Source organism: Eumetopias jubatus, unplaced genomic scaffold (genome assembly GCF_037043125.1).
Source record: "Eumetopias jubatus isolate StellerSeaLion01/CBP00866 unplaced genomic scaffold, mEumJub1_p1.0 scaffold_8, whole genome shotgun sequence".
NCBI lineage: Eukaryota > Metazoa > Chordata > Mammalia > Carnivora > Otariidae > Eumetopias > Eumetopias jubatus.
Window position 1 is genome coordinate 24,076,121 of NW_028274814.1, and position 118,169 is coordinate 24,194,289.

The 118,169-nt window shown below is 37.5% G+C and overlaps 1 protein-coding gene across 2 annotated transcripts; it reads left to right on the forward strand.

Moving 5' to 3' along the window:
- The first annotated feature begins 263 nt into the window (after positions 1 to 263).
- On the forward strand, positions 264 to 107,291 carry UPF2 (UPF2 regulator of nonsense mediated mRNA decay). 2 transcript variants are annotated; one of them, XM_028114686.2, is made up of 22 exons: positions 264 to 328; positions 5,663 to 6,042; positions 9,414 to 10,193; positions 19,763 to 19,923; positions 26,264 to 26,461; positions 34,147 to 34,296; positions 36,032 to 36,135; positions 40,607 to 40,692; positions 56,474 to 56,582; positions 63,281 to 63,394; positions 65,808 to 65,924; positions 67,351 to 67,536; positions 69,951 to 70,154; positions 70,880 to 71,155; positions 73,323 to 73,506; positions 79,766 to 79,905; positions 84,135 to 84,239; positions 84,542 to 84,640; positions 90,490 to 90,657; positions 98,692 to 98,833; positions 99,999 to 100,119; positions 106,005 to 107,291. In XM_028114686.2, exons 2-22 carry the CDS (start codon positions 5,681 to 5,683, stop codon positions 106,012 to 106,014), a joined length of 3,816 nt encoding a protein of 1,271 aa, XP_027970487.1. In that variant the 5' UTR covers positions 264 to 328; positions 5,663 to 5,680; the 3' UTR covers positions 106,015 to 107,291. The 2 variants fall into 2 exon arrangements, with proteins under 2 accessions (XP_027970487.1, XP_027970489.1); XM_028114688.2 differs by lacking the exons at positions 84,542 to 84,640; positions 90,490 to 90,657; positions 98,692 to 98,833; positions 99,999 to 100,119; positions 106,005 to 107,291 and having other exon boundaries at positions 79,766 to 79,932; positions 84,135 to 84,214.
- Positions 107,292 to 118,169: the final 10,878 nt, after the last annotated feature.

The window sequence follows — 118,169 nt, forward strand, 5'->3', positions numbered from 1 at the left end:
GCACCTGTCTGAGCCTTTGCTCGCGATCCGTCACTCCATGGTTTAGCTAAGGGCATCGATATGCCGGGGGAACGGAGACCCGGACAGTTTTCGATCAGGCATGCGTGCGAACAGCTTTTTCCTTTCCTCCTCCCTCCGCCCCGCCCCCACTCGCAGCCTGGCCGCGCTGGTGAGTGGCGGGCGGGAGGGCCGGCGGGCGGAGGGAGGAGGGGGAGCTGAGGGAAGGCGGGCCCTCGGCTGCGAGATAGGTGGGGGGAGGGGAGGGGAGAGCCCGAGCGCTGGAGTTGGTGCTGGGAAACCCGGGGCTAATGTTGACAACAGGCTCGAGGTGAGTCCCGGGGAACCTCCTTCCCCTCCGCTCCAACGATCGGGAGGAAGCGGGGCTGGGGGGCACCGGCCTGGACTCCTACTCCCTGAGGGACCCAAGAGCCGACTCCGCACCTCAGCGCTCCGGGGGCGGCGAGCACTAGACGGACCGCAGCTCCGGCGTCGTCCTCCTCAGACCCCTCTCCCCGAGGCGCCCATGAACGCGGGCGCCCCCGGCCCGGGGCACACATGAGGGGCGGTCGAGGGGGTGTCTGCCCCACATGCCCGGGCTGGGCCTCGGGGCTGAAGGCGGGCAGCCTGCTGTGGCGGGGTGAAGGTGTTTGGGGGTGTGGAGTAGAGCGAGGGGAGGTTGGGGAAAGCTCTTCGGGAGCCGGGAGGGAAGCGAGGGCGAGGAAGTGGGGAGGGTGCGTGTGTGGGAGGATGTAGAGTAGGGAGACCAGCCGGAGAGTCCCGGTCTCGGGTGGTGAGGGAGTGTGGGGTGAGAAGTTGGGGTTGGGGCAAGGATGGTCTGCGAAGGTGACCGTGGGTACCCGTAGGAAGGGGAGTTGTGGCGGGGAAGCGTGTGGGGTATGGGAATGTGCAGCAGGAGCAGGGGTTTGTGGGAGATGTGTGTGGAGGGGAAGGGGTTTCGGTGTTGGGGAATGGTGGGCAGGGGTTATTTGGTTTACTTCTTTTTAGTCACATAGGCTGAGGGTTCTTCGCTCTGCCTTCATCCCAGGGCTCCCTAGTATTTACTCTCGTTGGTACTTTTGAACTGAGATCGTCATCACACGGTATTTGGTCGTCAGGTTGGCCAGGCAGAGACAGCTTACGATTTGGGGGGTACACACCGAACCGCACCATCAGCTCTCCTGCTTTTTTAGAAGCTGTATATAATGATGCATCAGACCAAAGTAAAACTGTCACTCACCCTTATCATTTATCGTAGTTTTTAGGTGTTTATTAAAAACTGTGCGACTCATCAAGAAAACCAGTTTTGAACTCTGGTGAAATTTGTAAAAACTTTGAACGAGTCTTTGGTATTAAGGACTTTTTATAAAGCCACAGACTGGGAGATCTCTAAAGCCCCCGTGCGGTTCTGCCCTTAGGTCATTTTGAATAACACAGAATTAAAAGGTAAAACAGCATTGTGTTCCTCTTGAGTATTTTCAGAGCAGTCTGATTGTGATTTCATACATAGTCCATATGGTACTTTGCTAGAGGACTATCTTTAAAAGGGAAACACCCTTACTCTGCACTCTGTTCTCCGGTACACTCCATTGGTACCTGTCTTTGCTCATGAAGTAGTTTAACTTTCTTTTGGACATTCAGAATATATTTAGAAAACCAAATAAAATATACAGCCCAAGGGCCAGGGCACTACTTGGGAAGCTAGGAAGGTAAGGTTTTAAAACATGGCTTCCTTTTAAGGACTGGCTGTAATTGTATCAGTAATTTGTAAGAACTAATGATATTCCAATAAAAAGATCACTAATATTTATCTTGATTATTTTGAGATGAAATCTATTTAAAATTCTAGTTTTTACTTGAAAAAGTTTTTGAAATAGTTCGGTAAAATATTTGGCTGTTTATTAAAAGCATGGACTATCAAAATATTTCAAAGAAATTTTAGCATTTCACTAAATACAGTTTAATTGACAGTACAAATGCATGTGGATCCAAATTAGGTTGTTTGTATATTTTGTTTGGCTTTTAAAATCTTCAGTCAGGGTATATAGTGGAGAAGAGAACTGGACAGTGAGCCTTGACCCAGCCATTAAACTAGTGTAATCGGGCAGGTCACTCCTCTGCTGCCCTGTCATTGTAAAAATTGAGAATTGGAGTAAAGTCTAGTAGTCCTGATTCTAAAAAAAATCTCATCTTCCAATGAACTTTTCAGTGTTTCGTGTGAAAGAATAAACGTTTATTGAATGCCTTCTTGATACTACCTTCTATGTTAGTAGATTAAGAATTCTGTAGGAGAGGTAGCAGTACCTCCATTTTGTCAATGATTAGACTCAGAGTTAAGTTGCCCGGTTCCCATAGCTAGCAGGTTGCAGAGTTGGGATGCAAACTTAAAGTCTGACTTCAAAGCCTATATTGTTTTCACATGTTGCATTGCTGGTCTTTACATATCTCATATTTTTTGTTCCCTGAAATTTAGTTTGAAGTGTACTTTGGGTATGTTTTTAATACAAGGATGAAGTGATTCAAAGAATGTATCAGTACCATGATTTAAGAGTCTTATTGAGAATCTGTTTTTTTATGTTTTAGAGCAGGATCAATTCATGAGTGCCTACTACAGTTTGATACAGTAAGCACTTAAACATTTATTGAATAAATGAATGCTGTAGAGAGTCACAAAAGTTTAGGAGACTCTGTTAAGCTAATACATGATCCTTTATGAATTTGTAAGATTCCAAGTGAATTTAATGTTTTTATAGAACTTAAAATTACCTTCATAAATGAGACATTACTTGTAAATTTTTAGGCTATTCTTACTGTCTGTAGTTCCTTGTATCATTGAAGTGTTGCTTGTTGATAAACTTCACTTCAGAAAATACCAGCTCTCTATATAAAGAGTATTATTTTTTTGTGCATAATGACAAATATCCCTAAGTAAGATCGTATTGTTACGTTAGGAATTATCTTATCCCTGTATGTTTTAGCTAGTGTCTGCCAAAAGTTAAAAAAGTGATATAAAAACTGCTTAGCCATTATCAGGGACTCTTTCTATTCAGATACATAATTCTATGATTTGTCAGTATCTATAATCAAGTCTTCCACCTCACAGTTTGGTACTCTCAAGGTTCTTAATGATTTTAGTTGAGAGTATGGGTTCAAATTCCAGCTCTGTCACCAGCTGTGGAGGCCTTGGTCAAGTTACTTGGTCAAGTCTCAGTTTACTCATTTATAAAATAGGGAAAATAATACCCACCTCATAAAGATTTTAGTATTAGATGAGATAATGTATGTAAGATGTTTACTGTGGGGCCAGTGAGTGGTAGCTATGAGTATTTTCTTTTTAAAAGTTTGCTTGCTTTAGGGCATGGTTTTTTCACATTAAAGGTGGGTATTTGAAGCTGCTACGCTTCCCAGATAACATAAATGTTAACACTGCCTTGCCACGCAAATAAGTAGTTCTGCCCTTTCGTGTTTTAATGATTGCTTAAACAGGATTAGCAGCTTTTTTTCTTGAGTTCCACTATTGAGGTTAACTGAAGCCTTTGGGTGTCACTGTTAAAATAAATGCATAGATTGTAGGGGTGCCTGGGTGGCTCAGTCGGTTAAGCGGGTAAGTGTCTGCCTTTGGCTCAGGTCTTGATCCCAGGGTCCTGGGATAAAGCCCTGCAACGGGCTCCCTCCTCAGCGGGGAGCCTGCTTCTCCCTCTCCTCCCTGCTTATTCTCTCTCTCTCTCTCTCTCTCTCTCTCTCGCTCGCTCTCTTGCTATCTTTGTCTTTCTCTCTTAAATAAATAAATAAAATCTTAAAAAAATTAAATGCATAGAATGTGAACCTGGAGGAGAATCAGAGTAAAAGAGAAAAAGAGAAAGGAAAAGGTGGTTGAGAGAAGATAGAGTGTTGCTTGTGCCTCCAAAAATTACTTAAAGTGCTTCTATTGGCCTAGGTTTTCTTTCTGTGATAACATTTTATTGGAGTGCTGACATAAATGCATTGTGTTTATAAAATATTTATTATTGCAAATGTTTTGTGTGCTAATGTAGTTTTTATTGCTGTAACTTAAAATCTGTATTTGAAAATTATTAAGAATACGGTGTATATTTTTAGCTTTTAATAAAAAATTAGGAAGTTTAAATAATTTAATTCTGTATTTCTTAAATAGAAAGTATTTTGATTTTCTCATATACAATTTTCAGATTTAGGACTTAAAACATGAAGCACTACCCATAAAAGAAATTATATTAGAACACTAGTTCTAAGAGAGTTTTATTTTTAGGAAAGAAAAAATGCTGAATTTTGCTGGGAAATACAGTTTTTTGTTCCAGTTTATTTCCAGTTAACTGTATAGAGCCTGTACTATAGACGAGTGTTATCCAGTAGAACTTTCTGTGACAATTAAAATATTCTGTGCACTGTCTGTTGTGGTAGCCACTAGTCTTTTGGAATTGAGCACTTGAAATATGGGTAGTGACTGAAGAACAAAATTTCAAACTCTTTAATTAATTTTCATGTATTTAATTAATTTTCATGTAAGTAGCCTCATGTGGCTAGTGCAGTGTTTTTCAGCTGGTGGTGATTTTGTCCTCAAGCAACATTTGGCAATGTCTGGAGTAGTTTTTCGTTGTCAAAACTGGGGAGATACTGCTGGCACCTCCTTAATAGAGAAGGCAGGGATGCTGTTAAATGTATAATGCACAAAATAGTGTTACTACCTCCCCACCCAAAACCCCCAAAGAGTTATTTTGCCCGAAATGGTAATAGTGCTAAGGCTGAGAAGTCCTGATCTTGTGGCTACTGTATTGGCAGATAGAGACAATATACAGATGTTGTAATCATCATTATGTTTATTTATAGATTAATTTTGACTGATACTAATGGAAAGATTAAAAATCTAGTATAATTTGAGATAGTTGATGGTTTCTGATTTGAAAGTTTGATAAGGTTAGAATGATAATGTGAAGGGCGCCTGGGTGGCTCAGATGGTTAAGCGTCTGCCTTCGGCTCAGGTCATGATCCCAGGGTCCTGGGTTTGAGTCCCGCATCGAGCTCCCTGCTCCTTGGGAGCCTGCTTCTCCCTCTGCTTCTCTCTCTCTCTCTCTCTCTCTCTCTGTCTCTCATGAATAAATAAATAAAATCTTTAAAAAAAATGATAATGTGAAATCCATCTTCTGTTGTCTATTTTGTTAGTTCATTTATAGGAGGCAAGAGCTCGTTTATGTTCCAACTTAAAAACTTCTGTTCCATGTTGTGTGAAATATGTCACCAGCATCTCCTAACGGATGTGAAATGTTGGGATTAAAACCGATTGAAAATATTCTCAGATACATACTGAAGTATTTATGATTGAATGTTACGTTTTGTAGTTGATAATGGTTGAATTTGGGCAGTGAGTATGGAGGTTGGTTATATTGTGCTCTCTACTTTTGTTTATGTTTCAGTTTTTCCTTAGTAAAAAGTAAAAAAGTACTTAGGTGAGGCATAACCCAATAATGATAGAATGTGGAATGTGACCAAGAAATTATTTTATCACAGAAATAGTGTTTATTTTGCATGCATTTATTTAATCTTCCACAACAATTGCATTAATGTGTTCTGTTTAAAAAACAGTTTCACATCTAAAAGTCACTGCATTTACAATACTACAAAGAATACTGACGTTCTTTTATTCTTACAGATTGTTCTGGGTAACATAATGCCAGCTGAGCGTAAAAAGCCAGCAAGTATGGAAGAAAAAGAAACTTTACTAAACAACAAGGAAAAAGACTGTGGTGAAAGGCGGCCAGTGAGCAGCAGGGAGAAACCAAAAGATGAGATCAAGCTTACTGCCAAGAAGGAGGTTATTAAGGTCCCTGAAGATAAAAAGAAGAAACTGGAAGAAGATAAGAGAAAAAAAGAAGACAAGGAACGAAAGAAAAAAGAAGAAGAAAAGGTGAAGGCAGAGGAAGAATTAAAGAAAAAAGAGGAAGAAGAAAAAAAGAAACATGAAGAGGAAGAGAAAAAGAAGCAAGAAGAGCAGGCAAAACGTCAGCAAGAAGAAGAAGCTGCCCAGTTGAAGTAAGAACATTTATTATTGATATGAAGGAATGGGAAGATTGTAATATTAGGAAAGCAGTGATTGTTTGGATTCAGACTTCTGGGGTGCACTTCAACGAGAGTGTCTTCAGTTACTCGTTCTGTTATTTTCAGTGACTAGAGGCATGCTTATGATGCTTTAATTGCTCATTTTAAACGTAATTAAATTAATTCATAATTAAATAATAAAGGTATCTTTAATACGTTTTTTTTGGGTGTAGGGTAATCTGGATGGTTTTTGATTTTTTGATTTTTATTTATTTATTTATTTTAAAGATTTTATTTATTTGAGAGAATGAGGGAGAGAGGGCATGGGGGGGAGGGTCAGAGGGAGAAGCAGACTCCCCGCTGAGCAGGGAGCCCGATGCGGGACTCGATCCCGGGACTCCAGGATCATGACCTGAGCCGAAGGCAGTCGCTCAACCAACTGAGCCACCCAGGCGCCCTGTTTTTGATTTTTTTAAAAAGCTTTTTTTTTCATGGCCTCGGTTTTAAGTTGAAAGTCTTTAGTTCTTAATGGCTATTATTTGCTGAATTCTTAATATGTGCTAGGCACTACAAAACGTATCAGCACATATCCTAAAGGCAGTCCTAATAATCCTCATTTGACAGATTAATAAAATGAAATTTGAAGAGGTTACAATAAACAGTGGAGTGGCTGGGTTTTTTGAACCTAGCCAACTTTAAAAATTTGTCCTTAAAAAGAATTCTATAATGCCTCCCATTCTTATTTTCATCTAAATCTATTTTTAGGGGTCCCTGGGTGGCTCAGTTGGTTAGGCGTCTGCATTTGGCTCAGGTCATGGTCCCAGGGTCCTTGGATCAAGCCCCATGTCTGGCTTCCTGCTCAGCAGGGTGTCTGCTTCTCCCTCTGTTCCTCCCCCTGTTCATGCTTGTGCTCATGCACAGGCGTGTGCCCTCTCTCTTTCTGAAATAAAATCTTTAAAAAAGAAAGAAAAGAAATCTATTTTTAACCTTGTAAATCTATATAAGTAGTATAATGACCTGGCGAAAAACAAGGTAGTCCTCAGGAAATCTACTAGGATGTAGCACGAGTGACAACTGTTGAGTAGCATGGGCTCTTCTCTCCATATATATGTGATTTAAAAAACTTTGCGAACATGAATTTTCATGGATCTCTAGAACAGCTCAACCACCTACTCGCCTACCAAAGTTCTTTAGCCCTTCTGTTTTTAGAGAGGTACTGGAGCCTTAGGTTTGGAAGGCAATAGTAGAGGCCAGTTTGGGAATATTCAGAGCCATGATTCTTGAGAGTTTCTTGCTTATATTTTACTTTAAAAAAAAAATTCACAAGAAGCTGTGGACCACACAGAAGGAGGCAGGTACAAAATGAGATTGCTGTTAAATGTGAATGTAAAAAGAACACTGCATTTTAAGACTTATGAAAAAAAGAACATAATGTATTTCACTGATTATTTTATATTAATTACATGTTGAAATTAAACTTTTAAGTTTATTGTGCTAAAAATGTATTCAAATTAATTTTAAAATATTCACAAGGATATTCAATTTCACTGTTACTTTTGTTCCTCCCTCTACCCTAGTACAGAAAGAACAAGAAAAACCCAAACAAACCACAGACAAACAAACAAAAACCCAAACCATCAGACTCCCAACTTAATGGGAAAAATTCAAACATATGCAAAAAACAAAAGAATAACAAACCAGTCCTCCCAAGCCCCACACCGCCCTATCTACCCCACTTTTTTCCCCTGGAGTACTTTAAAGCTTCATTATTTCAATGGTAAATATTTCATTTATGTATCTTAAACTGTTTTTATTGCAGATGAAAATGGACTTATTTAAAGAATATACATAATGAGTTATTCTTTCTTAAAGTGTGCTCTCACTGCTAATCCTTTATTTGTGTGCGGCTGGGAGACTTCCAAGGGATATTCACATGTCTGTGTTCCGTGTTAACTTATTGTGGCTTTTAGTTGAAAAATCATAGAAGGGTAGCTCAGGGATGGTTATCTCTGAAAGATGAAAATTTGTTTTTTAGAAATTTATATTTTTAAAGTTACATATTTTGGTATCTCAGAAGCCTCAAAGTCAAGATTGTCCCTACCTTCCTGCTCCTGCTCAAGTTATTTTACTACTTTTGCAATTTAAACATGTTCCATCTTTTTTTTTTTAAAGATTTTATTTATTTATTTGAGAGAGAGAGAATGAGAGATAGAGAGCATGAGAGAGAAGAAGGTCAGAGGGAGAAGCAGACTCCCTGCCGAGCAGGGAGCCCGATGCGGGACTCGATCCTGGGACTCCAGGATCATGACCTGAGCTGAAGGCAATCGCTTAACCAACTGAGCCACCCAGGCGCCCCCATCTTTTTTTTTTTTTAAAGTTCAGCCCCCCAGAATACTTTTATTTATTTATTTATTTTGTTAACCCTTATTTTTGTACGTATATAAGTTTTTCTTTCTTTAAAATTTTGGGAGGCACTTCCTTCATATTCCATCTTTTAATTTTTTTTTCAGGATAAACTGTTAACCTTTTATTAAAGGAGTTTTATCTTACAGTTATCTTCTAGTTCCTTTCCAGATTTTCTTAATTACACTTGAATTTTAAGACCCAAACTGAGAAAGGTGCTTTATTAGAGGTTTGGTTAAACCTGAAGTATGGAAAAGTACTTAAATATCAAAACATTTTTATTGCATTCTTTTTATAAACACTGTTCTTTAAAGTATTCTTTGTGGACATTTTTTTTTTCTATATTCCCAATGCTTTTATCTGTTTTAGGTCTTATATCCTATTTTATATTATTTTATATTTTTCATATTACACATTGTGTTTAATCCATTTACTTTTGCAGCTTTATTGAGGTAGAATTGACAAAAGTGTTTTATCCATTTAGTTTGCTAGTTGACAGAATGATTTTTGCTCTAGTTATTCAGAATCATCCACTCTGCCACATTTCGTATTTTCAGTATACCGGGTTTTCATTGTCTTAAGTCATTAATAAAATGTCTTTAGAAGTTGGAAAAGGGGTGCCTGGCTGGCTCGGTCGGTATCGCGTGCAACTTTTCATCTCAGGGTTGTGAGTTTGAGTCCCATGTGGGTGCAGAGATTGCTTAAAAACAAAATCTTAAAGTAAGGGTACCTGGATGGCTCAGTCGGTTAAGTGTCCAACTCCTGGTCAGGTCTTGATCACAGGCCGTGAGTTGAAAAAAATATTTTAAAAAAAGTAGGAAAAGGTTTTTTGCTTGTTTCATTTCTTTGGGATGCTGATGCTTATATGATTATGTTTTCATTGTCTTTCACTTTTATGAAATTTGTCAGTGATTCTTCAAAATATACAAGGTATTTTATTTACTTGTTTGTTTTTTATATAGAGAGAAAGAGGAATCCCTTCAGCTTCATCAGGAAGCCTGGGAACGACATCAGTTAAGGAAGGAACTTCGTAGCAAAAACCAAAATGCTCCAGACAGCCGGCCAGAGGAAAATTTCTTTAGCCGCCTAGACTCAAGTTTGAAGAAAAATACTGCTTTTGTCAAGAAACTAAAAACTATTACAGAACAACAGAGAGACTCCTTGTCCCATGATTTTAATGGCCTAAATTTAAGCAAATACATTGCAGAAGCTGTAGCTTCTATTGTGGAAGCAAAGCTAAAAATATCTGATGTGAACTGTGCTGTGCACTTGTGCTCTCTCTTTCACCAGCGTTATGCCGACTTTGCTCCATCACTTCTTCAGGTTTGGAAAAAACATTTTGAAGCGAGGAAAGAAGAGAAAACCCCTAACATTACCAAGTTAAGAACTGATTTGCGTTTCATTGCAGAATTGACAATAGTTGGGATTTTCACTGACAAGGAAGGTCTTTCCTTAATCTATGAACAGCTAAAAAATATTATTAATGCTGATCGGGAATCCCATACTCATGTTTCCGTGGTGATTAGTTTCTGTCGACATTGCGGAGATGATATTGCTGGACTTGTGCCGCGGAAAGTGAAGAGTGCTGCAGAGAAGTTTAATTTGAGTTTTCCTCCTAGTGAGATAATTAGTCCAGAGAAACAACAACCTTTCCAGAATCTTTTAAAAGAATACTTTACATCTTTGACCAAACACCTGAAAAGGGACCACAGGGAGCTTCAGAATACTGAGAGACAAAACAGGTGATTTTCAAATATTTCTCAGAATTGAGAATTTATTTTGGAGCTCATACTTAAAAATTTTTAAAGTCTTCATGCCACTGAAAGAACTTATGGAAAAGGGCTCATTGCAGGTGATTTCTTAACATTTCCAGGAGAATTTCAAAGTACCAGTCTAAGTACTCATGTTTAAATGGGAGTCTATGATAGATTTTGTTTCTGAATTTAAAAGACAACTGGCAAGTATATGGTGATTTTTACTATGTGGATGTGTTTTCTTCCTGTGATTTAAAAAACTCCTTAATGTTGAGGGCTAAATTTTCTTTTTCTGTCACTTTAACTTACCTGCTATTATTTTTGTGTGTTTTGTTGTGCCCTCTCTATAACAGCTTTGCTTTCATTGTTTTGTATCTTAATTTATTGATGTCACTGTTGATACTTGTTCTTCTTAGAAAATGAGTCATTATCAGTGGTGTTTTAGATCAGAAATGAGGAAAATAGTGCAACAAATTAGATGTGAAAAAAAATTTCTCGAATGCTACTGTGTAAAGTGCGTTAACAGGAGTCTTTCTCCTGGGACCATCCATTTAAAGTTTCAAGGAATAATGTGGAATAATGTATGTGCCTGTGGTAATTAGTGAAGATATCTGATTAAGGGGCCACCTTTGATTGTTACAAGATACTACTGTGTAGCCTCTGTACCTAGGAGGCATCAATAAGAAGTTGATGTAGTTGGTGGGCAGTAGGTCAACTTTTATGGAGGGTGGATTTGGAGGAGGGCTGAGGGAGTACAGAAAGGAGGCAACAGCAGTAGCGTTTGGCTGAGTACTTTGCACCTATTTAAAATGCATGGTTATGAGTCTGAAATTGCTATTTTTCAAGAATTAGTATGGGAGGGTATGGATTTCCATAAACCTGCTGGTTTAATCAGAAGGTGATTGACTTAACTAGGAGCGAAGACTGTAGTAGTGTGGTTAGCTTTACGTCAGGATAGGTCCACAGACTGACTAAACCATGATGGTTGAGGGTCACTCAAGACGTGAGAGTTTAAGATGGCAGTGGTGTTCCTCAGGGTTTCTTTTTTTATTTTTTAAAAACAAAGATCTTTGTTGTGTGCTTTTGAATAGTGAGGACTGTTTTAAACTTTGAATAGGCAACTTCAGGGTGTATTTATGTAGTCAATAATGAGTTTAAGCAGAAAATAGTGGCCTCTATTAATAATTCTCACATATTTAAGGTTTCTTAATTATGACTTAAGAGTGTTTTGTCATTTTCCTAGTCTTTTTCTTTTTTCCGGTCTGTTCTACCTAATACCTCACGGCTGATTTTTGTAGTATGCCTTGATTACTTTTTATCATCTACTTTAGGGGTTTTGTGTGTGTGTTTACTTCTGATTGGCCTCACAGAAGCTTAGAGGGTAGAGTCTACAATGACTTAATCCAATCACCTTTCCAGTGCAGGAGTCCATTTTACAGATTATCTGACAGATAAAGTATTCTTTCTTTGAAAGTGCCCTTCCAATGTTGGCACACCTACTTACTAGGAATTCAAGCTGAAATTTAACTCCCCATAAAATGGTTCCCTTCAATTTACTTCTTTTTTCTGGTACCAATGGAATAAAGCTGCTTAAGGTGGGGGTCCATGACTGTTTACCTATTCATAATGAATTAAGTATAGGAACAGACTAAACATTTAGACATCTTTTATAGCAATTTTTTATAGTCCTGATATTGTTACTGTGTTTTATAAAAGTGTCTGCAGTGATTAGAAAAAAAAAATTCCTTTACCACAGATAGTTTGAGAAACACTGACGTGGGACATGTCTCTTCTTTCATACCCATGATAATATCTCAAATATTTGCAGACAGCCAGGATGTTTCCTTTTCATCTTCTCAAGGCTTAACACCTCCTGTTCCTTCAGTTTGTTCCATGATTTCCACATGACTATCCTTAGGACATTTGTTTTGGATGCATTTTTTCCTGCCTGTAACCTCAAATTCCATTACTTTTTATAGCTGCCTTGTCATTCTTTTGCCTGTTTGTGAGCTTATATATACCTAAAGATTAATTTCTCAAATGAACTGCTGCCAAACCAGTTCTTCACCTTGAACTAGTGGAAATTATCTCTTAAACCTGAATGCAGACTTACCTCTTTTAACTTTATTTAGTTTTTGGCATATTACTTTATCCTAATGATAATTTTGAACATTGATTATGTTATTATCTGCTGTATGTATTATTATGTACTTATCTGCTGGTTACATTCAGCTTTGATAAGCAGACCTGTTCTTTAATATTATTCAAGTCACCATGAAAATTTTGAATGGGATGTAATGTTAAGAGCATGGTTTTGTGGCCTTTACCTAGAAACTTTTACTCATTTAAATACAGAGCTGTTGGGGCGCCTGGGTGGCTTCAGTCGTTAAGCGTCTGCCTTTGTCTCAGGTCATGGTCCCAGGGTCCTGGGATGAGGCCTACGTTAGGCTCCCTGTTCAGCGGGAAGCCTGCTTCTCCCTCTCCCACTCCCCCTGCTTGTGCTCCCTCTCTTGCTGTGTCTCTCTCTCTAATAAATGAATAAAATCTTTAAAAAACAAATAAATCCAGAACTGTTAACCTGTGGTTATAATTAGAGGAGGTTATTTACCTAGTATAAATTGATCTTAGCATTGTAGCAGTCATTTTATCATGGGATTGTCTACTTAGATGTAATAATTTGGGAGATGGGAAAATATATATATATATTTTTTAAGATTTTATTCATTTATTTGACAGAGAGAGAGAAAGAGCACAAGCCAGGAGACGGAGAGGGAGAAGCAGGCTCTCCGCTGGAGCAGGGACCCTAATGCAGGGCTCGATCTCAGGACCCTGGGATCATGACCTGAGCTGAAGGCAGCCACTTAACCGACTGAGCCACTCAGGCGCCCCGGGAGATGGGAAAATCTTAATCACAATATAGAAAATAATTGCATATGGGTTAATAAATAACGCATACCTTAGGATAGCTTCAAATTGAGCAGCCTCTATAGTATAGATTTGAATACCTGACTGACCAAGAAGACATGAGGATTAGTGCAGAGTCCCTTGGCCTAGTATTAGTACATTACATTGTACTGTTAAAATGATCAGTTCCCCAAAGTTTCCCCCTCCCAGTCATTATCCAGTAGGGGTTTTGAGATTATTCTGCATCATGGGAATAATTGGGAACAGTAGCTTTTCCCTGTAAGGTTTCTCTTAGGCATGGAAATGCTGGAAATTTAAGTGCCAAGCTAGCAGATATTCAAGACTCATGTAGTTAAATTACTTTAAGCCTTTATTCAATATCTTAGTAATGACAGTTTAAAAAAAACACCCAAATACATTCTATTTTCAGTCTTTGAGTCCTAAATGCTTTAGGTCATTGTAATTAGCTTCGGAGATGGCACTATTCATAGAGGTTGGGAAGGCTTCCTCTGTACTCATTAACGTCTATACTTAAGATTTCTTTCAACCAATTTATAAAAATAGAATAATAAAATCTCTGGTATTTTCTAAAAGACACTAATGAATGAATGAAGACAGTGACTGCGTAACACCTGTTGAGTCTTAGTTAGCTGTTCTTTTCTCATGTTACCTGGGCTGGTACTACAGGTATTAGGTAGCTAGTTCTGTTTCGAAGGCCCTGAGAGAGTTGTAATTATAAGCAAGTAATACAGCTGACCCTAGGTTTGGTGAATTCTTATAAATTGACCTTATCAGCTTTTTGTACTTCAAAGAATTTTTAAAATATATTTTGGTTAAATGATTGATCCTGGGGAGTTATAATTAATATTTAAACATTTGAAAATAGTAACTTCGTCCAGTTTAGAGTTAATAGCTTTACTTGGTAGGTTTTGCTTTTTATAATGTTCAGTGCTCTTACTTTATACTTAAAATGCTTTGTGCTGTGAGATATTATTCTCAGTGAGGTAATATGACCTATTTTTTGGCATTTAATAAAAATTGAAGAAATAATTTAATTTTTATTAGATAAAATTTAATTATGTAACAGTTTGTTTCTTGCAGTAGTGAAATCATGAATTCGTATATTAAGTCAATTCTTACTTGAATAATTTTGAAGTGTCTTGATTCCTTTCTTTCTCCCTAACTGGTGGGAATGGTGGCAAAAATTTCTTTTTTCAGAATTAGGACCTTACGATTGCATGTTCTGAGAGCACCAAGTGGTTTGATTGAAAGTATAGAAAAAAAATACAAGTAGAATGTAGGCTTTCCCTGTTGTTAATAAAATCGGAGATATCTTTCATTACTGCAAATTCATGAGGTATTACTTTGCCATTGTTGAAACTTAAAAGCGCATTAATGTAAAATTAAGTAGTGTTGCTTTTACCTTCCACTTCCCTTCCAGGTAAGTTGTACCTTGCCTTTACAGGTGGAATGTTTGATAAATTGTGTAGTATTTAAGCACTATTAAGATGTTCTGTCACTGTACGTTAGACTCAACGAGGCTTTAACAATTTTGTAAGTACTCTAAAATTGCTACATCTTTCCTGAAATTATCTCAATGACTTTGACAGTTATTTAATAAATATTTGAGTACAGTTATGGTTACTATCCTGTAGTGTGTTTTCATACAAGATTATAAGACATCCATAACCAAATTCTAAAATGAAACCAAAAGAAAATTTAATTCGCTTGAAAATTTACAAATTGCTAAAGGAGATAAAAAGTAAAACCTAGTAGTTTTTCACGGGTCTGCTTCATGATTATTTTTTCAAGATTTTGGCCATGTGTTCTGTTATTTTGCATGACTGTATAAGGTCAGAGCTAAAATGGATTTTCTGTGTTCTTGCCAAGATTTTTTTTTCTTTTTAATTTGGCTAATATAAGATCAAATAATATTTGGCATTGAAGTTCTTGCCCTTTTTACAGTGGGCTGTGGCATTTTTTTTCCCTCGTTAAAATAACTGTTGTACATTGATCAAGTGCATCAAATGTATCATCTTAATTGATCCTCATAGTACCCTTGAAAGAAATACCTCTATTTTGAAGGTGATCAGATCTAGGGATTAAAGAGCTTGCCCATTGTGTCTTATATAGCAAGTGACAGATCCAGTTCTTTCATACCTCTTCATACTGTATTTTTCACAATTTCCATATTACTCATCTTCCATCTGCATTTAGTATTTGTACTTGATTTTAAGGTATCTAGTAAATACAGTAGCCACTCAGTGCTTACCAAGTCAGATGCAAACAGAAGGACCCAAAAGAATATAAAATAAACACCCCAGTGTGAGAAGGCTTGCCTTTGTTATATGTATTTGAGAGACATTCTAATTTCAGTATAAGGTACCAAGTGGATAATTTTAATTTGGGAGGCAGTATAGTCCAATAGTTGTGAGCATAGACTCTGGAGCCAGGCTACTTTGGTTCAGATCTTAGATCTGTTATTTACTCAGGTCTGTAATTCTTGGCAAGTTATCTCATATCTCTGTGCTTCAGTTTTCTCTTCTGTAAAATGGAATAACAGCATTCTACGTCTGAGATAAATGTGAACGATGCAGTGAATTCACGTGTAAAAGCATTTTTAATAACAGTATCTGACTCATTGTAAGTAGTAAATGTGAGTTTATTATTTGTACTATATTGCCTGCTTAATCTTCAGAAAGACTTGATGAGAATTTCTCCTGTGCCTTTTCATGATTTTGAAAATGTGTATTTTTAAAATAATGCGAAATAACAGTAAATGATATACAAAATAAAAGAGCAAGAGTGTCAAGCAAGAAGAAAAATTGAAAAAAGGAAAAGAAAACAAAAATGTCTTTTAATACTAGAATTTTTTGAGGCATTTATGACTTTTCTTGTGAGATAGAATGCTCGATTCAAGAATGGACTCTTTGATATTTTCTGTCAGTTTTACAATATTGAATTAGTAATATAAAAAACACTAGAAATCAAAGATTGATGTATCTTAGGATTGCTTCCAGTGATAGCTCATCATCTGGTGAAGGAGGTCTACTATCTTGTATTTTTATTATAATGAATAAGATTTGGAATTAATTTTGTTTTCATTGCTTACTTTTTACGTCTCTAAGATGCTGCCAGTAACTTCCTATTTTACGGTGATGTCATGAGAGGGATTATACTCATTTATAATACATTTAACAATGATACTGATTCAGTGAACTCTGATTATGACAGGGATTGGCAAACTATGGCCCACAGGCCAGATAGACCCACCACTATTTTTTATACAGCTGGTGAGCTAAGAATAAGAATGGTTTTAAATTTTTTGGATGGTTGGAAAAAAATCAGAAGAGTAATATTTTGTGAAATACTAAAATCATATATATGAGTTCAAATTTCAGTATACATAAATAAAGTTTTATTGGAATGTAGTCACGCTCATTTTTTTTATGTATTATCTGTGGCTGCTTTTGTGCCATATCAGCAGAGTTGAGTAGTTGCAACAAAGAACGTTTGGTCTGCAAAGCCTAAAGTACTTATATATGGCCCCTTTGCAGAAATAATTTGTTAACCTCTAATTTATGACCGTCTCAAAAAGAATGGCTTCTATTCAACTTTCTGAATATATCGGCTTCTGAAGAGATTGTAATTAAAATGATATGTGATGAATCATATATTCAACTTGATTTTGCGTAGTGATATATTCCCATGGAATTCTCATAAGAAATTTTGGTGAGATTTACACCAGATAGAATAGGTACTTTGGTCAAATGTGCTGCATAAAGTTTAGTTCCCTCATACAGGTCTTCTAAAAAAGTTAAACTGAAAATCCTTTACGGTGGGCTTCATAAACCTAAAAAACTGCCATATATAGTACAGTCATTAAAAAAATGTTTCATTTTAATTTGATGAGCACCTCTAAATGACTCTAGGGATTTTGAATGTTTGGGTGCCTATGATGCATTTATTTCTCTGCTTGAAATCTGTGTTCTTACTAGGTCCTGTGTGTTTAGTCTGATGTTTAGTCAATACATTAAATAAATGGTCAAGGAAACTATGTAGGACTATATAAGTTTTGTGTATGACAGAACTCTTCCAGTGCCATTTCATTGGTATCTTGTGCTGCTTGCTAAGTTTTTAGTGTAAGATATGATTAGAAAATAAATCTACCAAAATCTAAGCTTTTGTCCTGAGGACTATTCTCACTAGGTAGTAACCTAAGCACATGTAAGTTAAGCAGTTAAGTAAATTAGTGCTGTTAAAAAATTTGATCATGGGATTGAGATTTGGGGGGAGTGTGAGGAGTTACTTCTGGAGCTTCAGAGTTTTAAATTTGTTCTAGGATGACTGGAAAGGAACTGGAATGTGTACAAAGGGAACTGTCATAGAATTAAATCACTTTTAACTGATCGAATGCAAAATCACAGGCAAATGTTTGAAAATGAGATTGATATTGGAAAAAAGACTGTTCCTTTTTTGTTGTGATAAAATAGTCATCACTTTGTTACTGCTTATATATCATAAATTATTAATGAATGTTGTATAACCTAAAAACTGCATGCATGTTCTTCAGATTACTAGAATGTCAGAACTTGTTAGAGAAAGTTCCAGGTTCTCTTATTTTGAGATATTTTCCTGTTTCTTTTCAAGTACTGAAATAATTTTGCATCTTAATTGTCAGTAGAGGTTTTGAAATCTCTTAGGACTGTTATCACTGAACATAATCTGCTATAGAATAAGCTAAGTCTTTATTGACTTAGCATTTTTTCTAATAATAACTGCCGAACATTTTAGAATAGTCTACTTTTGAGTATTTATTTAAACTATTTAATTTTAGTGTCTTTTATCTTCAAAAATGATAAAACTTTTTTTTTTAAGATTTGATTTATTTATTAGAGAGCACAAGCAGGGGGAGCGGCAGGCAGAGGGGGAAGCAGGTTCCCCGCTGAGCAGGGAGCCCTATGCGGGGCTGGATCACAGGACCCTGGGATCATGACCTGAGCCGAAGGCAGAAGCTTAACCGACTGAGCCATTCAGGCGTCCCAAAAATGATATAACTTCTAATTAAAAGTTCTAACAAGCTCACTCATTTGAAGTAATAGTCATTGCTTTCATGAGTTGAGTATTTTTGAATGTTTTGGGTTTAGAATTCATTCACAAAACTTACTGAAAGATTTTTTCCTGTAAAATTAGTTTGAAATAAATGGTTAAAAGAGAAACTATTCTTGTTCATAGAATGATACTAATGTACTTTTAAATTGTAAGAAAATGAGTGAAAATTTTTCATTTTAGATCCCTAATAGGCTGGATTTGAAAAAAGAAGATTGGATTTAATGAATAGTATCCTATGCTTTGATCTACCTTGAGCTTATAATGGGAGCTGATATTCCTGACTTAGAAAATGTTGGCTGGAATGTTACAGCATTTAAACAAAAGTTTATGTGGGTAGCTGTCGGGTAAGATAGGAGAGTTTGGAAATTGTTCCAGCTAAGCCGGGATGAGTAAGTTTAGGCATGGTTTTTCACTTTATTTTCTGTAACTCTTAATAAGATAACATCACCAAAAAACACCTCATTTTCTTCCTTGTTCATAAGAAAACTCAAATGACAAGTAATAAAAAACTTTTAGGGGCGCCTGGCTGGCTCAGTCGTTCAGCGTCTGCCTTCAGCTCAGGTCATGGTCCCAGGGTCCTGGGATCGAGCCCTGCATTGGGCTCCCTGCTCAGCGGGGAGCCTGCTTCTCCCTCTCCCACTCCCCCTGCTTGTGTCCCCCCTCTTGCTGTGTCTTTCTCTGTCAAATAAATAAAATCTTTAAAAAAAAAAAACAACTTTTAAATATTTTGAAAATGACTTAATTTATAATTTACAGTTGGCTTTTTGAAACCTATATTGTATTTGCATTAAGGTTTATAGATTTCACATGTTGCACTACATACGTACTTAGTTATAAATAGATGCAGTTATAGACATCTCAACTATCTGTAGATACAGTAAGGTTTTTACTTCACTGTTCATTTTGAAATTTTTCAGTAGTTCTGCATTTCTAATTATGGGTGGCTTACTAGTGACCTGTTTGTAGAATAGAAGACTAGTTGTATTCTCTGCTCCTGAGATGGCCTGGACTTGCTTTAAGTGTGTTGCTCAATTAATATTTGTTAAATGGATAAATAACCAGTACTTGCACAGTCAACTGAGAATTGGCTGTTTGGAAAATGTGAGCTTTTTCAAAAAATCTTGATTCAAATCATTGTAAAAGTTTAAGGATACTGATTTTTATAACCTGTTGTTTTTGAATGGTTTTTTAGGTATGTTAAGTATTTTTGATTAACTGTATCTGAAGGGAGTATTTTTAACAAAATACTTTTAAAATAACTTTTATTCAGTGGCATTGTTAAATTTTATATTTCTTCAGGCATAGTTAATCACAATATTCTTTGAAGAATTAATGTTGAAATTTAATTGCTTAGGTGAATTTGATTATACTAGTTTTAATTTTCAGATACATCTTGAAAATGTTAATAAAAATAAATTGAAGAAAATCATGCAAAAAGCTTATGTGATAAAATAAAATTTTATGGAACATTCCCAGTGTAACAGTACATGAGCACATGTATTTTGATGAGATTATCAGATTATTTCATCATTTGTTTATAGGCGTATTCTCCATTCTAAAGGGGAGCTAAGTGAAGATAGACATAAACAGTATGAGGAATTTGCTATGTCATATCAGAAGCTGCTGGCAAATTCTCAGTCCTTAGCAGACCTCTTGGATGAAAATATGCCAGATCTTCCTCAAGACAAACCAACACCAGAAGGTAAGATAGCCCTAAAAACATTGAGATTTTTCAATAAGCACTATCACTTATCTTTACTTTGTCAGATGTATATTATTGAAAATTTAAGTTTTAAACATGCCCTTAAAGTGTTTTCAATGAAGAAGTAGTATTAAGACCTAATAAGAACTTCGAAAAGCTAGTATTTGAAATACTCCTATGAATGGAAAAGGCTTTGCACTTAACAGTAATTAACTCATGTGATCTTATGATGCAGTCCTTCAGGTTCTTTTATATTAGGTATCTTTGAATTATATCCAACAGGGGCCTTTTTTTTTTTTTTTAAGATTTTATTTATTAGAACTAGCACGATGTGGGGGGCAGGGAGGAACAGAGCAGGAGGGAGAGGGAGGAAAGAATCTAAGAATCTCAAGCAGACTCTGTGCTGAGCATGGAGCCGGTCACTGAGCTAGATCCTATAACCCTGAGATCATGACCTGAGCCAAAACCAAGAGTCGGACACTTAACTAACCGAGCCACCCAAGTGCTTCCAAACAGGGACCTGTCTTAAACCATACTTGAGGTTATAAGAAGATTCACTTTATTTCTCGTAAGGTGGATTGGATCTTTGGGATTCTAATATTTTTGTATCCTTATTTTTAATCTATTTGTTTTGAATGATACGATATCCTAAATTGTTATTTAGAACTAAAACTTATCTTGGGGTTTTGTGAGATAAATTGTTTATCATTCTGTGAGATGAGTTGTTTTCCATACTATTTCAAAGATGTTTTAAAGTTCCGTTTTGATTGTCCTTAAGTTGATAGGGCTTCTAATACATTAATCTGTCACACCAACTACTTTATATAATAATTTATGTTAGTAGATGTGTTAATGTCTTATTAATCTTCAAGCTATCTGGCAATCCTGTTTACTTAAAAATTTTAGGAGTAAAGTATTTGTAAGGTATCCTTTTATAATACAAGAAGATATTTTGTATTTTACATCTCAATAAGAAACACCTATTGTATAGTGTGAGTGAGTTTATTTTATTATATTTGTATATAATCATGTATATAATTCCTCCTAATTTTTATATCCCTTCATCAGTGAACCTCAAACTTTTTGGTTTTTTAAAAGAAGCTCCACTGGGCGCCTGGGTGGCTCAGTTGGTTAAGCGACTGCCTTCGGCTCAGGTCATGATCCTGGAGTCCCGGGATTGAGTCCCGCATCGGGCTCCCTGCCCAGCAGGGAGTCTGCTTCTCCCTCTGACCCTCTTCCCTCTTGTGCTCTCTCTCTATCTCATTCTCTCTCTCAAATAAATAAATAAATCTTTAAAAAAAAAAAAAAAGAAGAAGCTCCACTGTAGAATTTGTGTTTGTTTTAATCTGGCAGGTTTCTTGAACATTTTCAGTATATTTATTATATTTTAGAACTAAAATCTTTGATACTGTTTAACATTGATTTGGTATTATTTCTACTGAAATTTAAGGTAGTCTTTCTTTTAATGGTAAATGACTTGAAAAGTATTTTTAGGCATTTTCCAGAGATAATAGGTCAACATAAAATTCTGTCATCATTTTTAAAAGATATTTTCACCAGGTATAGAATTTTAGGGTGACATTTTTTTCTTTATACTTTTTTTTACATATGGTATATTTTTCCTCTGCTTGCTTTAAAATTCCTTAATTTTGATGTGGCTTGGTGTGGTTTTTCTCTGTGTTTCTGGTGCTTGGGTTCATTGGACTTCCTGAATCTTTGAGTTTATAATTTTTGTCAAACTTGGAAAATCTTGAGTCTTGTTTCTTCAAATATATTTTCTATTACTCTTCTATCTTCTATTACTCTTCTGCTATGGAGATTTAATTATAACTATGTTAGGTGGTTTGAAGTTGTCCTTTTTATTCTTTAATACTTTTTTCTTTGTTTTGTATTGGATAGTTTCTACTGCTGTATTTTCAAATTCACTAGTCTTTTCTTTTACTGTGTCTAATATACTATTAATCTTTTTTAAAAGATTTATTTATTTTAGAGAGAAAGCACAAACAGGAGGGACAGAGAGGGAGAGAGAATCTCAAGCCGACTCTGTGCTGATCACAGAGCCTGTCGTGGTGCTTGATCTCAGAACCCTGAAATCATGACCCGAGCTGAAACCAAGAGTCCAATGGTCAACTGACTGCGCCACCCAGGCGCCCCTATATTATTAATATTATATAGAAATGTAATTTTTATCTCTCGAAGCTGGCTTTATTTTCCATGGTCTCAAACATGCTTCGTCTATCTCCTAGTTTGTTGAGTACGTGAAATATAGTTAGAATATCTGTTTTAATATCTTTGTCTACTAATTTTATGATGTATGTCATTTCTGCATTTTTTTTTTAAGATTTTATTTATTTATTTGACAGACGGAGCACAAGCAGGGGGAGTGGGAGAGGGAGAAGCAGGCCTCCTGCAGAGCAGGGAGCCCGATGCGGGGCTCGATCCCAGGACTCTGGGATCATGACCTGAGCCAGGCATCCCTTCTGCAGTGGTTTTACTTGATTAAGTAATTGATCTCCTCTACAGCTCTTGTATTTTTTTCTACTTTTTGCATTTTTCATCATGTTTAAATTGGATAACTGCTGGATAGTTTTGTATTCTTAGAAACATTGACCTTAATTCTGGGACACAATTAAGCTACTTGGAAACAGTTTTATCCTTTTCAGGTTGGCTTTGTTAGGTGGGATCAGACCAGCCTTTAGTCTAAGGGCTAATTTTCCCTATTATGGAAGGAATATCCTTCTGTACTCCCCTGATTTCCCATGAATTGGAAGATTCAGTGTAGTTATTTTCCCAGTCTCAACTAGTTCCCTTACACATAGGGGCTGATCAGTGTTCTGCTGAACATTCAGGGGGAGCTCTCTGCTGATCTCTAAGGTCTGTTCCTGTGCTTTTTCCTCTCTGGTACTCTGTCCTGCACTATCTAGCCACATGGGCTAGAGTCTTTCCCACACTCTCAGCTTCTGTCGTTCTCGTCTCACACAGACTGCTGGGGTCTGCTTCACTTCTCCCTTACTTGGCTGTAGCCTGGAAAATCTATCAGGCAATAAGCTAGAGCAGTTAATTGTAGGGCTCAGGTTTTTTGTTTCTTGTCTCTAGGGATCAGTTTCCTGTGCTATCTGATGTTGTGTTCAGAAACTCATATATATTGTTTGCCTGTTTTTTTTAGTTGTTTTGGGTCACTGGTACCTCATCTTGGCCTGAAGAGGCCGAAACTTTTACGTGATCAGAATATTTGTTCCTGCCATGCTGCAATGAGATCATATTATATATACTATTCTGCAGCTACTCTTTTTTTTACATTTTATTTTTATTTTTTATTTTTTAAGTTTTTATTTAAATTCCAGTCAGTTAACATACAGTGTAATATTAGTTTCAGGTGTACAGTATAGTGATTCAACACTTCCATAGGGTATATGCATTTTAAGTTTAAATATATAAAGTTAAATATTCTTCCAAAGAAATTTACATGCCACTAGCTATGTGAGAACGAGTGTTTTCTTAACGTTCTTACTGTATTGTAGTTCTTGATTTTTATCTTCTGAGGTTGAGCATCTTTTCTTTAAGTTTATTGGCTATTTTATTTATATATGTGTGTGTGTATATATATGTATATATACACACACACATATATATGTTTCTCTCTGACATACTGGTTTGAATCCTTTACCCCTGCCTCTTCTTTTTTTTTTTTTTTTAAAGATTTTTATTTATTTGACACAGAGAGAGAGAGCGAGCGCATAAGCAGGGGGAACAGGCAGAGGGAGAAGCAGGCTTCCCTCTGAGCAGAGAGCCTGATGTGGGGCTCGATCCCAGGACCCTGGGATCATGACCTGAGACGAAGGCAGACGTTAACCGACTGAGCCACCCAGGTGCCCCTGCCTCTTTTTAATCAAATATTTATCTGTTTTTAATTGAATTATGAAAGCATTTTGCGTATTAAAGAAATTATTCTTTGTTATATGCATTGAAAATAGTTTCCCATGATTATCTGCTGCTTTTTGACTTTGTAGCATTTTTTTTGCTTCTCAGAAGTTGATTTTTTTCACAATTTATAATTACTGTGCAAATACATTTTTCATATATGTAAAATGTTCATGCACATTACAGAGTAGAAAGTGAAAGTCTCCTATCTTACGCATTCCATTTTCCAAGCTATCCATGGTTAACAGTTTGATACGAATCTGTCCAGACTTTTTAGTACAAAATATATATGTAAAATATATAATCAGATATTGATACATAGCTTTATTGTTAATTTAATGTTATTTTGTATTAACTTTTCTCTTTCAATAACATTTTTGAGAAATTACTGAGTTCAGGTAGATATGCTTCATTCTTTTAGTATGTGAGTAATATTACGGAGTGTATAAATGTAGTTTGTCAGCCCTTATTGGTAGATATTTAGATTCTGTTCAGTTTTGCTCTGTTACAAACGGTGCTATGGCAAATATCCTTGTAAATCTTACTTCACATTTTCTTTTATTTCTTTGGTATAGATTCCTAGAAGGAATCTTGCAGGATCAAAGATTATACTTATTTTAAATATTGATAGATACTGGGACGCCTGGGTGGCTCAGACGGTTAAGCGCCTGCCTTCAGCTTAGGTCATGATCCCAGGGTCTGGGATCGAGCCCCATGTCGGGCTCTCTGCTCAGAGGGGAGCCTGCTTCTCCATCTCCTTCTGCCCGCCGCTCTCCCTGCTTGTGCTCTTTCTCTGTCAAATGAGTAAATAAAATGTTAAAAATAAAATAAAATAAATATTGATACTGACAGATGACATCTCCTTAATGCTGTATTAATTTATACTCTAGATAAGATATGAGATTGCTTACTTCCCTGTGGTCTTATCAACATTTGCTGATACCCATCTTTTAAACATAATCTAGCATGTCGAAGTGATAAATGTTGTTTTATTTAACATTATCCTTATTAGTATTGAGGTTAAGATTCTTTTTATATGATCTTTTACTTACCTGTTCAGAGGCTTTATCCATTTTTCTATTGGGATTTTGGTCTTTGGTTGTAGGGCTCTTTATATTATGAATATTAATTTCTTTGTATGAATATTGCCAGTTATCGTCTTCTAGTTTGTCCTTTGGTTTTGTTTATATTTTTCATTACACAAGTGTTATAATTTTTCAGTCTTTTCTCTTACAGTATATGGGTTTAGTGTCCTGTGTTTAAATATATTTGCTGTAAGGCATATAAGGAGTGTCCTAGGGAGCCCCAGTGTTCTGTTGTTTTTGCTTTTGTTTTTGCTCTTGGTTTTGTTTTTCCTATGAAATGAATCATTTTCTTATGGTTATTTTTAATCTACGTGATCATTCTCCTACTTACAATTCTAGTTAGGAGAGAAGCACAGTGAGAATAGATAAATTCATGAGTGACCTCATGATCATGAAGTTGGATATTAATTTTACTCTTCTAAGAATTTATAGTTGTATGTAAAGGGTAGACTGTGTGTATGTGCATGCACATGTGCAAATATATGCATGGTTTTCTGCCTTCTACTGAAATATCTTTATATTTCTTTGTGTTTCCTTCCGTTCTTTTCCATTTATTTATCACTTGACCATTTATAGCAACCCGCCTTATACCACGGATTATACCAAAAGGAGGGATGCTTCTTAATTAAAAGTTTATGATTTACTTCTGGGGCACCTGACTGGCGCAGTTGACAGACCATGTGACTTTTTTTTTTTTTTTTTTTGAGAGAGGGAAAGAAAATGCGTGCATGTGTGCACACATGAGGCGGGGGTGGGGATATGGGGGGAGGGGCAGAAGCAGAGGGAGAAGCAGACTCCCCACTGAGCAGGGAGCCCAACTTAGGCCTTGATCCCAGGACCTTGGGATCATGACCTGAGCCGAAGGCAGATCCTTAAGTGACTGAGCCACCCAGGCACCCCAGAGAGCATGTGACTCTCGATCTCAGGATTGTGCGTTCGAACCCCATGTTGGGTGCAGAGATTGCTTAAAAAAAAATCTTAAATTTTTTTTGGTTTACTTGTGAAAATAATTGTGATATAAGTGGTACAGAGGGTTGGGAGTGAAAAAAATGCTTTATGGGAGATGTGGATGTTTTAGGAATGGCCAGGCTTATGTATTTCTTACATAAGAGAAAAAACATCTTTCTCATAAGCTGTCCTCTAGTCTGTCCTTATTTGATGTTCAAAATGATTACATAAACAATCCAGAGTGTTTGTTGATTAAAGAAGCTTCTATTAATTGAAACACTCAAGATTCATCAGTTGTCAAATTGAAAATATAAAATATCTTTTTATGTGGTTTTGCATACTACACCTGAAATGGTTTTAATTCCCTCTGGCTTGTTTTATTGTAGAGCATGGGCCTGGAATTGATATCTTTACACCTGGTAAACCTGGAGAATATGACTTGGAAGGTGGTATATGGGAAGATGAAGATGCTCGGAATTTTTATGAGAACCTCATTGATTTGAAAGCTTTTGTTCCAGCCATCTTGTTTAAAGATAACGAGAAAAGTTGTCAGAATAAAGATTCCAACAAAGATGATTCCAAAGGTAAATTCTAGAGGATAAATTTTTACATTAAGTGCTATAAAAATTAGTTTCAAAATAGTATTTGTAAAAGTATTTTTTTAGTTACTAGTTTTGCAGTATGAACTTTGAGTCATTAGGTTAAATGGAATGGAGCATGAAAGAGTGATAAATGACATACTTTCAACAGTGCCATAATTTGAAAATGTTTGTTTATCATGTAATGAATTCATGTGAGGTCTTGGTAAGATCTGAAATGCTCCCAGTTGGATTGTTAGGAAAAGTGTTGGTTCTGTAGTGCAGTGTAGATATCCCTAGCTCTTTGTGAGAGAGAGTTGATTTAGAGAAATCACAGGCTCTGAGATCATTAACGTAGTGGGAAGTCCTGAATGCCAGTCACACCATGTTCTCTAAAGGGAATTCTGCCAAATGGTAGAGATGAGGGGAGATGGAAGGGAACGGTGGCAGGGATTTGAAGAGATAGATAATTTTTTTTTAATGTTCTTTTGTATTCTGATATATATATTAGGGAACTCATGTAAAAAAATAATAGTAGTTTGTATTTAATAATCACTTCATGCCAATCATCATTTTAGTACTTTATAAGTAAAATATTTTTAATTGTCATAACCCTGTGAGGCACAGCTACTGTTGTCCCTGTTTTCAGATGAGGAAACTGGCACAAAGGGGTTGAGTAACTATCCAGAATTAAGTAACGTACACAGCTAGTAAGTGGTGGATCTGAAATTTCAGCCTCGTTAATGAATGACTTGGGCCCTAAATTTCTGTATTACACTGCTTTTTGAGTTATGTTAGGATTAGTAATTTATGTATCTTACACTAAAATTAGAAAGTCATATTCTTTGCTTTTGATATACAAATATCAATATCAACACATACTTCTAAAACATTCCATCACTCCTGTACCCATTAAGCAGTTTCTCTCCATTCTTCCCTTCCTCTAGCCCCTGGCAAATACCAATTTGCATTTTGTGTCTATGGATTTATCTGTTTTTAGTGTTTCATATAATTGGGGTCACACAACATATGATCTTTTGTGTTTTACTTCTTTTACTTAGCATCATGTTTTGGAGGTACATCACATTGTGCATTTGTCAGTACTCCATTCCTATTTATGGTTGAATTATATTTCATTTTGTGTGTGTATCACAAATTGTTTTTCTATTTATCCATCAGTGGACTTTTGAGCTGTTTCCACATTTTGGCTACTGTCAATACTATAAATAGTGCTGCTATGAATATGTACTTACCCGAGTCTCTGTTTTCAATTTGTTGAGTATACACCTAGGAATTGCAGGGTTATGTGGTAATTGTTTTGTTTTTTTAATTTTTATTTTTTTAATTGAAGTATTGTTGACATTAGTTTCAGGTGTACAACATTGTGATTAGACAGTTCTATATGTTGTATAGTGCTCACCACTATAAGTGTAGTTACCATCCGTCACCATACAAAGTTATTATAATAACTACTGAATGGGAGAAGATACTTGCAAATGATATATCTGATAAGGGGTTAATATCCAAAATATATAAAGAACTCCTACAACTCAACACCAAAAAAACAAATAATTTGATTAAAAAATGGGCAGAGGATCTGAATATATGTTTTTCTGAAGAAGACATAGAGATAGCCAGTAGACCATGAAAAGATGCTCAACACCACTACTCATCAAGGAAATGCAAATCAAAACCACAGTGAGATATCACCTCCCACCAGTCTGAATCACTAGTATCAAAAAGACAAATCACAGTTGTTGGTGAGGATATGGCGAAAAGGGAATCTTCATTATTATTGGTGGGAATGTAAATTGGTACTACACATAGAAAACAGTATGGAATTTTCTCAAAAAATTACAATCCACTAATTCCACTACTGGGTATTTACCCAAGGAAAACAAAAACAGTAATTTGAAAGGATATATGCACCCCTCTGTTATTGCAGCACTATTTACAGTAGCCGGAATGTGGAAGCAAATTAAGCGCCTGTTGATATATGTGAATGGATAAAGAAGATATGGCATATATATAAAATGATATGTTACTCAGTCATAAGAAAGAATAAAATCTTGGGCGCCTGGTGGCTCAGTCGGTTAAGCATCTGCCTTCTGCTCAGGTCATGATCTCAGGGTCCTTAAATTAAGTTTTAGGTTCACAGCAAAATTAAGCTGAAAGAACACAGTTCTCATATGCTCAGTCCCTCCACACATGCACAGCATCCTTCACTGTCAACATCCCCACCACAGTGGTGCATGTGTAACAGGTAACATACGTAGTAACATATTATCACCCAAACACCAAAAGTTTTTAACTGAAAGTTTTTTTTTTTTAATATATAATGTATTATTTGTTTCAGAGGTACAGGTCTGTGATTCATTAGTCTTACACAATTCACAGCGCTCACCATAGCACATACCCTCCCCAGTGTCCATCCACCCCATCCCTCCCACCCAGCAACCCTCAGTTTGTTTCCCGAGATTAAGAGTCTCTTATGGTTTGTCTCCCTCTCTGGTTTCGTCTTGTTTCATTTTTCCCTCCCTTCCCCTATGATCCTCTGTCTTGTTTCTCAAATTCCTCATATCAGCGAGATCATATGATACTTGTCTTAAAGTTTTTCTCTAAAGGATCAGTTTTTTTCTCTTTTTTCATATATAACATATATATTAAATGGGATAAGGTGGTGCTGAATACTAATTGAAAGAAGAATAATAAAACAATTTCTTTATAACATTCTTCGGAATCTAAGTTAAAGTATATTGAACATGAAAATTAGGCTATTTTTTAAAATTTTATTTTTATTTAAGTTCAGTTAACATATAATGTATTATTGGTTTCAGAGGTAGAGGTCAGTGATCATCAGTCTTATGTAATACCCAGTGCTCATTACATTACGTGCCCTCCTTAATGCCTATCACCCAGTTACCCCATTCCCCCACCAGCAACCCTCTGTTTGTTTCCTATGCTTAAGAGTCTCTTATGGTTTGTCTCCCTCTCTGATTTCATCTTGTTTTATTTTTTCCTCTCTTCCCCTGTGATCCTCTGTTTTGTTTCTTAAATTCCACATATCAGTGAGATCATATGATACATGTCTTTCTCTGATTGACTTATTTCGCTTAGCATAACACCCTCTAGTTCCATCCATGTCGTTGCAAATGGCAAGATTTCTTTTTTTTTTTGATGGCTGAGTAGTATTCCAATAATTAGGCTATTTTTGTGAACATGATAGTTGAGGTCATCCTATGGTGAGAACACCTTACAAGGACCCTTGTGGCACCATAAAGATAGAAAAACCTCTTGGTTAATCTCAAAGATGTCCTTACCTTAAGGTAAATTTTACTTTATATTTTATGGAGAGTAGTGTTGAAATACTTGAAATATTTCAGGAAGTATAAGGAAAATACATATAAAATGCTCATTTTAGATACCTACTGCTCAGTTTTGTCAGTTAAAAGTTTTTCAGAAGGCATCTCCTCATATATATACAATTGAAGCCCTGAGGAGTAGTTTCTAAAACATTAGTTACTTCAATATTTCTTTCTGCCACGGTCTAGGTTTTTCATAGCATCACTCAAGTTGACTTACTTGAAGGGTTCTAATACTTGTTTTTCTTTGAGGTAGTGGGTTTAGGGTCTCAACCTCTCTTGTGAGATTATGTACTGAGGGACATGGGCGAGATAAATATGAGCAAGTCTGTGGACTTCTAGTCACATTAGTGGGGAGCAGCCAGGGCCTCAAAGAATTAGAATATGAAGGAGAGTAGGAGTGGGGCCATAGGAAAAGTACAAAGAACTGTGGCAGTTAAGACAGTGGGGCCAGGGGCACCTAGGTGGCTCAGTTGGTTAAGCTTCTGACTCTTGAGTCAGGTCATGATCTCGGGGTTGTAAGATAGAGCCCTGCACATGGGGCTCCGTGCTTGGAGGGGAGTCAGCTTGGGATTCTCTCTGTTCCTCTCCCTTGCCCTCCTACCCTCCAAATGTGCACATGTGTGCGCGCACTGTCTCAAATCTTAAAAAAAAAAAAAAAAAATAGACCATGGGGTCAGTAACCATGGTTGGAGATAGATAAAACTCTGGAAGAAATGGACCTTTGTGACAGACTTTTTGAAGCTTGACTTGGATTCTGACAAGAGATACTGGGGTGAACCTTCCAAGTAGAGCAAATGGCATGAAAAAAAAGACATAGAAGCTGGAAATTATCTAGTATATTTGGAGAGGAAGTAAGGATCAAATAATTCATTTTACCTTTTTAGATGTAATAAATTAGGAGGGTAGTGATAAATTGGTTTGGACTATCTTGCTACAGACCATGAATACCATTTATTTGAAGTTTAAATAGCATAGATGTGATGATACACAGCTTTTTGTTACTCTGTTTTGTTACTTTCTGTTAAAGGTTACTCTGTCAGTGGTATATAGGATAAATTAGAAATATGGTGTGGACCAGCAGGTCTCTGTTTTAGTAATGTAAGAGAGCAATCACAGGAACAGTAATAAGAAAGAAGAGAAGGGGAGATATGGTCTTACATATAGAAATGTATCCAAGAATGAATAGATCAAATTTGGTGACTGACTAAGCAGTTGAACATATTAAAAGAAAGAAAATGCCATTTTATTTGGTAGAGGTATTCTGTGGATAAAAAATTATAGGACGGTTTCTACTAGTAACTGGCTTGAACTTGAGGCATCTCTCTTTGCCTTTCATTCTTACCAGTATGATGGAAATTAATCTTCCCAAACTGCACCACCCCTGAAATCACCTCAAACCATTAACTTAAATATCTCTGTCCTTCACTGTACTTTCTTAGGTTCCCTCACTGCCCCTCTTCTGCCTCTTTTGAGACCTCTAGTCTCTTGCTTGGCTCCCTCAATTTATTTTTTTATTTTTTCTATTTTTTAAAATTTTTATTTATTTTTATTTTTTTGGCCTTCCAGTAGTCTCCACCTGCCTTCACTTACCTTCTTTTCTAGATTGCGTGCTGGTATACATCTTTAATATTTCTCTTACACATTCTTTCTCCTTTTGTCTTTCATTCATACATGCCTGTCAAGTTCAGCCCTGGATGAACTCAGTCATCCGCCATATTGGTTTCTGTATCCAAACTCTTGAGCTCTCCTAGAGATGATCAGTTAGATAGTTTGATAACTTGATAAATTCATGGTCACCAACCTCAACCAGGTTCTCAACACTGCATGGAAACTTGACAGCAGTTGACTCCATAACACATTTTCATTCTTTGTCTGGTTTTTGTTCTGCTTCCCTCTTTAGCAGAAGATGATGTGCAATATAATACTTAATAGAGAAGATGGAAGCCATTAGATAGAACTCCCTTAACAGTGTGCCCCTTCTGATTTATAAGTCTTCCTCTCTTAGGGCTTATAGAATTTTTCTTCCCTGGGTGATAAGGTGAAATTTTACACCTTCTCTATAAGGCCAGTCCATCATCTTGCTCTGAATCTTGTTTCCCTCTTTCTACAGAACCCTATTGCAATTCATTATCCCTTTTTGATCTCTTTGGTATTGAACTCTCTCTCTCCCTCCCTCTGTCTACTGGATCCTTAATCTCAGTATTCAAACATATTCTCATTAAAAAAAAAAAAACAGATCAAAACAAATTGTGAATACTCTGAAACCTCCTGGGCCTCCCATCCCTTGTCAGCTACTGTCCTAATCTCTTTTTTATGTAGTCCTCTTGAAACATGCCAGTTGTTCACTTTCTTACTTCCTTATTAGTCTACTCCAATCTGGCTCCAGCCTCATCTCTACCCTGAAACTGTTTTTGCCAAAATTACCAATCACCTTCATGTTGCTGTATCTCATGGGCAGTTTCCAGTCTCTGTCTCATTTGATCTCTTAAACCATTCGACACAGTTTACTATTTCCCTTGTGGAGCATTTCTATTCCATGGCTTCTAAACCTTCCTATCTTCTCTGCTTATCTTCAGCTTCCACTTTGATTTGGCCTTTTAAATGTCAGAGTTTTTCAGGGTCAGATAGAAGAGGAAAGAACAGTCACTGTAGTAATTAAGTCTAGTTAATTCAACCTTTTACTTGTATCTCAGATTGATTTTGTCCTTACTGCTACTATTCTAATCTAAGGTACTGTCATCTCTTAACCTGGGCCACTGTGTGATACTTCCTCCCTGGCTGCCCTGGATTTGCTCTTGCTGCCTTCTATACATTCTAAAAAATTAATTTTACTCTCCTATCTTTTAATGGCTTTGCATTTATTTGGAATATAATGTAAACTTGTTAACATTGTCTCTTGGACCCTGCATAGTTTGGCTTAGGTCTTCCTCTCCAATATCTGATACCACATTACCCTTACTTTTTTCTCCTTTTCAGCGTGTGCAACAGGCCAGTGCTCTTGCTTCATGGCCTTCCCTCATTGTGTTTTCTGCTTGGAATCCTCTCCTCACCATACCCCTCTGACTCCCTTGTGTATATTAATTTAATTTTCTTGGATAGATTGTACATTTCTTGAGAGCAACAGCCACATTTTAAGCTTTTTGTGAATGTTCAACAGCTTAGCATAGTTTTGAATACACAGTAGTCGGTCAGTAAATATTGGTTTTTTGATAGACATCAGAGAATACTGGGGAGTGAGTGTATGCTCCATATGGGCAGGGGTTTTTGTCTGGTACAAAGTTGTATCCTTGTTGTTTAGAACAGTAGTTAGCATGTGGTAAGAATTTAAGTCTTAGTTGAATGGAAGGGTGAATGAATGAGAAAATTGTCTTCAATAGAGGCAGCAAAACCAGTCCATATGAGAGCTTTGATTCTTCCAAATATGGGATGGCGTAATGTATCAGTAAAACATTTCTGCTTTGAATGCAGAAATTATGAGATTAGAGATTGTAAGAGATGAGGCTGAAAAATACGATTTCAGTTGACACCCTAAGTCTACCACTCTTTTAAGCATAAAGTCTTGAACTCAGGTTTTTTTGTTTTTTTATTTATGAAAATTTTCAAACACAAAGGTAAGGGTAATACAGTGAACTGGCAATTACCTGTCAGCAACAATGATCAACATTATGGCAATATTGTTGAAATTGGGTTTAGTTCCTCTTTTTTTTATCCTTTCTGTTGAGACTTATTACCAACTCCTGGCCATTTTCTTTGTTTTGTTGCATTTTTTTATTTATTTCCTGTAACCCCTGACATCTAAGTTATAAGGATGTTTCCCTAATTGGTCTTTTTACATCTAGTCTTTTTGATTTATCTTGTGTATTGTTGGTAAGTCAATTTTCACATCACCTCACATTTAAATGTTAATCTCCTGCTCGTGACCCAGCAAAGCTCATACAGTATAAAAGAGAAGGTCTGAACTTGTCGTCATGGAGTTTGAGACCCACCTTATTCTGAGTCCACTTTATCTGATCAACTTTATTTTCCTCTCTTTACCACAGATCCTCATGCCATGTATGTCTCCATCCATCCATCCATCCATCCATCCCTCCATTCCTTCGGTTAATAGATGGCATATAGAATCGAAGAAGTTATGGTCTTTGTTCTCAATGAGTGTACTATTTTTATAAAATCTGAGTATATTAAATATGTACTCAAGTTTATTGCCAGGTATATATGTAGATTCTAAGACAAATGATGCAGATTTTATGAATCCTTATCTATTTTTGTGGCAGGATTTCAATATGACTTTTAATTCAGAGATACTGATTCTTTGTTTTCAAATAGAGATGAAAGAACCTAAGGATAATAAAGAGGTATCAAATCCTGATGATTTAGAACTTGAGTTGGAGAACCTAGAAATTAATGATGATACCTTGGAGTTAGAGGGTGGAGATGAAGCTGAGGATCTCACAAAGAAACTTCTGGATGAGCAAGGTAAGTTATTTTGCTGATGATTTAATTTTTGATTAATTTTTATTCACAGAGCTCTTGCTTTACTTTTTAATTCTCTATTTTCCTGTTGTTTCCAGGCTATCACTTTTTTGGAATTTGATTTAGAATAGAAACAGGATATGTCCCATATAATGTGAATACATGCTTTAATGATCATCTAAATTCTCAATATCTTAATAGATATTTCTTCTGCTTCTTTATTTGCTAGTTTGTCATGAATTTAATTTATGGTATAATCTTTACAGTCTTAAAAGTATTTGAAAGTTATTCTAAAATGGTTGAGAGTTAAAAAGACAACTAGTAGATCAGTTTATGTGTTACAATTTTGTTTGTCTTTATAATTGAGTAATGTTTTGTATTTAGTAATAAAAATGTTACATTGTTAATTATTCCCTAAATACTTCCTATTAGATTTCTTTATTAGTTAGGACTTTTTATTGAAGTACAATTCACATACAGTCTGTTTATTAGCGTCAGCTGTACAGTAGGATGATTCAGTGATTCTGTACCTTACTCGGTGCTCATCATGATAAGTTTGCTCTTAATCCCCTTTATCTGTTTCAGCTGACTGCCCACCTGCTTCCCCCTGGCAACCACCAATTTGTTCTCTGTATTTCAGAGTCTTTTATGTTTGTCTCTTTCTTTGTTCATTTGTTTGTTTCTTAAATTCCACGTATGAGTGAAGTCCTTTGGTATTTGTTTTTCTCTGACTTACTTCACTTAACCTTATACTCTTTGTTGTTGCAAATGGCAAGATCTCATTCTTTTTTTTTTTTTTTAAAGATTTTATTTGTTTATTTAATTGACAGAGAGAGAGACAGCGAGAGAGGGAACACAAGCAGGGGGAGGGTCAGAGGGAGAAGCAGGCTTCCCGCAGAGCAGGGAGCCCGATGTGGGGCTCGATCCCAGGACCCTGGGACCATGACCTGAGCCGAAGGCAGACACTTAACCAAGTGAGCCACCCAGGCGCCCCAAGATCTCATTCTTTTTATGCCTGAGTAATATTTCCATTTTATGTATATCTATATATACACCACATCTTGTTTATCCATTTATTAGCTGGGATTTTTTTATTAGAAGGATACCTTTTGTCAGTATTGCATATTTCTCTGTTGTCTTCATTGTTTCCTACTGTAGATTTTCTTTTCTCCATGTCATGAAGGGAAGGTGGGCATGGTTAGAGGCTGCCCTAGGCCCAGATCCTATCAGCTATTAACATCATAGGAAAAGAGAGTCTGTCTCAGTGTTTGTACATAAGTATCATGGAAGGATTTGGCTAATCCTGTGTCATGGTTGCCTGTGGCTAAGAGGAAGGTGGTGTGCTGTGCTTTGGCTGTGCCCTTCCCTATCAGAATCCCATGGGTTGCCTTCAAAGGCAAGCAGGTGATGGGAGGGCTGTTATTACTTGAAGACATGGGGGAGGGATGCTCAGCAGATAAAAATAACAAGTTTACTATAAAACTACATGCAATTTATGTTTAAGTTTTTGTGTCTAATGCAAAAGTTTGCCTTTTCATATTTGATATCTGAAAGACTGTAGTGTCGAGATATACCCAAACTTTAGGGTAATAGCTCAAAAAAGGCTTCCATTTTTCCATAAGAAAAGCTGTAGATAATCTGTTTGCCAAATAACTTAAAATTGAATGTTTCTATTCTTGTCTCTGTGTATTGTCTCTCTGTATTTTTTTAACCTATTTAAAAATTAACTTTATATTAGAACAAGAGGACGAAGAAGCCAGCACTGGATCTCATCTCAAGCTCATAGTGGATGCTTTCCTCCAGCAGTTGCCCAACTGTGTCAACCGAGATCTGATAGACAAGGTATAATGGTCATGGTTTAACTTTATGCAAGCACATAGACCTTGTGGGATAGCTCTAATTAGGAATATTTGTGGGTTTTGGACTGTTTTAGCCATAGAATGAACTATTTCTTCAAGTGGAATCTTGTATGGGAATCCAAAATAAACATAGAAAATTGGAGCCAATTTGTAGGTACTATCTTTGAGTGTGAAGCTGCATCTAGAATTGGCTTGACACTTCTCCCCTCCATATAGGGACCCCATTGTTTGGAAAATACGGTTTTAGACCAGAAATTCTTAAAGTATGCTTTGTCAATTCCTGGAGTCTTCTGAGGTGTTTTCATGAGGTCTATAAGGTTAAAACTTTTCATACCAATATTAGGGTTCCCCCCCAAGCCCTGCCTTTTCGTTGTTCTTGACATTTGCAAAAGCAAGTGGCAATTTAGCATGAGTGGGTGCAAACTGTACTAGTAGCCTTTGTATTCTTCACTGCCATGCATTTGTAACTAAAAAGAGAGCACTACTTTCACTTAAGAATCTCCTTGATGACTCTATAAAAATTTGTGATTTTATTTCCTTTTAATCTTTGAGTACACATCCTTTTAATCTGAAAAAATGGGGATTGCATATAAGGCACTTCTGTTTTCTCAAGGTTGTCTTGCGAAAAACCACTTGTGTGATTGAGTTGTAAGCTGAACTAGTTGGTTTTTTCATAGAATAGCATTTTTGCTTGAAAGAAGTGATGGGCAAACTGTTAACTCACACTTGGGTATTTAGCAGATAGTTTACCAAAATGAACAAGGTGAGCCTGTCGCTTCAAGGACAGCAACAAAGTATTTATTACCAATGAACGAATGGGAGTTTTCAACAAAAGTTAGAATTTTGGAAAACTTACATCTACCACCATAAGCTTGATACCTTCCCAGTTCTTTTCTGAAGAGATTTTATTGATGGGACTTTTCTGATGAAACTTGTAATGATATTAAATAATGTAATTTTAAATACATAAAATTATGTGTGTGGAAGATCTGCACTGCTCAGTGAACCATTGTTCTAAGTGACTACGAGACAGTGTTCACAGAATCTTGCTTGAGTGTTAAAGATTCACTCAAAAATGCAAGTTAGACCAGTGGATTTTAATATACCATGAAAAATTGATTTTGGTTCCACATTGCAGCTAACCATTAGGAAACTACCACTTGTCAAGTTTTGGGGTAATATCAGAGAATATCTACAATTAGTGGAAAGTATATTAAAGTGCATCTCCCTTTTCTAGCTATGTATATATGTGAAGTTGGATTTTCTTCATTTACTTCATCCAAAAAACAAAACACTTGAATGCTTAAGTAGATATGAAAATCTAGCTATTTTCTAAAAAAGTACCACTGTTGGCACTAAATTTTTTTTTCATCTTGAAAAGTATGTAGTTATTTCCAAAAACAAGTATCAACTAATAGATTTGTTGATATTTTTAAGTGAAATAATATTTTAAAAGACTCTCAGTTTTTAATTTCTAGTACAGTAAATGATGATAAATGTAACCCATGTAAACAAAGTTCTTTCAGGTCCTCAATTTTTGAGAGTATGAAGTAAAGGGCACTTGAGACCCAAAGTTTGAAAACTGTTGCTTTAAGCCATTTTTTTGTCAAAGTGTAATATCATATTTTTCCCCATAATGCTTTGACAGTCTCCTGTAGAGAACTACACAGGTTAGGTTATTTTTCAACTTTGAGCTCATTTAGTTCTCCTTCAAATAATTTAGATGTATTTCAGTAACTCTTCATGTAATCAAGTAGGCTCGAAACTGTTTCCAAATTGGCTTACTTCTTGGAGTGATTAGGTCAATGTACAGTTTTCAGAAACTTAGCAAGTTTGAAATATGATTGAATCTTTCCCCTGCCAAATTTTCATATATTCATTCATGAGACATAAACAGAGAATGACAGAGAAATACCTTGACACTTACGCTCCATCCCTTTACCCCATTTTGAGTATTATCATGAAAATTGAAGGTGAGAAGGAACTTAGCAATTTTGTATATAGTAGCATTATTGTTCTGAGCCTGCATTGGAAGGTATCCTGTAGCGCCCCACTCAGTATTAAGAGCTCTTGCCAGTAATGACTGTATAGTAAATTCTGAGTTAGCCCTCTGAGGGTCACATGGGCCACTCTTCCCTGTTGGACCCTAGTGGGTTCCTCTGGGGAGTCAGCGTCCTCATGAAAGGTATTTCTTCCATATACATTCACAAAAGTCCAAATGGCTTAAGAGGGAAAAGTAATTGGGAAACAGAAAAATCTAAGAATTCTTTGAATTCAGTAATTATGTAACAATATAGAAACCAGAGTGAAGATTTCGTTTAGGTAACTTCTGTGAGTAATGTCATTCATGGTAGTGTTTATTTATTATTTTTTTAATGTTTATTTCTGCATACATTTGATGATCATAAGAATTTATTTTTACTTAATAAAATAAGCAATGATTGTCAAACTGTCTTTCATTGACCTAAATTGTTTTGAAACAAGTTTTCATAATACTGCTTATTGAGTTGTCAATCAGCAATTGTTCCTCAGGCAGATAGATACCACCAGGGAGACTCCTTTTGCTTCCATTTCTCCCAAAAGGACAGGACTGGTTAAATCTAAGAATTAATATACATATGAAGCTTTTTTCTTTTTGAATTTTCTGAAATTTAGTAATTCTGACAGTTTTTCTACTCATCTTGTCTTTTATTTTTCTATATACTTATTGAACCCCTACTGTGTGTTAGGCATTGACATGCTTTACGGACTCCTGATCTGTGGAGAGTTTTGAACATTGTAGGTTTTTTTTTTCCACCTAACTGGCCTTTGATGATTGTGAAGTGATTATTGCCTTCTCTGTCTTCATAAAATTTATTTAGGTAGAATATGCAAAGTACTTACGTATTTCAAAGGGCAGTGTTCTAGTTACTGAAATACATTTTATTTTTCGTGTTTTCTGCTTTATGGTGAAACATAAGCCATTGTTGGCCATTTAAAGTGTTCCTTAATATTTTCAAAAATGTTGATTTGAGAGTTTGTGTATGTGAACTTTTCTAGTATTAACCTATTTTATTTTCTGAGTACATGACTTTGGGATTTCTATTTATTAGGTCCAGAATTTTTCAATGTTGCCTATGGGTGAATTGATTATAGGAAATTTATTGTATTTTCTCCTTTCTCTTTGTTATTTTAATTAGCTATGATAAACTTTACTGTTATAAAATGTAAGCTTTAATAACATTTATTATACTCTCTTTATAAGCAGAAGAAAATTTTAAATTGATTTTACTCTCTTGACTAATGTTGATGTAAAATTTTGATCTTGGTGAATACTTGCAATGTGAGTTAGTGTCCCAGGTTTGAATCTAATCAGTGTTAGTTGTGCCATTTCCTCAAAAGATTTAACGAAATGGGAGGTATTTCAGTTCATTCTGTCTATAGCAAGAGTAGAAATCCTTGATAGATCTGGAAACTCTGTGGATCTTTTATGTGCATGTGATAATCAAGAGATTATCAGATTAAGGATTAGGATTAATGATAAAATAATCATTACATTACATGTGAACCTATGGAAGGACAGTATTTGAAATCCTCAAAAGTATATTTAAAGGTAGTTTATTCCTTTTTGAAGTATAACTTATTTTTCTTAAACCAAATATACTGAAAAGCTTTAACATTTTAAAGTATACATGCCTGTTTTAAAAATACCAGTTACTCATATTTTTGCTTTCCAGTGGCTTCTTAGAACACATACCTCTCTCAGCTTTTCTTTACGCTTATATATCAGACATAGTGATGAAATATTGAACACTTCTTTGTTACTACAGTATAGAATGGTAGATTGCTACACTAGATAACAGTTGTGGGTATTTATTGCAGTCCTGTGATGTGGTTTCTTTAAGTTGACAAATCTGATAGTTGACACTAAACTAAACCTTTTTAGTCAATGCTGAGGCACTTATTTTTACATGTTCCTGAGAATAATATATACCTTTCTCTCATTTCTAGTTTATCTTTGTTCTTTTTTGATTATCCTTATTAGCATTAATAATTTTCTTGGTTCCTGGTAACTATTCTTGCTACTTTCTAATTCTGTCAGAATATTTTTCCAATATTAATGTTGGTTTACCTGACTTCATTGAGCTCAGAGGCATTAATTGCCATTTCATATAGTTATTTGCCAAATAATTCATGGCAGGTCTTCAGTCCACCCGCTTGGCTTTCTGTTTCTAACTCCAGGTTGCAATTTAAAAGTTTATGAGACATGTATTTTGAGATCTAAAAGGAGAGAAGACTTTAAGCTTTCATGATCTTTTAGTTTGGCATATGCTTACAATACTAGTGTTCTAAAACCATTTTGAAGTGTTTAGGAACAAGTAGAAGTCCTTTGTAGCATGCGTGGTTTCTGCTTTCATTAGCTAAATTTATATATATTTTTTTTTAAGGAAAAAAGTTTGCTTTTTCTCCTTTAGGCAGCAATGGATTTTTGCATGAACATGAATACAAAAGCGAATAGGAAGAAGTTGGTACGGGCACTCTTTATAGTTCCCAGACAAAGGTAGGTACTAAAAAACAGAAAGTAATTTGTTAGTGCTTTTACTCTGTAGTGATGATTGTAAGATAAATGTTCTTGTTCAATTATCTCTTTAAAAATATTTCTTGTCAACGGACATTATTATTTATAGCATATTTTCTAGAACTTGTTTCTCGATTTCTTTTCTTTCGTTCATTAGCTCTAGTGGACATATTTCTTCTGATGCTTACCTAATTATTTGAAGAGAAAATGTTTGAGAATAATAGTAACTTAAGAATAGTAATAACTTAATCATTTCTAGAAGCAGTTGGTTTATACTTTTGCCCCTGAGGAGAAAAAAATAACAAAAGGTCTATAAGTTTTTTGGAGAGTTTTTATTTTGTATAAAGATCAGACTAATTGAGTGTATCTAATTTTTACAGTTGTATTTAAATGAAAAGTTCCATGTTTTTGTGATTACGATAGTTTAGAATTGAAAGTTACATTAGTGATTGTGTTGCTAGTAATTCAGGAAGCATATTTAGTTGCATAATGCTTTTAGAGAATAATAATGTTGTAAATTACACTAAATTAATGGTCCTGAAATATGGAGGACCACTCAGACTATTGACCTTAGGAAACTGGAAGAGATGCCTTTCTGTTTATTCAACAATGAATAACTAAATAATTTTGTTAACTGTTATGATGATTACATACCACATAGCTAACGTAGATACTTTCCCCAGAAAGTAAGGGTTCTGAGGGATTTCACTAAAGGTTTCTTAAGCAAAGTTTTTATTAGGTACATTCATTGGTAGAGGCCCATAATATCTTGATGGAAGATTTTTCAGTGAAACCAAATCACGACTTTTTTTTCTTTCATACTGGTTTTTGCCTCCTGTCAACATCATTAATATGAGCATTTGACTTTTAATCTTAGTGGGGCAAGAGAGATGGAATGTATTAAGCATTATCTAGTTAAGAAAGTCATGTACATGAATATTTTTATAATATGCATTTCATCAAATCTAAGGTGCCATCAGTTAGGTGCACCATTATCTTATGTAAGACTAAGAAAAAAAAATATTACCAGTTATTGTTAAGGCATTAATTGTGAGACACAACCCACTTTCATGTATTTGTAAGTAGGAAAAAGTGTATGCCTCGAATTGATCAGAATTCAGATACTTTTCCCTCAGTATCTTGGACTGATTTTTTTCAGGTCATTCTTTTCTTACACAGCAGAATATTTATTTTCAGGTTTTTTTTCAGCTCTTTATTTGAATGAAGAAACAGGTATTAACAACTCTTTGAACTTAATATAACACAGAAAATCCAAAGTTAGCAAAAATAAAAGACTTTGTTTACAGTAGAAATCATGCAGTGATGTTTAAATAGTTTGCTTATAAAAGAGCATCATGTCTCCCTACATCCCTATTCCGATGTTCCACCACACCCTTCCCCTCCACCGTCCCCCCTCAAAAACTACATATTATTATTTGGTCTTTGGTAGTTGTATCCTTTATAACTCAGTTTATCTGCTTAGCTCAGGAAATAGCTGCAAATTAGATGTACTTGGAATCTGCTAGAAATGTAGACTTAAGGGTAGTAGGAAGTGACAATTTATGGTCTGAGAGGAGAGGGAAAAAGTCAAGAGACAAGTGCTTGAAGTGTATAGCATGCTAGAGCCATGACGAAGAGACCTATATGCAGTCTTATATACCTGAAATGTATAAATTCAGTCATTTAGGTTTTTTTTATAATACACCTGAGTGATCAGGAAAGATTAAATTATGTTCTAAAATTTATTCATTTATTACTAGACTCTTGTATTCGCACAGCTTACAGTTTAGAAAAGAAGACAAAGACTTCTAAGTGTAGTTACCAAGAAGAATCACAGCATGCTTTGAAGTATATAGCAAGTGGAATTGATTGATTTAGTCTGGGGAGTTCGAGAAGGCTGCCTGGAACAAGGGTCATTTAATGTGAGTCTTGAGAAAGGAATTAGGCTAGGGATGGCTGGGGAAAGGGAATGTAGAGAGAGCATTCTTCTGGAGGCAGCTGAGTGCACAAAGAGCTAGAGACAAGAAAAGTGTTGCAAAAACTGCTTTCTTGTTTCCCTGGACGTTGTCCTCTATACTAAGCTGCAGGGAGGAGGCCATGATTACTTCTTTATCTCATCGGACAGGTAGAAGGTGATAAAATTATGTAACATGGTATTTAATGCCTTTTCTTATCTAGCCCCCTTTCAGCTATAGTCAGAATTCTATCCACTCTTCCTCTTGCAAAATCGTGATTTCTTGAATACCCTTTGCTCTCTGCTTCCAAGCCTCTGTTTTCTAATCTGTCTGGGATATTCTTTATTTTTCCACTGAAAATCTCTGGCTCACCCTTTAAACCTTAGCCTAGGAACTGTCTTCCCTGAATAGCCATCTTCATTTCCATTATGTGCCTATAGGTTCTCTTATAGCACTTTCAACATAACGTCTTCATACGAAGATTCAGGCACATATCCCAGTATTGCTTTACCACCTGTATCCCTACCACAAACTTTAAAAACTATGGGCTCTTTAAAAAGGAGTTCTTGGAGCACCTGGCTGGCTCAGTGAATAGAGCATGTGACTCTTGATCTTGGATTGTAGGTTCGAGCCCCACGTTAGGTGTAGAGATTACTTAAAAAATAAAAAAGAGAGTTATGGATCTTTTCATTTTTTACATTTTCCACAGCAAGTATAGTTCTTGTAAGTGCTTGAAAATATTTGATGAATTAATGTTGGTCATATGCAAATCTAAAACATTTATAAGGCTCAAAACCCAGAAGTATTGAACATTGTGTGCTGAAAAGTATCCTTTCCATCCTTGTCTCCTTTTACCCAATTTCCACTTTTTCCATTTGGAAACCACTGTCTTGATTCTTGTATATCCTTCTAAGTTTCTTTTTCATGTACAAGAAAATGTATTTATAAATTCTTATATTTACTGTTTTTTATATACAAGGGCAACTTACTGTACCCGTCATTCTGAATGTTACTGTTTTCATTAATGGTATATCTTGGAGAGGTTTCATATCAATATATAAAGATTTCCCTTGTTTTAAAGCTGCAGTGTTCTATTTATGGATGTACTATATTTAACCATTTTGGACATTCCAGTCTTTGCCATTGCAGACAACGCTGTGTTTGTACTTCCCTTTTCTTTTTTTCTCCTCTTGAGTGTGTCAGCTAGTGGTTTATCCGTTTTTGTTTTCCCTTTACCAAAAAACCAGCTTCCAAATTATAATTTATTCTACTGTTTTACAATTTTTTTACTCATTATTTTTGTCTTTTGATTTTTACCAATTTCTTCTATCTTGGTTTCTTTCATTCATTTTTTTTTAAATTTTTTATTGTTATGTTAGTCACCATACATTACATCATTAGTTTTTGATGTAGTGTTCCGTGATTCATTGTTTGTGCATAACACCCATTGATCCATGCAGAACGTGCCCTCTTTAATACCCATCACATAGGACCCTCAGTTTGTTTTTCAGAGTCCATCATCTGTCATGGTTTGTCTCCCCCTCTGATTTCCCCCCCTTCATTCTTCCCCTCCTGCTATCTTCTTCTTCTTCTTTTTTTTTTAACATATATTGTATTATTTGTTTCAGAGGTACAGATCTGTGATATAGCAGTCTTGCACAATTCACAGCGCTCACCATAGCACATACCCTCCCCAATGTCTATCACCCAGCCACCCCATCCCTCCCACCCCCCTCCACTCCAGCAACCCTCAGTTTGTTTCCTGAGATTAAGAATTCCTCATATCAGTGAGGTCATATGATACATGTCTTTCTCTGATTGACTTATTTCGCTCAGCATAACACCCTCCAGTTCTATCCACGTCGTTGCAAATGGCAAGATCTCATTCCTTTTGATGGCTGCATAATATTCCATTGTGTATATATACCACATCTTTATCCATTCATCTGTCGATGGACATCTTGGTTCTTTCCACAGTTTGGCTATTGTAGACATTGCTGCTATAAACTTTCTTTCATTCATTTTGTTACTTCTTTGGCATTTAATTTGTCCTCTGAGAATGGTCTTAGCTATATCTTGTAATTCCTACACGTAGTGATTTCTATTTTTATGTTTTTTAGAAAATCTCCAATTTTAGTTTATATTTCCGTTTTGTTCCCTAGGGAGGTATCTGAGAGAGGTTTGAAACTTCCATGTAGTGAGACTTTTTTGTTTTGTTTTGTTGTCTGACTTGGTTAATAATTTGTATTTTTACCTCGCTATGAATAGAAAATACAGTCTATTCTTTTTAGAATTTTTTTTGAAATTTTCCTTATGGCCTATTACATAGTTTTCGTGAACATTCTACGAGCATTTTTTTTTAAAGATTCATTTATTTATTTTAGAGAGTGAGCATGTGGGGGTGGGGCGGGGCAGAGGGGGAGAATCTTCAAGCAGACTCTTTGTTGAACAGGGAGCCCGATGCGGGGCTCCATCCCATGACCCATGAGGTCATGACCTGAGCCAAAACCAAGAGTCGGACACTTAACTGACTAGGGCACCCCACACACAAGCATTTTTTTTAAAAAGGTTACATTCTTTGTTTTTATGGTAAGTTAAATGTATTGATCAGGGAAGTTTACAGTATTAAATAACTTTTATTAAGTTCGTCCATTTTCTTGACTTTTTTTTCTCTACCCAGGGTTTCTGGACTTAGGGAGGTGAATTAAAGACTACTGTTGATGGGTGTTGTTTTCCTAATAACTACTATGATTTCACCTTTTCGAATGTTGTTGTGTTATTTGGTATGAAGATAAAACTTACACCTCACTATTATCACTATTATCACTATAAAGTGTTATTCTTTGTCTTAATGCTTTTTTGGCTTGATACTACTTTATCTGGTATTAAGATTACAATTTCTAATTTCCTTTTCTAGTATGCTTTTGACCTTCTATATTCAGCCTTTCAGAATCACTTTATTTTAGTTGAGTCTCTTGTATATTCTGGAATTGAATTTTACTTTGACATCTGTTCTGAAAATATGTTTCTTATCATTAAGTTAGGCTATTTACATTTTTTTTTTTTTAATTTGAGAGAGAGCATGAGCAGGGGTGGGGTGGGGGGAAGGGACAGAGGGTGAGGGAGAAGCAGACTCCCCACTGAGCAGGGAGCCCAGTGTGGGACTCAATCCCAGGACCTTGGGATCATGGCCTGAGCCGAAGGCAGACGCTTAACTGAGCCACCCAGGCGCCCTATTTACATTTTTGGTAAGACAGATAAGATTGGTCCAAGTTCTGTTATATTATTTGTCTTTTTGGTTTAATTTTTAAAAAATCTTTTTTTTAACAATTTTTAAAGATTTTATTTATTTATTTGACAGGGAGAGACACAGTGAGAGAGGAAACACAAGCAGGGGGAGTGGGAGAGGGAGAAGCAGGTTCCCTGCTGAGCAGGGAGCCCGATGGGGGCTCGATCCCAGGACCCTGAGATCATGACCTGAGCCGAAGGCAGACGCTTAACCCACTGAGCCACTCAGGTGCCCCTAAAAAGTCTTTCATTATGTAATCTGTATTGTTTTATTTGCTGTACATATGTGGGTATATGTATTTTCTGATTGAGGAAGGTTTGTATTTTTATTTTAGTAGTTACCTTCATAATTGTAGGTTTACTTCATGGTCCTTTATTTAGACAGTCTTTGTTGTTCCTACCACAAGTGATGATGAAATTAGCTTGTGTTCTCTTCCTTTCTTCTTCCTCTCCTTACCCACCTAGTATTGGTCTGTAATGTTATCTTCCTTAACATTTTCCTTTTTCAGTATTAAGTGTGCTTAGACTTGTGTCCTTTGGTTTGTCAGCTTTTGGGGTGACTTTACTTGCAGTGCTATAGGCAGGGAAGCAGCAAACTTACCTGACTTCCCCTCTTCTTTTCCATCCACCCTCCTCTTGTTTTGTCTCCATGCTGGTAGCACATCCTAATTTGTCGCTCTAACCCCCTCGTTTGTTTTATATTCTACAGTCTAAATACTCCATGCTCTCCGCCAGCCCTGTTTCTCTTGTTTCCTCCGTTATCTCTTGGTTTGCTGAAGTTCGTCTTCTAATAATTTTCTCAAGAAGAGTTCTTGGGAAAAAATATCCCTTGAGATCTTGTACATTCAGAGTGATGTGTCTGTGGATTTGTTTCTTGAAGGACGGTTTAGCTAGTTGTAGTATTCATGGCTCATACCCTTTCCCTTAAATACCTTATAGGTGTTACCCCAGCGTCATCTGGCATTTGGTATTACTGTGGAGAAGCTGGAGGCCAGCCTACCTTTTTTCTTTTTCTCCTTTGTTAATTGACATGGTCATTCATATGGCTACCCAAGTAACTCTTTCTCCTAGTAAATCCAGTGGCTTTACTAGGATGGAGATGCCTTGGTGTTGTTGAGCATTCTCCATGGGTCATTCCCCATGCCCTTTCAGTGTTCAAATTGAATACTTCAGGGAAGTTTTCTTGATTTTCATCTTTAAGTATATTTAGATAATTGTTCTGTTCTCTTGTTTTGGTTTTCTTTTTAAGGTACTTCAGTTATGTACATGTTGAATCTCCTTTGCTTATTTCCAGCTACATCTTCTCACTAATCACTTTTTTCAGTGTCTTTTTTTAATCCTCTGCCAAAGTCCTGGGATCGAGCCCCACGTCGGGCTCCCCCCCACTTGTGCTCTCTGTATCTGTCTGTCAAATAAATAAATAGAATCTTTAAAAAATTTTATTTCTCTAGTAAGTTATCTTACTGAAAACAATAAAAGGTATTAAGTATGGTTTGGCTGATAGAGGGCAGTCTTTTCAGCAATGGAATTTACAAGTAGCATTGACTATTAACTCTACTGCATTTCTGTATTTTATACGCATTTCAGATGAGCTGAGTTATAGAAAAATATCTAATTTATATAAGTACAGATGTCTCATTTGTCTGCTTTTCTAGTGTAAAGAGTACTCTTTACTCTCTTCTAATGATTTCAGTGTTTGGCTAAAACTTTCTTTTTTATGTTCCTCAGGGACTTGGAAAGGCAAAGACTCTATTTACATATCTTTAAAATGGTATATTAGAGTCTCGGACTAGTTTGATGTTTCCTGGTTGACTGTGTATTTTTATTGGCTGGAAAAACCTTTAATTTTGAAGGGCTTTTGTTGTTGTTGTTCTTAACCGCTGGGGCATCTTTCTACCTTACCTGCAATATTTGGCTTGTCCTAAGGATTATAGCTTGGTTCCTAGGGAGGCCGGAGTAAAAAGATAATAGTCAAGTGCCATTAAGTCTCCTCTCATTCTGTTTTTCATTCCCTTTCTTCTCTCATGGACTCACAAACCCTTCTCCATCTTTTATTCATTTTACTCATTCCATCTTGAATAAAAGAGATGACTGATCGCCTTTAAGGGGAGCGGGAGGAAGAGGGAACAAAGCAGGTTGGTTCTAGAGTGAGCATGCTAGAATATTCTTCTGGGTAGGCAGTTATTAGGGTATTAGGAGTAGCCACTTATTTGAGCTCTCTGGACTTAGGGACAAGCTGGGACACTTTGAGAGAGGGGGCAAGGAGATTCTTAACACCTTCTTTTAGCTCTTGCTCTTACCTACCCTTAGTGGTCTGCCGTGCCCATGTAGACTCTGTGGGACCCCTTTGGTAAGGTGCATCTTTCTTTTTGTGTGGCATTTTCTCTCCCCCACCCTCCCCAAAGGACAGGAATCCTTTTGAGCATCTGTATAGCCGGGATTCTTTACTATGGCCAGGATTCCCTCCTTCATCCAGCCCATCCTGCCTGAGCTGACCAAATAATGTGACCAAAATCAGAATGAATTATTTGTTGTTTGAGTGCCTATGACTATGAGGGCTCAAGGGTTTTATGTATACACTGGGCCCTTGAACAGCACGGGGGCTAGGGACACCAACCTTCTGCACAAAAACTCATGTGTAACTTTTGACTCCCGCAGAACTTAACTAAAAGCCTACAGTTGACCAGAAGCGTTACTGGTAACATAAATAGTTTATTAACACATATTTTGTGTGTTACATGTGTTATATACTGTTTTCTTACAATAAAGTAAGGTAGAGAAAAGAAAATGTTATTAAAATCATAAGGAAGAGAAAAATAACATTTACAGTATTATACTGTATTTATTGGGGGGGGAAATCCACATTTAAGTGGACCTGCACAGTTCAAACTTGTGTTCAGGGGTCAGCTGTATACAGGTTTCCCCACCATCCAAAAGTATAGAGTATTCCTATGAAATCTTTTTTAAGCTGAAATGGTGTAAAGCAGTAATAACCATAAATTCCTATGGAAAAGTCTTTGAATGTGCCCAGACCCCCTTTCCCCTAAAGAAAAAACCTCTCAGGCTTTTCTGATACCTTGGGACACATCTTGGTCACAGAATCCAAAAATAAATCTAGGTAAGGGCACGGATGCTCACAGACACAGTTGAAGGCTCTGGCGATCTGATGCTGAGCTGTTGAGTGTAGTTCTTGGGGATGGAGCCATTCCGGTTGCTCCTGGTGTGCACCACTTCTGCACCTGCCTTGCTGCAAAACCAATGCTGAACACGAGATTTGCTTTTCACCTTTTTTATACAAGTGAAAAATCCTGTCTGGATTTCTTCCAGGTAGCAAAAACAGGTGCAACTGTAGGTCTTAAGCAAAAGCCAAGTGGTATAACATGAACTTTTAAAAGGCAAGGGATCCCTATATGTATATAACTCATGTCTGGTAGAGAATTTGGCTGTTTTACCTAGTCTGTATATTTTGGTTTAGGAAGCACTAAACTAGATTAAGGTTCTTTATAGATCTTTTCTTAAAAAAAAAAAATGAGCTTTATTGAGATGTAATTCACATGCTGTACAATTCACGCATTTGAAGTATACCATTCAGTGTTCTGAATATATGCAACCATCACTCTGATCAAATTCTAAAACATTTTTGCCTTGCCCGGAGACACCTTCTCTCTATTAGTAGTCAATTCCATACTTTCTCTGCCCACCTTTTCTCCTGCCCTGGGAAACCACTAACCTACTTTCAGTTGCTCTGGGTTTGCCTATTCTGAGTGTTTCGTATAAATAAAATCATATGTTATGTGCCCTTTATACCTCGCTTCTTTCACTTAATGTTTTCAAGATTCATGTTGTGGCATGTTATTAGAATTTCTTCCTTTTTAAGGCTGAATAATATTCCACACCCCATTTTGTTACCCATTTATCGGTTGATGGACAATAGGATTGTTTCCACTTTTTTAGCTACTAGGAATAAAGCTTGAGTACAGGTTTTTGTGTGGGTATGTTTTCATTTCTCTTGAGTATATGTCTGGGAGTGCAGTTGCTGTGTCCTGTGGTAACTCTTTAACGTTTTCAGTAATTGCCAAACTTTTTCACAGTGGCTGCACTATTTTATCTTCCCATCAGCAATGTATGAGGGCTTCAGTTTCTTCATATCCTCAAAACACTTGTTATTGTCCCTTTTTGATAATAGCCGTCTTAGTCGGAAGTGGTATCTTTCTGTGATTTTGATTTGCATTTTCCTAATAGCTGATGGTTTTAAGCATCTTTTCATGTGCTTATTGGTTGGTTGTATGTCTTCTTTGCAGAAATGTTTGTTTAAATCCTTTACCCCCCCCTTTTTTTAAAGATTTTATTTATTTATTTGAGAGAGAGAGAATGAGAGAGCACGAGAGGGAAGAGGGTCAGAGGGAGAAGCAGACTCCCTGCTGAGCAGGGAGCCTGATGTGGGACTCGATCCCGGGACTCCAGGATCATGACCTGAGCCGAAGGTAGTTGCTTAACCAACTGAGCCACCCAGGCGCCCTCCTTTACCCCCTTTTTAATTATGTTATTTATTACTGAGTTGTAAGAGTTCTTTATATGTTCTTTGTACGTGTGTCTTATCGAATATAATTTGCAAACATCTTCTCCCATTCTGTGAGTTGTCTTTGCACTTTCTTGGTATCATTTGTAGCATAAAAGTTTTAAAATTTGATGTCCATCTGTACAGTTTTTTTCATTTGTACATGTAGTTCTTAAAGGTTTGATCTGAAAGTGTTTTTACTTTTAGTGTGTTTTTCCTTCATTAAATAAATAGTTAGTTAAAAGAATGCTTAGAAGCCTGGCATTTTATCTCAGCCTATTGAAGGGCTCCACAGAAATGAAATCTACTAGAAATTCCCTTTGATATTTCATATCATTTTATAGTTAATTTGTAATATAACCATAACACTTATAATTGAAGTTTCGTATAAAGTGTTCACATCTTAGGTGTACGTATGTATCCACCACTTAGATCAAGCTAGAGATTGGGCCTAGCGTCTCAGAAGGCCCCCTCCCCTAAACTTTGAGTGTAAAATACCTAGAAATCTCTTAGTTCCTTGTTCTGGTACAGTCGAACCCAGTATTGGTTTTAATGACTTGGAAGCCATAGGGATTGCTAAATTTTAACAGATGGATGATCAGAATTTCTTTAGATTTAGATTAATATAAACAAACTGTTCAGGGAATGAAGTGCTTCCACTGGTTGTTGAACAGCTTTTCCTCTTAGTCTTTGAAGCCTGTTAGCATGTTGTACCACTTGATGGCGCTGTTGCACTGGGAGCGGCAACATTGTGAAAAAGTCCCTAGGGCATTTGGTTGTCGATTTCAGAGTAACTGACTCCAGTCTTTTATTATGTTTCATATTTTTTGAATCATCATCTGCTTGTTTTAATGAAGAAAATCCTTTGTATTCTTTTAATTGAACAGTAGCAGTATTCTTTCACATTCCTTCTTTTTCTAGGCATTTTTGAACAAGATAAAATTAGTAGCTTCCAACAGTTAAATTCTTTAGATTTTAAAGAGAAAAAAAGCTGGACTTTTCTTTTAGAAAGCTGATTGATTACGAGATAAAAACCTTTAAGAATTTCTTTTCTTGGGGCGCCTGGGTGGCTCAGTCGTTAAGCGTCTGCCTTTGGCTCAGGTCATGATCCCAGGGTCCTGGGATTGAGCCCCATGTTGGGCTCCGTGCTCCGTGGGAAGCCTGCTTCTCCCTCTCCCGCTCCCCCTGCTTGTGTTCCCTATCTCGCTGTGTGTGTCTCTGTCAAATAAATAAAATAAAATCTTAAAAAAAAAAAAATTTCTTTTCTTCCCCCTCAGTAACAAAATGTGTGTTTCTGCATTCTTATTACTTGTGGTTAATGACTGGATGTTTACTAACTTGATTATCATTAACTGCTAGTAAGATACTTAAATGTGTAATTTAAGAGACCTTGAAAATGTAAGCAAGGTTTTATTGTTTAAGAAAAAATCATTCTTTTTTAAATGGTTCACTCATTAACTTGGTAAAAATAATCATCACTCTCGAGGACAAAAATTCAGTTTTCAAAGGGAGAGGATCTAAGTTTATTTTCTAGTTGACTTTCACAAAAGTCTAAAAATACATATCTAGCTTAAATTTTAATACAGAGCTCTTTAGTTTCATTAAAATGTTTTATTTTGTGGTTAATACCTTCAGTGTGATTCGCATAGCATTTAGTACTCCATTCCCTTGCAGCCTTGCATGTATAGAAGGGTAGAAAAGACAGAAAAGCATACTGAAGCAGGACTAACATTGAAGAAATATATAATTTATTACCTTATTTCCAACATAAGGGATTTTATTTTGCAAAGTAAGGAATGAACAGTCACAGAGCTTGAAGATTTAAATAGGGCAGGGTGGCATTTACTATCAGCTATCCTTTTAATTATGAAAGGTATAATGGAAAAAGAGGACTTTTAGAAAAGTGTTAGTTTGAGAAGGATTTGGTGAGCTTTTTAGGAGTAGAGGATTCTGAGAAAATAGAATTTCTAATTTTACTTTCACATGTCCAATTCCCACAGAACAAAAACCAGGATTACTAACTATCTGGAAAGGTATAAAAGAGTTAAGATCTTCCAGGGAATCCTGAAACTATTTTTTAAAATCCCTTTGGAAGCTGAAAGCACTTACCTGTTTGTTAGTTCACCGATAGCAGCCTGAATGGATAGCACAGACTGCTTTCCTTTAAAAAATTTAGCTATTTCTACCTTTCTTTTGGGACTGGGAAAAAGCTTTGGTATAGATTGGGCTGATTTTGTAGAAGAAGAAAAAAATGAAATAAAGTGTAAGTGACTTGTCCAGGAAAAGAAGAAAAAGGAAATGATACAGTTAGGTTAAAATTTTTGATGCTAAGTGGGTATAATCTCATTGTATTGAAAAATACATTGAGGGGGCGCCTGGGTGGCTCAGTCGTTAAGTGTCTACCTTTGGCTCAGGTCATGATCCCAGGGTCCTGGGATCGAGTCCCACATCAGGCTCCCTGCTCCGCGGGAAGCCTGCTTCTCCCTCTCCCACTCCCCCTGCTTGTGTTCCTGCTCTCGCTCTCTCTCTCTCTGTCAAATAAATAAATAAAATCTTAAAAAAAAATACATTGAGAAAGACAACCAAAACTAAAATTAATTTTAAAAACTCAAGAGCTGGTTCTTAAAATCCAATAGGGAAGCATTTAGAAAATATAAAGAAAAAGAACATTTAAAAGTTTTAAGAAATGAGCCCGATAATAATGCTAGAGATATTTTTAAAAACCCTTGAAAAATCTCAGTGAAACTGAATTTTTGGGGGAAGATTATACATTTCCAAATTATTTCAAGATAAAACAAAGTAGACCAGTGAAGTTATCAGTTAATTTCATCTTAAATAGAGTAAGACTAGATAGCTTTATTGAGTTCTTTCAATCTTTTATGGAACAAGTGATTTTTCTGCTGTCTGGTTTGTTCCAGAGCATAGAAAAACAAACTTGCCATTTCATACTATGAATAGGCAGAATCTAATAAAGAAAGAGCGAGGAAGTTTGAATGATTGACCAGTCTCACTTTTGATTGTCCATATAAAAATTCTAAGTAAAAAACTAGCAAATCATATTTAATAGTATATTTAAAATAAAAATCCAGCAGGATCAGAGAATTGATCTTAGGATTAAAAAGATATTTTAAATAGGAAACATACGTAAAATAAGAGATTGTATTATTATCCTTTTAATTGCATAAAAATATTTGATAAGCTAGCTTTGATAAAATGTAAAACTTGATGAAGTTTAATATTATTTTTATAAAAATCAGATGGTACTTCCTTGGAGTGGTGAAGAATATTTTTGACTAAAAGCTAACAATAAACCTAGGGGCGCCTGGGTGGCTCAGTTGGTTATAAGCGTCCAACTCTTGGTCTCGGCTCAGGTCTCGATCTCAAGAGTTGTGAGTTCAAGCCCCGCATTGGTCTCTGCACTGGGCATGGAGTCTGCTTCAAAAAGGAAAATAATTAATAAATAAACCTAGTTATGGGATACCAGTAACATTTATTTATCTAACAAATGTTTACTGAGCACCTACTATGTTGTTGGCACTGTGTTGAGTACTAGTAAACTGTTTCCCATGGAGCTTACATTCTAGTGGGGAAGGGTGACAAGATAATAAACAAAACAAGTAAGTAGATTATATAATATGTTAGAAGGTGATAAATGCTGCTTTAAATATGCAGGGTAGAGGATTGGGGGTGTGGGGCTGGGTGGATTTGTGGTTTCAGGGGAGTATTTGGAAGAAGTCTAACTGAGGAGGTGTCAACTGGAAGTAAGACTTGGCCTTTGTGAGGGAGTAAGTGTAGATATTTGGGGAAAAGAAAAGCATCTTTCAGCTGAAAAAAAAGCCAGTGCAGAGACTCTGAGGTGAGCTTCCCAGCTATGGGAGGATTAGCCAGGGCAGCTGAGACTAGAGGTTACAGAAGTACTATTTGAGAGAGTTAGAACCTGAGCCTCCTAACTCCTAGCACATTCCTCTTTGTTGTCCTATGACCTCAGCTCTTGTATTCATTCAGTGTATTCTTTTTCTGATCTGAAATTGTGGCAGTCGGGGGTGGTAGAACCTAGGCATAGGTTTAAAGTAGTTTATTTGTATTTGGCAATTGGTTATGACTGAAACAGGAAAAAGTATTTGTTGCTAAAGTGGGTTTGAAAAACAAACGAAAAACCTAATAATATATTCTAACTAAAATGTATTACAATTGTAATATATTAAAATACAGTATTCCAACCAAAGTTTAAAAATGTAGAAAGTAAATTTGCTATTAGTGTGAATCCATCTATTATGCAAGAATATTAAAGGTTTATTTGTCCTAGGCTTTTTTTTTGACACTAGTAGACATGAAAAAATTATGTGTATTTATGAGAGTATCTCATTTTTGTAATATCAGGGAGTAATGTACCCCATATGTGCATATTTTCTGTATGACAGGAGCTTAACCTTCAGTTGATTAAACTTTTTAAATAATTTAAAGAAACATATAAAATAACATTTAACATTAAATGTCTTGATTTAGATCTTTACATAATTTGAGCTTTTCATTGTTTCAGTTAAAGAAAGATATGATGCCTTTATACTGAGTCACTACTACAAAGCCACTATTTTCTGAACTTCTCTTAGCATCTGTTCCATTATTTCTGAAGTGGTGATTAAAATATCCACCTTATAGGATGGTAATTAGGATCAACAAGTTCAATAAAGTGTATTAGGTGCCTAGGACAGAGCCTGGCAAGTTAATAAGAACTAAATGATAATTTTTAAAAGAAATTATAATGGTCAAAGAGGAGTGCAAAGGTTTTCAGGCTCTTAGATATGAATTTGAGTACTTCTCTCCACCTTCCAAATTGACCTCCATTCTTCCTTTCTTTGCTGTGTTTCTTCTTCTAGCTGAGCCTTAATCTGTCCATGCTGGGAGTTTCCAGATCTAATCCTGAACCTTGCATGGTGTGCATACTTTTTTCTCTGTTGATAAAACCATTTTCATGTATTATTCTATAGTGATGTCTTCAGGGATAACTATAGGGATATCCTGTAGGATTGTGTGTTTCTGTTCTCAGTGGCTGTAGGCTGTGTAGTTTTTTGAGCTCTTGTGTTGAATTTTTATAGTTTTTAACTTCCTTTCTCACTGTTAGCTCCCTGTAACTTGATACTGTTATCGCAGCTGTTTTTGTTAATTCCTCACTGCTGCTTATCTACAGCATCTGCTGAGTGTTGCATCATTGAGTAATCGAATTTTATAAAATAATGGCTGTGGCAGGAATGGAAAGTAAATTCATTCTGATTAGTAGTGGCTGCCTGGAGTGCTGGGTTAAGCAGGATTCTGGAACTGCATTCAGGTTTGATGAGAAAGTGCTCTGATACTGAAAGGGGTGGCAGCATGAATAACCACGTATTTGCCAGTTATTGTCTAGAGTAAGAGAGGATAGGCACTGTGGGCGAATCTGAGTAGGTTCTGTAATGAATAAGATGTAGAAGTGTGTGGGTTGTGATAATATTTTGACTTCTTAGATGCCTTCTTGGTTATCAGTTACCCTTTCACTTTAGACATTAAAGTTCCCAAATAACTGATCCGTGGATAAATGAAGGAAATGGTTTAAAAGGATTCTGTTTTGCACTATTTAAGTTACCATTAGATTTGTTTACTTAGTAATTATGTGATTAAAAATTCAGGCCATGTCAAAACTTGGTGCTTTCTGTGCTTGGTATTTCATACGTTATCAAAATTGTGTACTCAGTGAAATTACAAATGTGCAGTAAATGCACTGAATAGAAAATACCAGATTATTAATAAGCTTTCACAAAGCAGGTTGAATTTCCATGTGCTTCATTATGATGGCAATAAATAGGCACGTCTGTACGATTACTAGTTTTTATCATTTAATGTGTGAATATATCTGAGAAAGTTTAAATTTTAAGATGAATTACTTCTGGTATGTCTTTCCTTTTACATATATCACATATAACTTTTGCAGGTTGGATTTGCTACCATTTTATGCAAGATTGGTTGCTACATTGCATCCCTGCATGTCTGATGTAGCAGAGGATCTTTGTTCCATGCTGAGGGGGGATTTCAGATTTCATGTATGTATTTAAGCATTTATTTTGTTATATATGTACACACATACATTTATGTACTTACAAGTTGAGTGAGGATTCTTTAGTTTAAGAATATGATTATTGTATTGATAAGCATATTTTTGAAATTTGAGAGTGGTATAACAGTTCAGAATGTATGGACTTCTGAGTTTTTAAAATGTAAATTTTCTCAACAAAGCTTGAAATTGATAAGTGATATATTCCAATTTGGAGATGAGCTGTTGCTGCTACCTTGTTTCCTACAGGTACTGCACTTTTTGCTTTTGTAAAGTAAAAACCATTCTCCAAGGTCAAGAGAGCCAGCAGGTCTCATTGGTGTTCCCAGAAGAAACATAGGATTGGCCATGTGAGTCAGGTCACAGTGCCTGGAAGATGCCCGTTGGGGTGTCAGGAGTCCAAATGTCTGGGGGCACATGAGGTTGCATAATTGATCTGATCAGTGAATGCTGTCATAGTCCATGTTTTTACTGATTCTTGCCTTAACAATCTTTACCTTGTATAGCGGTAAGTTCTTAAAGAGTACCCTGGTAAGTACCAGGGACCGGTTTCCAGACAGCTTCTCTCCCTTTCCAGTCCTAGGGGTCTTAACAAATTGCCTGTTAGTGGTTCTCCAAATGCATACTATACAGCCTTGAAAGAAGTAAAATGATTCCTTAAAAGTGACTGAAAGTGAATATTGGTAGACTGAGAAGACATGTTTTCTGTGTTTTAAAAGCAGTTTGGAAACACTGAGATCAAGAGAATTAAATGGTTTTGTTTTTGTTCTCTTTTAAGAATTCCCAAAGCTTTAATAGGGTAATGTGCACTTTGAACCTGGAATGGGTCAAATATATAGTCACTCAAAGAACACACTTTGATAGATGCTGCCAGTTCAGGGATTGATGCACCAAGAGTCATGATATTCTCATTGATTTATTTAATCCCATCATGCAAAACAAGAAACGTTTCCTGGCAGACAGTATGACTCTATTATATGAGTTATGTATATACCCCTCAACCAAATCCAAAAACAGCACACAGGTTGCTGGACCAAGCATAATTAGTGCTTTTGGTGAGAAACTTAAGATTAAGAATATTCTATTCATGTATCTTTCGCCTCCCACATTTGATAATTGGGGTGGGAGTTGAGGGAATTGGCAGTTTTGTTCCTGATGTAATGCTTCATTACAACTCAAAGACTTAGCAGAATTCTAGGAGAACACTGTGGGAACCACTGCTTTCAGGGGAGAGAAGAAGGGATACTTGAGGTCCTTGATCACTTTGGCCTCCTCCGTGATCTATCTTTCCCCACCCTGACATCTGCAGACTTTGCCAACGACTTGCTTTTTGTCTACATATATGCTCAACACTTTCCCATCCTTAAGTGAAAATAAAATAATAGCAACAAGAAAATGTCTTTCAGCCTCACCCCCCATCCTCTTTCATTTGCTTCTTGTTTGAGTTTTTTTTAGAGTATACTTGTTTCTTCTGCTTCTGACATTTACCCTTTGTTTTACCATCACAGCACCCTGGCAGAAACTACCAATATCCTCTTAATTGCTTTATGTTGGTTGATGTCCCTGCAGATTCTAAACTGCTGGACTCTTCTGCTTTTTTCTGTCATTCTGTCTCCTCCCACTTGCTAGCATTGTTAACTCTGGTCGAGTTGCTTAAGTGGGGTTAATACTGGTATCTTTTCAAATGGGATTGTTCTTATGTATTAAACTAGATAATGGATGTGAAGTTCATCACACAGTGCTCAGACATAGATACTATTATAATAATAATTATCCCTTCTCTCTCACCACTCTCTCCTGGTTCTTACTTATGACTGCTAGTCTCAATATCTTTTATTAATAGCAAAATATCTTTTACTTTTTTCCAGCTGAGTCTGTATCTTTGCGTTCCCCATACTTTCTTCTTCACCCTCCTTTTTGACAGAACATATTTTACCTGGACTTCAGTTGACTTTTATTTCTCAGCAACCTCATTTACATGTCTCTTGCCAGAACCTCTCTCTTGGTGCTTAGAGAGTTCTCATGTAGTTCTAGCTAAATGTGTCCAATAAAATAAACTCAGGACTTCTCAAAAAACATCTTTGTCCTTCACTTCCTCATATCAACCTTTATTCTGTCTGTAAATTTGCAATATTTTTTCTCTAGTCACTAAGAGAAATACTTCTGCTTTTGCTCTGCAGACATTCAGGAGCCAGCATTCACCAAATTCTGTTGGTACTATCTTCTAAAACACTTCTTCAAATCTAGCATCTCCTCTTCATAGCCTGAATTATGAGAATAGCGTTTTACTCAGACTTCCCTGTCTCTGTCTTCTAATTCCAACATATTGTCACAGTCATACTTACGCTCTGCTGAGAACCTCACCTGAGAAATTAAACTCGTTAACAAAACTATAAGAAATCTCATACAGTAGTCAAAGAAATTCTTGTTAAAACAACAGAGCTGCTAATTTGACCAACAGATTAGTAAAGATAATAGAAATGAGAAACCATCTGCACTTGAGGTCAGAATTTGGAGAAGGAATTTGGTAATATGTTTCAAGATTCTTAGAGGCATTTATATATTGGACAACTTTGAGAATCTGTCCTAAGTAAGTAATCCTATATACCCAAAAAAGCTTTATTCACATCCTAAATTGTGGGGAAAAAATGGAAAATAAGCTAAAAGCCCAACAGTGAATTAAGAAAATGGTCATAAAGTCACAATGCTGAAATGATACAGAGCCACTGAAAGTACTATTTACCATAAAATTTTCATAACATATAGAAAGTGCTTCTTTTGGTGGAAAAAAAAAAAAGCAAACTGTAAAATCTTACACAGAATAAATTTACAGTTATGTTAAAATGCTTGGAATGTAAAGAACAGAAAAAAATTACATATTAATATGTTAGCAGTGGCTGTCTTTGAATAGTGGGGCAATAAGAAATATTTTTTCCTTTCTAATTTTCCATGCCCCAAATTTTCAACAGAGCCTGCTTCTTTAACAGTGAAGGGACAGCTTTTATTTAAATGTAAGTATATCAGACTGACTAACATTTTTAAAATTAGTGGTCTTTCAACTTTTTAAATCAAATCTCTCTAGTGGTAAAATAAATTGACCATATGTCCCAGTTTGGCATACTTACATGTAAATTGTATGTATCTGCAATTGTATGAAATATTTTATGTAAATTTATAAAATAAAAGTAAATTGAAAAGTATGAGATCAAAAACATAAATAGAAGTTCTAAGACTTTTTTCCAACACTCTAGTAGATCAAGGGTCTTACCCACCCTACCCTGGAGGTCAGTTGATCCACAGCATAAAATAAACTTTGAAGGCAAATTTACTTGTTTATAGACTCAGTGCCTTCTTAGTGTCTAGCATATAGTAGATTTTCCAAAAAATCAGAATGATTAAATGAGTAAAGTTTATGTAGAACAGAATGAGCAAATTACAGAGGACGATGTATAATGTCTGTTTGGGTGAAGTTATAGAAGGACCAGTTTGGGGAGGAGGGTCTTCCTAGATAGGCCTCGGAAATCCTTACTTTTTATATGGTGATGTATCTGAAGAGTTTTTATTAATGCTTATGAATTTAGTTATTCAGTTGATCTCAGTTTTAGCTGTCATTAATAAATGAGTTGTAAGCAACATTTTTGCTAACGAAGATTGATTGTATAAGTAAAATTCTATAATAGACATTGAACTAGAAATATGTAGAAAATTTTACATTAATTCATTTGCTTCTGCAGAAGTGTTTTGACATACCTTTTGATCATAAGGAGTCAACAAATGAGACTGGAAAATAATAAAGGGTCAGAATAAGTCAGTCTTTTTTATAAGTTACAGCCTTTTAAAAAGCCTTCATTTTATTCATCTGAAAATGAGGGGGTGAGATAATTGATTTTTCATAATTCATTCAAAAATTCTGTAATTTTGTCATGTTAGTTAGATTGTACCTCCTTACCTTCAATAATATTAAAGAATAATTGTAGATGATACACTATGTTACATGTTTTGAAAGTTAATAATGCTCAGTAACACCTAAAATTGTATAATGTTCCACAGCAGTTACTAAGAGCTTGTACATGCAGAATCACCGAAAGAGATTTTTAAAGACATGTTTGTACACTTCTCAGCCCTATTCCCTCTAAAGACTCAGCTTCAGTATATTATTTTTTAATTGCTTCCTTATACATTTTTTGTCTCCATGTTTCTTCAACTGTAGAAGAAACACATGCTCAGTGTGGGTTATTTAGAAAATATAAAATACATAATTTAGAAAGAAAAGGGATTCCCCATAATTTCATTACGTTAAAGGAAACCTGTTAATCTTTTAGCATATTTTCTTTACCTTTTTTCCCCTCTAGTTTTTTTGGGGGGGGTGAATTTATAGTATATGTATAATTTTCCATTCTTTATTTCTCACTGAGAAGCATTTTGCCATCATTTAAAACACCTCTTAAACATCTTTTTAAAGGAGGTAAATCTTTTGTTCTGTACACTAGTTGCTTAGAAATCAAGTGAAGTGTAGCTGTTGTTACTACCACCACTACCTCCATCATCATCACCATCCTTATTTTTATCTTTATTTTACCAAGTGAGCCAACAGTTCAGGGAATTTGTATGAATTATCCAAGATGATATACCCCCAGAATGGCGCAGAATGACTGCAAGGGCTCAGATTTTTGGCTATAGATCATTTGCTCTTTTTTGTCCCTGCGATACATCTATAAACATTAAGCGTTTTCATTTATTTGTTCACTCCATAAGCATTATTTAGTGTCCACGTATTAGTGATACAAATATACAAAGATGGATAAAATTAATAATAGCTGATATTTATTGAACTCTTCCTGGTGCCAGGCACTATTGTGTGTACTTTACATGTATCAATTGACTTAAGACAACAACTTTATGAGGTAGGTTACTTTTATTAGTTCCATTTTAAAGATGAGATTGAGGCACAGAGTTTAAGTAACAGCTAGTAACTGGTTAAGCTGGTATTTAAACCCAGCAAGTCTGGTCCAGAGTCCATACTCTTAATGTATCCTAGGAGTTCATAAAAAAGATCGATCAGTATGAGGAGCTTTTCATATGCAGTACTTAACGAACATTTATTTTGAAAGGATCTTCATGAAAGCTGTGCTGTTTTCTGAATTGCTAAAATAGTCAACATGAAAGCTCTATGAGTTGAATTTTATGATTTTATTTTTAATCGCAGTTTTATTGATGCTTTAATAAATGCTAATAGTGAGCTTCTAGTTTGCTCTGATGTTTTAAATGAGTAAACATAGTTTTGTTTAAAAATTATCCCTGAAGAGCTAAAAAATCTTAACACCTGTCTCTGTTTACTGTAGAAAGTAGGTCCTTAAAAATGAAGATGATAAATTCAATCCAAGTGTTAGCTCCTTGAGTACGTAGAAGTTTAGTATTTATATAAATGACTCATTAATTATCTAGCTGCTGGTGAGTTTAGGCCTTGTTTTAAAACCCAGCATATACGAAGGTAGTGGAATTCTCAAGTAATAGTTAAGAGACTGGGATTTGATTTGATTTGATTTATTTTTTTTTATTTTTTAAAGATTTTATTTATTTATTTGAGAGAGAGCATGAGCAGGGGGAGAGGCAGAGGGAGAGGCAGACTCCCTGCTGAGCAGGGAGCGCGATGCGGGACTCGATCCCAGGACCCCGGGATCACGACCTGAGCCAAGGGCAGCTGCTCAACAAACTGAGCCACCCAGGCATCCCAAGAGACTGGGATTTTAGTACTGATCTTTCATCAAGTCACTTTAGAGCTTTGTGTTGTCTTGTTTAAATTATTAAATCAGGTTATAACAGCTATTGTTTCTTTCTCAGAATGTTGTTATGTGGAACAAATAAGGTAGGATAGTAATCTGGAAAAGTAGAAAACACTAAACTGGTTCAAGGCACCACCATATTGAACAACTGAATAAGAGAGAGTATTCTGAAAAAGTACATTAAACTAGTTCAAGGCACCACCATATTATTGTCACTGTTGTTCACATAAAAGGTTTCTAGACTGTTGGGTTTTTTCTCATGAAAATGTAATCCATTTACATTTATCTTGACGTATGTTTGCATTGTACTATTGGAATAGGATTTTGTTGTGCTGAATATTTCTTTGAAATGTATGCCTAAGTTAGGGGGCTTGTATTTGCAATAAAAAAGAATAGTGATTATATCAGAAATTCCACTGTAATGAGTTTATGATAGAAAATGCATACTGTAGTTCATAAGTGTAGTATACTAAGCCTTAATAATATTTTTGCTTAAGTGAGCTCTTGATACTTTTATTTTTAAAGCAGCATTTCCTAAAATGTGTTCCTTATAATATTAATTTACTGGGATGTTAACTAGTGGTTGCTAGCATCTCAAAAGGAGGTTTGTGTTGCTAAATAAATTTGAGATAAATTGAATTAAATTAGGTTAAACAGGGTTCTTTATTTCAGAACCAATTTAAGCCCAATAAAGTGCATAGTTTCCCCAAATTATTTGACCATGGAACTGTTGGCAAATCCTGTCCCGGTACTCGTGTTCCACAGAGCTGATTTTGCCTTAACTTAAAGTAATTTGAATAGCAAGAAATCTACCCAAATGCAATCTTACTAAATTACATTTCTTATCACATAGATTTCAAAATGTTAATTCTCTAGCTAATGTCTCTTTTCTCTTAATTTGTAGGTACGAAAAAAGGACCAGATCAATATTGAAACAAAGAACAAAACTGTTCGTTTTATTGGAGAATTAACTAAATTTAAGATGTTCACAAAAAATGATACATTACATTGTTTAAAGGTTAGTGCTGCATTATTTGAGTTTTGAGTTTTTAATAGACAAAGTTTTAGTTATAAATGCTGGAAAACTTGAAATAAGTAAGGAATATTTGTTTAATCCGAAGGACAAGAAAGGAGCAAAAAAGAACGTTAAGCAGATAAGCAGAGTTGAAAACAAATGATAGTATGGTAGATAGAAATGCAGCTATCACAGTAATTACATGAAATGTAAAAGGACAAAATACATGAAGTAAAAGCCTGAAGAATATAAGACTTGATTAAAACAACACTGTAGGCTGCCTACAAGAAAGATAAATATGAAGACCAGAAAGGCTAATGTAAAAAGATGGGGGGAATATACCATGGAAGCACTGACTAAAAGTTACCTAGTTTTGGGCACCTGTGTGGCGTAGTCGGTTGAGCGTCCAACTCTTGGTTTCACCTCAGGTAGTGATCTCGGGGTCATGGAATCGAGCCCCGCGTCGGGCTCCGTGCTTAGTAGAGAGTCTGTTTGACATTCTTTGTCCCTCTCCCTCTCCCCCTCCTACTCATGCTTGTCTGTCTCTCTCTGAAATAAATAAATCTTTAAAAAAAAAAATTCACCTATTTTCATTATCATCAAACAAGGTACAAAGCATTTATTATAAATAAAGAAGGACAATTCATAATGATGAAGAGCTAATTTTAGCAGGAAACTATTACCTATTACCTTCCTGAATTGGTATGAATCCAGTTAAGGGACCTTCAAAATATATAAAACAAGAATCAACAGGGAAAGAAGTAAAGAAATCCACAGTAATAGTGAGAGACTTTGAAACACCTTTCACTAACTGAAAGAAGAGGCAGACGAACCTGGATCTGATTGACACTATACCCAACAGCATCAGAACTTAAAATCTCTTCAGATGCACATGGATCATTTACCATAATTAACAACAACAACAAAATCACAGCATATTAGAAAAGCTTGAAATTATTCAGAGTGTTTTCTGTCCACAATGGAATTAAGCTAGAAATAAGTAAGTAATTATATGTGGGAAAGCTGATGCAGCAGAGATGGAATAATTCTACATTTGGAATTGATCATGACTAACAATGACAAATTTTATATCAAATTGATTTCCTTAGTATATTAGGTATATTACACAGAGTGGGTCTCATGGATTCAAGTACATTTGGAAAACCCTGAGCTAAACAAATTTATCAAGTTTCTTTACTGCTTGATTTCTTAAGAGTGTTTAAAATATTAATAGTCATTATTGGGACGCCTGGGTGGCACAGTCGTTAAGCGTCTGCCTTCGGCTCAGGTCATGATCCCAGGGTCCTGGGATCGAGTCTCACACTGGGCTCCTTGCTCAGTGAGGAGCCTGCTTCTCCCTCTCCCTCTACTGCTCCCCCTGCTTGTGCTCTCTCTCTCTCACAAATAAATAAATAAATATCTTTTAAAAAAATATTAATAGTCATTATTGATATTCAAGGGGTTAAGTTTCCTAAACCTACTTGGAGCATCTCAGAAGACAACAGAGTACATTTAGGGAAACTCTAGACAGCATTTTAAGAGTGATTATGTAAGATTTCTCAATGCTGTATTTGAAGGGAATCATACCATGGAACAATTTAAATGTTAGTATATTTTTTTATAGTAATTATTACAAACACATAGGAAGGATATACATTTCTTTGACTTAGAAATTCCATTTCTATATGTTTGTTTTAAGGAAATAATAAACATGTTTACAAATTTATCTACAAGGATGTTTGTCCCACAGGTGTTTAAGTAGCAAGAAATTGTAAACAAATTTTAATATCCAATAAATAAGAATCACTTAAGTTTTAGTGTAGTTCATATTATACAGTAATATGCCCCTTTTAAATCATGCCATAGAAGGATAAATAAGGACACAGCAAAATAGTCATATTAGCTGAAAAAATATCAAGTTATTAAATAATGTGATATGTTTGAATCTGTTTTGGTTTAGAAAATATGCATAGAGAAAAATTGGGAGGATCATTACTGAAATGTTATGGCAGTATGTTATGTTTGTTCATACAATGAGCCTGTTGTGGTCAGAATTTTACAAGTAAATGTCATATAAACCAAAACAAAAAAAAAAGATTTAGAAAATGTTAGCTGTGTATTTCATAGATGTTTAAATACCTGGCATCTAATAGTCAATACAGAAAGGGCTATGGTACTAGTTTTCATGTATTTATCTTAAAGAAAAGGCATTAAGTATATTGACAATTTTATATAAAATTTTTGTGGCTGAACACAAGATACTCAGCAATGAAGCTAAGCTTGTTAAGCCAAAGTAGACTAACTTTTGTTTTTCACACATAACATTTTTAAAGTTGTTACACACATTAGATCAGTATTTTCTTTCTTTAATAGGACTGAAGTGTTGTCTTTGTGTTTTCTCATCTTCTTATTGCAGATTCTTCTATCAGACTTTTCCCATCACCATATTGAAATGGCATGTACTCTACTAGAAACATGTGGAAGGTTTCTTTTCAGATCACCAGAATCACACCTGAGGACCAGTGTACTTTTGGTAAGAGCTTGAGGATCCTAGCAGGAGCTTGAGGTTCTTGATTTACTTCAGGGGTTAGAAATATTGACCAGTGCCTATGATCTTGCTCTGCTATATAAATAGAAGGGTTTCTTTCTAAACTAGAACCTCCCATATTTATGTGCTGTGGCCATTCCAGGAGAGTTATAGGAATTTTTCTCACTTGGCTGCCAGTGAGTTCACTGTATTGTAAAGGAGGATTAAGTTCAACCCCAAATACCTTTTGATTAATGATGCAAATGAGCAAGTACTGTTAATACTGTTATGTTAGAGCCGTTTTTTACGGATGTTCTTGAATGTTCAAAGAAGCCATTGTTAATGTGCCTTAAGCATATAAATTACAAGCTTAAAAATACAAAATTTAATTTAAAAATTAAAAACTGTAAGCCTGAAAAATTAACTTGGGGTAGAAGCTATTTCTTAAGCTACTTAGGATGCTTAAATGGCCATCAGGTTTATTAAGCAATTAAGTTATTATGCTTATTGATAATATCCATGCATTCCCTTGGAGCCTTGGGAGGGTGGGAAGTGTGGTGGCAGAGTGAATATTGGTGTTAGTGTTAAAGAGAGCTCAGATTTAGGAATCCCTGAGCATATACTATCATTACATCAGTGTTACTGTTACAGAAGTCTTGATTGTATCATTTTCTTTAGATAACTTACTTTTTTTAGAATCCAGTTGTGAGCCTGAATATTCTCTGCCAATAATATTTAATATGAAGAAACAAGAGAATTTATTTCTAATAAACAAAAATATTAATGTGGAGTCTGTCAAATGGAATTGATTTCCAAATTCTCTCTAGGCTTATATCACACTAACAAAAGTCATTCCAAGTTCAAATTTTTATCGTAACAAAGAAAAAGCTCTTCTTGCTCTTTGGCTCAGACTCTTAAGGTTAAATGAGACCATGTGTATAAAAATGTAATAGAGCTAGCTTTTAATGTATTTATTTACAATATTTGGATCCCCTATTTTTGCTAGGGAAAACATTTACTAGTCATGGTGGTATGGATGGATATTGGATTGGCTCTGGATCTTTTCCCCTTTTATAGCAAAAGCAGCTAGCTTTGATCACTGGTTGACTAGATCCGTTTTGAAACACCGCCTCTTGAGTTGATGCTCAGGGGCTGTGGACAAGTTATAAACCTTGGCTGCTTTTAGTTTTCTTGCTTGTAGAGCTGTGTCAGAGCCTAAGGTCTAACACCAAGCAGTCATGTACTAATTTGTTGTAAAAACATGGTTTTGGTATAGTAGTGTGCTAGTATATTCTTAGGAATACCAAAAGATTGGTGTTTTTTTTTTCCCATCCTTTTCTAGTTCTTTATCCTGAAATTTTGTCAGAATAGAAATTTGGTTAGGGATAAACATTAGAATAGAAGTATTTTGACTTAGATGTTTTTATTTTAGGAGCAAATGATGAGAAAGAAACAAGCAATGCACCTCGATGCAAGATACGTTACAATGGTGGAGAATGCATATTACTACTGCAACCCACCTCCAGCTGAAAAAACAGTGAAAAAGAAACGTCCTCCTCTCCAGGAATATGTCCGGAAACTTTTGTACAAGGATCTCTCCAAGGTTACCACTGAGAAGGTAAATCTCATTGAAATCATAAAGTAATAGTCAATTCAAGATTTGTAGTAGTGCTAAGATGATATAATATTCAACCAAACTAATTCTTTTTCATCCTAATGATTATAGTATTAAGAGCAGTGCACTTGGCTTCTAGCCTGTGCACTAAATTGTTTCGGTCAAGAACATATATTTCAGTTTCTCCAGATCAGTTTGTTTATAGATTGCTTCAGTGTTTGACAAAGTTGGATAAGAAATGTAAGCAGTTTGCATTTTTTACATTTTGTAACAGGAGAATTTGAAGCAGAGCTGTTAAAGTTTCAGCAGTGAAGGTTAGGAGAGTTAAGATTAGATTACAAGTTGAATTGTGATTGCTTCTATACAAGTCATCCTAAAATGGAAGTCATATGATGATACATAATATATAGGACATATGTTTTGTTTTCCTTTTATGATTCTTACTCTGAAGTGGTAATTCTTGTAATTTTAATTTTGGTGCTGTTTATATTTGAAATTACTACTTTGTCTCTGATGTTCTATAATGAATTTGACTTTAAATATTCTGCTTCAGTGCAGGGGATCCTAACCTTGAGTGGGCTTTTGGAGGTCCGTGGCCCTCTGAAATATCATAATTTTGGTCAATTTCCAGAAAAGGTTAAGAAGTGCTGACCTGTTTTCTTAATTATTGCAGTTACCTTGTTAGAAACTTCACTTTTTAAGTAGGAAATGTTGAACAGAACATTTCATGGTTAACTCTGCGAGTTGAAACAACACAGTGTAGAACTTTTTTCTTTTTAGGAAAAAAAAAGTAAAACAAATTAGCTGCTGGAAAGAGAAAACCTGTGGGGAGGAGAAAAGGTGTGCAATAATACACGCATTATACATGGGTGATAAAGAATGATCATGGGACTTTGGAAATTGGACTCAACTTTCAGAGAGTCAGGGATAGTAGTTGTTTCCATCAAGTAGTTTGAAAGCTATTTTAGAATTAGCTAAAAGTTTAAAAAAATATAGGTTGCTGTGTGGTTAAGACATTAACATTTCCAACAAACTGAGGGTTCTGGAGGGGAGGGGGGGTGGGAGGATGGGTTAGCCTGGTGATGGGTATTAAAGAGGGCACGTTCTGCGTGGAGCGCTGGGTGTTATATGCAAACAATGAATCATGGAACACTACATCAAAAACTAATGATGTAATGTATGGTGATTAACATAATAAAAAAGACATTAACATTTCCACTGAAGCTGATTTGAGAACATAATAAGTGCTTGAAAGATGGATGGTGGTTAGGGTACCTGGATGGCTCAGTTGGTTAAGCGTCTGCCTTCGGCTCAGGTCATGATCCCAGGGTCCTGGGACCGAGTGCCACATTTTGGTCCCCGCTCAGCGGGGAGTCTGCTTCTCCTTCTCCCTCTGCCCCTCCCTGCTGTGCCTTCTCTCTTTCTCTCTCTCTCTCTAATAAATAAAATCTAAAAAAAAAAAAAAAAAAAGATGGATGGTGGCTGTAGAGATGAAGAGTGCTTTGCCATCTGCCAATAGTATCCTTTTTTTTTTCCTTTTCTTCCAGAATGAAAATGGAAGGAACTTGATTATAGGTAGAACAGAACTCTGCTCACCATCTCATTACCAGTAGGGTTTTGAAACAGTTAATGGCTAACTTATAATGAGCCAGTCAGTTTCCTATGTACCTCACATACTTTAACTTGTCTAATCCTTAACAACAAACTGTGGAGGAAGTGCTGTTATTATCCCCCCTTTACACACGAGGAAACAAGATGCTGTGTAATACTAGTCTTGACGTTCATCTTAAGTTATCTTTTAACCCACTGATCTTGGGTTTACTTATTTACTGGAAATTTTTGATTTATAAGAAGTATCTGAGATTATTTACATTAGTGATATGCAAAAGAAAATATTTTTGGTAAACCTTGGGTATATGTTTTTAGTGATTGGATTTTGTGAGTATATACTATTAGCCTGATTGAAGATCTGGAAACTCTAGGAAATTTAGGGGCATCATGAAGAGATGTAGGGCAAATGTGACTAAATTTTGCCAATAATTAGAAATATCTCACTTTTCTCACTTTTCCTGTCTCTGAAGTGAAGAAGCTGGGAGAGGATCTCTAAAGTATTTTTCTTTTATTTTTTTAAGATTTTATCTATTTTGACAGAGAGAGAGTGTACAAGCAGGGGAAGCAGCAGGCAGAGTGAGAGGGAGAAGCAGGCTCCCTGTTCAGCAGGGAGCCCGATGTGGGGCTCGTGGGATCATGACCCGAGCCAAAGGCAGACGCTTAACCGTCTGAGCCACCCAGGTGCCCCTAAAGTATTTTTCATTTCAAAAGTTCTGTGACTGCAAAATCAAAATATCTATATTATTGGGTATATTGGAGTATTATATACTTATCTCAGTAAATGAAACAAAATTCTCTCCATGTAGGTTTTGAGACAGATGCGAAAGTTGCCCTGGCAGGACCAAGAAGTGAAAGACTATGTTATCTGTTGTATGATAAACATCTGGAATGTGAAATATAATAGTATTCATTGTGTAGCCAACCTCTTAGCAGGACTGGTCCTCTACCAAGAAGATGTTGGAATCCATGTTGTGGATGGAGTTTTAGAAGATATTCGATTAGGAATGGAGGTAATAAGCACTTTCCTTAAAGTTATCAAATTGGAGTTTGTGGAGAATTTAAACAGCTTTTAAACTGATTATTGAAAAATAATAATTCGGAAGCCGTCCTTTTCCCTTATGATGTCAATTTACTGTTTCTTCAGAGTTACTGTTTTCTTAAAGAACCCAGTTGTCTCAGATTTCCTGGTCGTCTTTCAGGCTAGTGCTGGAGAAATTTTTTTGCTTCTTTTTCTCAAGTTCAGTTAGGCGTATTTTGGAAGAGTATAGTAGATTTAATTATTTCTGGGGCACTAGAACTCAGGTTATAGGAATCTATAAATCTTTTAATTAGGTGAATTGGTAATCTTTTGATAAGAATTTCTGTAAACCATTTCCTCTTTCTGTTGTCTTATCGTTTCCTTAATTCATGGATTACAGAAAAATAAGTTATGGGGGGCTGATAGGGAGAATTACATCTTAACTCTGTCATCAACTCAGTTAATGATAGCTTAGTACTAAATTTAATACTTAACTTGTTCTTTTTATTAAAACATTTTAAAGATAGCCATTTCTTAGAGAAAAAGGATACCCAGAAGTGATCACTTTATTGGAAAAGAAGGAAAGAGCCCATTTTTTCCCCTCTGTTTAGTGTTCTTTCAGTAATTGGTATTATCAAATGACAGGGGAGAATTTTACCCCTTTTCAACACATTACTACTCTTTAATGGAAATCTGTGTTTTTTTTTTTTCCTTTAGGTTAATCAACCTAAATTTAATCAGAGACGTATCAGCAGTGCCAAGTTCTTAGGGGAACTTTATAATTATCGAATGGTGGAATCAGCTGTTATTTTTAGAACTCTTTATTCTTTTACTTCATTTGGTGTTAACCCAGATGGCTCTCCAAGTTCACTAGACCCTCCTGAGCACCTTTTCAGAATTAGACTAGTGTGCACTATTTTGGATACCTGTGGCCAATACTTTGACAGAGGTTCCAGTAAACGAAAACTTGATTGCTTCCTTGTATACTTTCAGGTATGTAAACTCAAATATGCAGTTTGGCATCATTTAATGCATTGCTTGTGTTACAGAAATATTAGAGAAGAAACACAGTAGCATTCATATATCACATCATCATTAGATTAGATTTTTTTCTTCCTGCAAGGGTGTGCTACAGATTAAAAATATATGATGTATTCTACTGTATAAACATTCTACTTGCATTGTCACTTTTATGATTAACAATGATTGATCATTAATTTTGGGAATTATTTTGGTATGGTTCATAAATTTGATATAGTAATTTATGGATTATGGCGTTTGGTATGGTAATTTATGAATTAAATTACCTGTGATTTTTGTACATCTGATAACATTTTTAACTCATCTGTGTTCTGATTTTACATCTAAAATTCTTGTTTCTAAACAATTTCACTTTTTTTTTTTTTTTTAGAAAAAAAGCTATAGTTTTTGGGAAACTATATTTTGGGAAAATATGTTATTTTCAACACAGGAAAAAATATTTGTTCACTCATGGTAAACTCTTGGGTTGTACTTCCCTATTTTAATTTCAGTTAATTATGTAAACTTAATGATTTAGACTAAGTACAGTATAAATTAAATTCAGAAACAAATATGGAGACAGTTCCAACAACTTTTATAAGGTTGGTGTTGCAAAAGTTAACTTAGGTTTAGGTTGAACTGCTCACTATTGAATTCTCCAGGTGTTACTGAAATAAAGTACTGAAAGTACCATTCAATTCTATATGATCATTCTATTCTATATAATCTCTTGTTAGTGTTTTCTTCATTTATTTATTGGTGAAGAAAAAAAATTGAAAACTATAACTTTTGAAGTATCAAAAATATATCCACATAGTGGCTGCTGTTAAGTGGAGGCAAATACTCTGGGAGAAGAGCAGTTGTTAACTTTGTTCTGTCACTGTACCTGTGCAGTAGAGGACAACTTGTTACTCCCTTGTTCTCTGAATTGACAAGAAAATGGGGAGGGGAGTTTTGCAGATTTGAGAGTCAGATTCCCTGTTGTATGTAAGGACTATCTTAAGTTGGAGACTATCGAAAACCAAAGTTTTGCTGCAAAATGTCAGCTGTAACTATCAGCATCAAAAGTAAATTCTCTTTCAGAAGAGTATCCTTATTTGCATTCACTCTGAAATCCCAGAGTGAGAGAAAAAAGCCACTCAGAAATATCCAGGAGCAGAAAGAGACAAAAGTATATTTTGATTAACAAGCAGAAAGGTGTAGCAGGGTATACCTAGGGAATTGGGAGTAAGGAGTGAGTGAAGTCTGGGGGCTGAGGGCAGTGGGTTCTAGGTCAGAGAATGTACAGTTTAATATGGCAAGGTCAGATAGAAAGGACCACCTGCAGCAGTGCTTCTAAACTTTAATATACATATGCACCACCTGGAGATATTGTTAAAATGCAGATTGTGATTCATTTGGTCTAGAGTGGGGATCCCAAGAGTCCTCATTTCTAACAAGCTCACAGTTGAGGTCCACACTTTCAGTAGCAAGGACCTACAAACTGGAGAGGAGAAAGCACCCAGAAGAATACCCTTTTATATATAAGCAAATTCTTGGGTTGTGCTTTTTAGTTAAACTTATGAATTACAAAGTAGAAAATAGAATGAAGGAACCAGGCTAGGAGAAGAGAGGGAAGATCTCTATAAACAGTACTATGTACATAGTAGCTGTTCAATAAATGTTTGTGGATTAATGATTTTTATATATTTCAAAAATTGTATCTTCAGGTACTTTCATTGACCTGTTTAAAGAACAGAGCAGGTAGCATAGAGAAAATAATAAAAATGTATCAAAATTACGGCTTTGAATCTGGTAGCTTTTGTTGTTTTGTAAAATAAATATTTAAACCCTGTTTGGGGTTTGGGAGTAGGTTTTCTGCCTTGTTTCAGTACCTGGAAATTTATTTGATATTTTATTTATGATTTTTCCTTGCCTTTAAAAAGGATTTTTGACAGTTGTAATAAAAAAATTAAAATCACCAAATGGCTTAGAAACTGGATTAGGATTATTACTGTTGACCATTAATAAAAATGGTAGGTGTTTTATACAACTAAGTTTTAGCTTAGTTATTATAACTAGGTAACATCACAATGTAGAGTATTATTTTAAATGTTTTTGTTATTTCTTATAGCTAAATTTATTTTTCATTTGTTATCAGCGTTATGTTTGGTGGAAGAAAAGTTTGGAGGTTTGGACAAAAGACCATCCATTTCCTATTGACATAGATTACATGATCAGTGATACACTAGAACTGCTAAGACCAAAGATCAAACTCTGTAATTCTCTGGAAGAATCTCTCAGGCAGGTACACGACTTGGAACGAGAATTCTTAATAAAACTAGGTAAGCAATTAATTACAGAGAGAAAATGAAGATGATATTTGCCAGGTTGTTTCTAGAATTTGCTTTATGTTGTTATCAGAGTTTGCTTTTGTATATTTTCTGTTTTCAGTGTTGACTGTTACATAATAGTGTTAGGTAAGACCTGGGTGGCATACTTCTTGATTTCATTAAATAATCCCAACTTGGAGGAAAACAGTCAGGTGTAAGACTTGAAGGAAAGGATAGTGATGGAAAAACACTCTCCTGGGGTTCCTGGGTGGCTCAGTTGTTAGGCATCTGCCTTCGGCTCAGGTCATGATCCCAGGGTCCTGGGATCGAGCCCCTCATCGGGCTCCCTGCTTGGCGGGGGGCCTTCTTCTCCCTCTCCCACTCCCCCTGCTTGTGTTCCCTCTTTCACTGTCTGTCTCTCTGTCAAATAAATAAATAAAATCTTTTAAAACAAACAAAACACACTCTCTTGTCAGCCTTTCTTAATTAGTAGAATTTTTGGTTGCTAATACAAAACACTTTTGATGAAAGCATCTCTTACATATATAGTATATATTTTCAACAAGCATTATTTCCTAAGATACTGCAGGCTAGACACTGTAGAGAGAGTATCTGTTAGAAGTTTTGGAACTACCCTGTGGAATTTCAGACCTTATTCCCTGGGAAAGTTGTCTCTATTTCTAAGGATCAGAGAAAATGTGAGAACTACATGCTATAGGACAATTGGTCTGTTCAGTTTCTCAACATCCTTCTGAGACTGTTCTGGAAGAAGAGTTAGCTCTTGAATAGCTCCCAGGGAGTAGGAGCCGACTAACTTTGTCAGTGGAAATAACTGGAATGAGGTTCAGCCTTACCAATCTGGTTTGCTTGCTAATTAGTTTTTAGCATGTTAACATGTTTTATTGTAGTCATTTCAAAGTAACATGTATTTAGGCTGTTAAGCTAGTGTTTTATTTCCGGCCATTACTTGGTACCCATATGTCTGTCATTAGGAGATCCTTAAGCTTCACCATTTATGCTAAATGCATAAATTTACTATGTCGCATATCTAATGGCAAAGGTATTTGTGACTTTCTCCCTCGAAAACTATTGTTTTTCATATTATATCCAGCATTTTAATAGGATTTCTTTCTCCAAAGGTCCATCCTGCTTCAGGGAATATGATTGCTGTTATCTATTTGAGCAGTATTTTTAAAGGTGCTACTGATTGTGAAACTATACACTTTTCTACCACTCCACCCAGAGGGGCATATGTGATCCCTTTGTTCTTTGAACTTTGTCCCAAGTTACCTACTTTTTTTTTCCTTTTCAGATTTCCAATTGTATCAAATGATCATTTCAGGCAGAGTACTCATTTATCTTATTTCATTTACTTCAAATGCTTTTTTTTTTAAGATTTTATTTATTTATTCATGAGAGACAGAGGGAGAGAGAGAGGGAGCGAGAGAGAGAGAGAGAGAGAGAGAGAAGCAGAGGGAGAAGCAGGCTCCCAAGGAGCAGGGAGCCCGATGCGGGACTCGATCCCAGGATCCTGGGATCATGACCTGAGCCGAAGGCAGACGCTTAACCATCTGAGCCACCCAGGCACCCTACTTCAAATGCTTTTTAAAAACATTTTTTATTTTAAAGATTGTATTTGAGTGAGAGAGCACGAGAAAGTTGGGGAGGACAGAGGAGAGGGAGAAGCAGACTCCCCGCCGAGCAGGGAACCTGTGGGGCTCAATCCCAGGACCCTGAGATCATGACCTGAGCCGAAGGCAGAGGCTTAATTGACTGAGCCACGCAGGTGCTCCTACTTCAGATGCTTTGATATAGTTAAGTATTAGCTTTGTTTCCCAAAAACTTTTACAAATGGTACTCTTTGTGTAGTGGGCATGGGTAACACTAGTTTGACACCTAGTTTGGTAGCAGTACAGAGTGTGGTGTGCTTTATCCTTTATAGAGCAAAGGGTTAAGTTAAAGGACCTCAGGCTTCTTTTGAGGGGGTCTGTTCTTGTTTAGAATATGGGAAGGGAAAAACAGGCCACCATTTGTGAATCAAACTCTAAAGATGATGGCAACTAGAATCAGTATGCTCCCAAGTTGTCCCATTTTCTTCCTGTTTTGGAGTCTAAATATCAGGAAGAAGATGTACATGAGTGAATCTATATTAAATCTATTTCCTATTGATAAACCATAAGATAATACAGTATCTCGCCTTTGGTAGTTTTTTTGTTTTCAGGCACTTTGTAAATTCATGTTATTTTAACTTTATAACAGCCCAATGCTAACATAATAGTTAATGAGAAAGCACTACAAAGTTCCTTTGTATTTTGAAAGTCATTTTAATATTATTAAAAGTAGTACTTGTTTGGAGCACCTGGTGGCTCCATCGTTTAAATGGCTGACTTGATTTCGGCTTAGGTCATGATCTCAGGGTTGTGGGATTGAGCCCCACGTCAGGCTCTGCGCTCAGCATGGAGTCTGCTTGAGGATTCTCTCTCTCCCTCTCCCTCTGCCCCTCCCCTCACTCTCTCTCTCTGTAAAATAAATATACCTTAAAAAAAAAAAGTAATACTTGTTTATGGCAGAAATTGTGAAAAATACCAAGAAAACAAAAGTCCCATTCCATACATAAGAATAATCATGTGTTAACATTTTTTGGTGTATGTTCTATTCTTTTAAAATTTTTTCACGTTTGCCGTTTTATAACTGGATTTTTTTCTACCTAATATATTATGAAATTTCTTCCTGACATGAAATAGTTTTCTAATTCTTAATTGTCTGTATTCCTATGTATGAATGTGCCATAATTTTTTTAATCCTAATGTTTGACACTTAGGTTATTTCCAGTTTTACATTACTGTAAGTAACATTTTTGTGTGATATTTGTGTGTATCTTGGTTTTCTCAGTATAGACATAGAATTACTGGCTAAGACATTCTCTTTAAATTTAAGAACAAAACCAAAATGGTTATAGGCAATATAATCTGGTTTGGAACTTCTAGATTGTATTGTAGTATAAGGAACAGAAATGAGGGAAACAAGTGAAAAAGAAAAGAAACCACATGAATAAAGTATAAAGCCAACAGTATATTTCACGAATTAGAAATAAAATCAGAACAGAATAAAAGGCCTAGAAGCACCCCCAATTAAATACAAAATAATTTATCTATAATGAACTAGGAATCTTAAAAATAGGATAAGGGCAATAGGTCAGCATTTTGGAGGAAAACTGATATAGAGCCACATCTTCTCAAACTCCAGTTGGATTCAAGAGTTAAGTATTTATTTTTAGGGGTGCCTGGGTGGATCAGTTAAGCATTTGCCTTTGACTCAGGTCATGATCCCAGGGTCCTAGGATCAAGTCCTGCATCAGGCTCCTTGCTCGGTGGGGAGCCTGCTTCTCCCTCTCCCTCTGCCGCTCCCCCTGCTTGTGCGCACTCTCTCTCCTCTTTCACTCTCTGACAAATAAATAAAATCTAAAAAAAAAAAAATTATTTTTAAAAATAGATCTGATTTTCAAATATTTGGAGAGCTGTTAATTTTCCCAAATTCTAAAACAGTAGAAGAAAGCATATACATGGCAACAGATTTGGGCTTTTAAAGCTTTTATACAACAGAAAAATAAAATTAAAGTGAAAATAGCTTCCATGCCAGGTTAGTTTCACTTGCATAAAGAGCACAGGCAAATTGGTAATAAAATAGAATACCCTAATAGATAAATGAACATGACATAATCACATAAGGGAGGGCGGGGGAGGATTGGTGTTTTTATTGAGTACTGTCTGATGCCAGAATGACACAGGAAGGCAATGTTAGTCATATTTGGCAAATCAAAACACTGGGCTAACCTGTCAAGCCAGAATTCAAAGACTGTGCTCTCTCTGACATATTAAGTATGAGAGGAAATGCTCAACATTTCGAGTAAGCAGAAAAATATAATTTAAAGCAGTCTGAAAGGAAGTATTACAATTTTTACTATTTCTGTTACGAGTAGGAGAACTGAGGCACCAAGCAGCATTTTGTTGTTTGTATTTTTTTTTAAGATTTTATTTATTTATTTGAGAGAGAGAGAGAAAGCATGAGAGGGAAGAGGGTCAGAGGGAGAAGCAGACCCCCCGCTGAACAGGGAGCCTGATGTGGGACTTGATCCCGGGACTCCAGGATCATGACCTGAGCCGAAGGCAGTCGCTTAACCAACTGAGCCACCCAGGCGCCCTGTTGTTTTTATTTTGTTAACTTTATGTCCTGTGGGTGTACATTTTTATCTCCATTGTTTATTTTAGATTGAAAGTGTCCTAGGGATCAACAGCTGGATAGTTATTGTGCTGTTTAGCAAATGCAAAATATATTTATAAATTGCTTTTGAAAGTAACCTGCAATGCAAATGAAAGTGTGCTAGAAATAGTATGTATTTTCCTTACAAATTAGAAGTATGTCTATCAAAACAAAGCAACTTATACATTATAGTTCTTCCCACTATGCATGTTTAAGTGGATAGAACAAAGGTGTAAGGATAGCTCATGCTGTGTGAGTTTATCAGCATTGTGATATTTTTACTCAATGTAAGATTTAGACAGTTGTGACTTTATATTTTTTTGCCTTTGATAACTTAAATAATAGTCCCAATATTCTGCTTCTTAAAGTCCCTATAAAAAATAAATAAATAAAATGTATATGTATAAAATCTATATTTGTATCTGAAAACTAGTGAGAAATTTTAAGTTAATGGTTTCTCATTCTGAAACACCAACTTCTTTTCTCAGCATTAATTTTCCTTAGAGCATTATCTAATTTTTCTTAATTTTTTTTTATTTTCAAACGTCAGTGTACCTACTTTAATCACTCTGTACTTTCATATTTTTGTCAGTTCTTGGTTAATTTCTTATACTTAAGACACTGGAATAATTTTTTACTCTTATTGGTTAAGTTATTCAAATTCTCTGGGCTTCACTATTCCTCATAAAATGAAAGAGTTAAATCATTACATGATTGCTAAAGTTTCTTTCTGCTCTAATCATCTAAGAGTCTGAATAAACAAGTATTTACTAAACACCTACTGTGTATTTATCAATGTATGGCCTCTGATAAGTTATGAATATATAAAACAAGTTCTTTGTTTTCAAGGGCCTTATAATTTGATGTAACGTTTATGAAATCATTAGAAAAAAACATTACATGGTGTATCCTTAAATGTAAAGTGCTATGAGAAATTCTCCAACTGCTTTAGGAGCAAGTAGGAAGAGTAATAGATTCAGATACTCTTTGCGTTTATGCAGGAAGTAAAATTTAGACTGAACTCAGAGAATGCATAGGAAGAACTTGAAAGTGTACCTTGAAGGATATTCTCTATTGAGAAGAGTATCAGATGAGCAGGATTCCAAGATAGTACGCTTTGTGACAAGAGAAGAGGCCCAAGCTATAGGAGAAGGCTCAGGAGAGAGTAGGGGAAAGTCAAGTCAGATGAGGCATCTTGAAAGTAGAGCGAGTGGTTTGGAATTCAAATGTTAATTAAGAGGAGTTGACTAGATAGTGAGGTGTAGATGAACATGGGAGGTGCAAGCAAATTCAAGCCAGGGAGTTCCCTGAGGAGGATGATACTGAAGAAAAAAATTAAGCCCTTTGGTGACACAACTTTGCCTCCTTCCTTTAGTCTTAATGTACAGACACTCAGATTGATAGCCAAATGTGATTTCTCCATGAAGGCGACATAATTTTATATCTTTGATGTTGGAGAAATTCTAAAATGTCATTTGATAAAAAGTGTGACCGAGGCTGCATCTTACATGGTTGAGGCTGCATTTTATATGCTGGTACGTTTTGTTCGTGTTCTTCTGAGATGGAGATAAACAGAAAATGAAAGAAAAAAAAATACATGTTTATATATACACACATATAAATACAAATATATATATAAAATGTGTCATTGCTTTTTTTGTTGAAATGAAGGTCTCTTTAGTTTGTAAAATGTTTCTCAAATAATTTTAAATTGTGTTCTTATTCTATTCTGAGAAAATGGCTGTTGAATTTTCTCACTTAATACATACTTCTTGGGGCGCCTGGGTGGCTCAGTCATTAAGCATCTGCCTTCGGCTTGGGTCAGGATCCCAGGGTCCTGGGATCAAGCCCCGCATCGGGCTCCCTGCTCCGCCTGCTTCTCCCTCTCCCACTCCCCTTGCTTGTGTTCCCTCTAAAATCTTAAAAAAAAATACATACTTCTAAATTAAGTGGTATAATATTGAAAATTTACTCCTTTTTATGTTTTTTTCCACTTTCTCCTCATTTCAAGGCTTAGTAAATGACAAAGACTCAAAAGATTCTATGACAGAAGGAGAAAACCTTGAAGAGGATGAAGAAGAAGAAGAAGGAGGAGCCGAAACAGAAGAACAATCTGGAAATGAAAGTGAAGTAAATGAACCAGAAGAAGAGGTGATGACTTTTGTTTATAGCCAATAGGTACATTTGTACAAGAATATCTTGATTATTTGAGCTAAGATTTTCTTTAATGTGTAAAATAAGATCTCCTCCTTAGTTTTATTATAGGAACTGTAACTAGTAGTATATGTCTGTTGGAAAACCCATGGAATTAAGGTGTTTTTTTGTTTTGTTTTTTTGTTTTTCTTTTTTAAGTAAGAAAATCATAGTATTGACCAGAAGATCATAGGACATTTTTTTATTAGGATCATTTTTTTAGAGTAGATTTTGCTGGTGCACTAATTAAATAAACAATCTAATAATTTAAACATCCTTAATAAATGTGTCATTGAAAAGTGACTCATTTTCATGTATTTCTCATCTGAAGAGTTAGGATGTATTTCCTCTTTTTCAAAAGTGAACTTCTATAACTTTGAAAGTTGTATCATTTTTAACCATTGCTTACTTTTCCAATTGCAGTTGTGAATATCATACATGATATGTGTGTGTTTGCTAAGTAGAAAAACACGATGTTCATTTGGCGTTGATGAGCCTTGTCCGGGAGGAGAAGTGAAAGATGTGGTTTAATAAATGAAGTTGGAGGAGTTTGCTTCTCCTCCCTCTCAAGACCACCCTTTCCCATGGCTCCAAGCATAGGGAGAACATTTTAAAGAGAGAAGATAGTTGATTAATAAGAACAGTGTGAGATATTCTACAACTTCAGCTGAGAAAGAAAAGGGCTAGAGTTCACTCTTAGACAAATTGTGCTCTTTGTTTTTGTCTTGGTCCTCAACTTGGTCCTTGGTTCCATATGGCCTTTCAAAGTTATTCCTAGCATCTAACAACCATAATATTTCCTCCTGGATATCAGCTATGTAAATTAAAGATAACTTTAAAGATTAAGTAAGTGTTCTGCTAAAATTCTAATTTTCTGTAGTGTAACATTTATATAATTTAACAGTAAGTACAAGATTTATCATTATAGTAGTAATAATATTTACATAACCATTTCTCATACCATGCTGTGAGGTAGGTAAGAAAATAAGGCACAGGTAGTTTAATTTGCCCAAGATCTCACAGTAGTAAGTGCCGAGCCAGTATTTGAACTCAGACAATGTGACCTGTGTTTTGCTGCCCCTCCTGCATTTCCTTAGCCAGTTTTTGTGGTCCATTCACTTCCAGATCCCACAGATTATTATGTATAATAGGGATTAGAATAGTGGAATTCTTGTTCAGCATTTCAATTTCAAAAGTTAATCCATTTTATTTTGCCTGAGTAATATGAAAATAAAGGGTAAAGAGAAAAAGTTAATGCAGTTTAACTTAGTTTAGCTTAATTTTTGAATACGAAGTTGTTGTTTTTTTTATTTTATGTTATGTTAGTCACCATACATTACATCATTAGTTTTTGATGTAGTGTTCCATGATTCATTGTTTGCGTATAACACCCAGTGCTCCATTCAATATGTGCCCTCCTTAATACCCATCACAGGCTGAACCATCCCCCCACCCCCCTCCCCTCTAAAACCCTCAGTTTGTTTCTCAGAGTCCATAGTCTCTCATGGTTCCTCTCCCCCTCTGATTTCCTCCATTCATTTTTCTCTCTTTTTTTTTTCTTTTAAAACATGTAATGTATTAACATGTTTCAGAGGTACAGGTCTGTGATTCATCAGACTTACACAATTCACAGTGCTCACAATAGTACATACCCTCCCCAATGTCTGTCACCCAGCCACCCCATCCCTCCCACCCCCCACCACTCCAGCAACCCTTAGTTTGTTTCCTGAGATTAAGAATTCCTCATAATCAGTGAGATCATATGATACTTGTCTTTCTCTGATTGACTTATTTCGCTTAGCATAACACCCTCTAGTTCTATACACGTCGTTGCAAATGGCAAGATTTCGTGTTTTTTGATGGCTGCATAATATTCCAGTGTGTGTGTGTGTGTGTGTGTGTGTGTGTGTGTGTATACACCACATCTTCTTTTTTAAAGATTTTATTTATTTATTTATTTGAGAGAGAGAGAGAGAGAGAATGAGAGATAGCATGAGAGGGAAGAGGGTCAGAGGGAGAAGCAGACTCCCTGCTGAGCAGGGAGCCCGAAGTGGGACTCGATCCCGGGACTCCAGGATCATGACCTGAGCCGAAGGCAGTCGCTTAACCAACTGAGCCACCCAGGCGCCCTACACCACATCTTCTTTATCCATTCATCTGTTGATGGACATCTTGGCTCTTTCCACAGTTTGGCTATTGTGGACATTGCTGCTATAAACATCGGGGTGCACATACCCCTTTGGATCCCTACATTTGTATCTTTGGGATAAATACCCAGTAGTGCAATTGCTGGATCATAGGGTACTTCTGTTTTCAATTTCTTGAGGAACTTCCATACTGTTTTCCAGAGTGACTGCACCAGCTCGCATTCCCACCAACAGTGTAGGAGGGTTTCCCTTTCTCCACATTCTCGCCAACATCTGTCATTTCCAGCCATTTTGGCTGGTGTGAGGTGGTATCTCATTGAGGTTTTGATTTGGATTTCCCTGATGCCAAGCGATGTTGAGCATTTTTTTCATGTGTCTGTTGGCCATTTGGATGTCTTCTTTGGAAAAATGTCTGTTCCTGTCTTCTGCCCATTTCTTGATTGGATTATTTGTTCTTTGGGTGTTGAGTTTGATAAGTTCTTTATAGATTTTGGATACTAGCCCTTTATCTGATATGTCATTTGCGAATATCTTCTCCCATTCTGTCCGTTGTCTTTTGGTTTTGTTGACTGTTTCCTTTGCTGTGCAAAAGCTTTTTATCTTGATGAAGTCCCAATAGTTCATTTCTGCCTTTGCTTGAATAGGAAGTATTTTTTAAGTGGTAAGAAATGATTAATTTTTTCAAGCAAATTTAAGAGCATCTCTTGCAAATTTGATTTTGAATTATAGACTTATGTTTATTAAAAAGCTAATACATTTCAGGGTGCCTGGGTGGCTCAATCGGTTAAGCATCTGCCTTTGGCTCAGGTCCTGATCCCAGGGTCCTGGGATCAAGCCCCACGTCAGGTTCCCTGCTCGGCAGAGAGCCTGCTTCTCCCTCTTTTCGGGCCCTCCCTTCCTCCCAGCTTGTGCTCTCTTGCTCTCTCTCACATAAATAAATAAAATCTAAAAAAAAAAAAAGATAATACATTTGAAAAAAGTAAGTGCATTTCTTACATCCCAGAATATTTCCACTTTAGAAATGCTAAAAATCTCTCTCTCTATAGTAAATTATAATACTGTTATGTATGTTATGTATTGTTTGTTGTTATGTTATGTATACTAAATTGTTATGTGTACTAAAAAAATTGTAAGAAATTTAAATAATTCATTTTCTCTTAGGAATTTTTTCTCATTCACATTATTTCTCTTAGCACAATGAGAAGCTGGATTTAGTGTAGTCTTTTTTTAAACCTACAGATCTAAGTAAGAATGAATTGTGTTGTTGGAAATGGAAGAATACACAGATAGGGTGCAACTGTGTCTTTTTTATGTGTGTGTCCTTTTGAAAAAATCACTGAGGTTATTTCCAGTCTTCTGTTTGAAAAGAAAATTTGGCTGTTAGAAGAGGTGGGGGCATTGACAGGAGAGGATGGGGAGGAGTGCGGGGTCAGAGTGTCTAGCTCCTCTGCTTGATAGGCAGTGTGTCCTTGGGCAAGTCGCTTGACTTACTCAAGCCTTGTTTTTTTCATGGATAAAAATGGGGACATGTTATGCTACCTTCTTCAGAATTCAGTAGAGCAAACAAAATGAAGTATGTGAGCACACCTTCCAAGCTGACGTGCTTTATACAATGTAGTGCTTTATAAATTTAGTGTTCTTGCTTTCAACGGCTAACCATGTTAAATTTGAACTATTTATTGACTTTCAGAGTTAGATGGGTATTAAAGAACTACTATGAGAAATTCAGTCTCAAAATAGGAGAAATCTACAAAAGGTTCAGGAAGCTCATTCCTTGTGCAATTTAAGGAAGAATTTCTACAAAGGATCTTTGTATTATTAGATCAGCAGAAGGTAGTGAGATGGGTTTTTGGCTACTGGTGTGCATTAGTTTTCAACTAATGCTGCCTGCTGAGACTTTGCTCTGAGTCATAGGCAGACTGCGTAAAAGGCTGGAACTTGAGATAATGAACAATTATACAGAAGTTTTTAAATCTTAAGACATGTAAAATAGAGATCCTTTTCAAAATGTTTTAATCTTCTAATATTAAATAATTTCAGGAGGGTTCTGATAATGATGACGATGAAGGTGAGGAGGAAGAGGAAGAGAATACTGATTACCTTACAGACTCCAATAAAGAGAACGAAACCGATGAAGAAAATACTGTATGTATGGCTGAAAATTGGCTTTTGAAATCATTCCACATTCTCATTATTATTTCAGTTATAGCCACTGAAGTTGTGTTTCTTGTGATTATTTGAAAAATATTCCTTTGGAAATTCATTTTGTTTGTTTTCCTAAGTACTTTACTATATTAACACTTTCTTTTTAACATGTAATAGTGTTACATACTTTACTCACTCATTCCTTGAGTTATGTTGAACCAAGTTACCAGTACAAAAGACTCTGCCGTCCAAAACATGATGGTTAAAATTTCTGGTCTGGTTTCTTGTTTTGTTTTAATAAGGAGGTAATGATTAAGGGAGGTGGACTTAAGCACGTACCTTGTGTGGAAGATGAGGACTTCATTCAAGCTCTGGATAAAATGATGCTGGAAAATCTTCAGGTATGAACGGTTCCTCTACTCCAGAGTGTCTTCTCACTACAGAACACTGCAGCACCATCCATTCTGGTTGACACCAGGGTCTCCACATCTGAACATTTGCCTCTGCAGCAACTTTTTCCTGTGTGTACAGCTTGCAGTTGCCAGTACTTCCAGCATCCCAGATCCCGATTTGAACATTTCTTTGAGATACGCTGGGAGAAAATGTAGTAAATATAAGACTTAGAACAGAGTAATTTCATTGTACCAGTCTCTGCCTTTTGTCTCTGAAGTCCTATCTCTGTTTCTAAGACCTTTTTACTTATAGTTTGTTTAGGATTCAAACTTTGCCAACGATAAATATTTGGGGAAATTTAGTATAATTTAAGTTTGATTTAAAATTTGAGTAACTGGAACGCCTGGGTGGCTCAGCCGGTTAAGCGTCTGCCTTTGGCTCAGGTCATGATCCCAGGGTCCTGGGATTGAGCCCCGCACCCCTCTCTGCCTGTTGCTCCCCCTGCTTGTGTGCTCTCTCTCTCTCTCTGACAAATAAATAAAATCTTTAAAAAAGTAAAAATAAAAAAATAAAATTTGAATAACTTGTTTGTAAATATTTAGAGGAATATTGCTCATTTGATGTTTAAAAAAATGTTTAATATATTCTTGACATTAATATACTGGATTTTATAAAAAACTCCATCTTCCCAATTTAGATTATGTTTTTCTGTAATTAGAGGTCACATCCTGTGGACTCTTTACTTCTATCCTCTCTATGGTTATTGTTAAACTTGTGGAGAGTGCTTCTTTTGAGATAGGGTATGAGGGCCCCATGCTGTAGGCTTATTGGAAAATGGGAAGGGAGGAAGTGAAAATACTAGATACAGAGACAAGTGATTCTTGAGTTTTCCTAGAAAGGGGGGAGAAATGGAGAGGTGACTAGAGGTAAAAGAGGAGGGTTGTTTTTATTTTTATTTTTTTAAAGATTTTATTTACTTTTTGACAGAGAGAGACACAGCAAGAGAGGGAACACAAGCAGGGGGCAGAGGGAGAGGGAGAAGCAGTCTTCCCGCTGAGCAGGGAGCCCGATGTGGGGCTCCATCCCAAGACCCTGGGATCATGACCCGAGTCGAAGGCAGACGCTTAACAAATGAGCCACTCAGGCCTCCCGAAGAGGGTTTTTTTTAAGATGAAAGGTATTGTAGTCTTTCTGTGCTGGTGGAGTAATCCTTTAAGGAAGAAATACTGGATTTTACTTTCATGGATGCCACCAAGGCCAAAAACTATGATAAAGTACAAATTTAGTGTCATAGGTATATTATGACCTAATATACCTATGACACTAATATAAACGTATATTAAAGTTTCTTCATATATCTAGAAATATTATGAAGTCTTAAATTCATGTCATTTAGGAGCATAAGTCATCAAATAAGATAATCATACTCCCTTTAAAGAGACAGATAATAAACAGTTTATTTCTTAAAAAAAGAAAAGATTTTAATTTATTCATTTGAGAGACAGAGAGAGAGAGAGCACGAGCAAGGGGGAGAGGCAGAGGTCTCGAGAAGCAGACTCCCTGCTGAGCGGGAGCCCGATGTCAGGCTGGATCCCGGGACCTGGAGACCACGACCTGAACTGAAGGCAGACGCTCAACCATCTGAGCCACCCAGGCGCCCCAACAACTTATCTCCTAAAGAGACTTTTCCTGTCTTACATAAGTCAATAGCCATCAACTCTGTTGTTCATTTGTCTGATAAGTATTATTGAGTATGTCTGTGTGCCTAGCACTGTGCAGTGGGTAAAAGTAAATTAAGTAGTAAAGTAGTAAATAAAAACAGACCTGGTTCCTGCCCTCAAGAGACTAGTTTTATGGGGAAGGTAGATGTTTAACAACTAAACAAATACATAATTTCAAATTGTGCTTAATGCTAAGGAACTAAAAGAATAGAATGCTTTTTTAGAGATAGGATAATCAAAGATCATGAATTTTAGACAAGACAGGCAGAAATGAAGCTAGCCATCTAGGTGAAAAATTGGGAGAATATGGGAACAATGTGTCAGAGGTCCTGAGGCAGAAGAGGATGTGTAATGTTGGAAAAACTAAAAGGAAGCCATTATTACCAGAGCCTAGTTGGTCTGTTTGGAGGGTGGCCCAGTATGAGAATGGATATTTATGATGGGTCTTCTTTGGATGGCACAGTCCTATATGAACCATAGGTTCATATGAAGGTGGTTTAGACTGGGACAAGACGAAAAGCAAGGAGAATGTCAGGTAGACTGATTCAAAGGCTGACAATCCTAGGGAGAGATGATGATCGTCTGTCTAGAATAAGGGCAGGGCACAGGGAATGAAGTCTGGATTCAAAAGCTGTTTAGGAAGGAGAGTGAACCAGATTTATTTAGCACTTGGTCAGATAGCAGTGGGTCAAGGAGTCAAGGACAGCACAGTTCTTTAGCTTGGGCCACTGGCTAGTTATCTCTGGTTGGAAATAAGGGGAAAGTGAGCAAGAGTTTCACTTGGCTTTGTTAAGTTCGAGAAGCCTGTGAAGTGCCAAAATGGAAATGTCGGAGATCAGAAGAGAAACACAAGTGGGGTGGTTGTTAGAGCATACGTAAAGATGTAGCAGTAAATGAGCCATCCACGTATAAAGTTTGGAGAGAGGGGGCGCTTGGGTGGTTCAGTCAGTTAAGCATCCAACTCTTGATCTCAGCTCAGGTCTTGATCTCAGGGTCAAGAGTTCAAGCCCCAAGTTGGACTCCACACTGGGCATGGAACCTACTTTAAAAAAAAAAAGAGTTTGGAGAGAGGAAGAGCACGTTCAAGGTTGAGTCCTGAGGAGCCCCTAACATTTAGAAAGTAGGTAGAAAAGCTGATGGAGTCAAGATAGAGTCTTTTGATACGGTCCAATAATCATTGTTTATTGGGAGTTCTTGAAGAAGCAAGCTGGAAGGATGGGAGGATGTGATGAGAGAGGGCTTGAATTCACATTTATGCGTATGTGTTTAGTGTACTGGAGAAAACTTAATCCTATATCCAGGCACTAATTTTCAAACACCGTCAGATACCCAAAGCAAACAGACATAAGGAGTTTCCTTCTTTGGATAAAGTTGTCACAGGAAGACACAGTAGCATAAAAGATACTGATTCTCCATCAATCAGGTCCTTAGATTTTGTGTAGTCCTAATTCTGCCCCACCGGAAGGGCTGGCAGGGGGCAGGAATGAGGGCTTGGGGTTGGGGGTAGTTGGAGAAGGGCGGGGAGATGGATGCAGAAAGGTGGGTTTTTTTTAAGATTTTATTTATTTGAGAGAGAGAGAAAGGGCTTGTTTTTTTTTAAGATTTAACAATATTATTCTTAAAAGTATCTGTAAGAATAAACAAAATAGGAAACTTCTGGAAAGTGGGGGATGAGAACCTCTACAAGAAAATAAAACATTTTAAACACGCAGTAATAGATTGGCATAGCAGTAAAGAGATTAATGAAATAAGAGAGTCCCAAATAGACCTAAAACGTGGCAATTTAGTAACACTGTAAAGATAATATTGTAAATCAGTTGAGGGAAAATGGATTATTCAGTGAATGGTCAGTAAAAAATAAAGCTGAATTTCTATTTTATTTCCACACCAGAATTAATTGCAGATTTATCAGAAATCTTAAAAATTGTTCAGACTGTTGAGTACTGCATTAAGATTTCATGTTTATCCTTCATACCTTGCTGTCAGGTACTGTTAGTGCCATGTTTCAGTTAAAGCCACGGTTAAGGCCATAAGCCTAGTAAGTGGTATAGTCTGTTCTCAGCCACCTTGCTCTTTGCTTTCCAGCACAGAATGCCATAAGAAATGACAAACCGGGGAGTGGGGGGCATATATATATATATATACATACATACATACACATATATACATATATATGTAATATAAATATAAGATTAAAAAAATATATATATATGGTCTATACAATGCAGGGTTAATAGTTGTACTATAACAACAGATCCTGCAAGCCAATGAGAAAAAAATAAATGACCCGAGTTTTTTTTGTTGATTGAAAAAACAAGTGGAATCATGCTAAAGCTCACTGATAATCAAAAGATAGCCTGGGTGGCTCAGTTGGTTAAGTGTCTGCCTTTGGCTCAGGTCATGATCCCAGGGTCCTGGTATCAAGCTTTGTATCAGTAGGTTGGGCTCCCTGCTCAGCTGGGAGTCCGCTTCTCCCTCTCCCTGTGCCTCTCCCCCGGCTTGTGTGCATGATCTCTCTCTCTCTCTCTCTTAAATAAATAAAATCTTTAAAAAAAAAAAAGTCTAGACTATCAATAGAGGACCAATTATATAAATAAGGGCATAGCCATATAATTAGCTCTGTATATACTCAGCTAGAAAGATGCCCATGGCATGGAATCAAAAAGAAGAAAAACATGTATAGTATAGAACAATATGCAAAGTTACACCTTTTATTTATATGTTTACATTAGTATTTTCAAGAAAAATCTGGAAGAACATGCCCCATTGATACTGGGTTTTGCATCTTGGAGTGGGTGGAAGGGGGGTAGAGGAAGGGGTTGGTGTGGACACACTGATATATTTTTGTATCTAAATAATTTACAAATAATATGTTAATTTTGTAATTAGAAAATAGTTAATTTATAAGTCAAGAGTGATCTAACCTGATCCTTTCAAATTTTAAGTAAAAAGTTTGTAAATCTTACAAACCTGGGAGAACTTAAGGCAAATTCTAACAAATTAGAACTTAGAAATAATAAAACTTTACACCTTTAGTACCATTTTATTTGATTTGAAATCTCTTGCAAACAGGGAGCCTATATCAAAAAATCATTTAAATTGTAGTAAAGCAATTTCAAAACCTCATGGCCTTTCAGCATTACCTGCTTAGCTTTGAAGAATCAAGTTCAGCTCTTTCCTCATTTGTGCTCCCTTCAGCAAATACAGAAAATTATGTGCAGTTCCCTAAATGCACCATACTGTTTCATGTCTTTGCTTTTGCACCTGTTCTTCCCCTTCCTAAATTCCCTCCATATCCCCTAGACTGCTCTGCTACCATTTGCTTATAAGAAATCATATGAAACCTTAAAGACATTTTCAAGTATCCCATTTTTATTCAATCTTTTATGAAATCTCAGCATCCAGCCATTCCCAACCAGGCCTATATATAGTCCCTCCATCCCCAACACAGGTTACATGTAACTTGGATGAATTGTAATTAATTGATTTCTCTCTCTTAACAAGTTGTGAGCTCTCTGAGGGTAGAGACTGTGTTTTTAGGATGAGTACCTCAAAGCCTAATGCACAGTAAGTCTTAAGTGAAGGTTTGTTTAAATAATTGATAAGTACAGTGTCAACGTTAAAAACTTGGGTATTAACAAACATAAAGCTAATCTGAACATTAATAGATTTCATTCATTCTTAAACATTAACTGAGCACCTGTGGGCTGCACAACACTGCTAGAGCACACCAGGGAAAGGGTGTCCAGTGCTGAACCCCACCAGTCTGGTGGAGGATTCTCACAGGGAAGGAGGCACTCGTGACACATGGTAATTGTGAAGGAAGACGTGTGGTGTGGGTATGCATTTCCAGAGCAGGTGAGGTTAGGAGAACTTACAGCATTGTGTGTTTGGGCTCAGGGGAGGCTGCAGTGATAAACAGGAGCCAGTCACAGAGATCTGCCAAGCCATATATGTAAGAGCTGGGGGTAGGGGAGGGGCAACTCTGTTTCAGTGACCTTTCAGAGAGATTACTTTGGCTCCAGTGATTGGTGTGTTTTAGGAACTTTGGCACTGAATGAATTGTTCGAAATTTTTATTTACATATATCCATGTGTACTTTGGAATACTTATATTTTTTCATTTCTGTCTTTAAGCAACGAAGTGGCGAATCTGTCAAAGTGCACCAGCTTGATGTTGCTATTCCCTTGCATCTCAAAAGCCAGCTGAGGAAAGGGCCTCCACTCGGTGGTGGGGAGGGAGAAGCAGAGTCTGCAGACACAATGCCGTTTGTCATGTTAACAAGAAAAGGCAATAAACAGCAGGTAAGAAATTGTCCTCTGTGTATTCACAATTGATTGTTAGTTATAACTGTTTTGTAGGTTCTAAGTTATCTTTTGCCTATGAGGGGAAAGAATTGGAAACATTTAAAGTATTCAGCGGTAAAAATAATTTTATTTATTATATGTATGGAAGACACATCTGACTGCTGTTGAATGGATATTTTTTAAAGGAAAGGACATTTAAATTATAAATTCATAAATATTTGTTAGAATATATAAATACCGGGGCGCCTGGGTGGCTCAGTTGGTTAAGCGACTGCCTTCGGCTCAGGTCATGATCCTGGAGTCAGCAGGGAGCCTGCTTCTCCCTCTGACCCTCCTCCCTCTCATGCTCTCTCTCTCTCATTCTCTCTCTGTCAAATAAATAAATAAAATCTTAAAATAAAATATTAAAAAAAAAAAGAATATATAAATACCTTGACTTTCAGGAGGAAGGTTTCATAAGTAAGCTCAGGGTGGGAAAGGAAAGGAGGATGTTGACAGATACAGCTCTAGAAAATTTTCAGTTAAGATTTCTCTTGAAAAATCATTGTTTTCTGACTTCTAATCCTTCTCCATTCTCCTTATACTGCTTCCCCCTTCTTTCCCTTATCTCATAGACAGCCCTCAAAATCATTTCCCTGACTGCTAAGGTGTTACTTCAGGGATTCATAAACTGATTCATACATTCATACATCAAATATTTATTGATTATTGAGCATCTACTACGTGCCAAATACCAAGTACTGAGGCTATGGTGATATATAAGATAAAGTCCCTGCCCTCGTGAGTTCACATCCTGCCAAGGTTAATAAACGAATGTATGTGCAGAGAGTGCAATGTGCTGTGAAGAAAAAAAAGCCCAGCTCTCAGACACAACTCTAGGATATATCACCCATTACCAATTCTATAAAAGTTCTCCCAAATTTTAACATTTCTGAAATCAAGCTGCCTCCTAGCATTGATGGGCTCTTGTGATAATTGGCAGCATTATTTTCTGTTTTAGTGGTGTGTAAAATAATGGAGCTCTTAAAATTAGGGGAACGTTAGATTCTGTGAAATATGGTAGCTACCACCTCTTATTATAGACAAGTCTAATACCTCGCTTCTGTATTCATTCGTATAGTCATGTCCCAGGTAATTTGTTGTTCACTCTCTATGCACTAGGCAGGCACTGTCCCAGGTGCAAAATGTACAGCAGTCACCAGAGTCCCTCCGCTGGGGAGGGAGGGTGAGATGAGAGGGGGGCGAGTTTTCATTCCAGTGCTGGGAGGCAGACAGTGGGGAAATACATAAGGTTGGGTTGGGGGAAATGCAGCAAGATAGAGGCAGCAAGGAGAGAGGTCGGGAGCCTGCTGGGCTGAAGGGCATGGTGTGCAGGACGTCTAATGGGATGTCACCTGTGATGGAGGGGATAGAGTGCTCCCTCCCCACCAGGACAGCCGCCAAGAGATGACCCCCAAATACTTGGAGGCTCAGGGTTGTCCAGGATACCATTATTTTGCTGTACTGCAAGGAAATCTCCAGATACAAAAACCATGCACCAATTAGAATCCTGGGAAGGGGGGCCGGGGAAGGCGTCACATCATGTTGTATGTCAGCAGTTAACTTTGGCTCAGGCTCAGGGTACTGCTGTGTCTTTCAAGCACTGCCTTCATCATTCCTTTCCAGTCCCGGCCTTCCCTCCATCCCGGCCTCTGGGGTTATTGTGCATTTAGGGGAGCTCTCCCTTTGCCCACCCTCAGGCCAGGTTTGAGCTCTGGAAATCCCCCCGCTCCCCCGTCCTCCACTCAGTCCCTAGAAAAATAAGAGTTTTTTTTTAATCAAGACCCTAAACTTGGTGTTGAATCAAGATCTTTGCAAAACTGCTCTCCTCAGAGCACCTGAAAGTGCTAGTTCATCCCAGTTCCCAGGATTCTCAAAGCCCAGAGTTTTTGCTTTTCTTTCCTAGGGACTACTTCGTTGTCTGAGTCTCACTGTTCTAGTTCAGTCATTACATATTAGGTCTGCTTCATTCTCTGTTTTCTTTAAAAGCTTTTAGCTCCTCCCACACCTCATACCAGATTTTCTGGGCACAAGAGAGAGTTTTGTTTTGTTTTTTTTTATTGTGAAGGGCAGTACTTGGCGACTTCAGTTAGATATGCACTAGTTCCCATTCCAGTGCAGCTACTGAACATTTGTATTACTGGCATACTTTTTTCTTATCTTTTTTTTTTTTTTAAGATTTCATTTATTTATTTGAGAGAAAGTATGAGTGGAGTGGGGGGTGGACAGAGGGACAAGCAGACTCCCCACCGAGTGGGGAGCCCCACCACATGGGGCTCAATCTCAGGACCCTGAGATCATGACCTGAGCTGATGTCAGACGCTTAACTGACTGAGCCACCCAGGTGCCCCAAACCATTTTTCTTATCTAAAAGGGGGCTTAGGAATATCTTTCTGTGAAGATCAAATTGCACAAAATTTAAATAATCCATTTTCTTCATTTGTCCCTCTCTTTTGTGAGGCACATGTGAAAATTCATTTTAACTTTGTCAATTCATATACCCCATTTGACCTTTTTAGGGCATGCAGGCATAAATTAAACCATAGCCTACCCTAAGAAACTTCTGAACTTTGAAAAATAAATTCATTTTAGCAGTCCTAAATTCTAAGTTGTATCGATCAAGGTAAAACTTAAGTGTTTATTTTTTAGAAGGAGTATTTTTGGTTTAAAGTAGATAGATTATATACTGTATAACTTTATACAAAATGAGGAGTGGAAATCCTTATTTCTTAAAATGTGAAATTTTAATTTTTGAGGAAACATTTTTATTGAACTTTACTAAAAATATATTAGCAAGCATGAAACGAGAGCTCAGAGTACTTGGTTATTAAGTAAATTTTCAACTCATAAACTTTATTTGGAATTTTGGAGAATGTTCAATTTTAAGAACATTATTTGAAGAAACATCACTGGTACTTTTGGTCTGAAAAAGAAGGTTATTTTGTTCTGATTTTTATTTCTTTATTTAACTTTTGGGTGTTGGCCCTTCTGGTGCAACGGTTTTTCTAGAAATGTGAAATGTTTTGCCTTATAGGAATCTTTAGTTCTTAAGTGAATGATCTTTTTGTGCACCAGATTTGTGCTCAGAAATAACTTTCTTCTGTAGTCATTAGGAAAATAAAAGTTTGTACCAATGAAATGAGTAGTTGAAAAGAAAAGAGTGTAATGCTAGTCATAATTTATTTTTCTAGATTTAAATATTTATGAGTTAGAATAATGAATTGAAATAAAATGTTTTGATCATTAAAACAGAAGTTTCAATAGAACCGTTATATAATGTTCTAAAGAGCTTTTTTGATTTCTCTAAACGTACAGTGTATTTATTATAGCTTAATACTCGTAAACAACCCATTTTTTTGCAGTTAATTATAAGGAGTCATCATTTGTTTTATATGTCTTTTGACTGGAGCAATTGATACTTGGGATTGTGTGTGTGTGTGTGTGTGTGTGTGTGTGTATTTCAATTTCAACTACAGTTATGAAATAGCTTTAAAATACCTAAAATACCTAAATCACCTTTATTGCAATTATTGTATTCCAGAAAATCTAGTTTGAGTGACTTCAATCTTTTTGTCATCTAATTTGCTATAAAGTAGTAACTCTTTTTTAAAAATGTTTTGGTAGCTTTACATAAAGGCACTTGGTGAGGGTGGCATCAGGAAATTGGTCTCTTGTGCTCTCTGTATTTATTACTGTCTCTTTTATATCCTTTTTTTAAAAAAGATTTTATTTATTTGAGATAGAGAGAGAGCATGAGCTGGGGGGCAGAGGGAGAGGGAGCAGCAGGCTCCCCGCTGAGCAGGGAGCTCGATGCTGGACTCGATCCCAGGACCCTGGGATCCCAGCCTGAGCCAGAGGCAGATGCTTAACTGACTGAGCCACCCAGGCACCCTCTTTCATATCCCTTTTAAGCCCTTGAGAACATTTTCTTTTGTAAAACTTGTCTCACGTCAGTCTTATAAATGAATAGAAACCTGTATTTTTCACATTTTTGATCAAATCATTATGAAATAATGTTTTATACTGTTTCATTAGTGTGGTAAGTACCGTCATTATTAGTCTTTTCAGTGCTGAATTATGAAGGACAGTTCAAATGTTTTTATCAGAAACCCAGTAAGGGAAAAAACGGTCACCCTGTTTTCTCTGAGTGTGTTAATGTGGTAACAGAGAAGCATCTTAGAATTGCAACTTGTGATTTTATGGGGATCAGGAAATTGTCTGCCTTTCTTATTGGGCTGCTTTGCCTTGAGTATTTTGTGAAACAGTAGTAGGTCACTCTTTATGCGTTTGCATATATTTATACATGTTTAGAACCAGTTTGTAAAGCTATTGAGGAAAAGCAGCTAGCTGAATAAGAGCGGTGTAATATTGGAGTCTGTAATTTACCTTGAGAAATCAGATCTTGACCTCTCTTACCCTTACCATCTCAAATAAGGCATCTTATTTGATACTAGAACAGAGAGTGACTTAAAATTTAGCTGTGATTCTTGAAACCTAGTAGGTATTTTGTATTTCACTGAAGACAGTACTCAACATTGCCCATATTTCTTACTAACAATACAAATAAGAAAGAAATGGTGGTAATAACAGTAACAGCTAAAACATACTGAATTCCTACTATATTTCAGACATTGTTCTTTTATGTGTAATTATATCTTTAAAACTAATGTATTAATTTATATAGCTCTGTCTCTATTGATTTATACTGGCAGACTAAATTTTATTTAGAGTATTTGTAGCTCTGATATATCTGCTAACGAGATTCCACAGTTGTTCTGTTAAGGGAAGATTGGAAAATTGCTTCAAGTCATCATTCTGGAAATTGTTCTCATTGTTGTGGTCTTTCTAGAATTTGACATCTCTGTCTCTGTTGTCATAATTTGGCCCATCTCTGTTTGCAGTGTCTGGGTTGTTGTTTTGTTTTTGGGTTTTTTTTGTTTTTGTTTTTGTTTACTTTATTTTTTAAGGTTTTATTTATTTGAGAGAGAGAGAGAGCAAGTGAGAGAGAGAACACGAGCAGGGGAGAGAGACGAGCAGACTACTCGCTGAGCAGGGAGCCCGATGTGGGACTCGATCCCAGGACCCTGGGATCTTGACCTGAGCCAAAGGCAGACGGTTAACCAACTGAGCCACCCAGGTGCCCCTTCAGTGTCCATTTTAATTCAGCTTTTCTCTACCAATAGTTTATAGCACCTAGATTTAGAGATGTAGGTGCACAGAATTTGTAATTGTGGATGAAGGGGAAATGGACCGTCATCAGATCATATATAGTAAAATTAGAAATAAACAGTCTATAACTAGCAGTTTTTAAAGGAGATGTGAGGAGGATGTGGAACTGCTTTTTCTTTTAATTGAAGTATAGTTGACAAGAAGAAGTACTTTTTAAAAGGCTATGTTCAGGGTCATAAGAACAAGGAAGGGTAATCCCACTGCTTGTGGAGAGATTTTTGGAAAACAAAACAAAACAAAGACCAGCTATTCACTTTTGCTTTTATCAACAAGGAAGCTTTCAACCTGGAAGGTTAAGTTGAAGATTGGGTAAAATTAGATACTGTCAAAAGGGATAATTTATCTACTTTAATTGAGTCCCAGTCTTTAGTTAAAAACAAATTATATCCTCAAAGACTGAAATAACTTCTATATGTAATTATAAAGCAGTTGTCGTTAAACTTACTTTTTCTGAAAGAAAAAGTCTTTCAGACTTTTTTTTCTTTCAGACTTTCAGACTCTGAAAGAAAAAGTCTTTCAGAATGAGGCAGTAGTCAAAAGATTCATAGTAGGCAAGTAATTTCCTTGTTCAAAGAGCAAGGGAGAAGTACATTCTGAAAACTATACAATCTGATAAACTTATATCAACTTCTAGCATAATTCTAGATTGAATTTTAAAACAGATGATTTTAGTGATGAGGAAAATGAAAATTAAAACCAAAGTGAAAATAACACTATGTACTCACTAGAATGGCTAAAATTAAAAAGATTGGCCATCCCAAGTGTTGGCAAGGGTGTGGAGGAACCAGAACTCTTGTACACGGCTAGTGGAATGTAAAATGGTGCAAATACTTTGGAAAATATTTTTGTAGTTTTCTTGAAAAGTAAAACACACCACAGGGTGCCTGGCTGTCTCACTTGGTAAAGCATGTGACTCTTGATTTCGGGGTCATGAGTTCAAGCCCCACTTTGGGTATAGAGCTTACTTTAAAAAAATAAAATCATTAAAAAAATTAAAAAGAATAAAAAAATACACCAGCTATTCCCAGCTTTTCATTACTAGCATTTTGCATTTAAGAGAAATGGAGACCTATGTCCACACAGACGTTTGTAAATGTATTTGTAATAATCTAAAATAGAAACCCCAAGTGCTATCAACAAGTGAGCAGATAAGCAAATTACAGTACATTCATACAAAGAAATACTGCTCTATGATAAAAAGGTACAAACTCTTCATGCATACAGTAACATGGATGCATCTCAGAATCACTGTGGGAATTAAGCTGGACAAAATAAAATACGTGTTGTATGATTCAACTTATATAAAATTTTAGAAAGTTCAGACTGATCAGTAGTGACAAATCAAGTTAGCAGTTGCCTGGGGGTGGGGTAGAGGAAAAGATGGGTTACAGAGGGACAGAGGAGCGTTTGGAGGTAATAGACATGTTCATTATCTTGATTGCAGTGAGGGTTTCTTGATTGTATGTGTATGTGGTTTTTTCTTTAAAAGATGGTTTTAAACTCAAAATAGAAAGGGGTGGTTGCAAGGAGTCTGTCCTTGACTACTAGGAGCACATTAAATCAAACTAACCTCACTGGGGAGAATGGTGAGGTTGGTGAAGTCTGTTAGGCCGGTAGCCAAATGGACTACCCTAAACATATTTTTATTTTGATATAGGAGATATTTGGTTATCTACTGTGTTAAAAATGGAGTTAGTTGGGCTTGTAGATGTTTCACACCCACACTTAGTATTTTTCACCTTAGTGTATCTGAGCTGGTGCATTTAGTGTTCTGGGTATTACATTTTAAGAGGAATATTGACTGACTAACGTGCATCATATAAAAGCGAATACCAAAAGAGAGGACATCTGAGATAATATGAAGAATGAGATTGTCAAATCAGATTCAGATGAATTAGAGACTTACATAGTGTTAAGCTTTACTAATAATTTCAAGGATGCAAGCATTCAGAATGGCATAGATCAACCAGAGAGGTCTGGGATCCTGAGCACATGTCTCTGTGTCCTTTCTTTCCTCATCAGGCATGCCCTTGACCCAGAGTATTAGAGGAGGTCTCTTAGCTGAGGGGTGCACATTATACACAGCAGAGAGAATTTCCATTTTGTGTTCACGTAGTTATGTAGGTTACTCAACGATTTCCAGGGAGCCCTTAAACTCATAGACTCTATCTAGGTTTGTGTACCTTGCACAATCCTAACCAGGGACATCCTGCTAAAAACAAAACATTTCATAGGTAAGGACTCTCTCCCATAACAGAGAAATAGATCTTGTAGGGCAGTTGCTTAACTCTTCCTCTGTTCCAACCTTGCATTCTATCTCTAGAAGTAAGAAGGTGTGTCAGTACTAAAGATGAAGTAGATTTGACCTAGATGGTCCAGCAGGCCAGAAAGGGATAGAAATGAGAAGGATGAAGGTTACAGCTTGCTATATAAAAGTCTTCTTGACAGTTATAAGGTCTTCATGGTGGACACTGATACCCTGTTGCTAGATGAGTGCTTCCAAACAGAGTGCAGGAAAGAGGAGCTTCTGCTTTTCTTGAGGTTGAACTTGATGGTCTTTCACTTCCTATCCAGCCCAGTGGGTTTGTCTCTAGAAGATTAAGACTATTACCTGTTTATGTTCTTAGATGATGCTGTCTTTATTGACTTAGAGGAAAGACATTATTTTTCTAAATTTGTTTAATTCTACTTAGCATTTTATTTGAAATCTTTTTTCTTCAATTTTCTCAAGCCATTTGTTATTCCTTTCTTATTTTTTCTCAGTTTAAGATCCTTAATGTACCCATGTCTTCCCAACTCGCTGCAAATCACTGGAACCAGCAACAGGCAGAACAAGAAGAGAGGATGAGAATGAAAAAGCTCACATTAGATATCAATGAACGGCAAGAGCAAGAAGATTATCAAGGTAAACAATCCTTTATAGGACAGAAGTAGAAAAGTTTTATGCTCTTTGGGCTTTTTAAATACAGAATTTCAAGAGTTTTTACCCTCACCTCCTTTTCATGTCATCTTTGTAAATATTTAGCTTAAGAAATTGTTTTTATATTCCATTCTATCTTCACTTAACTTGCAAAATAACACTAATGTAATTTTCATCGTATTTTGCTAACTCCGTAATTCAGTTAAATTCTGTACTATTTAGAGCTGTGTTTGCAACTGAGATGATAATCAGGTTTTAATTGCCTCATGTTGCCAGTCATCTGTGAGCAATTAATTCAACACATATTTATTATCTCATTTGTCTATTTGGGAGTCCTGTCTCAAGGACCCCATGCCTCTTCAGATTTGAGGGTATACCCAAATTAAGATTCTGGTTTCGTGCAGATGTACCCAACACTCTTCAACAAAGTGGAACCTTATGTATAGAGTCCATAACCTCATAAGCCAGCCTCTTGGCGTTTCTGTGGCCCCCAGATTTAGAGCCATAACATGGCTGTTTGTACAGCACTGTATTGACAGACTGCTTTCTGAGAGATTGTTAAATAAATAAATATTTGGTTTTCGACCTTCGAATCTCTCTTCTAGAATCTCTTCTGGTAGATACCCAACATTTTTAACAATCAGTAATAATAGCTAACACTCAGCGTAAGTGCTTACTATGGGCTGGACACTGACTTATGTACTTTTACAAAGCACTTAACCCTCACCACAATTCCAGGAGATAAGTGCTTATTATTATCCCCATTTGACATTTAGGGAAATGAACCGAAGTCCCATGGCTAGTAAGTGGCAGAGCTGGGATTTGAACAAATATTGCCTGGCTCCAGACGCTGTGTTTGTAGCTATTGGACTAGACTGCTTCTCATACTGCTTTACTGCTTCACACTTATGTAGTGGCCAGATTGACAGTATGGGGAAATTGGATATTAAATGCTTAAAGAGCATGTCTCCTCTCTTGATGTACTCTTTCAGAACTTCTTAATCATTGTAGTCTCTGTAATTGTTATTTTTCTTTAATCACCTACTTGACTGAACTAATAAACTTGATCTCCCTAGGGTTTTATTTGCTTCATCGAGGGGAGTGCATTTACAACAGTTAACCACCTTTTCTGTTTTGCTCCTGCTTACAGAAATGCTGCAGTCTCTTGCCCAGCGCCCAGCTCCAGCAAACACCAATCGGGAGCGGCGGCCTCGTTACCAACATCCAAAGGGAGCACCTAATGCGGATCTAATCTTTAAGACTGGTGGGAGGTAAGATGGTCTCTTTTCTTCCTTCTTCAGCTACTTGTTTTTCATGATGTCTGTATGAATAAATTAGATAGTTCTGGATTATACTTAATGATAAAGGCCTAATTTTTAGCAAAATAGAAAAGCCTTCGAGTTGTAGACATTTGAGAAAAGAAAACGTATTTATAAAATAATTACAGTTTTTTGTTTTTTAATTTCAGTCACATTGATCTTGGCTTTCACTCTCTGAGTGGACTTCTTTGGATTCTTTAATTTTCTCTTTTGCATTCACAGAGATGACTAGTTATAGATGAGTTTGAGAGAAATCACACACTTTTGTGTTAGAATTTTTTTAGGTCAGTGTTGGGTAATGTTTACAAAAACTGAAAACCTATTTCCTAGACTTCTAAGCCTGCAGGCTGAGTTTGTTTTGAGGTATTTTGTTTGTTTTTAATTATAGAATGTCCTGCTGGGATCCATGCCAGTTTTGCTTAAACTTGAGTTGCTTAAAGTGAAATAGTTACAATTCCGTAAGGAATTTCACATAGAAGATTCCTAATAAGACCTTATGCATCTTCTTTTAAGGGAGAAAATTATTTAAAGTTTTCTGGGATGTGATCTAAAGACCCATACCATCAACTCAATTTTCTGTCTTGTGGTTGGGTTGTAATCAAAGATGACATTGGCCTTGGCTGCTCTTACTTACTGATCTCCTTCAGGGTATTGGTGTTTTAGGCTCAGTCCCAAGATGTCACCTTGCTGTCAGGGGCAGGCAGGTCGGGTGTGGGAGGAAGTGTGCTAGGGATGGGGAGCAGAATAGTTCATTACTGTAGACAGTAGTGCTGGGAAAGTGCAAATCTCTGTCTTGTACGCACTCTGTGTTTTTGTGTTCCTGATAACATTTTTCTTTGACCTGTACGCTCAGACAACTCTAATCAGATTACAGGTTAGCACATTGGTTTGTCATGACAGTTTAGGGATCTGTTTTTTAACATCTAGTGAGTGTAGTGTTTTTAGAAATCCAAGCTAGAGCTGATGTACAAATCCATCTAATGAGGCATAAGATACTAGGTTATTTTTAATTATCCAAGCTTCATTAAAGCCCTTTAATAAAACCTCTTATTGTCACTAAAACATAGAACATAGGTAGTTTTAACAAGCCACGAAAATTTTAGTTTTCTGCTCTTTACATTTTTCTTACAGAGCTTTAAATATATATCAGTGTTTTTGATAATACCCGTTTCTCTTTTTGTCTCGTGGTTGGCAAACAGAACTATTAGAATATTTTTATCTTGATGTTTTCCACCAACTTCACCTTTCCGTATTACAGCTTCACATCTCTCAACTGCATTATTTCTATTAATACCTCATCCCTTCTTTAGTCACATAATGCAAGTATAGTGCATTTTCCTAATTTTTCCCAATTTTTAAATATTTGGGTGGATTTAAGAATCAGTAACTATGACATTTGACACATAAGTGGTACTTGGAGTACGATATGCCCGCCTCAGCTTTCACTCATTCCACACCTACCATGGGTTCAGTCCTGCACTGTGGCAAATTAAAAGTACAAAAAGACCAAGTCTTTATGCTCAAGCTTATAGTCTAGTGGGAAAACTAAGTATAGGTATTTGAAAGAGCTAATTCTGTCCATTTTAAAAATTCATTGAAAGTTTATTAAGTACCAGGCATTTCTTAAGCAATAGGAAAAAAATAGGGGAAAACAGATGTGTAAACTTATATATGCTAATAGATGTGTAACAGATGAACATAAAGGTATGCCTTTCTTAGTTTGGTACCAGTTATTCAGTTGTGTTTTAGAATTCTTTTCGTTAACTTCTTGTTTTCCTTCCCTCCCTCCAGCCCCTAGTTAACCAGACTTGGAAGGATTGGCTATATTTGCTCGCTCTTCCTCACCTCTCACTGGTGTGGCTGATTGCAGTCTGCTGCCCCCACCCCACCCCCCCGCCTCCAGCTGTGCCTCCCAGTGTGTCACTCAGCATGTGGACCCTCTTTTTCTTGACATACTCTCTTCCCTGGACTTACGTAGCTGTCCTGTCTTCAGGTTTTCCTCTTCCCTCCTTGACTCCTCCTCCTGTCTCCTGACTTCGTTATGAGCTTGCTTCTGCCTGGAGATGCTCATGTCCCTCAGGGTCAGTCCTAGGCCCTCCTCTCTTACCCTTGTATACTCTCCATGGGAGGTGTCCTTCCCTCCTGTGGCAAAGTTACCATCCATTGCTCCAGCTCAGGTCGCACGTTTTAGTTTCTGACTGTATATTCATTCACTTGTCTTCTAAATAACCACCTAGAAGGTGTGTCCCTCCCTGCCCCCCGGCCTCTCTCCTCCTCTGTTCTCTGGCTCAGCTGAGTGGAGGCACTGCTGGGCCAGTTGTCCACACTAGAAAAGGAGGTTTAAGTTTGGACTATTCTTTCCCTCAGTTTCCATGTCTAGTTAATTAACAAATCCTTTGATTCTTCTACTGAATGCCTCTCACACTTGCCTGTTTTATTCTACCTCTGCTGCTGAGACCCCCAGATCAAGCTACTATCACCTCTTATTGGATTGTTGCCAGCAGCCCCCTGATCTGCTTCTCAGTCTCCACTATCAACCCCTTCCAGTTCATTCTCTTTGTTGTACTTGCATTGTTCTTTCTAATATGCACATCTGCTGTCTGAGTAGGTGACCTCTTCTGCTTAAAACCCCTCAGTGGCTCCTCATGGCTTGTAGGATAAAGTCCAAACTCCTAAACTTGGTTACCGTGGCCCTACATGATGGGGGGAGGGGGGCGGTTGTTTACCTTATTTGCTTTATCTCTTTCTCTTCCTCTACGCCCAACCAAGCTGGTCTTTTAGTCCTTCTAGTTGTGTTCTCTGTTTGGAACTTTCTTGTGCTTTCTTCTGGATATCTCCTGCTCTTCCTTCAGATCTTACCTTCATATTCTCAAGGCTGACGTAGGTTGGTGCATATATGCTGCCCTTTCTCCCTGTATTTCTACAGACCTTGTCCTGTGTAATCACCTACTATCTTGTCTTTATCCCCCATGAGACTGAAGATTGAGGGCAGAAATGAAGCCTTGCCTTGTTTTCTATTATAACTCCCCTGTGGCTCTTGTGCCTAGCACATAGTAGATGCTCAGTTAATATTTGTTGAATGGACAGAGAAACTTGTAAAAATCTGTATTTAGTCATTTAATAAACTTTTTTCTCTAAGCTCTGCTCCTTAACTCCTCTTTCCTCATTTCCTGATTTTGTGAAAGTCCAATTCTTGAGCTACAATCTCTTCCTATTTTAAATCTATTCTTAAAATCATAACTCAATAAAAAAAGCTGACTTGTCCATCATTCTTAAAAGTGGCTGCTCTCTGTAAAGTATTATGGTATTTTCAAAGCCAGTGCTCTTGTAATACAGTCGTGAGTGAACATGGAGAAGAACAAGAAATCATGTAAACACAAGTTTTTGACCCATTCGAGCACCAAATGTTCTTTGCTATTTTTTTTAAACATAAGTTTTAATTGAAGAAATGTCGTTTGAAGGAACATAACTGGTGGGGTGGAGTCTCCTGGTGGTTTGGCACCTCTTTATTTATTTTCTATTTATTTATTTATGTATTTATTTATTTATTTAAATTTTTTTTTTTTTAAGATTTTATTTTACTTATTTGAGAGAGAGCGTGAGAGAGCACAAGAGGGGGTAGGGTCAGAGGGAGGAGCAGACTCCCCGCTGAGCAGGGAGCCCGATGCGGGACTTGATCCCGGAACTCCGGGATCATGACCTGAGCCGAAGGCAGTCGCCTAACCATCTGAGCCACCCACGCGCCCTATTTATTTTCTATTTTTATCACTGGGCCAGACAGTAGAAAGATACGTATCTAGAGCAGTGGTTCTTCAGATCCCTTAGGGAGAATGTGCTGCGAGGTGAATTCCTAAACAGAGGGAGAAGAAAACTTGAGTCAGGTCTGAGAAACTGTTTTCAACTTGACTCTTAACTTGGCTACTGTTTATTTTAAAAAATTAGTTATTAATATTGTCCATGTTATATGGCAGATAAGGGGAGATTCATTTGGATACTGGTTATTAAAACAGATTTTGATAGGTTCCTAGGCATTAATTATAATGATTTAAAAATTTTTCTAGGGGTGCCTGGGTGGCTCAGTTGGTTAAGCAACTGCCTTCGGCTCAGGTCATGATCCCAGGGTCTTGGAATCGAGCCCTGCATCGGGCTCCCTGCTCAGCGGGAAGCCTGCTTCTCCCTCTCCCACTCCCCCTGCTTGTGTTCCCTCTCTCTCTGTCTGTCTCTCTGTCTGTCAATTAAATAAATAAAATCTTTAAAAAAAAAAATTTTTTTTTCTAATCACAAGTGATCCTTAAAATAGGCTGTAAATTAAAATTGCAGCCCTTCTCACTGGGCAGTGATACCCTAACAAAGCATAGGCATTTGCTTAGAATGATTTAAAATGGCAATAGTGTTCTAGTAAAACAGTTAACCAGTGCAGAAAAGGTTGTTTTCCACTCTGCCAGTGTTGAAAATACTGTGAAACTTCACATCTTTGGCAGGTGTTAGTGCTGATATGGTTTCTGTGCTAAAATCCATATGAATTAAACCAGTGCTCCTTAAACTTTAAAACACACTTTTTTTTTTAGAGCATGCACACAAACAGGGATGGGGGTGGGAGGGCAGAGAGAGAGGGAGAGAGAATCCTCAGCGGGCTCCACATCCAGCATGGAGCCCAATGCAGGGCTCAGTCTCACAGTCCTGAGATCCTGACCTGAGCTGAAATCAAGAGTCAGTTTCTCAACCAGCTGAGCTGCCCAGGTGCCCCTAAAATACATAATTTAATCTTCGTGACTCTTATTAAAAACTACTAGTTCTCGCTCATTTCTAACATCTCCCAGGTGATGTCAGAGCTTCTAGAATGCAGATCACACTCTGAGTAGGGTGTTACACTTTTTTTTTTTAACCCACCTTAAGGAGTTGTGCTTTTTTTTTTTTTTTTAAAGATTTTTATTTATTTGACAGAGAGAGACACAGCGAGGAGAGGGAACACAAGCAGGGGGAGTGGGAGAGGGAGAAGCAGGCTTCCCGCTGAGCAGGGAGCCCGATGCGGGGTTCGATCCCAGGATCCTGGGATCATGACCTGAGCCGAAGGCAGACGCTTAACGACTGAGCCGCCCAGGCACCGCATACACTTTTGCATATTTGCATCTTATTCTTAGAAATCATTTTCTTCCTCACGTAAGCTTTTCTTGTGAGCAACGAACTATTAGTGCTGCCAGAGGAAGCAGCACACGCTGGGTGACAGTGGCCACAGGACTGCTTGCCTCGGTGGCAGGTGTTTGCAGGGTTGCCTCCTCCTGACGGCTGTGCAGGGCTTCTGTCCGGGACCCTCCCTCGGCTTCCACAGCACTGCTGATCCCTGCACCTGCATCTTCACCTGGCATTCTCCCTCTGAGTGCATCTGCGTCCGAATTTCCCCCCCTTTGAAGGACAGATTGGGTTAGGGGCCTGTCCTACTCCAGTGCGGCCTCCTCTTAACCAGTTACATTGGCACTGACCCTTTCCACATGAGGTCACATCCTGAGGTCCTGGCATTAGACTTCAACATGGAAATTGGGGTGGGGGGGGACACCGTTCAACCGTTACACAAACCCTAAACACTCAGCACCTTAGAAAGTAGTTACGGGCAAGATTCCAGGACCACCCGTCTGATCACCATCAGATTGCTCTTTTTAGTGTCCCTCTGCTCCTGTTGTTTCTTAGTCCAGTAGGAGTTCGTGTGCTCTTTAAGAAGCACCGATTTGCCTGGGAGACGTCAGGAAACAGCAGTTGGTGGTTGTTGAGGGGGCCTTTTCTTGCCAGAAGTTTGCCCTCAGTACTAGTTCTTTTTAACGTTGCCCTGTTTGTGCCTCCAGGAGACGTTGATCCAGCAGCACGTGTCATTTCATTAGGTCCTGTATCTGATGTTGTGGATAGTGGAGTCCTCCAGCAATTGAATGAGAGCAGTGGACACATCTCAGCATGTCGGTCTAGAGCGTTGCGAATCTAAACCTGGGACAGGCTGGGGCCATGAGGCAGGAACAGCAGCCTCTGCCAACACCCGGAACAAGCCGACGCTTCCAGATAAGGCGGAAAGGCCTTTTGTAATGGAAATCACGTGAGGGTTAATCTTCTCTTGAGAATGGCAGTCAAGAAATGAGATGGTTAACTTGACTACTGAGCAGTTACACCAAGAAGAGTGTCAATGAGATGACTGAGCCAGAGAAGAAACGGTTGTGATGGTAATGGTATGGGGGAAATGAACTTGAGTTTTAAATTTGATTTGAGTTACAGTGTCTCTGAATTGAACATCCCATGTTGGAAGAAGATATAATTGGGGGCTCCAGGACTGCAGTAGAAAAGTATAGAGCAAGCAGTAAAATCTTCTAGTAAAAACTTACATGCAGGACAACAAAATGATGAAAGATAACCAAATAGCAGATAATCCACCAGGAAGGCTTTTGTTTAGGAATTTGTTTCAAGAGGAACAAGGGATGAGGGAGAAAAAAAAAATCCATTTTATCCATCAGAGTCAGTAATACAAAATTGCCCATTAGGGTAAAAGAGAAATGTGGAGACTTCTACTATACAAAGAGAATGCGTTCACATGGCTTAGGGGAGTCTGACACCAGCCCAAGAACAGGGAGAGTTGAGCCCATTGTAAGTATCATTGAAAACAAACAGCGTGCCAGTCAGCATGTCACCGCAAATGGACGAAGGACAGCAAGAACGGGGTCAGAAGATTTTGTTGACCTTCATGGGTTTACAGCCTCTGTCTCTAAACAAAGTATGGAAACAGTAGAGCTTTTATTTTGCGTTTGTTTTTGTTTTGTTTTGTTTTGTTCCCCCCCCCAAATAGAAATGAGGGTTCTTAGTCTGTTTCTGGCAATCTGTTAATTTATTAGGATAGTTGTCTTTCGTTTGCTTTCTGATAGGCATAGCAAGTTTAGTTAAAGAGCACATCTGTATGCTACAACTTGATTACATCTTTTTTTCCTAGCTATTTTGCATTTTTTCTTTTACCATGTTTCAGTTTCTGCATGTAGAATTAAATAAGAACAAAACTTGTAAAGTTGTAACATTTCACATGGAAATGCTGCCCGATCTTCACCAGCTTCAGAAATCTGACCTTTGCCAATGCTGCAATAAAGTGTTGTAATTTAGATTGGGCATGGTTGTGTTTTATTTGGTTTGGGTTTTAGAAATTTATTAAATGTGTAGACCTGTGTCTTCAGAGGTCATCCTTGGCCTTTCTGAAGCAGCCTCAGAGACAGTTTCTCGGGCATGTCAGCGGTAGTGCTGCTCTCCCTGCGGCGTTCTGGCTTTGCCTGGTTTCCCTGAGTGCCTGGGTCAGCTCACCTGGGGGTCTACTCCAGGGTAGCCCACGGAGTCCAGGAGAATAAGCATTTTTAGAATCGGCTTAAAGCTGGTTAGGATGGAAAAGGTTGACATGGCGTGAGGCCGTGTTTATGGTTTTACCCATGTGTGTGCAGCAGGATTAACAAAAGCCCTTATGCAGCTCAGAAAGGAATCACAAGAACCACTGTTTCCAGTTTCTTTCCAGGTGTTCATTTCAGGGTGGCCTTACACAATCCAGAAGAAATGATTGTGAGCACTATTGCTAAAATTTCTAAAATTCATCTGAGAGCCTTTAGAATTTGAAAAGAAGTAAACTTTTAATTAAAAAAGGAAGTTTCCAAACTCCACTTAATTCTGTTAACCCCATTTTCCCACCCTCATTGCCATCTTTATCATTGTTACGCTATGCCATTACTTGTGATTCTGCGTTGGGGAGAATGGTTTATGGTTGTTATTATTTTTATGTTCTTTCTAAGTTTTAAATTGTTAGAGGGAGCCAGGGATCATTCTACTGTATATCATGCACAAGGCAGAGAATATCTGAAAATCAGCTGTGATAATAATTCACCTTCAGTCTTTCATCTAGAAAGAATAAGGTCAGTAGCAGGTGTCCCGTGTTTTGGGAACCATAAAGAAAGTGGATCAAGTAAGATGGTGTGCAACATTGTTACTTTATTCAGCTAGATTACTGGAACAAAGATAGATTACTGGTGACGAAAAGATTAGTGCTATGTAAGATAGGTTATGTGTTAACCACCAGCAAGCTTGCTTCTATTAAAAATAAATAAGGGGGAGAGCCTCCTGACTTTTGGGAAACATTCCGATTCTCATAACTTTGTCATTCTTTGGGGCCTCTTTTTCCCTCTTATGGTCCATTAAAGGTAAGCAGATGTTAACAAATCCAATACCAGACTTTGAGCCTTCGATTCCTTTTGGGAACTAATGAGCCAAAAAGGCCTCTGGGCAGCCTAAAGGTCCCTCCTCAGGTGAGTCCCTGCACTTCACTGTGGGAGTCGCCCATAGCTCGCATGCTCTCACTGTCCAGAGTCATCACCAACATGCCCATGTAAACCTCGCGGCCAGACAGAAGAAGGAAGGACAATGGTAGCACGCAGTAACTGGAAGAGTTGAGAAGGAGCAAGACCAGAAAACTAACAACCATGTGAGCAAGACACACACAAAACATAAGAGAGTGTGGTGCAGAGCCGGGCGCCTGGGCTGGTGGTAGTCCCGGAGTGTGTGGGATGTCAGTACTGGAAGAAACAGTCTACAGATGGTGAATCGTCCTGGAAAGTGTGGTGAATTCACACCACTTAATGTGGTGAGGTCAGTCATTGGTGGTATCAGAATTTTTGTAATCAGAAATAACTTCTTTATAGGAAGGAAATGGGCCCAGAGTGGTGAGGCCAATAGCAAAGGGAGGTAGACCTCAGATTTCCTAATAACTCCCACTGTAGTGTATATACCTTCATAACACTCATAATGGAAAACTTGTTTAAAAAAAAATCTCTTCTAAAAGGCAGAGGTGAAACATTTATTTTTCCTTCTAAAATGGTTTTAAGGTTTTTCACATTTATGGATGGCCTCCCAGCTATCCAGAAGCCTAATATGCTATGTAGTCACAAAGGAAAGATAACCAATTTGAATTTGCTTAAACTCACGGGAGACTGTAAGGATCCTAACGTTTGAAACCAACACGAGAGTATATTGGGCTTTAGAAGTAACTGAATGCAGTCCAAATTCACATGTGTGCTTTCTGCTCCTCCGCTTTGTTCTTCCTCACCGTCTTAAGTCTCCTCAGGCTGCCATCACAGAGTACCACAGACTGGGCAGCTTAAACAGCATTTACTTCTCACAGTTGTGGGAGTGGGGGAAGCCCAGGGTCAAGGTGCCAGCACAGTCAGGTTCTGGGGAGGCCTCTCTCCCTAGCTTGCCGCTGGCGGCGGCCTTCTCACAGTGGCCTCACTCCTTGTCCCTCTGCGTCCTCCGCGTCTTCCTCCTGTAAGGACACCACTCCTGTCACATTAGGGCGCTACCCTATGACCTCATTTCACCGTAGTTACTTCCTTTAGAGGCCCCCTCCAAGTAAATTCACACTGGGGTTTGGGGTTGGGGGACAAGATTCAGTTCACAGCATTGACCGTAAGCTTGGCTGCTGACATCTCCCAAGTCTTGTAGCTGTAGCTACAGAGACGACCTGATGGTCTGCAGCCACATCTGCATACACGGTACTGTGGGCCCCCGCTGGCGCAGGCATCTGACCTTGGGCCAGTGAGCTGCGGTCAAGGGGCGGGCCCATTGCAGGGGCCTCACCAAGTATCTGGGTGGGGGGCAGTTCCTATACTCAGTTTTCCAAAATTGGGGTTCTCTCCGATTTTAAATGTGAGGTTTCCCACACATCTCAGTTTATTTCTCAAGTTTGGTTTTTAAAGAACCCCAAGTGTTTTATCTACACAACCTCTCATTAAAGCATCCCTTTCACTTTGTGTGGCTGCACTGAGGTGTAGCTGTCTAGCTCTCCATCTGATGCTTGTCCTTAGACTTGTTTTGAATGAAAATAAAATGGAGGTGGGACCCATTTAAAACAAATTTTAAAATACCTAGCATCCTATAGTAAAATCACATTTTTTACATTCTCATTTATTGAAAAAAAATTTTTTTACTTTACCCTTGGAAATCCAAAGGACATTCAGCTACCTGTTATCTCAATAGATACGCTTTCTGGAGGAATACCTTTGAAAATTGTTGATTATTATTCAAATGTTTGTTTCCTTGGAAGTCGTTCTAATTTTCATAGAGTGTGTATCTGTGTGTACAAGTACTCATGTTTTTATGTCATTCTGGTTCTTTGAACTGTTTGTAATCTAAGAGGCAAGCTTTTTATAATCTAAGAGATGGGTTTAATGTGTCTCCCCACCAAGAGCTGCGTGCACCTATATACACTTGCCATTAGGGGGTGCTCAGGTCTGGAACATATTTTCAGTAGCAGTCCAAAGGCAAGAAATGCCTGCTATGTTCAGAGGGGCAGTGAAGGCGCCAGGCTGACCCCTGATCACTCACTCATTAGTTGTATATTGGGCACCATCTCTGACACTTCCTTCCTATATGACCTTAGGTAGTTATTAACCTCTAGACCTCAGTTTTCTCATCTGTAAAATGGGGTAACTTACTAGGGTTGTATGAGGAAATAATGGGATAATGGACATGAGGGTCTTAACACAGTGGCTGTTGTGTAGTCAGTGCTCAGTAAACGTTAACTAGTAGTGGTGGGAGTAGTAGTAATCGTACCACGGTTTCTATGTGCCAGGTGCACTGTTGGTTACAGAGTTGACTGGCACACTCTGCCCTTGAAGAACTCATAAGCCCTTCAAGTGTACAGAGAGTGAGTATCAAGTTCAGACCTGGGTGGCTAAAATCATATGCATGACCGCCAACAAACTGTATACGTTATTACCCACAAAAAGATGTGCCCCAAAAGAGTGGGAATGCCACCCTTCAAGGGACTCTGGCCTGGACTAAGTCCTGTTTCCTTGCCAAGTAGAAAAATAATGTCCCCATCTCCCCAGAGAGTAATAGCCACTTAAATTCAGTCATAAACCTTTTACTTTCCCATTAATTTTTTTCCTGTCTCTAACTTACTCAACAGCAGAGGGTTGGTGGTTGACTTGACTATTAAGGAGAACTATGTGGTGGTCCTAGTTCATATGACTCCAAAAGCAGGGTACCTTCTGAGTCCTCCTAACATTCCGGAACAAGAAAGAATGGGCTGTTGGGTCAGGCCACGCCCAGTGTTTTCCCAAAGTATATCATGGATGAGGGTCAGACCGACGAAATTCCCAGGTGCTCTTTGGAAGAGATGGGGATCCTTGAAACCACAGGCTGGCGACTTCTTCCAGCAGACAGGGTGGGCCAGGAAAAGACTTCGGAGTCATGCTGAGACGAAGGTGGGGTTTTTGCTGGGCTTCTTTGAGAGGGCATTGACAAAAGAATGAGAAGTAAAGGGGGCAAAACAGGAAGCACTTTTGAAATGAGAAAGTGAAGTTACTTGGTTTAACCAGTTTGACTTCCCGCTTGTGTGTATAGCACCAGGCCATGCAGGGCTTGGCCCTTCGAGTAAGTGAGCCCACGTTTACTATGACTTCTGTGTGCACAGGGGCCATTGATGAAGCCTTGAGAATATGAGGAATTGTAAGGAATGGCCCAAATGCTTCAGAAATGTATAACCTTGATCAAAGCTGCACTCAGAATGTGTACCCTTCCACGTCAACGCAGGACCAACTACCGCACGGCCCCCTTCCATGACCCCAGTGTGGCGGAAGGATGCTGGACGCGCCGGCTGGAATTCAGTCCTGCCCCTTGTTGGGTAAGTGTCATAACCTAAGCCTCATTTAACTCATTTGGACAATGAGAAATGATGAATTTTCCAGGTTGGTTTTGAAAATTGATTATACAGCGTTAAGTCAACACATGGTATGTGCTAGGCTGAGGTGACAGAGATACACAAGGCAAAATCCCGCTTCTACGGAGCTTACATTCTAGGAGGGAGAGACATGTAATCAAAAAAAAAAAAAAATTAAGAGAAAGGTCAGAGAAGCCGGGATGGATGGTTATAACCCAGGTGCTGTGTGGCTGAGGCACTGTGGTCAGTCTGCTCCTTGAGATTGCGCCTGTAGAGAAGGGGCGCTCCCTGCAAGGAGAGTGGGCTCAGCCAAGACACGAATGACAAGGACCAGCCCTTGGAGATGGGGGACACACACTCCACAGGAGGTTGGAGAAAAAGGAAAGAACATGGCCCATTGAGGAACTCAGGGAAAAACCAGCAGACGGCAGGGCCCATATTGGAGAGGATTCATAAGCCAGAGTAAGAAATTTGGATGTCCTTCTAGGTGTGACAGCATTGATTTGATCTGATTTTAATGGGTCACTGCTGAGTGGAACGTAAGATGATGGGGGAACTGGAGAGACCTGTAAGGCAGGAGCCCAGAGGAGAGGATGAGAGACGATGGGGGGTGATGGTGGGGGGGTGTTGGGGGGGGTGAAGGATCAGATTTCAGACCTATTTCCTGAGGACCAGCTGGTGGGTTCCATGGAGGAGGCGGGGGGAAAGAACCATTGGGTCCCCGGCCTGAGCAGCCGGGTGGTGGGGTGCTGAGAGGGAGCAAGCAGGCAATGTCCAGGGGGTGTCATTCATGGGGAAAGGGAGCTACACGGAGGCTCCTCCTTCCTCTGCTCGACTAGTTTTCAGAGCAGGGCCCCACGCCTCATGATTTTGCAGGCTGCCAGTGAAAATGGGCATTGCCAAATGGACCTGGCTCCTGGAGACTTCCTAGTCTGCGGGTGGGTAGGCAAAGGTCTTGGCCAGACAGCTGGGATCCCATTGCCCTGGAAAAGGAAAAGGAGGCCCCAGGGGCCATTTCTCCAGAACTGCTCCACATGAAACTTAGAGCTCAGGCTTTGCCTGTCCTCTGGGACCCGTGGGCCCCGGCCCCAGGGCTTGATGAGTGAGGGAATGCTCTCTGAAGGGGTGTGCAGACCCGTGAGAACAGGGCTGACTGCAAACTGATATCTCTCTCTCTCTGTTCTGTGTGACCTGGATTTTCCTTTCCTTTTAATTTGACTTTTGTTTGTTTGCTTTGCATTGTCTCTGAGCAACTCAGGAGACATAACAGGAGGCTGGGCTGGTGGTGTCATTGCATACCTGGATCAGGCCGGAGGTCCCCCAGCCACAGCCTGTGGGTGTCCCTCTCTGAGGCCAGCACCTCAGCAGTAAAGCCTGGGCTTCCTGAAGGTCCAGCACCAGGCAAACCTCACCCACCCGGGGCCTTTGTCCTCTCCCTCCCCCTCCCCTGCCCGCTGCCAGTAGGAACCAGGAGAAGGTACCATCAGATCGGCACAGCCCCCATGGGAGAAAGGCTTCTGCTTACTCAGAGCCTGTCGGGAGAGAGGCAGAAGGTGAGAGAGAAGACCTGTGGCTGGCAGAAGTGTTTGGTTTATAGTGTCACCTCTGTGTGACTCTGCCCCTTCCCTAGTCAACCAGCGTTTCTGCACGAGCTCCCAGCACTCTCAGTTCCTGCTGGCTCCAGTCTGAGGACAAATATGGAGATTAAATGCATGGAAGGTGGGCAACCCCCTTGTGTGACTGGGGAGGAAAGCTAAAATATGCACAAAATCCCTAATTCCATTTTGACTTTTTAATCTTTTTAGCTGGAAATAATTATAAACTTGAGAGGTTGCAAAAAATAGTACAGGGTCCTGCAAGCCCTTCATCCAGTGGCATCTTAGATGGTGATAGTACAGTATCAAAACCAGGAACCTGACCTTAGTTCAATGCTGACAGACTACAGACTGTCCAGTTTCCACTAGTTTTTACATACACATTCGTGTGGGTGGTTCTGTGCAATGCGTTTCCATGTATAGATTCATGTAACCCCTCCACAATCAAGACACAGAACTCTCCCATCGCCACAGAGGAACTCATGAGCTATCCCTTGTCGTCGGGTAGATTAGAGTTCTCTGGAGAAACAGAACCAGTGGGATATTTATAGACATGTATGGAGACATTTAGTATAGGAATTGGTTTTTGGGGTTCTGGAGGCCGGGAAGTCCCACAGTCTGCCTTCTGCAAGCCGGAGAAGCAGGACAACAGTGATATAATTCAGTCTGAGTCTAAAGGCCTAAGATCTACCAGCCCTTGTGTCTGAGGGCAAGAGAAGACAGATGTCCCAGGTCTAGCAAGGAGAGCACATTTGCCATTCCTCCACCTGTTGTTCTATTTAGGCTCTCAATGAATTGGATGATGTCACTGACATTGGGGAGGGCGATACTCTTTACTCAGTCAACTGATTCAAATACTAATCTCTTCCAGAAACACTCTTAACCACTGTTTCTTATTTTAACTACTATTGTAGGTGTGGAATGCTATCACCTTGTAGTTCTTTAAAAAAAAAAAAAAGATTTTATTTATTTATTTGACAGAGAGACAGCGAGAGAGGGAACACAAGCATGCCGTGAGCCAAAGGCAGATGCTTAACGACTGAGCCACCCAGGCGCCCTCACCTTGTAGTTCTTATTTGCACTTCCCCAGTGGCTAATGATGTTAAATATCTTTCAATGTGTCCGTTTGCTAATCATATCTCTTCTTTGGTGAAATACCTGTTCATGTCCTCGGCCTTTCTAATTTGATTACAAGCAGGCTTGCATTGGTGTTTTTGCTGCATTTGTGTTTTTGAGTTTTGAGTATTCTTTGTATAGATTCTGGATACCAAGTCTGATACATAGTTTTCAAATATTTTTTTCCCAGTCTGTAGCTTGTCTTTCTTCTTCCTCATGGGGGTTTTTTGTCAGGAAAAGTTTTAAATTTTGATGAAGTTCAACTTACCTTTCTTTTCCCCATAAATTATTTCATGCCCAAGAACTCCACTCTTTGCCCAGCCCGAGTTCTCAAAGGTTTTCTGCCATCCTTCCTTTCTAAAATAGCTTTATGGTTTTTACATTTTACATTTAAGTCTGTGATCCATTTTGAGTTTATTTTGGTGTACGGTGTGAGATTTAGGGCAAGGATTTTTTTGCCTAAGGATGTTCTGTTACATGCCATTTGTTGAAGAGGCTATCATTCTTCCATTGGATCACTTTTGCATCTTTGTCAGAAAAAAACAAAAACCAACCACAGAACATACTGTGTGGGTCTATTTTTGGTTTATTTTGTTCCTTTGATCTCTGTGTCTCTCCCTCTGGAATACCACACTTTCTTAATTACAAGTAGGTCTGTAGTAAGCCTCCATATCAGGTAGGGTGGTAACTCCCATATGATTTTTCTTTGTCAAGATTGTTTTAGCTCATCTAGTTCCTTTGCCTTTCCATACAAATGTTAGAATAAGCTTGTCTGTGTCTACAAAATATTTTGCCGAGATTTTGATGATAAAAATTGCATAATTATTTTTTAGCTATTGTGAATGGAATTATTTTAACTTCATTTTCAGGTTGTTCATTGCTCATATCTAGAAATGCAGTCGGTTTTTTTTACTTTGGTCTTGTATCTTGTGATATTGTCTGACCCTTTAATTAGCTCTAGTGGTTGTTTTGTGGATTCCTTAGGATTTTCATCATACAAGATTATGTCATTCTGCAAATACAGTTTTACTTGTTGCTTTCCAATCTGAATATCTTTTATTTCCCTCTCTTACCTGATTGCGCTGGCTAGAATCTCCGGTATGATAGTAGAAATGTTGGGAGTAGACATCCTTGCCTTGCTCCTGATCTTAGAAGGAAGCATTCTGTTTTTCACCATGCAGTCTAATGTAGAGAAAACCATATACTGACCAAGAACTAGGGGCGCCTGGGTGGTTCAGTCGTTAAGCATCTGCCTTCGGCTCGGGTCATGATCCCAGGGTTCTGGGATTGAGTCCCACATCGGGCTCCCTGCTCGGCGGGAAGCCTGCTTCTCCCTCTCCCACTCCCCCTGCTTGTGTTCCCTCTCTTGCTGTCTCTCTCTCTCTGTCAAATGAATAAATAAAATCTTAAAAAAAAAAAAAAAGAAAGAAAGAAAACCATATACTGACCAAGAACTAGTCTCTTGACAAAGGGGGTAGGTGGGTTGGGCGAGGGCATCTGGAAGGGCTTCCCAAGGAGATGAGTTGGGAGGATGAGCTTGCCAAGGTCAGGAAGTCTGTGGGTTTGTCCTGACTTTCCAGTACTGAAGCTGGTAGCCAAAGAGGTTGGACTGAGGACCGCTGATGCTGTGGCAGGCATCGCTGTGCTTCCCCAACAAGGTAGATCTCTCCCTCCTGCCATGATCATGGATGAGACAGTCAGACAGCCCCCAGGGGGACCTGTGCCACCACAAGGGATGTCTCATTTCCCATCACTCCAGGGTATGGAGCAGACTTGGGGCTGGGCAGGCAAACTGAGATGCTCCCCACTGTTCCAGGGAAGAAAGCCGGAAGCCAGCACGTGGAACTTTTGTCCTGGGGATGCTGCCAACAATGGGGACCCATGAGTCTTCTTCCTGTAGTAGGAAACTGACCTTCATTTGTTCCTTCCTCCAATAATCCCTGCCCTTACTGAATGCGTTTGTCCAGCACCGGCTAGATGCAAGGCATCTTTGAGACATGGCATGGGGTGAAATAGACTAACAAGGTCCTTCTTCACCAGACGTTTATTATTTACAACAGAGACATTAGTCTCAAACACTTACACTCTAGGAACAGTGTGAGCTCTTAGACAAGAGAGGCATAAACCAACTCTTGTGGTCATTCTGAGAAAGGAAACAACATATCTGTGTGTTGTGTGTGTGTGTGTGTGTGTGTGTGTGTGTGTGTGTGTGTGTGTCTAGAGGGGGTGGGTTAGGGTAAGTGGGAGCAGGGGAGTTCCATGTAGGAAGGCACAGGTGAGGCCTTAAAAGATGCACAGGATTTTGACAACTGTCAGGAGCTTTGGGGACAGCTTAGAGTAGATCATCAAGCACTCACGTGGGCATGACCCACTTGAGATCTTCTTAAAATGCAAATTCTAACTTGGTAGGTCTTGGAGAGGGCTTGAGAGTTCTGACAAGCTCCCAGGTGAAGCTGATGCTGCAGGTCAGAGGGTGGCTCTGAGTACCCAGGGTGCAGAGAACATCTGCTCTGATTTGGCTGAGAGATTAGTGGGAGAGGACAGAAGAATTGGACAATAGGTAGGGCCAGATTCTAGCCTGAGGAGTTTACACTGTATTTGGCAGGCAGTGCACAACCTCTGAAGGTATTTGGGTCATGAAGAGAGCCAATCCAGACGTTAGGAAGACAGAGCAACTAGACAGTTGCTAGGAAGACAGTGGGCAACTAGAGGCAGAGTGATTTTCCTATTCATCCATCCCCCAACCCACCCACCCATTCAGCCACCCATTCACCCACCCACCCACCCATTCAGCCACCCATTCACCCACCCACCCACCCATTCATCCATCATCTGTCTGCCATCTACTAACATTTGTTAGATGCCTATTACACTCTAGACCCTGGGGGAGGATGAAGAAGACCCAGGCTTTCCTCCCCCAGATCCCAGAGCCAGTGGGATTGATGAACCCATATTATGTGTGCAGGTTCCATGTGAGCACAGAAGGGGGTGGGCAAGGGGCTTCCTGAAGGAGGGGACCCTTGAGAGCTTTCAAAGAGCAGTGGGAGATACTTGGATAAAGAAGAATTCAATGAGAGGGTGCTGCCTGGGCAAAAGTCAGCCACAGCAGTGCGATACACATGGGTAGCTGCTCAACATTTGGGTTGACAAGGGCTCAAGAGGTGTAGTTGGGTCCCTGGTCACAAACAGTAGGGACACCCTTGTGCGTGTGTGCGTGCGCACGTGCGCACACACACACGCACGGTCTCTTCTCTCTCCTCCTCTTTCTGGTCCCCTGTGCCTTCAGGTCCTCATGGGCTCTGAGTCAGCGGCCCTTTGCCAGTGAAGAGATTGGGGTGGTGTGTGGGAGGCCAGTGAAGGATGATCTATATCTGAAAGAACTCTGCAGAAGCAGACATTCCCTGCCAGAGAGGACATCACAAACAGATCCCCTGCTAAGAATATTTGGAGAGCCTGGGGGTCGCTGGTTTTCCCACTGGGGTTCAGGCCATCTTAATGTCTCTCAAAGATGAGAGTGGCAGCAGACCTGGCCTAGGTCTCATTCCAACCAAACTCTGTAGCACAGAAGAGCA

What these genes read in the sequence shown, in the direction of transcription:
- UPF2 (XM_028114686.2), top strand. Translation starts at nt 5,681, where the DNA reads ATGCCAGCTGAGCGTAAAAAGCCAGCAAGTATGGAAGAAAAAGAAACT. An exon ending in GAAGAAGCTGCCCAGTTGAA is followed by an intron (nt 6,043 to 9,413) that starts GTAAGAACATTT and finishes TTTTTTATATAG; the next exon opens with AGAGAAAGAGGAATCCCTTC. An exon ending in TGATGCTGGAAAATCTTCAG is followed by an intron (nt 84,641 to 90,489) that starts GTATGAACGGTT and finishes TCTGTCTTTAAG; the next exon opens with CAACGAAGTGGCGAATCTGT.